We start from the raw sequence: 123,670 nt of genomic DNA, 5'->3' as shown, positions 1-123,670 counted from the left end.
GGAATCACACACAGGAAAGGCTGGGTGTTTGTTGACCTGACTCCGGGTAGAATGTGTGTGCTCTGTCTCTAATTACAGCACTCCAGGAAGCCTCACCCTGAAGGTACGACTGCTATGAACCCAGCATGTCCTCCTGCTAATCCTCATTAGCTGAGTGGATATTTTCTTTCTTCATCTCCTCTCACTGGCATCCTTCCTGTAGACATTTCATGCCTTGGCAACTCACTGGCCCAATACTCTGGGAGACAGGTCTAGGCTCACCTCCCACTCCACTGCCTCCCAGAGGTATTAATAGTTCTGTGTGAATAACCAGTTCTTAGTGAAGCCCCTGGTTCCCTTCGAGGACCCTATGAGAGAGCTGGAGAGCCACAGAAGAGGGTCTTTTCTTGCTGAGAATCATGTGTTTTTGAAGAGAAGGAAGCAAGTTCTCATTCTACCAGGACCCTTGATTTCTACCCATCTATTTGGCCCCAGTGGGGCCCAATCCCTGATCAGACTCTGGACTAATCCTAATCTTGGTTTTCTGTAGCTCCAACATTGGAATAGCTTTCCCTATTTTATGTTGAAAGATGATTTTTCCCTCTGAGTTTTCTCCTACATGTGTTGACCTTCCCCGTCCCTACCTCCTGTCCCCCATTCCTTGTGTCACTCCATGGGGCTCCTCAAGCTCTAGTGGACACTGAAATGATGAAGACAAGGTCTTGGTTCTCAGGGAGGAAGAGGAATTTCCTGCTTAGTTACTGAGTCATCCTTGCAAACAAATAATCCCAGTAACCTGTGAGTAGTGGCTTGAAGGACAGTCAAATGCAATGCCACCCTTGTAGAAGGAACATTAATAGTTTCCCTGGAGCAGAAGAAGGGTAGGTGTGGGAAATTCCAGGTAATGGGAATACACATTACCTCTAGAGGCACAAGGTCATGAAGCCACACAGGAAGGTCTTATGAGAGGATCACCTAAACAGAATTTTCATGGATCTTAGCCTAGAAAGTTAGTGTGGAAGGCCAGTGGGGCAGGAAGGACAGTGACATCCAAAAGCACTTTAGATCACCTTTTCATGCTTCATAGGATGGAAGGTAGATTCTGCTCAGAGTTGCTCCTTGGCTAGATCCAATGTCTATGGCCCTGGGTATAAAAGAGGGCTGTGTGAAACCACTGTCATGAAAGACAGGAAAGAAAAATTCCTTTCCCTAATGTATTGCTGAAGCAGCTTCTACAATGACATGGTCAAAGCCAGCCTTGCCTGGTTCCCAGCCTTTTCCTGTCTCAGCTGGGATTCTATGAACCTTTTCATCTTCTTATCTCCAGCTCTAGGATGAAGCCAGATAAGGAGTCTCCACGAAGATTCAGAAGGTAACTTCTTTCTGGCAGACAAAGGCTTGGTGAAGCTGAGGATGCTTTGTGAGTACCAAAAGGTGGAATCTGTGCAGGAAAAAGGAATCATCTTCTGCAGACAGATGGAGGTCAACAAGGGAACCAGAGCTCAGAAAACATTACTGAGCTGGGTTTTGGTCCCACTCCCTCACACAAACTCTGGCCAAAGAATTTCGAGGATCAGGCATGAAAAAATTGGCAGTGTTGCAAAATGTATGAGGTTTAATGAACAAATATATTGACATTTTTAATTTAAAAGTTTCTTACATAAAAAGATAATTGCCATTCATCTCCACCTAAATGCTTCCCCCTGCTTCCAACACACTCCATTGGTCTACCACTTTTTGAAACAGCTCTGAAGTGTTTTGTGAGTGTCTCTAGCTGTGCTGTCGTGGTTAGCTTGATGTTCTGAATTGATTCAGAATATTTACCTTCCATGGTGATTTTGATTTTGGGGAAGAGCCAGAAGTTGTACTCTGCCAGATCTGGGGAGTACAGTGGATGAAGACACAGTTTCTTGTTTGCCCAGCCAGTCTTTCTCTGGGTGGCATTTGGCAATAGCACTCACTTTATCATTTATCACGCCTCATAAAGATGTGAAATAAAACTTCCAGAACAGCCTCAGAAGGCGGCGTGAACAATGGCGTAAGTGTGTTGGAAGGGAGGGGAAGTTTTCTGAGGGAGGTTAAGGGCAATGTGTCTTTTACTGTTTTTTTTCTTTTCGAGACAGCATTTCATGACATAGTTCAGGTTGGCTGTGAACTCACTCTGTAGCCCAGGCTGGCCTTGAACTTGCAGCAATCCTCCTGCCTCAGCCTCCTGAATGCTGGGATTACAGGCATACGCCGTCACACTCAGCCCTGTAATAGTGTTTTAAAATGTAAACATTCTCCGTATATTTTGATCACAGCTTATGGAACTGAATTACTGCAATGGCTGTTCTCTGGCCTGATGGCCCAGCCCTGGTCAATTGGCTTTGGCTCTTTGTTCCAGGCCATTTGTCCTGATCATGGAGTCAGTGTGACCACTGTGATGTGACCATATGAGAGTCCGCCCCTGCCTTCCTCTCTGTCCCTAAGCCCTGTCCTGAGTGTGTGTCTACTCTGCTTGTCCTCAAAGCCCAGCTTCCTGCCTTGCTGTGACTTACTGGGCAGGAAAGAAGTTGGGCCCAGGTAGGGCTTTGGGCTGATGGGTAACAGGAAAAAGCTGTGGCTGACATTTAAAGTCTGAGGAGTGTCTAACTCAGACTTACAAAGAAAATTGATCTGAGATAGAAGATGAAATCTCAGAAATGAAGAAAGCAGTACAGACACGGCTGTAGCCTACCACACAGTGATTTCCTCTGATCTCCCTATTTTATTTAGATAGAAAAGTAATCTAAATCTATCATGATAACCTTTTTTTTCTTTTTTAGGCATATAATCCAGTTCTGGGGAAGTCAGGGGAGAACTTCCACGGAACTCACTATTTCCTTGCCGCCCCGCCCTGCTGCTGGAAGTTGTAGAAACACGTGGTACATACAGCTGCAGCAGCCTTCTTGAGACCATGAGGAAATGAAGTTAGAAAGACATTGGGGAAGCTACAACAAGGCCTTAACTTCACTGAATTGCCAAATTAACCAGTCTGTCTCAGATTATTTCTTGTTATACAAGAGGATAAATGTCACTTTCTATTACTTATTCTACTGGTGGTTAGTGAAAGTATTTTAATTCATGTGGAGACTATCGTCTCTTAGGTGTTATGCTAGATATTCATATTTATAACTCCATCTACATTGCATTTATATTGTCTGACCTTTTGTGAATGATGAACACTGAAGCTTAGAAATGTAGTGTTTTGCACAATATTGTTGCAAGAAACATACTTCACATATATTTTGGTAGGTGGGTTTAATCATTATCTTTGTCAGTTTTCTAGGAGAGAAATTTTTAGCTCAGATGTGCTGCCTGTTGCTATGGTGTGGATGCTTGTGCTGCCCAATGCATCGCTGACCTTATATCCATGAACGTGACTGTATTTGGAGGTAGAGCACTGGGGAGGTTCCTAAAGGAGGTCATAGGCGCAAGGCCCTATCTGATAGGCTTCACGTTCTTACCAGGAGAGAGAGCTGAGACAGAGTTCGCTTTCTCCCCAAGCACAGAAGGATGTCACATGAGGACATAAGAAGGTGGTTCTCTCCAAGCCAGGCAGAGAGCCTTCACCAGCAAATACAGAGAAGGCACTTTGATTCGGGCTTCCCTATCCAGAACTTCGAGAAACCATCTCTGTTGTCTGAGTAACCTTCTCCCTCAACCTGGTCTGTGTGTCACAACGGCCTGAGCCAACCCGAATATATATTTTAAAGCTTTTGATATTGACTGACAAATCACCCTTCAGAAATATAACAGCTGGTATCCCTACCAGGAGCACATAAAAATGCGTAATTCCCTGTCCTTGTACTAACTGAATATGAACTTCGAAGCATGGAATTTGAGCTGTGATCTACTTTTCAATACCAGGGATGAACCCCTCTCCCCTCTGAATCTCAGTGTCCCATTGTGTCTAGTTAGTGTCACGACAATGATTCTTTTTGATTTTTTTAATTTGTGCACATTTGCAGTGATTATCCATCACATTCTTCCTGGCAGTTGGTAGATGTACATAACACGTTCTATTTCTTTTTTCATCCCCTTACCCTCCCTTCTCTCACTGCCCCCTCCCTTCATCTCTTGATCCCCCTCCGATCTGCCAAAAGTCCATCTCTCTGTTTCCTGTCGTCTGTCTTTTATCCTTGCAGAGCTGGTGCCTCTCACAGGACTACCGAGACTCCCAGCAAGAGGAAGTGTGAGCACATGTTCCGCAAACCACTAAGTGTCGGCGTAATTCACCTTTTATCTCAGCAGAACAAACTACAGAATGTATCAGAGGTTAAATGAAACCGTCAGAGATAACTTCACAATGTTCAGCTGACTTAAGTGGCCTGAGAATTAGTCCAAATGAAAACCACATGGATGCTCGGTTAGCGCCCCAGAGTTTAATCGGAGTCTGCATTCAGTTTAGGTTGGACCCAGACAAATTTTCTGATTGTAAGGAAGTAGCTCCAGAGACCATGAACTTCCCTTTCTCATACCAGAATTAGAGCTCTATTTTGATACTTTGTATCTTCCTACTAGGCTGACCTTCTTAATCTCTCTGGATGCCATCAGAGAAACTTCCTTTGTTCATTTCATTTCCAAAATTAGGTGACTGGGTAAGGTGACTTGGTTCTTCTTTCTTCCTAAACTTTCCCCACCTAAGTACTTTCTTGTAAAGGATTTCTACATGTGGGCGTGGGGAGGGGCTAGGTGAGTACCAAGTGCTCTGAGTTCCAAAGATAAAGGAATCCCTTCGGTGAAACTAGATAGCACTGATGCAATGCTTATTTTATGACTGCTTAATTAATGCTTTATTATTAGTGTCTCTAGTAATTAATTTAATTTTGATTAGCAACAGAAAAATAAGTTAGATCTATTTTCCCCATAAACTCAGAGAAAATTTAAAAACACATTTGGTCTCAAAGTGTTAAGAATCTCATAAGAGGGCCAAGATTTAGCTCACTGGCTCAAGCACTTGCCTGGTAAGTGCAAGGTCATGAGTTCAATCCCTGGTACTGAAAGGGAGGGGAGGGAGAATCTTATAAGAGTGTGGCTTCTGGCAAAGCCCCATCTAAATATCGGGTTCTTCTCTTTGTCGATATTTGTTGACACAGTTATATGAATGGATTTGACTGGCAGTTCTATAATATATTTCACTCTACTGAAATTCATTTCTGGATTTATAAGTCACATATCTTAATCAAATAGTACACTTTTCCCCCAACATAGAATTGGTATAGGAATGATATATACCTCTAAGTAATAATGACTGTACATTTTTGGGTATATCGCTAATTACACAAACATTTATAACCTCAAGCTGGCCGTAGGCAAAATGATAAAAGCTCAGTAAGCTATCTCATACATACATCATCGTGCTGCAGCTTTCTGTTTTTGTAGTGCAATCTCCTGGGAATGTGATTTCTGGGTTAAAGGCATGTGGAATTTTTATTTTAAACTCTCCTGGAAGATATTAATTTTGTGGTGCACCAGTGTGTTTTGTCCTGCAGTCCAGTCAAAAAGAGATGCTATCTATTTTTAAAAGGTTATCAGCGCAGTGATGGATAAAGAGCTATTATACCGTATACTTAAACCCTGCATTCTTTCCCTTCAGTGAATCTGGACATTTTGGACTTTAAAAAACTTCTACAATTTGTACCCACCTGTGTTTTTACTGTCTTCCACTATGTTCTGGAATAACCACACATTTTATTTTTAACACAGAATCAATCAATCTATTTGATAAATAAAAGAGCTATATCTGCTATCTTAATATATATTTATATTTTTGCCACTCTATGCTTTATATCACCTTCCTTACAAATTTTAACTAAAGTCACTCATTTTGCGTGCATTTTCTACTTTTTTCTATTGTCTACACAACTGCAGTATTCAGTTGGGGAAGTAGCTTTCTAATTTTTTTTTTTTGTCTTTCCATTGCCTCATTTCTGTCTCTGAACCTTTTAATTCTATTTTCTGGTAGTTCCTAAATTGTATGTTCCACCTCTTCTATTAAGTTTTGTGTGTCTGAGTTCATGTTTTTAATTTCCATTTCTACTTTCAAGTTCTTGATTTTAAAGAGCTTCTTACTATTCTCTAAATAGTTCTCTTTTGGGATTCTTCTTGCTTCCTGGATGCAATATCTTCTATTAAATAAGAACATATGTATTTTAATGAGCATTGCTTTTACTCTCGGCGATCTGCTTGAGTTACTGTTTCGTCTTCCATGTTGGAAACGTTCCTTGAGAGTTTACTCTTGTCCATGAGCGGGGAGCTAGGATGCTGGACTTGTAGTCTATGGGGTATGCTCACTGCTCTCACTGCCCAGTTTTTTTTGGAAATTCTGCCTGCTTTATATTGCCATAATAGCATACCTGAGCCTTGGGAATTCATAAGGAAGAGAAATTTGTTGACTCATTATTCTGCATGCTAGGATATCCATGAGTAGGCTAGTGAGTAGGGCCTTCTTGCTGTGGGGAGAGGGAGACAGAGAGAAAAAGAGAAAGGAAGCCAGAGAGAGAGAGATAGAAAGAGAGAGAAAGAGAGAGAGAGAGAGAGAGAGAGAGAGAGAGAGAGAGAGAGGAAGAAGAAGAAGAAGAAGGAGGAGGAGGAGGAGGAGGAGGAAGAAGAGGAAGAGGAAGAGAGGAAAGATATAGGAGTGAAAATAGACTTAACTCATCGTCTGTAATGACACCAATCTTGGAAAGAAAGTCACTTCTGTGATAATGGTATTAATCGACTCACATCAGCAACATTCTCATGAGCTAATCAGCTCTTAAAGGTTCTATCTCTTACCACTGTTGCACTGAGGGTTAAGTTTCCAACACAGGAGCTTTGGGGACATATTCACACTATAGCACCTTTCCTCACAGTGACGTCCCATGTCACATGTTTCAGTCTACCTTCCTGTCTGAGTCTCCCATCCTCTATCTGTTGCTTTGGGATGAGGTCCTGACCAATAGCGTTGAGGAAGACAGCAAAGCTCTGCACTTTCACTCTCCTCTCCTATTGCCAGGTTGGTGTGTCCAAAAGAGTCTCTTTCCTCTTCTCCAGAGCATAAAGCACAACTTTCTCCTGGGGTGAAGAAAGAGCTGTGGCAAAGAAAGGTATGGAAGGACCTGAGTGTCTTGAACGGATTTCACGCCATCCTCATTTCAGATTCTCACTTCACCCCAACTCACCTTGAGGGTGAAATCGGTTTAGGAGCTGTGGCGGATCCTGCTTGCAAATGCAGTTTGTTCTCGACCTTCCCACCGATGCCTTAAATCCTCCAGCATGCTGTGCCATCTGTTGTTCTTACATTGCTTTCCAAGTTCAGTGTGTGTCGCTTTCTTTCCAGTTATCTATATCCTTACGGTGCCGTGTCCTTTAATTACAAATTCGTTCACTGTAGTTTTGGGGAGGCTTGAAATTAGACGCATACCTCCATTCTTAATGGAGGATGACTGTGTTTTATATGTCTTGCTTTTGCAATTAGGATTCAGTCGTCTCTAGTTATCTGTGATTTTGCTTTTAGCAGGTTCACCTACCCACAGTCAACTACAGTCTGAAAGTAGCAAACGGGGAATTCTGGGTATAAATGTACACAGTTTAAGTTGCATGCCATCCTGGGTACCAATTCATCTCACTTCATCTCAGCGTACAGGCATTGCATCTCCTCGTATCATTCCAAGAAGAAAATTGAGCATGGTTATAAGGTGACATTTTGAGAGAAAGAGACAGAGACTCTGCTCATGTAACTTTAATTATAGAATATTGGTGTAATATTTTCTTATTGCTGTTAATCCCTTATTGTGCCTAATCTGTAAGTTAAACTTCATTATAGGAACCTATGTTTAGTACTATGTCTGTTTCCTGGCATTCAGTGGGGATCTGGAAAGAGAGGTCTACTGTGTAACCCTGCTGGACAGGTTACTTTGTAGTTTAATGATTGATGTGTTAGACTTTATTCCTTACATCTGATTTGATGTTTGTCATGTCTTTTATATCGTTAGTTTCTCTTCCTGTCTTTAATAGGTTTGATCCAGTTGCAGTTGAGCGCCTTTCACTTGATAATTATCACGCTTTTCCATTCTATCTTTCCTTCCTGGTTCTCAGAATTACGTATATTTCTGTACCTTTAAAAAATCAAGGCAGCAGTTATTTCTGTTATCATGATGCCCTTTGTACATTGCCACGCTTCCTCTCCCTCTTAATTAGCTGACTTCCACAGAATGCATTTCCTCTGCCTTCTGCCTTTCCTCTTGGTGACTGATACCTCATAGAACTTTACTGTTCGCCCTTCCTAGGCCCCAGCTGCAACTCTCAGGTCCGATGCCTGGGTGAAATACTTTAGAACCATTGATTCTGTACTTCTCTCAGAATTTTCCCTAGCAGAATGTTTTTTCCCCCTTTCTTCTTTAAGAGTCCCTATTTGAGAATAATCTGAGGATTTGGTAAAGAATTTTTGGAGTTAGGTTATCTGGGATTGAATCCTGTACCTGCCACTTCCTGGTTTTGTAGTGTCAGTTACTTAATTACTCTTTTATCTTTTCTTTTTTCTTCTCTCTCTCTTCCTCCTTCTCTCATTTCGTTTTCTCTTTTCCTTCCTTCCTTCCTTCCTTCCTTCCTTCCTTCCTTCCTTTCTTTTTTTTGAGACAGGGTTTCCCTGATTCTTATGTGTTCCAGGCTGGCCTTGAACTCACTAAGTAGCTCAGACTGGGCTCAAACTCATGGTGATTCTTGTGCTTCAGCCTCTCAAAGTCTAGGCTTATAGGCACGTGCCACTGTGGCCAGCTTTGTGCCTTAGTTTCTTCTTTGTTAAAATGACTTTAATTCTCACACCAACTTTAGGAATTTTTTGAGGCAACTACATGCTGTTTTTATCATTTACTAACTGCTAAATTTCTAATTAATGTTTTATGCACATTCCTAAACCTCATGTTAATATGTATACATTCATTATCACCGTGTATATAGATATTTATTTGTGTGTGAACATAATTATGTATGCCTATCTATCTAGTCATCCATCTCTCAGTTTTTTTTTCTTTTTTTGTGTGTCTTGGAATGATTGTTATGATTTATATGACTGATGCTTTGTGGACTGTATTCAATCATTTCCTTTCAAAATTCTTTTCCTTTGTGCTTCTTATCTACATTTTTGCTTCATGCTGTAAGGTATTTATTCTACTAGATATTGTCTATTATTATTTTGGGGTGCAATATGCCCTTCTTTTCTTCCAGCTCATCTCATGCAATGTTAGTTGGAAAATTACAATTTTTAGCTTCAGATTGTTTTTGGACTTGAATTTGATTTTTCCTTCATTATTTTCCCTGGTATTCTTCGTCTCTGTTTCTCTTAGCATATGCTAAATCTGAACAATCTGATCTCCCTCTCCCTCTTTCTCTTCTCTATGTGTATCTCTGTCTTTGTCCATTCCTAGGGGGTATAGTTCTGCTTATTTTGGTCTCCCAGTGGTGGCACCCAAGTGTGAGGGACAGGCAGAAGGGATGTGGACAGGTAAAACTCAATGCGGGTACTCCTGAAGGCAAAACTGCCTTTTCTCTTGTGCTTTTGTAGCCACATGGTAAGAAGAGGGCTCAGGTCATCTCTTGAAGAACAAGGAGATCATTTTGCTGGAGGTCTGGAGATCTCTGGAGGCTCAGATGGGTTCTGCAATGCCTTGGTTCTCTCTCCACGCCCTGGGGAAAATGCTCGTCAACTCTCCTGGAATCCAGCCCTTCCTTATAGATGCTGCCTGTTGCTTAGCACTTTTATGGTTGTGATTTGCAATTAATCAAGAATTGCTGGGAGGGGAAGAATTAAGAAGAATAAAGATGTGCTATATACATGTACCAACTCCCGGTGACGAATTCAATCATTAAATAGTACAAGCACATATTAATAAATTTTTTAAAAAGTTACTGAACATAGTAAAGTGATGCTACCATAGACAGTAAATTGTACCATGTATGTGTTCAGGATTCCAAGAAAGCCAGGCTTCCTTTTGGCAGCTGCAGCTCCAATGTAAGCATATTCTACTTTGCTCTTCTAGGATTAATTTATATTCTGACTTCACACAGAGCAGCACCTCAGCTTACAAGGATTCTGGGCCTGATCTGAGGGACAGACAAACCCATAAAACCTAAGTGCAGAATAGATGTGGGGGCCGCAAAGCCTCTTTGGGAACTTTAATATGCAGGAAAAAGGTAGTGGATCCTTCTCCCTAAGGATACTCTTGATCATCTAATTGGCTTAATATTGACAGGCATAGAGGCCCTTATGGGTCAGTCAGAAAATGATAACAGTTTCAGAGCTATGAGGTGCTATTGGATTTAATTAATCTGATCAGAGAATATTGTCAGGGGAATCTAAGATTCTTTAAAAATACTCATTTTCAGGTAAAACTGTTGGAGACTGTTGAGGCTGAGTACACATGCAGGGATGTGGCATGGCTCGGGTTTGACTGAACTGAGAATGAGGAGACACTTCAGGGGGCACCTGAGGCCACCTGAGACTTTCTGGATAGTTTTCTTTAATTAGCATCATCTGTTGCTCTGAGGGGTCCTTGAACCCCTCTCAAGATCCTGCTCAGATTTCCTGCGTTTTCCACTCAACTGCTTGCTTGTTCTGATTAAATACGGGCTGCCCAGTGTCAGTCAGCTAGCTGGCTAGGAGAGTTAGGAGCTCTGCCAAGGATGTCACTCTTCCAGCAGCCCTAGAGATCATGCCACTTGTGTCATTCTTTGGGCCTTCTCTGTGCACTCAATTTGGGCAGTGGGGTCTAGGCACAGACCCCAACATAAAACTGACTTCTCTATCACTTACTGAGTATGTGCAGCATACCTCATTGTTCAGGCATAGCACTAGTCTGCAGGGGCAAGGGCATTTGGCAATAAAGAGGGTGCTTGGTTTGCAGCAGTAACTTTTTTTATTTTAAAAAAGAAAAAAGAATAAAAATGATGACACAAAATTTCCAAATAAGATAATAGGAGATTAACAATGGTTAGTATATTGCATATTATTATCTTCAAAGTAGTTGCTCAGATAAGATATATGCATGAAAAATTGATCAAACATAGCACAAACCAATTTTTTTTTTTTTTTTGGTATGGGGGATAGAACTCACAACCTTGCACTTGCCAGACAGGCACTTAGGCCACTGAGCTACATCTCTGGCCCTAACACAAACCATTTTTTACATGAACTAATAGACATTAGTAGTATAATTATCACACACATATATGATAGTGCTCTAACTAATAGAGATTAGTAGTACAATTATCTTACCTATCGTATGTATATGAGAGATACTGCTCTCTCTATATACAGAGCAGTAGCTTTCATGGTTCTCCTTAGAGGATCAAATTTAGTTGTATGTGTGTGTGTTCTTTCCCATTGGCCAATGCTGGAGTTTAATTTTACAATAGACAAGAGACTTATTCTGATCTTAAATCAAAAGCAGAGTGAAGACAGAAACCTAAATGACAGCAATAATAGTAAGTCTCCGCGGTGTAGATCAGACCCTGGATTAATTGGAACAGTCCGTACTTTATTCCCTTGAACTGAGAGACCTTAGTCCAAGGGGCAACACTGAAGGTCACCTTAGGTAGAAAGTGGGTGAGGAAAGGTTGGTTAGGACACTCTGAGAGTCACAGGAGGCCAGATGCTCCGCTCCACAGGCGCTTGACCTTTGACTCAGAGCCCTCTTTTCTTCAGTACTTGATCCGCAGCTGATGCAAACCTTTTATTTATGCTTGTTCATTGGACAACAGAGCAGTTGAGCTGTTTTCACATCTATAAAAGGCAGTGCCGAGCGCTTTCTTTGATGTGTCCCGCCTCGGTGTGGCTAGCTATTCCTGGCAACTCGGTCTTCCCCCTGTAAGGTTCTGGATCCTACTCCTAAAAGCTCTAATTTGGGGATCCGAGTCTGAAGTAACTCAAAAGGTATCTTGTTTAACTGCTCATTTAAATAGCTAAGCCCCTGCCGCAACCATTTAAAACCCTCTCACCTTTCGTTTAGCTAAGCAATTCTTTTTTCAATTTTGGCTTGTTTATGAATGCATCTCTTTTTCTTTATCCACTGCAATTCCACACCTATAAAAAGCATTGATGGAAAGAGGAAGGAGTGAAATTAATATTCTTTTTAGGAAAGGACCTCAGCTGGGAATGCAGAGCTGTCAGGGAATGGCTCCTCATGTCCCTCCTGGGTGTGGTCGTCACAGTCATGGCCTGGGTTTTCCACCTGACTCCAATAATGGGCAGTTTTGGGGCAAGCTATTTAACACAGTTTTGATTTACTTTTTCCATCTGTAAAATAGAGATGATAATAGTTTTTAGCTACTTAATTTGCAGATTTCAATGAGATGAAAATAAGGGGCCTTTGTTCAAATGTTAAGACGGTGGCGGTAGAGCATTAAGCATAGGACTTTTATGCATGTGACACTTGGCACCACTCCTCTAGAAACTACTTCTGCTTGTAGGATTATTATGAGAATTAAATGAATTACTGCATTTAGAGTGCTTCAAGGAGTGGCTGACACACATGCAATCTATGAAAATGTTATTTACATGTGAAAAAATAGCAGTTGAATGACCTGGGAGCCCGAAAGATTGTGACTTGCTCAGGGTAACACATTAAACTGGTAGTAAAGGGAGGCTTAGACTTGCTTGTCATGGCTCCCTGCATTTGCAAATGCTTTCTTCAGTGATGTAGATTCATTCAATCAACATTTTGGGGTGCTTTCTATATTCCATGCACCACAGTGGACAGGGGTAATGTGCAGCTCATGATTTTTATTTTACTCATGTATTTCTTTATACACAGAGCTCTGTTGCATGCTAGAATAAATCTCAAGATAAAGTAACTCTGTCATGAACAGGTCATGAGACTTGCCCCTTTTTAAAAAGGTCAAGTAGATTTCATCGGGATCTTGGCATCACAATATGAAGACAAATTGTAAGTGTAAATTTTTAAAAAGAGAAGTGTAAACATAAATGATGGGGGAGTTTCCCATGTGTTAAGCTAGGGGATGAATTAAGTGATCTAGAAAAAGCTGTCTAGATTCCGCCGCAGTAATATGAAGATGCGTAGCTGTTCCTCTCAAGTCCAAGGCTGGTACAAGTGGGAAGACTGAGTTAAAAAGAGGTTAAACATTTTCTTTTTTCTTTTTTTTTTTGCAGTGCTGGAGAATTTTTTGTTCTAAATATGGCCATAAGGACAATTATTAAAAACATCTCAGATCAGTGGCTGATAAAATGCATTTAAACTCTCCATTTAAAAACTCAAAGGGAGTACAAAATAATATTCCATCTGTATTCTGACTTCTCTTCATTTCCTTTTTCTTGTTGAAAAGAGAATGTCACTCTTGTTCATTGTGAATCGCAGGCTCTAAATTTGGGAAGAGAATGCTAAAAGCATGCTAATTAAGCTCCAAAAAGAGTATTTTAAAAATTTTGAGCGTATAAATAATTTTACCATTCTGGGTATGAATTAGCTGTAGTTAGTCCAAAAGACTTTTTAAAGCAATATACTTTATTGTGTTTCAGGAATGATTTCCTGATATACAAATAACTTATTTTTTCATGGAACACAGACCATAAAGGACAAGATAGATTTATTTAATTTAAATTGTTTGGGTTGATTTAAATTAAACCTGTGAAATCCCACTTTGATTCTTATTATGGTCATGCTCACATTGAGTAAGACTTCTTAATGTTTAATAATGTACATTACTATGTCACATAAAAAGCACCTGTGAAATCTGTCCTACTGATATGATTCTTTCACTTAATATATCCTAATTAATATAGATATAAACTATAAAAGTTTTGGCCCTAAAACCTCAAAAAGAGAGAATCTCCTGTCCTTTGTTGGGATCTCCATTCCAGGGAGATGTCATTTGCTATTTAAGGGCTCTTCTAGGAACCGTCTTCGTTCCCATTTAGCTGGAGCAGTGATGGGAATCTGTTCTTTCTCTGATGGACTTAACAATACTATTTCTGTACCTCATTTGAGAGGCTGGGAAGCCATTCATTTGTGGTTAATACTGTAATTCTTAAAATGTATTTTTAAGATGCAGATGGAAATATCTGAAAGCTCATTTTAGTTTGAATGCTATCACTGCTCAAGCACACATGGAACTGTCAGCAAAATGTTGTTTGTGTCATGCAACGCCTATGAATCGAAAGCAGCTAAGCTAAAAAAAGGGAAATTGACAGGTGTCTTATTAGGGCTTAGCTATTAGTCATTTTTGTATCTGCACAGTAATTGACACTTCGTTTCTAAATGAGGATTGTGCATTTGCGTGCCTTCAGGAAGAAGTCCTGATGGATGATTCTAATCCACTATTTTAGGATGTGATGGCTTAATTTGAAGTGTTTTGATGAACAAAACATGACCTCTTCCTTGTCACTTTTCTGAATGTCCTCAGGTTTCATAGTACAATCAGGGAGTGAATGAATTTCACTAGGGTACTGAATATCTGATGACTAAGTGAGTTTGGCAGTGAAATTGGAGGTTGTGTTGGTAACTGGCTTCAACAGGAAAAAAGAAGAGGGATTATTTTCATTCTGTTCTATAAAATGTATTTTTGGTTATTACATGATGCTTGACTCTTACTGAATTAAAATCATAGAAGATATTCTGTGAATAATTATATTTACATTTAGGGGGTAGCTCCACCTTCTGGAATTTAAAGAGTTTAAAGTCTAATGGAAGTTTGGAAAGTATCAAAATGATTCCGTTCCAGAAAAGGAAACTGAGGACCTGAAATGTCGACAGTGTCAACATAGCTAAGTTAGAGACAAAATTAAAATGACAGAATACCAGAAACTCTTGATTCCATTTATGAAGTTAGAATCTTCTTTCTTATATCTCTATGCTAATGATTTTTGTTTTGCTGCTCAGAGGCAAATTGCTAAGGTGTTGCTCATCACATACCTCAATGTCACTTTTAACCTTACCTCTAAAACCACTAGCTATATCTAAATGGATAATCAAATGGAAAGTCTGATTTGAAGAATTCTTTAAGAAACTCCCACCACCATCACCAGCTTGTCAGTGGCTTCTAGGATGATTGCTGCATTTCTCAATGTCACACGTCTTTATGATTCTATTGAGGAGTAGTGACATGCCCAGAGGAGCCTGCACACTTTAGGTGGTCTCTATCATCACCTCACAACCAACTTTGAGTTCAAATTCATTATTTCTTTACATCTCCTGAATGCACAGCCCCAGATGCACTGGGGAATAATAAGGATTTTAGAGAAGGTTTTGTAGAGACATAGAGAAGATTATTTTATCATGGCGCACACACAGGAAAGCTTAGATCGTCTCTTTGGATATCATTCTTCAGCATTTCATGTTTCTCATTTCCTTTCTCTCTGGTCCCCTCCCTTCATTACCCACCGCTACACATGGACAGTTCCCTTCCTCTTCCCTTTTGTGATCACTTGGCTCTGAACTGAAGAATTTGTGCCCCTTTATAAAACAATGATCTATGGTAAACATTATGCATTCCTTAAATATGTCTTTGGGAGTCAGAAACGTTTCAGGTCATTGGGTCAGACCTGTGATTCTTTACAAAGACAATCCTAAAATTAAAAGTTAGCTTGGGTCCAAAGACAAAACTATACATAACATTAAAATTGATGTATCTCTTAATTTTTCTCCTTACGTCTCTGGCTTCATTGGGTGCTTTCCCTACTAGGCATTTGTATTTCAGGTTCAATTTAGCACCATAAATTTAACTGGCCCTCTGCTACAGAGCAGTCCCTGGGTATCTGTCTCTGCTTTAGTAGTTTAATTGATGCTGACAGTGGGGTGGTAAACCTGCAGGGAGGCGGAAGCCATACAATGTGCCAAGTGTCGTAGCACGAGAATGAACAGGGGGCTTTCAGAGATGACTGCGCCGAGGGTCTTGATCCGTGAAGGTTAGAGAAAGCTGCCAGTGCGACAGTGTCTGAGGAGACTGAACAAAATATTAGATGGTCCAACTGTAGAAATGGACATGTCATGAAATTAACATGGAGGAGAAGAGGAAAAGACATGGACGGCTTTGAATGCTGAACCAACGCTGTTATCTTCTAGTGAGTCAACAAATGGATCCTTGATCACTTTAATTTTTATCTGAGTTTTATATGTACTTAGAGTAAGGAGTGGAATGATTTATCAAATTTGTTAGCAAAACGCCCCAGCAGGGCTCATTCCTCCTCTGCCTCATCTACATTCCAGAGGTAACAACCATCAGGGTGATCATATTGGTCTTCACCTCTCATTTCTGCAAGATATGTTTGTATGACTTTCTTGCCTTGGTCAGTTTAGCTCATCGTCTTTTGACTTCCTATCAGGAAGGATGGGGATTTGGCTCTCTTTTTTCCCTGAACTCCAAAGAAATCACACACTGTTCTTATGGTAACTTTTTTTTGATAGTGCAGTTTTAGTTGGATCAACATTCAGTATTTATATTATTAAGCTCTTGTGAATCCTATCCACAGTTGAGGCAAATAGCCAACTACACTTACTTTTATTGTGTTGCAGAATTTTGGCACAGTCCCTGGGGGTTACTTTTATTTGTTATCCTTTTTATTTACTTCGTTATTCCCGTGTACTCATCTCTAACTCCACCCTGAAATTCTTTGCCAATTGTTTAAATCTCCTCTTGAGACAGTACCAGTCAAGTTACCCTAGCCCTTTTCTGTCTCTTACAGAGCCATTACTATAGCCTTTACACCTGCATCTATGGAATAGGAGCAGTGATCTTCTAACTGGGGACAGGCTATGCATGCAGGGTCATGCTGTGATTTCCTCTCATTGCCATCTTGAAGGGTCATTTTACCCTCTCTGCTGTTGGATCCGTTAGTTTTTGATATGTGTGTGTGTGTGCGTGTGTGTGTTCCAAGCTTCTTCTCTCCTGGTTAACTCTTGTATCTTTTTGAAAAAGAACAAAGAATACAAAAAAATTTTTTTTTTGGCCTAGAATCTGCTTGGCAATTGGTCAGGTATGGAACTCTACACTTTTCCCTTAGACAACTGAAGATTAGTTTCATTTTCTTCTGGTGTTCAGTGTTGAAACTGAGAATTCTAAAAATATCTCTGACTACTGATTCTTTCATGAGATGTTATTTTTTTCCTCTTTGGAATTCTCATAGTAGTCATTTGTCCCTTTTTTTGCAGATTTTTTGATGCTGTGCCTTCAGCATTTTTTAAAATCTCAGTCTTTCCTTCCAGATTTTTTATCTGGTTGTCGAACTTACCTTCTGATTTTCCTATAGTTTTGTTTTCTATTTTAGAGTTCCTTATCTAACTGACCTACTTTCTGGGGAATTTTCTTCATTTCATATCCCACTTTTTCTTTGGAGATTTTTATTCTGGATTTTGTGTTTTTAATTTCCAAGAGCACTGTTTTCTTCTATGAATGCTCTGTGATTTATATGTACAATATCGTTACTATTGTTAATGCTAGTTTTGAAGACATTTTCTTCTCTTCATTTAGTCTAATTCTTCTAAGATTTTTGTTCATTTTCTCATGATGGATACTTTCCTCAGATGCCTGAGCAGCCTTGGATTTTCGGCTGATGTTTATGTTGGGTGCATCAGAGAGAGAGAGAGAGAGAGAGAGAGAGAGAGAGAGAGAGAGAGAGAGGAGAGGAGGATGAGGAGAAGAAGAAGAAGGAGAAAGAAGGACAAGAGGATGAGAATGAGGACAAGGAGGATGAGGAGAGAAAGAAGAGGAAGAGGAGGAAGGAAGGGGATGAAAAGGAGAGGAAGAAGAGGCTCAAAACCAAATAGGCACATGGAGGGGGTCTGGCATCAGTGAGCAGCATTCTGATGTTATCTGTATTTTTTTGCCTTTCCTTCCTGGCTAATCATGCTTCCCAGAGAGGACTCCTCCAATATCCTGTGTGGAACTTGAAGGCTGCTGCCAGCATTTTCAATGACAAATGAAAGAACAGGGCTGGAATGGAAAGAGGTTCTCAGCATGTAGTATGCGTATGTTAGCTTAGCATTCATCTTCAGTAAAATATCTCCCTCAATTGTGTCATTTGGATTTCAGTCCAAGACCCTCTCTTTTATATGCTACTAGATAGAACACACCCATTTTAATTCTAGATCGAGAGAGGATGTTCTGTTGAATGAACAGAGCAGATTTGTTCTTTCTCCATTTTCCTCCTGTTTTTATCTGCACTCTCAAACATACCTAAAAGTTGAAATACAGTTTTATAGCGACCACCAGAATACTGACTTCTTGGGTTCTAATATTATCATTTTATTACTCTCGTTTTAGCACATACTATCTATCTACCCATCTCTTTGTTCATTATCGGTTAATCTCATTTTTTTGGGTGCATTTTCAAGTGAAGAGTAAGCATCAGGGCATTTCTTCCTAAATAAACAGCTAGTCTATTAAATTGGCAGTCAGTGTTTGTTTAGGCCTTTTCTTTTGACATAAAATTTACATACAATGAAAGATAGAAATCTTATATGACCAGTGTTATGACTTGTGTCTAGGTGTCCCCCAAATCCTCATGCAATCATACCTGGGGCTTTTCAGAAGGGTGTGTGACATAGGGTGTGTGACACTAGGATGGATTCATGGCGCAAGTCTAGAATCAAGGGCACGTGGATTAAGGGTGTGAGTACCTACCCTAATGGCAGGCAGCCCTGGAAATGACAGAGGAGACAGAGAGAGCTGTGTCATCCCTTGCTTATTTTACTGTCTTCTACCCCTATGAGCTGTTTCTTCTCTGTGAGGCCTGTCTGCCATGCCACCCTGCTTTGAAGCCAGCTGACTCTGAGCCGAAACCTCTATGAATGGTGAGCTAAATAAACCTTTCTACCTTTAACTTTGGTTGTTGAGTATTTTGTCTCAGCCATGAGAAAAGTGACTAAGACTGTTAGTCTCTGAGTTCTTACAAATTTGTAGTTCTGTGTTCCTGAAACTGTAATCATTACACAGAATACTGCCATCACATGAGTATATACTCTAATGTTCCTTCCATGTCAATCCCCACCTCAGCCCTGTAGAGTAAATCAGCTGTGATTTTTTTCCCACCATCAATTATTTTTGACTATTTTAATTTATGTATTTATTTTGGCTTTTTGAGACACAATCTTACTATGTAGTTCAGATAGGCCTTGAACTCAACATGTAGCCCAGGCTGGCCTCTAACATGCAGCAATTCTCCTGCCTCAGCCTCCCTAGTGCTGGGATTATTTTGACTCTTTTAGGTGTTCATTTAATTGAAAAGTTTCACAACAGCTTGCTGCTTTTGAGATTCATCCATGAGGTGTAATAAAAATACGAAGATTTAAATTTTAAAAAATGATTACTATAGAGACACATTCTATCAGTTTCCAGAAATCACTCTGTATCACTTCAAATGTCATTATTCCATTGTTATGGACACTTTCTGAAGCTTCTGCAAGTCCTCTTCTTGAGTGTCTTTGTGTTTTCCTGGATGCACTGATACCTTAAAGTCATTCAAAATGGTCACCTTTAATGGTCATTATGATTTGGAGGGAGGGACAAAAGTCACACAGTGCCAAATACAGTGAATATGTGGATAAGGGCACATTGCAGTGTTTACCATCCTGCCTTTCTTTTGCATGGCTCTCAGCAGCAGCAGCAGGGGGAGTAGTTTTGATCACACCTCATAAAGATGCATAAAAGGACTTCCGGAACTGCTTCAGAAGGCAGGGAGAATGGTGGAGAAGTGTGCTCAAAGTGAAGAGTGTTTTGAGGAGGATTAGTATAGGTCTTCCTTTACCGTAATAATTTATTTTTTTGTTTTAAAGAAGAAAAAACCAAGGAAAACAAAACAATAAAATCAATCAAAACAAACCAAAATAAGTGAAACTTTATGAAATCAACAAACCTTATGAAATCAACAATAGTTACTATAATGCCTTTTGTTGTCTTCAAAATAGCTGCAGATAATGTAAGAAAACTCAAACAGAACAGAAAAGAATAGAAACAATAAAACCAAAACAATGAGTGCAATAAAAGACTTCAAAACAAGCCAGTAGTAAATACATAATGGCTTCCATAACATGTCTTGTTATCTTTTAAATAGCTGCTCATGCCATCAGAATTAACATAAACAAAACACAAGAAAATAAAAACTCAACCCCCCAAAAACCACAATGAAAATGATGTGGTTTCCGGACAGAGCTCTCCTCCAAGGGGACTGGTTCTTTCCGTCTGCATTCTGTGAATTGCCTTTACTGTAATAATTTTAAAAATTAAATATTCGCTGTGTTGTTTTACATGTAGCACTAGTTTGTTCTTTTTCATGAATAAACAACATTTTTCTGTATGAAAATACTGAGGTTTTCTTATGTATTCTCTTATTAATGAATAGCTGGACATTTACAATTTGAGGATACAAGGTGTAAATCTGCTAAGAACAATTTGTACATGCATTTTTTTATTTAATTAAGTTTATCGGTATAATTTAGGTATATACAATGGTCACATTCATCAAAGGGAATATTTACGTGTACATCATATTCCTTGATTTGTCTTTTTTCTCCTTTCCATTCCTCTCTCTTCCCTTCAACTCCACTTTCCCTTCTTATTTACAAAGCTTTGTTTCCATTTTATCTTTCTTTTCTCATTTTTTCTTTCTTTCCTTCCTTTTCCCCTCCCTTACTAGTTCCCCTTTCCTTTTGAATAATTTCTTTCCATTTTACCATAGCTCTTGTACAATTAGGTTCTTATTTACACTTTCAGTTCCTCACACCAGTTGTGTCAACGTGATATTTACACGTGTGTCTGATTTATTTCATTTAAGAGTATGGTCTCAAGGTCCATTCATTTAGCAATGAATGTCTCAAGTACTCTGTTATATAAAAAATTCCACATCATTTTTATCCATTCATCAGTTGATGGGCATTTGAATTGTTTCCAAGATTTAGCTGTTACAAACTGTGCTGCTATAGACATGGGTGCACATATATAACTGTAGTATCATGTTTTTAATAATTCTGGGGAAATACTAAGAAGAGTAATAGCTAGGTCAAATGGGACCTCTAGTCCTAGTATTTTGAGGAATATCCACAATGATTTCCGAAGTGCTGGCACCAGTCTACACTCCCACTAACAATAAAAAAGTGTTCCCTTTTCCTCACAACCCCACCAGCATTTGCTATGGGTTGCTTTTTTCATAATAGTATTCTTTCTGGTGTGAGATGGAATCTCAGTGTTATTTTAACTTGCATCTCTTGAATGATCACTGTTGTTGAACATTTTTTTTCATATTCTTATTTGCCATTTGCACTTCTTCATCTGAGAAGTGTATATTCATCTCAGATGCCCATTTTTAGATTAGGTACTTGAATTTAGGGAATCTGAATTTTTTTCAGTTCTTTATATGTGCTAGATACTAGTCTGTTGTCTGAAAGCAACTAGCCAAAATTTTTTTCCTACTCCATGGATTGCCTTTTTACTTTGTTGGAGACTTCTTTTGCTGTGCAAAAGTTTTCTTTAATAAGATGAGATCCTAGTTGTTGATTCTTTGTAGTATTTCCCATGAGATCTGGGTTTTATTCATGAAGTCTCTGCTTACCTATGTCCTCAAGAGTTCTAATTATTTTCTCTTCCAGGAGATTTAGTGTTTTCTGTTTGAATATTTAGATTTTGACCTTAATTTAGTGTATAGTGATAGACATGGGCTAGTTTGCGTCTTTGGCATGTGGAAAACCAATATTTTTCCACTACCATTTATTAAAGAGACTACCTTCCTTCCAGTGAATGTGTTTGGTCTGTTTATCAAAAATAAGGTGATTGAGTGTGTTTCTGCATCTTCTAATCTGTTCTATTGATCCTCTGAGGTGTTTTGTTTTTTTTTTTTGCCAATACCATGCTGGTTTTTAAAAAATCAAAACAACTCTGTAGTGTAACTTCAAGTCAGGGATTTTGGTACCCCCTGCCTTGCATTTGTTGCCCAGAATTACTTTTGATATTCTAGGACTCTTCTGGTTCCAAATGAATTTTAGGATTGCTTTCTCTAATTTTTTCAGGTATATTAATGATATTTTGGTTGGGATTGCATTCAATTTGTATAACAACTTTGGGAATATGACCATCTTCACTGTGTTGGTTTTTCCTACCCAAGAGCAAAGGATATCTTTTTGTTGTCTGATATCTGTTTATCTCCTTTTTCAGAGTGCTATAGTTTTCAGTATACTTCCTTTGTTAGACTGATTTTAAGTGTTTCATTTTTTTCTGTGCTATTGTGAAAGGTGTTGTTTCCATAATTTCTCTCTCAGCGAGTTTGTTATTTGTGTACACATCTTTTTTGAAGATCTCTTTTGTTTTCTTGAGTAAAAATGTCAGAGTGGCATTTCTAGATTATTACATGATTAATTTTATAAAAACTGCTTTTCTTGCAAAGTAGCTTTTTTTTTTTTTTTTTTTACTGGTGATAGAATTCATGATTTTGCTCTTGCCAGGCCAAAGTAGTTTTACTGTTTTAATGTCTCTTCTATAGCTGTTATGGATTGGATATAACATGTCCTCTGAAGTTCGTGTTTGACATCTTGGTTCCCAATGCAGCAGTGTTTAGAGATAATACTTTTGTCATTAGGACTGTAATTTCATAAACTGGTTACTCCACTGGTGGATTCATAATCTGATGCTGTTGTTGGGAGGTGATGGTAATTTAGTATGTGGGGCCTAGTTGGAGGGAGTGCGTCATAGGAACATGTCCTTGGGTATTGCATCTTATCCCCATCCTCCTCCACTCTGACTCTCTTTGTCTGCTTCCTGACAATCATGGGACAAGCAGCTTGCTTCATCATAGACTTACCCACTCTGTGATATTTGCTTCACCCCAGCCCTACAGTGTTGGGCCAAAGTGACCATGTACTGAAACCTCTGAGACCAGAAGCCAAATAAGTCTCTCCTTCTCTAAGTTGATTTTATTGGCTAGTGTAGTAATGCATCCAGATGTTCAACCTCCTTTTTTTTTTTTAAACTGGGGATTGAACTCATGACCTTCCACTTGCCATACAGGTGCTTGTGCTGCTGAGCTAAATCCCTGTCCCTTTGCTCAATATTCCTGATGAAGTATTGTTGATGTTAGTGTTGTTAATTATAGTCTTTCTGGTGTGTGCATCTTAGTGTCTCACTGTGGTCTTCATTTGAATTTGATTGTTTCTTAAACAAATTAGAGCCATTTCTTCTCATTTTATTTTCCCCTTTACCTTTGCTTTCAGAGGCACTTACAACTGCCAACTCCTTAGCTTGGGAGGATTTTTTAGTGCCATCTGTTTTAATTGAGTCTCAGCTTTCCCCTGCTTTAAATTTGATTTAACTCTTATATACTAAATCACTTTTTACTACTCTTCTATTTAATTTCCAGCTTGCAAAATATTTTTCTATTTTCTTTTCCCCATTCCTCATGAATTCATACCTAAAAGCAAATCAAAACCAACAAAAATGAAACAACAACAAAACTATTGTTTTGGTGGGGTTTTGGAAATACAAAATATTTAAGCTTCCATTTTTAAAAATCTGGAGGTCTTTTTGGTAAGTGAGGCGTAGATCATGGCTGGAAGTGTCTGATGTTAATAAAACACTATTTGAGGTCAGCGCTACAAAATTATGAATATGCTGTAAGACATTCACTCCATGAGATGACCGACAGTCTTGTAGCATTGAGGAGGCTCAGTAACCAGTGGGGATAATCCTGAGAGCCATTTTTACATCTGTAAGACCAGCAACATACTTTATACTGAGATGGAGAGCTACATAAACATATAGACAATAAATGTACCCCTAAAAACTTCCCTTTAGCCAAATTTCTTCAATTCCTACAGCTACTCAATTTCCACCAACACAGAGGAAATGAAATAGAACAGCCAAAAGTAGGGATTTGGATGATGAAAGAAGTAACTGCTTCAGTGTTGCCAACCACTTCTGAGGAAATATTCATGGATTTGGTTGCAAATTCTGCATGGAGAAATAAAAGAGAAGAGATAGTACTTTAAAAATATCAGTGGGGTTTAGGAACTTTTCCTATTGTCCCTTCGGAATTTAAATATTTCACATTCTTACTTTTTGGAGTCTTATTCTGCTTTCAAAGTAGTATTTGGCTGGAATATCCATCTTTTCATGTGAATTAACGCTAGCAGTGAGGGCGGTGCTGCTGGCAGGCTCTTTCAAAGTGTGAATGGCCAGCATGATTCATCTCTCATTTGCTCTCCAGGCCAAAGACATAACTTCCTGGGGCTTGGTTTCCTCAAGAAGAAGTTAGAACAAGTTATTCTAATCTTCCTCGTGTCTCTGCTACTTTTAGGCACTCCATATTGAGTGTTGCACAAGGAATAACTCGTAATTTTAGTGTTTGAGTGAGTTAACCAGATTTGGATCAATTGGAATTAGATTTTCAAATAAGCAGACTTCTTTGCACTTTTTCAGATTTTGTATTTCTCCTTCACAAAGAAATATCTTCTTGAGACTCCTGCTAAAGTGACAGAAAAAGGCATCTATTTGAAAGGCATTTTCACCCCTGAGCAGGATTTTTGCTGTGTGAATGAAGATATTTATTTATGGTAACAAATTGAATCTAACACTTTGTGAGTTCTGGAACTTTTGGCAAACCACAGACTTTCTAATTCTCAGATTGTTTCCTTATTTTATTTTGGTTTTGTTTTTGATACTAGAGATCAAACTCACAACCTCGTGCTTACCAGCAAGTACTTGAACCACTGCACTAAATCCTTGGCCCAGTTTGTCCCTTTATAAAGCAGGAGTGACAGTGGCTATCTTAAAAGGGTCTTTGGGGCTCTATCTTGTCTACACAAAGAACTTGACTGAGTATTTGCACCACAGTGCTTGTATGCTGTTATTATTCCTCACCTTTATTTTGAAACTATAATGTTTCATGGGATCTTGACCTATTCTACCCAGGAAGGTATTACCCCAGCCATTTTTGAATGTCTCCTATCAACCTCCATTTTCTCTTTTTTTCCCCAAATTAACTTGCCAATTGGAGAAAAAATTCTTTCCCTAGCCCATTTATGGTAGACCTATGGCACAGACGTTATCTGCTCAAGTATCTGCTCCTGTGGAGCAAAGGACATGGCCTCAAGCTTGGTCAATACCCCAGTCCCACCCCAGCACCAGGTATTGAGCCCTGGGCTTTCTCACTGAGATACATTCCAGCCATTTTTATGTTATTATTTTAGTTAACTAACTAATTTTGAGACAGGATCTCACTAAGTTGCCTAGCCTGCTCTCAAAGTTGCAATCCTCCTGGCTCAGGCTTCGGGATCCTGGGATTATAGGCATATGTTGCCATTTCCTGTAGGCTGAGGTCTATCTTACTCAGTATTGAAGAAAAAACTCTTTTTTCCTCCATTTAATTTTTAGAACTAGGAGGACTAGTAGGCATCTAGTGACCAGGTCATGGGGACTATCTGAGAATCTAAAGCTAACGGCGGGAAGCATCTGTAGGGACAGGTAGAGAAAGTTAGTTCCCTGATTATATCATTTGTGCCTCTGAATAAATCCATTTAGAAAACTAGAATGCCCACAAGTTTTCTAGTTTTATGAGGCAAAAACAAAACAAAACAAAACAAAACCTTGCTGTATTCAAGCTAAAATTAAATTGATTCTCAATACCTGCAACTGACAGAATGGCTCATTTAGACTTAAATTTATTTCTCCTCCCTCACTCATGTGGGAGGTTTGGCTTGGATTTGGTTCTTTCTTACAGTAGGAGGGCTGTCAAGTAAAGACATAAAATCAGCGGATTACACAGTGATCCCTGCTGTGCAGTGTTTGAGATTTTTAGAAGTACGGGTAATTCAAGTTTCTTTAGTAATTTCAGTAAACTTCTGAACTAAAAACTGAAATTTGTTGGAGTCAAATCTAAAAGGCACTCAGAACGCAGCTGTTTAAGCCTTTTAGTTTTAAGTGGTTTATATGTTCACGGGTACATGTCTTTGTGGTTAGGAAACAAAATGGAAACCCGGGTCCTAGGTGCTCAGCTCTTTCCTCACAATGTATTTTTTCCCAAATGTTTTATTTTTATTAATACAGCTTCCAGTACACTAAGGTTACAGTCCTCGTGTGGAGCTGGAACACACGCACAATACATCCGAATTCTTTTGGCTTCCCCTCCCCTCCCTTGGCCCTCCTTCCCTCTCTTGGTCCCTTTGCCATTTGCAGAAGATCTGTCTCCCTGCTTCCTGTTATCTACTTTTAATTTGGTTCTTTAAATGATTTATTCTTGGGGTTTTCAACGAAGGGAAACCAAATTTTAAGCTGTGCAGCTGATTTATTAGCCTCAACATTACGTCTCAAGGTGCATCGTGACAGAGACCACTGATGACACGGGCACCAATCACACATGAGGGACAGAGAAGGAAGGTCCCACGAGGGCACAGTTTTTGTGTATCTCGTGCTGTCGGGGAGAGGGACCCTGAATGCATCAGCACTGCAAACTGTGCCTTGTGTTCATGCTTAGTGTACACCCCACCCCATGTCAGTGTGGTTCTTTTTAATGTGTTGCCATGTTTTATTTCCGTTACAAGCTTGGCTCTATAAAGTTGATTTTGTAAGAGCCCCAGAAGACTACACAGTTTCTTAAATGTATTATTATACTTTTTCTCCAATCCGATTTTATGGGTACATTTTTAGATATACATAATGATCACATGCATCACAGAGAATTCGTACTTGTATATGACGTAACTTGATTCTTTTTTCCCTCATTCTTCTACCTTCCCTGTAATCTTTTCTCCCCTCCCCACTTAAAAAAGCTTTATTTCCATTTTTTCCTTCTTTTCTCACTTTTTAAAATTACTTTTCCCTTTTTTCCTTTCCAATTTTCCTTGTTCCTCTCCCTATTTGAACATGTTCTTCCTATTTCACAATACCTGACATATATTTTGGCCTTTATTTACACTTTTGGTTTGTCATACCAGAGAAGCAATGCAATGTTTATGTGTATGTGTGACTATAAACATGGGCATGTATACGTAAGTGTGTTGTGGTATTTTTAAATCTTCTGGGAAGATACCCAGAAAGGGAATAGCTAGGTCAATGGGGCCTCTAGTCATAGTGTTTTTTTGGATCTACACATTGATGTACACAATGGTTACACCAGTCTACACTCCCACCAACAGTGGAGAAGGGTTCCCTCCCCTCACAGCCCACCAGCATTTGTTAACAGTTGATTTCTTGATGATGATCATTCTTTCTGGAGTGAAATGGAATCTCAGCATTATTTTAGTTTGCATCTCTCAAAGGACCAGTAATGTTGAACATTTTTTTATATAATTATTTGCTGTTTGCACTTCTTCACCTGAGAAGTGTGTATTCATCCCAAATGCCCATTTTTGGATGGTTCTTTAAATCAGAGGGGGTGGTCCTGATTTTTTAGTTCTTTAACTTTTCTCAATAGTAATCTTTTGTCTGAGGAACAGCTAGCAAACATTTTTTCCTGGGTTGTCTCTTTACTCTGTTGGTTGTTGTGCAGAAGCTTTTTAATAAGGTGAGATTCTAGTTGTTGACTTTCTGTGATAGTTTATGTGTGATCAGGGTTTTGTTCATAAAATATTTGCCTACACCTGTATCAAGAAAACTACATATAGCTTAAACTCATTCTTGCTTAGGTAACATTATTATCAAAACTAATACTGCAGAATAATTTTCTTTTCAATGAATGTTATTCCCAGACCCAAAGGAGTCTCAAAACATGTCACCTGAATTTATTAATTAAATTTTAGGGTCCAGCTGATGATTTACAGGAAAAAGATGGAGAAAACATATAAAAGACATGGTAAAAGGCAACTCAGAAAACTACAGTTGGTTAGTAGCATTTTTTGGGTACCAGGCAGCAAACTCAGGACCTTACACTTGCCAGGCAGGTGTTGCGCTGCTGAGCTACAAACCTGGCCGGAAACTATTATTGTTTAAAGGAAAATTTTTTCTTTAAATGAAGTAGAGGGGTAAACTATAGATTTTTAGGAAATGTCAAAAACACAGCAACCTATTATATATTTGGACATCAGATTAAAAATAAAAAAGCTGAGGAAAGTATTTAAAATGTTTGTGAGAGAACTGGAGGTTTGAATGCTGTCTGGATGATTAATGATGTTGAGGAAGCACTGTTTTGGTGGTGGCTGCTTGGTGTGATATCACTGCCTGATTGTGCTAAAGAAGGGAGTGCTCCTTGCCTTTGGGGCTGCATGCTGAGACACTCACATGTGATAAGGAGCTCACACTTTCCTTGGGATAACATTGGGAAGATACAGTAAAGTCCACGCTATAATAACAACTTAAAAAATTTGCTGTTGTTAGTCTCTCTGGGTTACATTCTTGGAAGAAAACATGTACATGTTGAGATATAAGATAAACAAGATTTATAAGAAAATAGAAATAATAAAGAATGCTAAAAGAAATTTTATTCTCTTTCCAAGAGCCTGGTGTCTAAGTTATTATAAGAATATGAACACATATGTCAGATTTAATGAACTACAAATGATAAAATCAAAGAGTATAAAACCACTTAAATTTTCTGGATAAGTCAAGTTTAAAAAGGCAAAACAAAACTAAAACACATGATTCTATTTTGGAAAAATCCTGATTTAGCCTATCTATTCTTGATGTTAGCTATTTCTGTATTGATCAAATTTCTAAAAACTAAGGGCCTTAGGTAAAATCTGTCCTATAATCTGATTTGGTAAGGCCGTGGAGAAAAATGGTATTTATATTTTTAAATAATTGAAAAATATCTAAAGGAAAATAGTGCTTAGTAACATTTGGAAATTATATGAAATTCTAACTTCAGTGCCCATTATATAATTTAACTTGAGCACAGATATTAATATTTATTTACTGTTTTTGTGAGTAACATTATATTGTCTATGGCTGCTTCCAACTTAGAGCAGATGAGTAATTATACCAGAGATTGCATGGCTTGCAAAATCTAATTATTTTTCCTTTGGCCCTTTACAGAGAATGTTTTTCACCCTTGATAAACAAACTGAGCCCTAGAGGTATGAAGTGTCTGGACTAAATATACACAGGTTTTGATGGTGGAACCACAACTCACACTTAGGTTTTCTGACTCTAACTTCTCTTAATTTTGAGTGCGATTTTTTTCCCTATAGTTTTGCTCCCTTGAAATAATAATGTTTTCTACTTATAAACTGTTCATTATCTTCCTGGCATTCTTTAAAAGTTTGTTTTTCATCATAAGATGTTTTTACGTTTTTACTGTTTAAAAAAGTTTAAAAAAATTTTTTATTAGTGCATGTTGTGATGGATAATGAACATATTCATTGTGGGAGTTGGTACATACATGTTCACATTTTGTCTTTTCCTTTCTGGCATTCCTGTGCACATTTATATTTACTCTTTAAATCATCATAATGATCTATATGATAGATACTATAATAAGTCTTCATTTTATACTTATAGAAATTGAACATAGATTAAACAAAGTTCTAAAGATACAGACAGGTGGGGGATCTAGATGGCTTGACTCTGAAATGCTGCACACTGATTCTGACCTTATTAACAAAATGGGAAACAATTGCACTTGGATGTGTTCAATAAAACTTTATTTATAAAAATAGCAGCCTAGATTTGGCTCTTGGAAGCCAATTCACCCTTCCTATGGGCTGGCACAAGTCCTGTGGAGTAGCCCAGGAGGAGAAACAAGCCAATTTGCCCTTCCTGTGAGTTGACAGAAGCCATGTGGGCCTGGGAGGAGGAACAAGAAGCCAATTCGCCCTTCCTGTGAGCCAACTGGTGCTCAGGCTTGGAGACAAGAACAACATCCCCTCACCTGTAAACACCAGCTGATTTGGAGAATAGGCTGAGTCAATAGCAACTGAAGTACCAAAACATCTTAACACTTGTATTGTCTGACTGACTTTGTGGGCCTGAAGCTGGTAGTCTGAGCATCTATTAAGAAGATAGCCCTATGCAGTATAACAACTCTGTCTTGTTTTTGAAATCCAACACTGTTCTGACAGTTTTGTTTTGTTCTGTTGTATTGTTTTGTTTTATTTAATGTTCTGTTTCGATTTGTTCTATTCATTTGATTTTCTTATGTCTGATGCTATGTGCAGCAATTTTGAAGATTATAAGAGGTATTAAGGTAGTCACTGTTGATTTCCCATTATCCTGTTCTTAAGTCCTGTATTACTTTTACTATTTAGGTTTAATTGGCTCTGTACTGATTAGTTTTATTTTGTTTTATTCTTGAAATAGAATAAAAAAAAATTAAAAAATTATAGTATATTCTCAGATCATAGTTTTCCACTCTGTATTACTTTACCACAGTCTCAGCATCTGGTGAGCGTTATGTTTTTTTAGAAAGGGAAACACCAGTCTCATGAAGGAGAAATCATTGGATGGTTTAATGATTCTAACACCTCACTTCTCTTTTGAGCTTTAGGACAAAAGAGACGTGGATCGTTTTGCTACCTAAGTGAATTTGAATTAGTGAAAGCAGTTCCTAATCTCCTTTAAAATGAAAGGCTCTCGCAGTGTATGATCAGAAATCCTTACACTGTAATTATGTGCAATTTCTGTTCATCAGTTAAAAGAGGAAATAGTCTTTGAGGAATAGTGTGTTGTTTTAATTTTGAGTCTCAATCCTTGCTTTGCGGACTTTCTTGTCCTACCTCACAAGCTGGTGTGCGTAGGAACAACAGCATCATTGCAAACAAGGATCGTGGAGGTTTCTCTGAGAATCTGGAAATTCTGGCAGGAAGTTTGGCTGCCATCAAGAGCAGAGAAGAAGCCACTCCAAAGAACAGTGGTCCATGATCAGCTTGTTGTTCAGTCCATAGTAGATATGGAGTGAAGCTCCAAAAACCAATTGGAAAAAGTATTTATTAACTTGTGTTGGTTTCAAATGGATACTGTATGTCTGTGCTTTCTAGACAAAGAGGGTGATACATGACTGTGGCTTCTGCTTCACTGGGAAAAATCTGATACATTAAATTCCATTTGTGAGGATGGAATTGTGAGGGATGAAAGACAGGGAGGGAACTGAATGCAGCAGGTAAAAAGCTGTTTTCCTAGAAGAGGATTCTGCCTATGCCGTGTAGCACTATGGGTGGAGTGGTGATGTAACTGTCTACCGGACACTCAGGTTGAGTGAAGGTGAGACAGATGTTGACAGAATTGTGGTCTGAAGGTCAAATCCTGCTGCTGTCTGGTTTTGAAATACTGCCACATGCCCTTATTTTGTCAGTAAAGTTGGAGGCCACTTGTTCACATACATGTCACCTTTGGTGGCTTTTGTGCCTCAATGGTAGAAAGAAGAGCTTGCAACAGATCATAGTGGCCAAGCAAGGGCAAAGTATTTATTATTTGGTTTTTACAGGAAGTTTTCAGATCCTTAGTTATATGAAAAGATTGACTGTATCACTTTTATAAAGTATTTCTTTGTGGGAGACTATATAGGCTGAACGTATCATGTAGCAATAGAGAGGTGACTTTAACGTGCTGGTGAAAATGTCTTTTAAACCATTCTCTAAATTCCTTGCATTGCCATTAGTTTTTGTTTTTTTTTAAATTGACAGAAACCTGGATACACTCAGTCCTACTGAGTCCATGTGGCAGCATTTTGGAATTGGCATTTTAAAAGTCTTACGCCCAGTAATCAGGCAACTTTGAGAAACATTAACTTGGGAAATATCAAGTTTTCACAAAATTCTTATTGAATTATATTGTAAAATTTACATCATATGACTGTGACAATAATCTTTACCATGCATATAGAATAGGTCATAATTCAGAAGCCAGAGCATCATGTGAAAAGCCCTTGGAAACTGTTAAGAATAATTTCCTGAATAACAATGGTGTGATTCAGATCCGGAACACCCCTTGAAGGCCTGTCTGTTTTTTATTTAAATTTAATTTAATTTAATTTTATTTAAAAGGAAAAAGAGAAAAAAACAGAACAAAACAAAACAGTGTAAGGGTACAAGTAATACAGAACTACAAAAAAAACCCCAAAAAACAAAAAACATATCACCAGTTAATAGGATTACACACTGTCATCTTAGAGACAGTGGTTCACAGGATCAAAGCTTACAAAGTGAACATTCAAACAGTGAGACTGCAAACAGTTGTGTTCAATGATCCAACCAAAAACATTAATATGGTCATCTATTTAACACACCTAAACACACTTGCTGTTGTATCCTTTAGGGCACTTTCTTTCCCCCTCTCTTTATTACAACAAATATTACACATTTTGGGTTTTATTGCTCCCATAGATCTTATTACTTTTTTTTTTTTTGGAAGAGAATAAAATCAAACATGATAAAACAAAGCTGTGAGTCAAAACCAAGGATAGATAGCACATGATGCAAAAATAGAGTACAAGGTTGTCAACAATGGTTACCATAATGCCTCTTGCTTCCTTAAGAATTGTCTATCTCATTAGGTATTATAAAGTTGAACAAAACAGTAGAGAACAAGACCAATAAAACCTAAACATTGTAAACATTACAGGACTTCAAAAGAGGATGACAGTCAAACCAGAATGGGCATCAATCATAGTGAATCTTATTGCCTTCAAACTAGTTGCCTATACTCTGATACTTGATATTATCATGCAGAACGGAACAGAGTCAAATCAGTCAAAACAAGATAGTGGGAGTATTACAGGACTTCAAATCAAGTTAATAGGAAATCAAAAAAGTTACTATAATATATCCTGCTAGTTTTTTTGTATTTTTCCCTTAGTTTAAAAAAGTAATAAAAAAAATTAAATTTTTTTTAATGAATAAGGGAGAGATTGAGATAAAAGAGGGCACAACAACATAACAATACAGGTTAAAGCATGACAGTTTCAGCAACCTAGTGCTTCACCACCAAATAACCTGACTTAATAGTAGTTACCATAGTGTCTTTTTCCTTGAAATATTTGAATATAACTTCGTATACTATAGCATCAAACATATCAAGGCAGTGTAAAACCATTCAACTGGATGAAAGCATTGTAGAGTATTTAGAACCAGCTAACATAAAAACTAACAATGGTTTCTATATTATCTCTTTGCCTATGTCAATTTTTGTTTATACTATCACATATAATAAAATCCAGCAAGACACAACATGATAAAACCAATGGAGACAGAAGGGCCATAGTTTGGTGGGGCTTCAAAACAAGATGGTATTAAATCAGCACTGGCTATTATGATGTCTTCTTTTCTTCAAAATAGCTGTTCATTGCATCACAGGCAATAATATCAAACAGCCCTGAATAAAGCCATTCCAATTAATGATCGAAAACTTTATAAGGCTTCAAGGCCACTTAATGGGGGATCATGGTTACCACATACTTTTATATATTGGAATCATTTCCTACACTAGGGAAACTATTCGGTATTCACAGATGCAAGTTTGATTTATTTCACTTATGAGTATGGTTTCAAGCTGCGCCCATTTATTGATAAATATCTCAATGTGATCCTTCTTTATAGCTGAGTAGTACTCCATTGTATAGAAATGCCATAACTTTTTTATCCATTCCTCAGCTGGATGGACACTTGGGTTGTTTCCAAGATCTGGCTATTACAAATTGTGCTGCTATAAACATAGGTGCACATATATCACTGTGGTATGATGCTTTCAGTTCTTCTTCTGGGAATATGCCTAGAATATGCCTAGAAGCTGGAAGAAATGGGACTTCCAATCCCAGTTTTTTGAGAAATCTCCAGACTGACCACAAATGTTGTACCAGTCTACACTCCCACCAACAGTGTAGGAGAGTTCCTTTTTCCCCACAGCCTCTCCAGCATTTGTTGTTGGTGGTTTTCTTGATCCTGGCCATTCTTTCAGGAGTGAGATGGAATTTCAGTGTGGTTTTAATTTGCATTTCTCTAATGACTAATGATGATGAACATATTTTCATGTATTTATTTGCCATTTGTATTTCTTCATCTGAGAAGTGTGTATTCATCTCAGATGAAGGCCTATCTGTTGAAGGTCTGTGCCACTACTGGGGGTGATGGAACCTTTCAAAGGTGCACCCAGTGGAAGGAAGATCGGTCTCCTGGCAAGGGAGAGGGGAGTACGGCCTTGAAGGGAATTTGGGACGCTGGCCCCTTCCTCTGTCTCTTTTCATCCCAGTTGCCACGAGGTCACGGCTTCTTCACCAAGTGCTCCTGCCATGATATACAGTGCTGCTGCCACAGGCCCAACCCAATAGGGACCACATGACTGTGGACTGAAATCTTTCAAATCGTGAGCCAAAATAAACTTTCCTTTCTTTAAATGGATTTGTCTCAGATATTTGTCACAGGTACAGAAAGCTGAATGCCCTGAAAACATTAATTGCTGAAAAGAATAAAATAAAAATTAATACATTTTGGCGGTACTGAGAAACATACGGCTAATCTATCCATGTTTTGATGCACACACTTGCCCTTTCTGGGCTGAGTTAGTGTGATTCAATTGCATTTTTAAAATGCCATGCAGTTATTTTGGATTTCAGTTGTGGGAAGGGATTTTGCTAGCGTTTTGGATTTGTTGCTCTTTTGAAAATATTTGGATAAGGAGTCAAGAAATACATCATTGCTCCCCAGGGAACAAAAGGGTTGTTAAATAATAATTATGATCACAAAAATGTTGGATTTATATAATCAGACTCTGAAGAGCACATTAAGGCTGTTAAATACACTTTTGGGTCTTTTCTTATTGTTTGTCAAGTGATCTGTCACTTTTGATTATTGTTTGTCAAGTGATCTGTCACACCTCTCTTGATGTCATTTTTAATGCTGCGAGGATGCAGCCATCAGCATCGTACCCCACGCTTGGAGACTAACATTAATGACACTGGACAGTTCTCTGTGACAAAGAGATGCTGCCTCTGCCACACGTTGTTGACAACATCACAGAAAGTGATGTTTTCATTATGTTCAATGTGCAGCTGTCCCTTTCTATCTCTAGATGTTTCTGCAGTGGCTTCTCTGATCAATGCAGAAGAGAAAGGGGCTCGCTCATTCTAGGTCTTTCTGCTCTGAACTGTCAATTCATTGGCACTCAGATGCTTCTACTTACTGATTGCCTTGGCAATTTCAATGTCATCACCAGCTTTTCTGAAGTCAGATCCAGGCAGCTGGCTTGGGAGCCCACACAGATATGGTACCCACTTCCCTGTTGGCACATAAGATATTATTAACAATTTTGACTTCATGGGATTGAATAGGCATCAAGAAAAAGATGACTGATGTCAAATCAACCAGGATGCTGCATCACTGTAGAAAGTTACAGCTTTGTTTTCTCCAGCCAAAAGCTGAGAGTCACACTTATTCTTAGGAAAAAAAAATCAATTAAATTGTTAATACAGAATGTATCCTCCTATCGCAGAAATAGCATGAATCAAAGATTAGAAAACTGAATCCCATTTTAAGTCCTTTATTCTATAATTATCTTTTATCCTTCAGCCTGTTATTTAAATTTTCTGAGCCCTAGTTTGTTTATCCATCAAACATAGATGGCACCATTGACCATGACTGTAGGATTGTGTGGAAGATGAAATTAATATAATAGATATGAAATTCATTACATAAATTACAGTGGGTTATGCAAATTGATATTATTAACCAATAGATAACATTAAAATAGTCATGAATATTCCTGGATACAGTAGGTTTATAGTTGGGTATGGTGGCATATACTTCTAATACCAGTACTCTGGAAGGCTGAGACAGGAGAATTAGAAGTTCAAGCCCAGCCTGAGCAGCTTAGCAACATAGTGAGAGCCTGTCTCAAAATAAAACAAAAAAAACAGGAAAGAGCTGGGGTCATCGTTAAATGTAAAAGTCCTTGGTTTAAATTTCAGTGCCACAACAAAGAAGCAAACAAACAAAACCTGGAGTTAATGCAACTGTTTTAATCGTGGGAATTCATGCACCTTTATGGCTGCATATATAATAACAAATTAGCCTTCCATTCATTTGATCAAGGAAACCTGCTAAACCCTTTCGTTTAATATTTTTAAAGCAGTTTTGTCTACAGAAAAAAAATGAGTAAAACCCACCGTGCTGGCATATGTTTCCTCATCCTTGCCACACACAATTTCTCCTTTATTAATATCCTGAATGGATATGGTGGATTGTTACAATTAATGAGTCAATGTTACCACATTATTAACTAACTACTGCGGACGATGTCAGGGTTCACTTTCTGACTGTCAATTCCATGGCTTTTTATGTATCTGTAATGACATGCATATCCCGTTACTGTGTCCTACAGAATATTTTCACTGCCCTAAAGACACTCTGAACTTCACTTATTTATTCCTTCCTCCCATGATCCTGAACCCTTGGTAGCCATTGATCTTTTATTTTTTCCATGATTTCACTTTTCCAAGATTGTCACATAGCTGGAATCGGTGACTAGTCTTTACAATTTAGCTTCTTTTACTGGGTAATACCCACTGAGGTCTTCCACATCTCCCCCCACCCTAAGCCTTGATAATACCTTTCTCTTCAACCCTGAATAATATCCCATTACTGCATGTACTACCATTTGTATATGTATCCACCTCCTGGAGGTCATCTGGGTTGCTTCCAACTTTCGGCAATTACAAATAAAGCTGTCAGAAGCACCTGTGTGCAGGTTTTCACGTGGAAATGAGGTTTTCAGTTCATTTGTGAAAATACCAAGGAGTATGATTGCTGCTTCATCTGGTAAGAGTATGCTCAGTTTTGTAAAACTGTCCAATTTTCTTCTAAAAGGGCTGTACCATTTTACATCCCCTCTAGGTGATTCCTGCTTTTCTGTTAACCCTCACAAATATTTGATGTTGTCATATTTTGAATCTGACCATTCTAGTGGGTGTGTATGGCATGTCATTTTGCTTTAATTTATAATCCCCTAATTACTTATGTAGCTGGTCACATTTTCATAGTGGTCATCTGTCTTCTTTAATGAGGTGACTGTTTGAATCTTTTGCTCATTTTTGATTGAGTCATTTGTTTTCCTGTTGTTGAATTTTAGGAGTTACATGTATGCTTTAGATCTCAGTCCTTTATCTGATGTACATTTGCAAAGATTCCCTTCCAGCCTATGGTTTACCTTTGCACTTGCATATCTGTTTATTTTTACTTGTTCCACCTTAGCAGCATGGTCAAACTCTTTCTACATACTCTTGGCATCCAAGCTTGCAATTGTTTAAAAGGCTGAAAATCCTGCTGCTCGGATCCTATTTATCATTCACCCCTTCTGTGCTTGGCTGCGTTTGTAGACTGGATCAAGTCATCAAGCCCAACACGGGCTCAGCCTCAAACCTCACGTTCTCACCGGGCTCATCGCTGCTGTCATCTGGGAGTTGGCCTGTGGCCTGTCCAAGTTGGCTGGGTCTGGCTGAGCTGATTGGAGCGGCCCACATTTTTGCTGACTCGTGTCATGCTGTCTTTGCCAGTTTGCTGGAATAGACACAGACACCGATTGGGTCACGCTGAAGACATTCCTGTCCTGTGAAGCAAGTCTGCTTGTATTTTAGGTTTGCCAGGACTAATGAATTAAAATGTTTGGACTCTCCACAACTCGCTGTTTATCAATGCCTCTGACAGGAGGAGGGTTTTCTTTTGCGCTTGCTTTTTCTAGAAACATGACAGCATCCTGGCTGCGAGTGGGGTGAGGTGAGGAAAGGGGAGAAGGGTCGCGAGGGAAGCGGAACGGGGCTCCCGGGGGAGGCTGGGGTCTGGTGCAGAGCAGGTAGCGGCCTGTGCGGACAGCTGTCCCTGCTGCTCAGAGTGTCAGTCAGGGGCTGTTATGCAGCAGGTGCAGCCCGCCTGCTCACTGAGTCTTTGCTGCACAAAGACAACGACTGGCCAAGGCAGCGGCTGGCCCTGGATTACACAAGCGCAGACACTCAACTAAGTGAGGTAAGGCGGCAGGTGTGAAAACCCAACTAATGCTTGCAGCCCGGCAGCCTAACCACAGCCTCGTTACAGCCTCCAGCAGAGAGAAGCAGCGGTGGCCGGCGTTCCCAGCGGGGTGATGAAAAGGCAAGTGGGTTCCAGGGCCTCGTGGTCGAATCTCTGTGGACGCAGAGTCCACCCAATCTCAACACCATTTTTTGGAGGCAGACAGATATTTCCGTTGTGTGAGGGGTGGGATGTCATTAGCTGGCCTCCCCAAATCCATTTTCTGTAGCTGGAAACCTCACCAGAAATCCAGAGGCAAATTTCCACCCCTCATGCTTTATTTCTTGGTGCAGCAAAATGCTGGGAGGTTTGCCCAAAAGGGCAGGGAGGTTTACATCTTTAGACGTGATGCTAAGGTGGTCTGGAGCATGTATAATGTCTAACAGGAAGACTTTTCTTTCTAGCTGTAGCTTTAGGGGGTTGTGAGTCTTTGTTTTGTTGAATTTGAGACAGTTTGTTGGCTTTCTCTCCAGAAACAGGTGACTAACAAAACGCTTCATTCTAAGCAGAAGGGACGACGGAAACGTGTGACAGTAATGGTAAAATAAACCCTGAGTCAGTGACTCTATCCTCAAATGTTTCAAGTTATCATTTCTTTGTAACTTAGAATGACAGAGAGAGAGAGTGGAGGGCTGACTGATTCACTGGTACTTGTGGTCTTGCATGAATGAATGGGCTCACTATGATCCTAAATGGGTGATTAAACTATCGCTGGGTTTTCTCCCAAACTGTCCTAGGTGTTTCATAGGAGCGTGTTTTCTTTCTATGTACTGGCTATGATAATTGCAAATGTACGTATGTCTAAATGTATCTCATATGTACATGCATTGACTTTGGCTCTGTAAATATTGTAAAACAAAATCCAGTGTCCTGGACACTATTTTTGGATACATGAAAGTTATGGGAAAAAGTCAAAAGCCTCGCTATGTATGAGAAAAAGTCCTGTTACCAGCAGTTCCCAGAATTTTGCTAAAGATGGCTAAAGGGCTTATTTATATTTTGCCATTTTTAGAGACATTTCTCTTAAAATATCATTCAGGTCTTTTGGTTTGTTGTCTACATGAGGAAAATAGATGATGTAGGGAAAGCAAGACCCAAAATAGAAAAGTTAAATATATGTGCTTAAAGAACAAAGCTATCATGTATTTATAATCTTTTCTTGGTCTGGGTGAACAGTAAATTACCAAATATCTCGGTTAAAGAGTACAATATTTGGGCTGAATTCTTTTATGACACAGGAATATTCACGCATGTTTTTACTTTCCCATTGTTTGTATAGGACGTTTTCACATTAATTGTAAGTTTATTAATTAAATGATAATTTGATACACAGGGTTCAACACCTATAGGATGTTTTAAAGTTGTATCTTTTGCTTTTATTATATAATGTTAAGAAGCAAAATCATAGATAGAAATATTTGCTATATTTATAAATAGTCAGATATTTAAAGCGAATAATATTTATAACACTGTTGTAGGATAATTTAAAATGGTCTTTGGTACTCTTTAAATGGTCCCATGATATTAATTTTTTGTCACTTTCACATTGATAATTTAGATTTAGACTTTTGAGGGTGAAATGATTGACAAATCTGAAGCTTCCTGATACCCTATTAAAACTATGTCTCTTCTTTGTTCCATTTGATTAAAAATGAAACACTATTGTATGTCACCTTAAAGCTATGATTGACTGCTTAGTGTGATGAGAAACTGAAAAAGTGAGGTATATAGAAATTTTTGCTACATTTCATTCATTCTAGGTGTGTATCACCAAATTAATTTTTGTCTAAGCCAGAAAAAAATTTTTAAAACGGGGGCCAATGAAAATTTTGATGCAGGAAGTTTACCATCTTTCCCTTTGAATTTCCAAAGGCTTCTAAATATTCAGAGGCATGATGTTGTGTAAGGTGACAATGGCTTTCTCTTGTCCTTACAGCTGGAAGACCCAGGAGAAGGCCGGGCCTCAGGTGCCCACATGATCAGCACAGCAAGTGTACCTGCGGATAAGCCAGTACGCATCGCCTTTAGCCTCAATGACGCCTCAGGTACACTGTGCTTTGGGGGAATGGGCTGTACCCCTCAAATTCCACCCTTCTACCTTCTTCTAATTCCACAGAGGATGTTTAAAATTACATATTGTGTGACTCAGTAATCGTGTATATGATATTTCATCATGCACTTAAAATCTATTTTTTTATTTTTTGAGTTTTTGAGACAGAGTCTCACTGGGCATTTCAGGTTGGCCTTGAACTCACCAGGCTTGCCCCAAACTCATGCAGATCCTCTGCCTCAGCCTCCTGAGTACTGGGATCATCAGTCCTCCCTCATCGTGAGTTGGTTGTTTTAGTTCATTTTTCTTTTTAGTTCTTTTCCCAGTTTAGCTTTCTTTTAGAAGGAGAGTCACAGAGCTGTGACAGTCTCTAAGGATAGCAATGCGTGTCATTGTTAAAGCTGTATGGGGAAATGTTTGCTACCAAGTGGCAGGTGACTAGGTAATGCCAAAATAGCTCCCCCCCCAGTTTCAGCAGCATTGGTTGAAGTCTCAGTCTAAGCTGCTCAGTCCTCACTGAGGCTCCCACACTTCCGGCTAAATAAACCCTTTTCAGCAGCAGTGATGAATGAGACAGGTGAGGCGGGGCCTCTGGAAATAGCAGGGTCTGAGGTGAGGCTGCCGTTCTTAGAGCTCTCTGTCATGGCTCCCCTCGGTGACCTCTTAACACACATATCGGGTTGCAGCACCTTTGAACAACGGACCTCATGTGCTGCCAGGTCACAGCAGTGAGGAAAACAAGGCTCGGCTCTCCTCCATTGGTGTCTGCCACTGCTCTTGGTTTAATGTTATTTGTTAAAATCACATGCTCAAAAAATACTATCATTTAAACCACCTCGGTTCTTTAAGGACTGATTTTCATTTGCTTTCTTGCTTTTTTCCCCTCTTTTGGTTCCTCCCTCCCTACAGTGCCCACGTTGGGTTAATGCTTTAAAAATCAGTGATTGAAAATGCACAAGAAGGATTTAGCTCAGCAGCATAAGCACCTGCCTTGCAAGCAAGCAGTTGTGAGTTCAATCCCCGGTACCGATAAAAAGGAAAAAGAAAAAAAAAATGCACAAAATCTTTCCAAAAGAATGTGAAGTAAGGAGCTGACCTCTGTAATTTCTATTTTTTTTGGAACCAGGAATCAAACTGAGGACTTTGTGCTTGTCATGCAGATGCTGGGCCACTGAGCTATATTTCTGGCCCCTCTGTGTAACTTCTGATGTGACACAGTTAGCATAGGCTTGGAGTTATTTTATGAGGAGATTATAGGTAACGTTTCTACCCTGGAGGTTTCTAAGTGGTATAGCCCCCAAAAAGGGGTGTGGTCAAGAGGATGAAGAGATAAACTCCTGACCCTCCATGGTCTATTTATCTACCACTTTCCATGACCTGGTGCTGTACTATGTCATTAGGGGTCATTTGGGGGCCATTGTGTAAGACAGTAATGAGAAGAAATGGTCCACCATATATATCGATTCACCCAACATAGAAATGACAGCTGCCATTAATTGCTCTTCTCTCTCCTAGTAGGAATTTACCTACATTATTTGTGATCCTTAGAACAACTGTGCAGCATAGGCATGAGAATTCCCTATTTATGGAGGCAAAGATTGAGGGTTAGAGACCACACTGTTAATAAGTAATGAGTTGGGATCTAAACTTAGACTTGGAGATTTAAAGTCCCTCATTTATCCCAAGTCACTTCCCTAAATGGAAAATAAAAGCTCTTCAGGTTTCAGTGGGTTTTTATAAATCTCTGATTTATTGTCAGTGCTCAAGAAGCTACCTCTCCCCTCTCTCTGTCTCTTTCTCTGTCTCTGTCTCTCTCTGTCTCTCTCTCTCTGTCTCTGTCTCTCTCTCTCTCTCTCTCTGTCTCTCTCTCTCTCTCTCACACACACACACACACACACAACTACAATCTGGGGAGAAAGGAGATGGGTACTTCCTTTCTGTAGCTCATGTGCTATATAAGCAGAACAAGTCCTGTTATCATGAACAGCTTACAAAGAATTTTTCAGTACATAAAATTTGTTTATCCCAAGCAATATTTTTGGGCTGTAATTTTGGCCAGGAAAATAAAGCATAATTTTGGGCTAGGCAAATAAATGCACTATATCAGAAAAGAGCCATCAAGAGGTGAATCTGGATTTTGGGTTGCATGAATGAACTCTTCCTCGAAGTACAAGATGTACAATTTGTAATTCATTTGCCACCATCCACGAACTCTCTTGATTCCTGAGTGAGAGCTTTGGTGTGTTTCTCATCAATGAACTTGAACTAATTTGTTGCAGTTTTTTCCTTTCAAATGCCTCAAGAATGCCCACTTTTGAAATTCATGTTTCCTAATAGGTAACTTTGAAACGAGGTTATAATTTATTTTAAATAATTCCTACCACCTAGCTGTGCAGAAAGATGCTTGTGAAGATGTAGGAAGAACCCACCAAATTGAAATTTTTTATCTTATGATCCATCTTTATATCTCTAGAAAGAGCACCTACCTAAAGAATCAAAGGAGCTGGGGTGCAGTGTCTCTGGCCTGATTAAAATAGTCTTCTGAAAGCACATATCAAAAATACCCCATTTGTGTATATTCTGATCTGCACATCAAAGGTGATCATTGCTTCTTGGAAAGAAGAGAAAACTCTGACCTGTGTATAAGCATGCATAGATGTATGATTTCAAGGCCTCACCAGGGCACAGAACCCGGACTTCGCCACGTGCGTGAAGTTCTGAGAATGCAGAAAGATGCTTTGCAGATATTTAGGGACACTCCCGCTGAATTCTTGAGTAAAGAGCATGTGGAGTGTCACAGAGAGCAACATTTGCAGTCGTACAAGCTGTGCATGCCTTTTGAATTCCTGTGCATGTGGCCAGCGGATCACACATGTAGGGGCAAAACGTTCCAGATTCTCATCATAAGTGAAGGAACTAAGACTTTCAGGGAATTCCATAGTATTGAATTTATTGTCAATAAGCAACAGTCCAAGAGAAAAGGAGAGAGTTTTGCTTGTGAATGTTGTGAATTCATTTCGTGAGTCTAAATCAGCGCATGCCCTTCATTCATAGTTGTTTTTGTGTATAATCTTGAAGTGACTTAGCATAGAAGTTAAGGATAGGCCTTTGGAATTAGAAAGGCATGATTTCCACATTCAACTTCATCATCAGTTATTTTCTATGATCTTGGCTCAGGTCATGCAGTCTTGCTGAGATTTAGTTTCCCGTAAAATGTATGTAATAGTAGCTCTTGGGGTTGTTGTAAGTATGAAACACATTATGGATGAAACATTTAGCAAATTACTCAATACAAGTTAAGTACTTATCTTGGCCTTGTGGTTATGATAGCAGTGTGGTGTGAAGGCAAATGCGTTCCACCTACATCTCACACTTCCACTTGATGCCAATTTAGATTTTGGAGTATAACTGACCTACACTTATTTAAATTAGTAGACTGTGAATGTCTTGCTTCTCCTCTAATCATCAGCTGGCCTTTATTTTGTTCTACATTTGCACTATTCTGCCAAGGTGGTGAGATGTGCAAAAGAGGGGTACAGAATAATCCCTCCTATAGGCTTCATAAGGCAAAGATTTGGAGAAAGAGATTTGGAGAAAAGTCTGTGTCACCCAGAGCAGCTGTTTACAGCTTCTTGTAAAAGGTGATAATCCAGCTGTGATTAAAGGCAGTTTAGTTATAGGAAGGCATCATGTATAGGCACCAGTTTAGAAAAACAGTGGCAGTTATTTATTTTTATATTGGTACCAGAAATTGAACTCAGGACCTTGTGTTTGCCAGGCAGGCGATGTGCTGCTGAGCTATGTTCATTGCCCAGTATCTATTTTTTTTTTTAAAAATCCACTTTCCTTCCTAAATAGAAACCACAGGCAAAATGCCTGAGTCAGGAAGACCATGCTATATTCAGAAAATACTAACACTATAGCTGATTGGAATAGAAAAAGTCTAACCTGTGGAATAACCTCATGCCTTAAGCCATGCGTTGTGCTGGAGACTTACACTGACCATTGTACAAATAGCAGGAGACTAGAGTTACTGAGCTCACCACAGAAGTTCAAGAAAAGTGTTTATACTTGCTCAGAAGCAAGACAGTTTCCCAAATCTGTAAGTAAGACAGTAATATGATGAAAATGGTATGAATTTTGTGTAATAGTCCTGAATGCTCACAGATAAGAGAATGGAAGAGGCTTTTTACATAGTACAGAGGCAAACCAATGAGACCCTGGATTTGAGAATTAAAAGAGATGGCTGAGTTTAGAGCACATTTTGAAAGAAAGGTAGAAGAAACTTGGTGACAGATTGGACTCAGTGGACAGTCACTGTTCATTGATAGCAGAATAAGCCATAAAACTCCAAATAAATTAAGGACTTTCAAGGGTTTAAATAAAGGAAGCAAAATTTTGCTGAAAAAAAATATGGTCATTTAAGATATGATTATCATTTTTTAGCTCATTATGCCAGCCCTTCATTAAGTGATACTTAGCTATTTGTAATTCCCGGAGGCAGAGTGCTTGTCTTAATCAGCTAATATCCACGTTAGTTCCATACTAGGCATTCCAAAGAGTTAACTTACTGAGCTAGAAATTCCAAGGAGTTAACTTCCCACTCATATAATATGTGGAGAAGAGTGATAGCAAGCCCACTTCTTGGATTATTAGAGAATCACCAGCATTTAATTCACAAATTAAAAATAATTCAGAGTTAGGTGGACATTTCATGTCAATTATTTTACCTATCTTCAGCTGTGCTAAAATCTGGCACATTCTCATGTAAATTTAGACTCCCTTTCCTCCTGTCCTTCCTTCCTTCCTTCCTTCCTTCCTTCCTTCCTTCCTTCCTTCCTTCCTTCCTTCCTTCCTTCCTTCCTGTAGAGGGTACTGGTATCAGCACAAGTCGGTAACTGTTAACATTTAACATTCTTTTAAACTGTTCACATTTTTCACATCTGGCACAAAATAATCACAGGGCATTTGGTCTGAAAAACTCAGGACCCACTCCATTGTCACTTTTAAATAATACAGTTTTCTCTGTAAATATCAAGCTGTTTTGTATGACAGTGGGAATTTTATGGAGTAGCTGAAATAATCTGCTTTTAAGCTAATTTAAAAAGCTGGGTATGGTGCAAATGTCTTTTTTGTGTATATGTGCAAAACTGGCTCTCTGCAAAATCGTGATACAGGTTAAGCTTCTCTTGTCATTGCCCCCTTTTTTCAGCTTTTTAATAAACCTTTGTATTATTTGTTCCTCTCTCCTCAGAGCCCAGATGTTTTTGGTAAGATTCCTAATCCTTGTTCTTTCCAAAGACTCTGGAAAACCTCACCTACAACTAAACTTTAAACAAACACCGAGGCTTAGCTTTGTACCTCTCTGTGTGTTTTGTTTGTTTTGTGTATCCACTCCATGGGAAATAGACAGAGTTCTACTAGAAGATTAGACACCAAGCAACTCGGTAAGGATGGTGTCAAAGGGAGCCACACAGGGGCTGAGGTAGACATCATCTGACCTTACAGTCACAGACAGCTCGACATATAGCGAAGGCCGGGGTGAGAGGGGGGTGTCTGCTCTATCCATATCCCTGAGGGGGCGCAGAACTGAGAACCCCAATGGAAAGTTATTATTATCACATACTTACAAAATCATGAATATGATATGTAACTCTAACCACTGGGAGTTCATTACTGTCACTGAAGATTCTTTGAGGTGCTACGAGGTTTACTAATTCAGATCTGTCAGCCAAGGTTGTAAAGACAGGCCAGAAAGGAAATGAAAGTTTCCTGAGTGTCTAGGTGCTTTTTTTTGGTTATCAGATCTTCAATTGAATACTGGCAACAACCCTGCAGGAAGTTGGCCATGGGGTCATTTTAACAAATGTAGAAATTTAGCTGCAGGAGGTTAGGTACCCAGCTAATAAACAGCAGGAAGATTTTAAAACCAAGGGTTGGGGATTTTGCTCAGCAGCATAAGCACCTGCCTTGCAAGCAGACAGTCATGAGTTCGATCCCCGGTACCGATAAAAAGGAAAAAGACAAAAAAAAAAAAAAAAAAAAAAAAAAAAGGATTTTAAAACCAGGTCTCTGGGATGTTTATACTTCATTATACACTCAAAGGTAGGACTAGAAGAGAAAAGCGTGTGTCACTGGCACCATAGAGATGCCCAGTGGTTATGGGACATGATGGAGAAAGATTATTTCTAACACGTTGTACAGGCAAGAAGAACAGGAGAGATGAATATTTACTTGGAGGTGTGCAGGGAGAAACTGGTAGACTTTTCTAGGAATCTGAAATCACTGGTTTCAGAAGCAGAGGATGCTAAAGCCTGTATATAAACTGGCACAGTATTTGCATATAACTATGCATATCCACCCACAAGCTTTAAATCATTGCTGGATAACGCATAACACCTAACACAATGCAAATGCCATGTAAATACTTGTTACATTGCATTGTTTAGAGAATCATGACAGGAAAATAATCTGTACATGTTCAGTATGGACGTAAGTTTTCTCCAATAGTTTCAATCCGTGATTGCTTGAATCTACGAATGCAGGACATATGAATATAGAGGGCCAAAGATCTGTCCAGTGGGGCTTTCAGTAAAGCAGGTGTTTTTGTTTTTTGAAGATTGAGAATAATTTTAAGCTAAGCAGGCAAAATGTTCTGACAAAAGATACACAAAATAGTAGCTACCATAATAGTGAATAGATGACTGTCTCTGAAAAATACACAAATGTCAAAGCAAATCATATCTTTATAGAGAAATATTACCTATCCTATTGATGCATGATTTTGTTTGCCTGAGAATTTTAGCTGTTGGTTAGGATAGCATGGTGCTTATTAACCCTAAAGATTTGATAATCTGCTAAGTTTCATATCAAATCTCTACCTTTAACTATATCTGAATCCATTTTTATAGCAATACATTTAAATTTTTGGCCCTGAAAATGTAATGCATATTAAATAATTTACATCTCTGATATTTAATAATCAGAAAGCAAAGTTTCAAAAAGCTTTTGATGTAGTTTAAAATTACATGATGGGGATTAGGAATATAGCTCAGCAGCATAAGCACCTGCCTGGCAAGCTTAAGGTGCTGAGTTTGATTCTTGGTACAAAAAATAAACACATAAAATTATGTGATGCTCTGCCAGGCATTTCTCTAATTACAGCACTCAGGAGGCTGAGACAGGAGGATCACCGTGACTTCAAGGACACCCTGGGCTACATGGGATATGGGAGTTTAGGGCCAGCCTGAACTACACGGTGACCCCATCTCAAGCAAAAAAAACCAAAAAAACAAAAGCTACGATGCTTTAACAAGAACCTAAGTGTCTAGAAATTGAATTTTTTTGATATTTTAGAAATGCGTATTGGCAACCTTCTATCACTTTTTATTTCTAAGAATAAAATATGAATCTTAGATTTGAAGTGAAACTACTCAGGACCACTTTTAGATTAAGTTAACTTTTTAATACTATTTCATATTGAAAATGGTGCATTGAGAGGAAAATAAAGGGGGAACATTTCTTAACTTTAGATTCGAATGAGGAAGAAGTAGTCCATAAAATCAGAGGTTATGGTGGGGCTAGAGGAATCTGCTTTAACTGTCAGGGAGAGAGGTAGGAAGGGTCAGTGGCTCTGACCTGTGGGATGTTTTTTGTATTATTTAGGTTGTGAAGGGAACTCGCCTAAACATCTAATACTACACACACACACACACACACACACACACACACACGCACACGCACGCACACGCACACGCACACGCCACTTCCTTTACATCCCCACATCACCTTTGTATACAGTGGAAAGAGAAAAGAGAGTCCACGGTATTAAGCACATTGTTATTACTGGTTCTCTCCTAGGAGCCAGGCTTTAGACTAAGTGATTAACATGTCTTCCATACGGACATGGGAAGGTCTTCTCATGGCTCCTTCTTATTTTAAAGAAACTTTCTTTTCATGGTCACTCACCATCATCCTGTCCCTTATAGATGAGTTTCTGTCTTCACATTGGCTCATCCTGTTGCATAAACTTTCAAAGGGATTTTTAATCTCCTGGATGTCTCGTTCATGGAATCCATTTCTTTGCTATGTTGGGCATCCATACTTTCCAACATTTTCCTAAACTCTAGTTTTTAAAATCTGTATCTGCTTTAGAGTCATTACATATCTTTCCTAACCCTAACCCTAACCCTAATCCTAACCCTAACCCTGAGTCCCTTCCTGTATGTGGAAACCTAAACTCTTTCTAATAAGGATTTAGGATTTACCAGCCACCCTCCCCAGTTAATTCTATGAGATAACTGATCCCAAAGTCTAATCAACATATGACTGAATCAAGATATTGTTGAGAACATTGTTGGTTCTAAGCAGCCACACCTAGTCTGGCTTTGATGAAATTTTTATCTCTCTTGCACAAAAAGAAGCAAGGTTATAATAACAATGAGGTCATTGTGGAGTGTGTTTGCTTTTGTCTATAAAGCTACAGTTATCCAATATAATGGATACTATTTTACCCTAAGATTCTTATGTTGTTAACATCCTGTCATAAAGAGGTAGCAATACTACTTGGGAATTGATTTTTGCGTCACCTTCACTTGTTAAATAAAATTTGGGGACTGGAGTCTAAAGTCTGACTCCAACATTTTGGAAAAATTTATGAGGGTTCATGAAATACAAGTCTGGGAATCCGCCACCAGAAGTTAAAGAAGAGGAGAGGGGCATGGTAGAGAGTTCAGCAATGTGAAACACCGCTTAGTCTCACATGATTCCTGGTTCCAAAGCTTCAGTGTCTCTTTTTGCCTGTTGGGGTTCCTGTTCCTAGCTTACTTTGAGGGGACTTGGCCAGACGATTGCTTAGCTCCTTTAACGTTCAGCTTTCTCCAGTAACTGATTGCATAGCTGACTGCTAGAAAATAGTGAGATTTGGATAACAGAGTCAGTGTGTTCCCTTTATTCATGGAGAAACATAGAGAAGGCAGCTTAAGGGAATCTGAAAACAGAACAACCACGAAAACAAGCCGACAGTTGTTTGGTAGATGGTGGGACCATCCCTTCATAAAATGTACTATGGTATGTCTTAATGGCCGGGACGCCAACAGGAAAGTTCTATCTTAAGGACCATTGACTTAGTCACACTGCATTCACCAAAAAGACAGCGAACATTTGCTTATTGAAAAGAAATCCTCCATCATACTTTCCTTTATATTTTATCTTTTACGAAATTTCTTAGAAAGTATTTTTCTTGGTCCATTAAGCTCATAGTATCATTTCGGAAAAGCAGTTTTCAAATTCCTTCCTTAGTCCATTAACAGTATAATACAATAATTGCCCATTTAGTATAGTCTCCAGTTTGCACTGGGAACTCAGTGAATATTTGGTAGATAAATTTTAATAAAACATACAGTTGCACTGTGATCTTGTTCTATTATAAACACATCTAGCAACTGCTCTCTTTCTTTTTTTTAAGAGAAGCTACATGTACCGTGGAGGGTGCTCTTGGTATGGCTACCGCACAGTCTACTCTGTGTTTCTGGAACTGTCAAAACGAACTTGGCTGCTCTCAGGAACTCTGGTCCAATATCACTGTCAAAATGTTTCACAACAGTTTGGCCAAATGTTTGCGGGACAGCTGTGCTACTAACCTGCCTGAGTCATTTTCCTTTTTTCCTTTTGGCCCAATCCTGTGATTCATCACTCTGCTTTTAGAATATTTACCTATTTTTAAAACCAGTCAAAGGCAGCAGCCACTGTTTGAAAGTAAACACCCCACACATCAACTTGGTGCAGCTTGGTAAGCAGCTTCACAAGCTCTGAAATTTCTGGCAGGCAGTGATGCCAGATAAAGCAGATGGCACTGAGCAGTGAAACACAGGGCTGGCTCCAGACTTGGTAGTCTCCTTACATCTGTTTTCGCTTTTTCTCGTTTACACTGCCATTTCCTGCTTGGGTTAATCCAGTTGGATCTGTTCTTTAAAAAAAATCTTACTCTCAGCTTGCTTATCTTTAAGACATCTACTATGCGTTCATTTTCACATCACTTAGATTTTGATTTCAGTTCAAGAGATCCAGTCTTAAATTTTCTTTTACCTAGAATGTGATCACCATGGTCACATATAATGTTCCTTAGCATAGTGTGACTATAAATAATGAATAGATTTCTGCCCTGAGCCTCATTAATTCTGGGTCATACCAAACATTTATTATTTGTACTTCTATATTAAATCAAATGGATAAATAAATCCCTGCCCCCTTTTTCTAATGAAGGAGAAAGGAGTGTGACTTTACAGAGGACAAGGTAGATTAAGTCTCAGGAAGCTCTGAGCTTCATTCCTGGTTATCTTCTAGAGTTCTGGAATCCCCTGTCCGCACTCTTACTCAGCAGAGGAGTCTCTCCTTCCAGGAAGTGCCAGCCTGCCCATGATTATTAGGGCTGGGATGCCAGCATAGAATATGTTCCCATTTACCTGTGCCAAATCTTTCTGGCCTTGGACCCAAGGAGCTACAATAGTCATAGGTTCTTGAAATTGTACTGAAGTAAATCAAATGTACCCGAGACCAAAATGCATGAATTTTATAATGAAGTCTATCTTTATAATGGGTCAGCCACATGTGAGTATTTCTACTTTTGTCCAGTTCTTTGCAAAGAATGGAGTGAATTTAAAAGGGCACCATGATGGATGGGAATTTCTTACTTCTGATACGAGGGGGGAAAGTACATTCAAATGGCCTGGGGACTGAGCCTTTTTGAAATGAATGTTGAGTGAAATCAAGAATCAGTGGGCTTCCATCGACTGGAATGATCATAAGTATAAAATGGATTCAAATTTGGTGGCACCTTGCCCTTGTTTTAAGCCACTTTTAAACTGGAGTACTATTAAGCTACTCTGACTAAAATATACCAAATGCTATTAAATGACAAGACACTTCAGGTGTTTGGCAGAGTTCAACTCTGTCCTTGCTTACATGATCTTTCTGTTCACATCTTCCTGTTTTTAAGGAGATAAAAGCCTTGAGGACGCAGCAGTGCATGTGTACTCCACTTTATTTTATCCTATTAGTGACTCGGAGAGGATGTGGTGGTCTCTCTATATTTGTAAGATCTGCCTCTGCAAATTCAATCAAGGATTGAAACCACTTGAAAAAACCTTGTGTCTGAACTGAAAATGTACACAATGTTTTTCTTGTCATTAGGCATTAAACAATACAATCCGGCAACTATTTATCTTCCAGTTACATTACATTTGGTATTAGGAGTAACCCCTCACCCACCCCAACAGTTTTTTACTCTTTGCATGTGTTCTTTGTTGTATTCTCAGAGTCAGGTACCACGGTAGCGATTGCAAAGGCATGACCCTTGAAAGCCTGAGTTGGGCTATGGAGATGGAGACTGGGGTCACTAGTGCTGTGCTAAGCACCAGAGCTGCGGTGCCAATCTATTCCTTGGAGATTTGGATTTCTACCTGTCCCCCACTGTAACCCAGAAAGGGCTCCTGGTGAATTGTGCTAGTGGCAGTTTGTGGTGAGAGCAGTGGATGAAACCATCAAAGCTTGTGACGCTTGTAGTCACTGAGAGCAGGACGAATGCTTTTACTTTTCTCTGACGTGATCTTTTGGGCTGTAGAGGGTGTTCTGGCCACCTCGTTAGCACCTTGTTAAAGCACCTCGTTAGCACCTTCCTGCAGATCTTATTTTTTGGTTTTGGCTCAGGTGGGCCATATAGAAAGACAAATAGCCCTTCTTAATTAGAGAGCTACCAGACTGGGCATTTGAGGATTTCTTTTCTTTCTTTCTTTCTTTCTTTCTTTCTTTCTTTCTTTCTTTTTTTTTTTTAATCTGATCAGGCTACTTAAACTCTTCAGGCTTCTGTGTATACAGCTAAGGAACAAGATTGTCTTTTACATGCCATTTATCCCCAGCTGAAGCAATGAAAGTAACAGAAATCTCTATGGTCAAGTAGTTTCACTAGGTAGGAGCAAGCCTGGTCCAGCAGGGTGACTTTCATGAGACAAAGGCCTCTCCAGTGAACAATCATTTTATTTTCACATTTTAGATGACACGCCTCCTGAAGACTCTATTCCTTTGGTCTTTCCAGAATTAGACCAGCAACTACAGGTAAGGATTTTCTTTAAATCTTTCTGCTTTCCTCTTTAGTGTCTCATAATATAATAGGCAGGGAAGTAATCTACTTGGATACAAGAGCTTCCAGATCATCAATATTTGGCATTTCTGGGGCTCCAGAGTCAGCCGGAAGCCATCATGAATTGTTCCTGGTTATTTAACTATGATACCCATTCATCAAACACTGATCATATCAGCCAGCTAGAACCAGGTGTTCAGGAACCTAGGAAAGGGTGGTTCTTACTCTCATTCGCAGTGAGTGTCTATGGACCATTGGAATTCTGGCTGTGTTTTGGGATAATGGCTTAATGGTAAAAATTCTACAGAGAAAATTTGTGACATTTGTCAAAATTGGAATAACTTTCCTTTCTTGCTGCTGCATTTCTCTTGTTCTTTGACCACTTTTAATGGAATTATTAGGAGCTGTTGTGTCTTCCCTCACACAGTAATGGAATTATTACTGATTTTGTTATTTGTACATACTTGCAGTACATAGTGGTTACCTTTGTCTTGGGGAGTTGGTACACGTATATAACATATCTTAATTATTTTATTTCCTTTTCCCCTCCCCTTTCATTCCCACTCCCCATCTCTTGGTCTTTTCCTATTTACAGAAGATCCATCTCCTTGATTTTGATTATTGAATTTTTGCTTTACTCTTTAAGTTATTAATACCATGAGTTTCTCACCTAAGAGAAATCATGTAATGTTTAAACTTACATGTCTCACTTATGTTTCCTAATATTATGTTTTCTAGATTCATCCATTTTCCTACTAAAGACTCACATTTATCTTTCTTTTTTTATTTTAAAGATAGTAAAATCCAATCAAACAAACCAGAATGAAATCAATCAAAACAAGGCAGCAAAATTGGTACAGAACTTCAAAGCAGGATACGAGGAAAACAACGGTAGCTACCATACTGTATCTTGTTATCTTCACAATAGCTGTCCATTCTATCAGGTATAGCAGAATCAAACCAAAACCAAAGTAGAATAAAACTAATCAAAACAGAATATTGAATAAAGCAAAAACAATTAATCAGAACAAAGCAAAATAGCGAGAGCAATATTGGATTTCAAATATAAGATAAATGTAAATCCTCGTATTTGCTATATTGCATACTGTCATCCTCCCAATAGATGCTCAGACCGCTGGCCCCAGGCTAGAGAGGCTGGCTAGTTGATTTCCTGTTGGGTCCTTCCAGTCCCAGCATGGCCAACTCTTGGGAGGTACTGGCTTTTTTTTCCCCTGGAAGCTGCATGACTAAACATCGATACACATGTTTTGCTTGCTTGCCATTTTCTCCTTCTAAATACTGACTTCATAAGTCCTTAGGAAGAACCTGCAATTTTTAGTTTCCAACAGGTCTTGATATACTGTATACAGTTTATGTATCCCTTACCCAAAATGCTTAGGCTAAGAAGTGTTTGGGAGTTTTATGGATTTTGAACATTTGCATATTGATGAGATATCTTGGTGATGATTTTTAAGCATAAAATTCATTCATGTTTCATATGTACCTTATGCACATAGCATAAAGATATTTATTTATTACATTGTTTTGGAGTATTGGGGATTGAACCCAGTGCCTTTTTACTGAGCTATATTCCCAGATTTTTAAATATTTTTTATTTTAAGACATGGTCTCCCTAAATTGCTAAGTTGCTTAGGCTAAGTATGAACTTGTAAACCCCTGCCTCAGTCTCCCATAGTGGTGGGCTTCCAGGTATATGCTATCATGCCTGGTTTTTAAGAGAATTTCATACAATATTTTTTAGTGTGCCTGTATTTTGACTGCAAGCCATTACAGAGGTCAGAAGTAGAATTTTCTATTTGTAGTATCATATCCACACCCACAGAGGTTTGATTCTGGAACATTTTGGAGGTTCATAGTGTGAAGGCTCAAGTTTTATCCTATACCCAGTAGCTTTTCTTAATTTGGCTCTGCTTGGTGTCCCACTCACTGAGTACGGGTCCCCTGTTCCTGGATGACTCGAGGAAGAACCAAGAATGAGCTCTCAGCAAGCAAGGGGCCCTCCTTTTAGCTCATCTCAGTTCTTATCACAGGCCAGGTGTACTGAGTTCAAAGCCTGGGCAACTAGGTCAGGTTGGAAGGGCTGATGCTCCATTTCTGAGTGGCCTGTAGAAACCAACACAGAGCTACTCGGGTGTGACCTGGATTCTTGGAGGAGCCATTACTTTTACCTCTGCAGCATTTGTGGACATTGTCACAACTCTTCATCAGCAAGGCTGCTCAACAGAGCACAATCAGTTTTGTAGGTGTCACTGAAGGTGGCAGAGGATGTGGGGAGGTTACCATGATTACCACACAGCTGTCCACAGACGACTGTTAGTCCTGTTGTTAGTCTTCTAAGATTTCCTTTGCAGCTATCAGTCCTCTGATCTTCTTTTACCTCCCACTGAGCATCTGTGACACAGTCTCCCAGTTCTTGACCTCTAACCTGCTCTTTCTCTGCTCCACCAGCTGGTCTCCTTTCCAGCATCGGGAGCTGTGTGGCCCAGTCCCTGCTGTTCCTCCCGGAAGGCTCTCTCTGTGCAAGTTGTTCCCTGCTTAGGTTCTATCCTTATAGAGGGGTTGTCTGTCTGTGCTGGTGGTGTGAAGTATTAACTACTTTCCTTCCCATTCACTGCCTTTCCCCCTTTATTGTGTTGTTACCTCAAAGGTATTTTATTTTATTTTATGTGGTACCTGGGATCGAATTCTTTTCAGGCAGGCACTTATACTGCTGAGCCAAATCCTTGGCCCTCAAAGGTATTTTATCATCATGAATATCAGGTGTAAAATCATGTTTTCAAAATAATGCAGAAAGTATATTTCTGTTCTTGTTCTCCCATCAAAGCATGGATCATGAATTTCCTTTTTTTCATATTGGGAAAAAAACCCCAACAACACCTTTTTTCCCCATTGGGAACTTGAATGATTTTCCGTGGCTTGTGGATCATCTAACAGGATTCACAGCACCCTGGATAGTTATCCAGATAATTTTTCTGTTGAAGTATCCCTAGGTCCATTTGAATTTTATAGCTTTAATTTTATTTGACATATATTGGAAACAAAAACTATTTAATTATTTTATTCCAGTGAGACTATTTCCTTTTCATTGATCTTTAATGAGGTAGGGAATCGAGAGTGGTTTCTTGCTCAGGAGTTTTGATTATTTCCCCGCCTCCTTCAAATATGGTATTGCTTTACTTCTGTCTGAACAGAGAGACCATTACCTGCCCTGAAACTAAATATATTTAAATAAATTTTGTTTATAAAGTGAAGGATGTGGTTGAGTGTGTTACGAGCATTCATCAGCAGTCAAGACGTTGGAGTAGGGCTTGCTCTGGCCAGAGCTCTTGCCTGTAACCTTTATTCTACACTCTCGGGCACGAACGACTAGAAACGATAAGATAATGAGGACTGGAAGTAGAAGGCTAACTTAGAAAATGATGTCAAAAAAAGCAAATTCTGCTTTCCGTGCTTAGCACAGGGCACGTATACTGAAGTCATTCAGCAGCTAAGAGTCTGTATTAAAAGCAATGAAAATGCTTTATATGCAAAGGAAATAATCCATTACGTGGAGCAGACCGTCTTTATAGTCAATCACATGTGCTTCTATCTCACAGTAATGGCTCCTGAAATCTTTCCCTGACTCTCATAAACCACCATGGAAGAATAAAGTTGAGTTACAAAGGCCTACGAAATGCCTGATGGGTGGTGACGTTTGTTTGAGGATGAACTGACTTGATTATCTCTACTGAAGCCTTTTAATTTGCTGAGGGAAAGAAAATGATACCAGATTTTTATTGCCAGGTCTGCTCTCTGTAACTCTTTAGACTAAACAAGGGGTGTTTTTCTACATCGGATCTTATTTGATGCTTGCAATAATCCTATAAACTCACTATCATGTTTCCCCTTACAGATAAGAACTTTGAGCTTAAATTTGGGTCTAAATAAATTTGGTATTTCTCTCTTTTACTTCCCACTGTTTTGTGGATAGAATGGCTGCTTAAATTATTTTGAAAGGTAAAGATATTTTTGTTTTTGGCTTCCAAGTTGCCATGATATAGTTCTAGAACAACCTTGTAAAATTCGTTCTGACTTTCTGATATCCATGGCACATTCTTTAGTCACTTATAAAGTGCAGCTATAAAATATCTGTTTGGTAGATACTCTATCACCAATTTGATTCCCCAAGATTTTTCTGTTGCTTTTCCAAGAATGTGGACATGTTTGAACATGTAATTCATGTTGCTTCTATTTTCACAAAAGCCAAAAAAAGCCTTGTGTAAGAATAGCAGTGACAAACGTTTCTCTTGATGTCTCTATTAAGGCAAATTGTTGGGCAAGAGACCTGAGGGTATGATAGGTGTTCAAATGAACATCTCTTTGTAATGTTCATGAAGGCCATGGACATCCTCCCAAAGGCAGGTGGAAGGTTAATTTTATTTTATGCAAGTTTCTTTCTTGAGACTAGCTTTCTAAATCCCCCATACCCATCAGAGGCATGTTTGCGTATAGCTTGTTTAGATCTTACAGTTAGAAAAAAAGGAGGCCTGATTCCAAGTCCACTTCAAGAATAAATAAAAAATTATTACTTTCCTTTATCTTAGCTTTTTTCTCTTAGGAAAAGAAGTAATTAAAGATGGACATCTGAAGGATGTTGGAATCCTTTAATAATTTCAGAGTTTGGGTCAAGACCGAAACTGTCTTATGGCTTTAGCTTATTGTATTTTCTTTTGGGAATTGTGGGTCTATATGAGGTCAAAGCTATGTTATAATGTTGTCTTAAACACATTCAAATGATAAACATGATAAGAACATGATATCAAGTAAATTATAATAAACAACCTAATGGGAATTATAGTGACTGAAGCATGTGAACTGCCATAGACTGAGCTAGATTTGGATTTTAGCTCCATAGTATTTTTGTCACTTGTAGTATATTATTCACTCTCTTTAAATCTCACATTTCTCAACTACAAAGTAGAAATAAAAAGATCTATCTTACATTGTTTTGGGAACTAAATATGGTATTGAGTGGATCTAGCACAGTTTTTGGCAAAATAACTGATCAATTAATGTAAATTTCCTTCTCTGGTGCAATTGTTGATTGGATAAAATACTTAAGAACAAGTAACATCTCTATAAAGAGAAATAAAAGAATGATTCCTTTGAATTTTTGAGTTAGGGATAGAAGATCTTCTCCTCTCTCCTTTTAATGGAACCAGAATACTTGGAAAACAATATGGCTTAAAAACAAACAAACAACCTAAAACTAAGAGCAATAGCTTCAGGCCCTCCTGAAATCCTCCTGTCTGATGGAGATGACAGTAACAGGTGTCTTCGTGGTACACACTGAACTTGCCTTTTCTCAGAGAGAGTCTGATAAGTCCAGAAACTGATGTCAGCTCCACAAATAAACAATTTCTAGCTTTACTTGAGTACAATAATATCTTTTTATCCAAGAAGTTTCTCCAGAAACTTCTTTTAAATCTTAGACCAACATATAGCTTGGTGTCTGGGAAATGGAAATAGTGGAAATGAAGTTTCTACATTCCATAATTCTGCTACCATGATCTTTATCATCCATCTGAAAATATCACTGGAAAAGCCTCATAGAAAGCACTGAAAGTGGCTAACGTTTTTTTTTTCTCATACATGCCTCATAAAGTATCTTATAGTTGTCCTTTGCTTGTTGTGAACACACAAAAAGCATGTAGTGACTTTGGAGCTTTACAGTAGTACCTTTAATTATTATTGTTGTGAGAATCAGTCCGTGGTCATTAGGATATGTCTTGTTGGAAAAGTTTGAGATATGCTTGAGTTATCTCCTGTCCTTTTTTATTTACACCAACAGAAATGGTTAAGTAGATCTTACTTCAATGTAATATGGTATATAATTTATGTAGTACAAATAAATACTAGTGCTACTTGGAATATAGAATAGATACTATAGAAATGTCAGTTAAAGTATTTTGAAATATATAGTATTCTAAGATAATAACATTTTAATGATCACAATGAGTCTGGACTACTTTTCTCCTGAGTTTTAACAAACTATTACTGTTAATTTTGAGACATTAAAATGCAACATAACTTACATCAGGGGCTTCTATTGCCCCCCAAAATAGGTGACTCTGAGAATCAAGGAATAAGTACAAGGTCCGCTCAGCCACTGTAGAATGTTTAGCTCCTGAATATATCTCCTGTGTGGGCAGCTGGGAAGGGAAAATTAAACTCTTACGTGTTTCATGTGGGTGGGGCCAGGAGTATTTGAAGAAGCCAAGCAGAAAATGGAGTTTAAACCGGCTTTGCCCCTTGTGGAGGGGTGCTTGGCTGGGTCCTTTCCCTGGGGCCCTTCCAGAGGACAGAATCCTCTTTGGGAGGCGTTCACCGGGCTGATGGCTCAGATGTTGTGGTGAGACGCAAACCCGCATTCTTGGAATAGGACCCAGTGGTTTCTCTCTTACCTCATCTTGTTAAATCGGTCTGAGGACTGGGCTGGGTACCAGAGATAGTAGCAGCTTCCTCCTGGCCTGCCATGTAATCTGAAGCCCTTGCAGCTCCATCCTAGGGCAGCCCGGGAGGAGGCGGAGATGCAGGAAAGGGGGCGAAGAGGAAGTGCCCCTCTTAGGTTCTGACCTCATCAGCCCCAATCTGTGACTTGGAGAAATGTGTTTCAAAGTTGGCTTTAGCCTCTGTTAAGAGAGTATCTTAATTTAACCTCCGTAGGACCTGTGTGCTCTGCAGTAGATCAGATATGGGGTGTTTGAAAGATGGTTGCTGTGCTCACATAAAATTTATGCTCTACAGCCCTGAGAGTGTCATTACTACCCACTGTTTAAATCAACTATTTTTGGATGCAATATTTCATTCTTTAAGTAAGGGTGTGTAGTATACAAATCCAGTGTGGGAAATGTGGAATAATTATAGAAAGAATAAATAACAAAGACATTTTTTCCTCCTCGTGTGAAATTATCAAGCCAATGAATTCATTTATATAATGCTCACCCGTTTTCCGCCTGCGGTTTTAACTATGAAAACCACTCTAACAGAAATGGTCAAAACCAAGCAGTGAAGAGTGAAATAGCATTTCAACGTGGTTGCTGTAGACACTCTTAAATTACTGTGTAGTTTTTAATTTAAGTAGGTGTTACATAGTGTCTCAAATCTATGTTCTGCTGATGAATTCACAAATGCCCCTAGTTCAAACAACACATTCCTTAAGCCTACTGATAGCTCCGTTTTAAATCAGAAACCTGATTCCTGTGCTCAAATTTTAGAAATCTTTTTTCTTCAGACAGAAACCTTTAACACACATTTAACACTATTTCAATAAACATGGTTGGTCGTACATTGTTTCTGATTTTGAGAGACTGTAAGAAGAGAGAATCATCATCCCTAAGGATCTTATACCTCAGCACAAGTGTGTCATGAGACCATGAGAAAGTTGTCAGAGCAATACATCTCATTGTTCTAAATTTTTTACATTGAGTAAGAAACCTAAATATCTTAATGCTTTTATTTACCAGAGTTCCTTTGTGTTCAAACAAAGTATTTGAAGAATTTCCTGGACTGGGGATAAGTGTCTAATGAAGTCATCTGTTTTCTAGGGACAACAGATCCTGCTGACCACAGGACACTTTGATTTGCCCAGGACACTTGTGGTTAGCAGGGAATAGCTCAGATTATAAAGGGGTGGGAAATATGGAGTTCCCTGGAGAGGAATTTGAGAAAGAAAGGCTGGGTATAAATGGACTGAGTCTCTTAATCACGCTTTAGAGATGGGCCGGGGAGAGCAAAAGGTCAAATGAGATGAATTTTGCATTAATTTTTAAATTTGTTTTAAAAAAAAGGATAATGGATTACCCTCCTTAGTCATTGTGTCATGGGTGTATAGTTCAGCAGTGTTTAGTATATTCATGATGTGGTCCAACCATTCTCCAGAACTTTATCATATGACATTGAAACTATACCCATTAAACAACAATTTTCCATTCCCCCTTCCTCCAGTCTCTGCCAACTAATGAGATAATTTTACACTGTTATGGTGACTTGTGTGATACAAGGTATTTTCTTGCTTAAGAAAGAAAGCAGTATTACTTTTTTATATTTTTATGAAAATTGGAAGTCTCTGGGTGATACCAAATTTTACACACACAGACACACACACACACACACACACAAATATATCAGATAAGACAGAGGCTAGTACCTAGAGGCAAATATGATATCTGACATCATCTTTTTATTTACAGAAACATTGAACATAAAGTATTGTTTTGGTGGCACTGGGGTTGGAATCTGGGGAGGTATGATATAGATCCCCAGCCTTCTAAATTATATTTTTTTGTTTTTTAATTTTGAGGCAGTGTCTTGCTATATTTCCTAGACTGACTTCAAACTTGTGATCCTCCTGCTTCAGCCTCCTGAGTAGCTGGAAATACAGGTGTGCCCCAGCTTGCCTGGCTGCTTATACTTGTTAAATTACCACTTCTTCATGACGGGAAAGCTTAAAGATATGATCCCATGTAGGTCACATGCTCATCGTGCTAAGAGCTTGTGAGGATATGAAAAATATTCTAAAATACTACCTTTCTTAATTTCCCACATTAAGAAAGGCACCAAAATGAAAAAAAAATTCCCGCTTAATTAAAGCAGAACTTTGCAAAATTCCACGTAAGGGATAGAGTAGGAAAAGATATCCTTGTCTGCCTAAATAACTACTTATGTGATTTTAAGATTTCTCTTTTTTAATTTCAGTTGCTTTTGTGTAGATTCCCTTAAGGATGCAAATCCTTCGTACAGAATCCTAGAATCCTCTGGCTATCGCTTGGCTGCCTGTGCTCATTTGTCATTCACACAGTCACAGTGGCAAGTTACATATGAGACTCTCATTTGAATGGAGTGTGGCGTGCGTGGTATTTGTAAGGACAGGATAGGATGTGGTTGGTGTCTGCAGCTGCCAGTAGTTAAATACTTTCACAGGGCACAGATGATTTCACAGCTTGGCTAGGAAGCCCATCGTACATTGCTTTCATTCCGCTGACTGTTACACCTGGTCATTTGCCAGTGGAACAGGTGAAACTTGGTGAGTGGGTGGTGATTTCTGGGGCAGGGACTGGAGGAGCCAGGAGTTCTTGAATTCCTTTGGCACCAGCTTCCTCTCAAGGAATGAACTAGATTGTAGTGCTCCTGTTCACTACCCTTCAACTTATTTCTGTGTAAAAAAGGGGAATGTTTTCAGTGGGCCAAGTTTATGCTGCAGGAATGCCCACGGAGGAGCAGAGAGAGAGGCTGCATCATGTGATTATTATTAGATCTGACATGAATTAGACGATGACAGTGTTTCAAACCAAGGTACAGTTGACTCGATCTACTTAGAATTTTAAAAATCTTTTAAAATGTTTTATTTTTTCTGATATGTGTATTTACTGTGCATATTATTGGGGTTTACCGTGACATTCCAATACAAGTGTAGAGCTATTTACAATTTTATTTCTTTTCTTCTCTTTTCTTAAGTTTATTGGTACATTTGAGATATGCATAATGCTCACAGTCAGAGTAGGGAATTTGTGTCTATACGTAATATAGCTTAGCTTTTCTTTCATTCCCCCAATTCTCCACCCTTTTCTTCAACCTTTTTATTTCTTTGAGAACATCTCTACTCAGAGGTTCCAGGATAAATAAATGGAGTCTTCATATTTATCAACCAAACAACAGACTTGGATTTTTTTCTTTGTCTTTTTGAGACAGGGTCTTGCTACGCAGTTCAGGCAGGCCTTGAGCTCACTTTGTACCCCAGGTTGGTCTCTAGCTTTCAATGATCCTCCTGCCTCAGCCTCCCCGAGTGCCGGGATTACAGGGAGGTGCCACCACACCCAGCTAGACTTTGAATTTTTATAACAATGTGGATTTTTCCCACATTGTTAATTAGTGCACGCTGGTTATACAGTTTGATGAGTTTCATTTTGGCAGAGTGGTATGTGCACATAACACACTTTAATGCCCCTCTCCATGGCACGCCCCTGCTCCATACCCACTCCAAGCTCACATCCTTGGGGGAAAGTCTCTACATGTTTAATGTATTTTGCTCCTGCTCCTGTTCCTACTCCCTGTCCCCACCCCACTTTTTTCCCCCTCCCCTCTCTTCCCTGCCTCTTGTCTAATAATCATCTCCCTTCTACTTGCCTGTCCAGGAAGGATCCCTAAATGCAACACCCAGAGAAATTTGTGTCTTTGAAGACTATGAGGGGAGAAAGTGAACACTTCCTAGCCCTGAAATGTTAATGTAAAACTGGTGAGCCAGGAGCTGGTGAGATACAGTTTATACCTATAGACCGCCGTGAAGAAAGGTTTGGACTGAGGCATATTTTTACATAGAAACAATTTAAAAGAGTGATTACAAAAGCCCTTTAAATGACAACTAACTAGTATCCCTATAAAAATAGTGCTTTTAATCACATATTGCTAATGTAGAAGCCAGGAAAACTAGTTCTTTAAAAATCATTTCTAAGCCAGGAGTGCTGGTAGACGTCTGTAATCCCTGCACTTGGGAGGCTGAGGCAGGAGGATCACTGTAAACTCAAGGTCAGGCTGAACTACATAGTGAGACCCTGTCTATAAAAAATTTCTAGAAGTAGAATTTTTGTCAGTTTGGCCAAACTGGACTTTTTATACTTTTACAGATGGGAGAAAAGGAGAAACACAAATCTTCACTCTCATGTTCTCATATTTAGAGCATGTTATTCAGAGTTTGGTTATTCACACAAGTGTGTTCATTCTGGTGCTGTCCATGCAGCAGGGGGAGATCGTGGCTGCCAGCTACTGGAACAGCCAGGACGGGGCAATTTCAACAGCTAACTGAAATATTTCCCCCACAACTACCCATTTCTAAAGCAAATGAAGATTTCTGGGGGGAATTGTAAAATACTTAAGAGACATTTTCCCTCCAACACAAGGCAGGTAAGTGACATGCAGTGGATCCCAGGGCTCTGTGTGGGGAGGATCAGTCCATGTCTCCTCCTTCAGTCCAATAGAATCAGCCAAACCCCATTCAGTGTTCACTGACGGTGCTGCTTTCATGCAAAGACTCTCCCTCTGAAGAACAGAGGCTGAGCGAAATGGCTGGCCATGCATTCTGGTGCAAAGACATGAATTGACGGCTGCTTCTCCTTGTTTGTGAAGCCTCTGCCTCCGTGTCATGACTCTGCGGAATCCATGCAGGTGTACAAACAACACTGCCAAATAGCAGAAGAATACCATGAAGTCAAGAAAGAGATCGCCCTGCTCGAGGAAAGGAAGTGAGTACCTCTCTCCTGAGCACTCTCACTGTAGAGTGACTTCCTCCTGGGCAGAGACTGGAGTGGGTGGGAGTGGGGAGGATGCAGGAATGATCTAAGTAGCCCTGCGGTGGATTAAGGGCTTTGTGGCTCCTACTCAGTAAGACATCTTACTTCAGGAAATGAAAATTACCAAAATCCCACCTCTAGTCACACAATTCCCTCTATAAATGCACCTAGAGGTCCCCAAGTACTTTGGCTTGGGGTGGATATTAATAAATGCTTAAATGGTGGTTTCCCCACTTTAAATGAAGAAGCCACTGGGGTAGCATTTTGGAATAACATAAACGTGTTAGTTGACTAACTGCATTTTATAGTTCAAGTAAGTTTTATCTTGATAGCTTTTATTGCCACTGCAGTTCTGCTAGTTCTGCTGCAGGGAACTATACAGCTCTATTAATTAGCACGCTCCAGTTTTGCTCACTCATAACTTTTGGTTTCAGAATCCTCCTTTTTAATTGCACTTATCCTGCCAACATCTATCCCAGTGGCTTCAAATTTTTTTTTTTTATTCTTTCAAAGCATCAGACTATACACCTTGCTTTAATAACACTGGCCAGTTAGTGAGATCTGTCGATTAATATATTTGTACCTCTGACATACTAAGTGATAAGTGGATAGTCAGACGTTGTCCACCATCGAATTGCTAATCTCATACGTTGTATGACGTCTAAAGGCTAAAGAAGTTCCTGTCTAAGGTATGGAGTATACAAATACTCAAACCCTTTCCTACTTCCTTGCTTTACTGTACTTAAAACATCACATCCAACCAGGACTTTTGGATATAAGAGATTAAGTGATTTTATTAAAAATTCAGAAACAAAACTTTTGCTTTATAAATCTTAGGCTTTCATTTGGTCTAAAAATTTCAATAAGGTGATGAGGATATTAATTTATACAGTCTGATTTCTACAAAAAGTTTCATAAAGTAATTGAAAATTATTAATCTCTTGAAAAACACTGTGCAAAAGGCTACTTATGCGATCAGTAACCTAGGGATGTATTTGCCTCTCTCTCTCTCTCTCTCTCTCTCTCTCGCTCTCGCTCTCTCAGTGTGTGTGCGTGTGTGTGTGTAATTTGAGACAGAATTTCACAGTGCAGTTTAATTCAGGCTGGCCTTGAACTCACTTTGTAGTCCAGGCTGGCCTCAAACTCAAAGCAGTCCTACTGATTCAGCCTTCCAAGTGCTGGAATTATAGGCATGAGCTACCACACTGGGTTTGGCTTTCTGCTTTCTGACAACTCAGAGTCACCACTAAATTATATGTTCTTCAAGTTTGTATTTGTGTATGTTTCATCTAAAAAATAGGATAGGATAATGACAGGGAATGACTCATATCTGGTCTTTGAAATATATCCTTGCTGCTTATGTTGAAAAAGATGATAATTTGTGGGTTAACCACCGCGACATTAAAATAAGAGAAAACAAAGTCAGCTTCTAGAAAGAAGGTGGCTAGCAGACTAGCAGAGTACTTTATACCACCTTCTAGGACCACAAAGAAGTTGGCTAGCCCCCACTTTGCTGCTTCGAAGACTGTGTGTTTTTATGAAGGACTCATTTCTTCACCAAACAGCTTTCCCTAAATAGTTGGCTAGCTGTGAGGCAAAGGCCAAATTTTTTTATTTGTATTTCTTTATTTTAGGCAAGTATTTCCAGGTTCTTTTCTTTCCATTTCCAGTTCTGTCACTTGGTCACTCAGTGTTTATTGCTTTGAATCTTGGTTGATGCAATATCATCTGTTCTTCCTGCCTCGGGTTTCTGTTGCTAGAAAGTGACAACCAGTTCTTGGGCTAGATTTTCAAGTCTCACCGTCATGGGCCTGGTATCTCTAGAACTTTCTCTCTTGTTCCTCTGTCTCTTGCATTGGGTTATTCACCTATCTGAAGGCTGGAGGTGGATCCTACGGAAGCCAAGCATTTCTCTTATACATGCTTGGCTGAAAGTGCCCTTAATATTCTTTTATGCCCATGCAAATGCAACCCTGCCTTGAGGAGTGCTCAGCCCATGTCTCTACTGTCCACATCACACAGAGAACAGCTTTTCAGGAGCAAAGAAAGATTCACTGGAATGATGCTTTCGCTATTTTTTGTAGGCTAGTGTTATCAGTAGTTATCCACTTGTCTCCAGTCTTTCAGAGAATCTGTAGTTCCTGCAGCATTTGTTTGTATTCTAATTACCCATCATGGAATGGTACATAAGTCAAATATGAGTGAGCTTGATTATAGGTCATAGTAAGATCCTCCATTGATATATATATTTTATTTGTAATTTGAAATGGCCTACTTTTAAAATACAGAGTCAATATCAGCACGAGGGTGCTGCTAAAATATATTGTCAGATCACACAAGATGGTTTTATTTATAAATAAAGAAGCTTAATCTTCCAGGAGTTATTAGCAGTCATTGTTTTCCCTAACATTTCATGGAAGCAGAACTTCATCTGGGGATGAAGCTTTTCTTGAACACTGTTTGTTTCCAAGTGAGATAAGTGGGGCCAGATGGATTTTACCTGAGTAATTAGCTGTCTAGTTTTTGATGATTCCGATGAGAATTTCTTCCCCACTGTTTTACAAAGTGTGATGGTTGATTTTTGTTGCCTCTGGTGTCTGGTTAGCGTAAGCTAGACACAAAGATGCTAACTCAAGTATTTTACAAGAGACCTTTTCTTCACTGGAGTCATTCAAGCAAAGCTTGTATTTTGAACTCCAGTCTCTTCTCCCGTATGTCCAGAGGAGGTCTCCCTGGATCAACTGGAGAGCATTTGCAGAGGATTCACAAGAAGAGTTGATGTAACTGATGTCTATGAGACAAACAGAGAAAGTCAAAAATTTTCTGGGGTTATAAACTTGCTATGGAATGAATCCAATTTAAAGACTTATATCTGGCTTATGACCAATGATGTAGGAGAGGTATCTTCCTATTTTTACTGAAACATTTTTTCAATAAAAAAAATGAAACCTTCATTGAAAACTTTAAAATATTATTTAGGATTCTTTAAAGAACTACTGATATCATTTGCCTACCTCATTCTAGAACTTTTTGTACGTAAATTGTTATATCTTTATAATTGTGTGTATTACAGCCTGCTTTTTCAATAAATACTATAAGCAGCTTCACGTAACAAACCATTTTTTATATATGTAATAGAAAGCTATTGGAAATACGATAAAGACATTTAAGTCTTTTGAAATTTATCACTGATTGTTTGAAAGTTTCATTTTATTTTAACACTGAGGAGTGAACCCAGGGTATTTATTCTGAGCTATATCTCCCACTCATTTTTTACCTTATTATTTTGAGACAGGGTCTTGCTAAATTGCTAAGTTGTCCAGGCTAGGCTCAAATTTGCAATCTCCTTGCCTTTACTTCCCAGAATACAAGTATGTGATACCACACCCACTGACAGAAAAATGTAACATTTCCAGCTAAATTTCCATCAGGTGGAAAGGTAGCATTGTTCCAGATAGAGTACTTTATCTTGTCCAGTGAGGAAATCACTTTTCTTTTTTTTTTTTTTTTTTTTAAGAGGAAAAAGAGAAAAACACAAAACAAAACAAAGCAGTGTAAGGTTACATATAATACAGAACTACAAAAAAAAGCATAACAGTAAGAAATCACCTGTTAATAGATTACATATTATCATCTTGGAAATAGTTGCTCAAATCACAGTATCAAAGAATACAAAGTAGACATTCAAACAGAGAGACTACAAACAGCTGTGTTCAATGATCCAAAAACATTAATATAGTCAGCTATTCAACATCCCTATACACACTTGCTGTTATATCCGTTAGAGCTCTTTTTTCCCCTTCCTCTCTTTTTACAACAAAATTTACACATTTTAGATTTTATTACTCCTTAGTTCTTATTACTTTTTTGGGGGGGGGAGAATAAAGTCAAATATGGCAGAACAAAGCTGTCAGTGAAAACCAAGGATAGACTTAGCACATGATGTAGAACAGAGTATACGGTTATTAACAATAGTTATCAACGTCTCTTGTTTCCTTAAAAAGATTTGTCTATCTCATTAGATATTATAAAGTTGGACAAAACAGTAGAGAACAAGACCAATAAAACTTAGACATTGTAAACATTACAGGACTTCCAAAGGAGACAATAGTCAAACCAGAATGGGCATCTTAGTGAATCTTACTGCCTTCAAAGTAGTTGCCTATACCCTCGGACCTGATACTATCCCACAGAATGGAACAGAGTCTAATCAGTCAAAACAAGATCGTGGGAGCATTACAGGACTTCAAAACAAGTTAATAGGAAATCGAAAAGAGTTACTATTATATATCCTAATTTTTTAAATTTTTCCCTTAATTAAAATAAACATAAGAAATAACTAAATAATTTTTTAAAAGAATAATAGTTACCATAGTGTCTGTCTTTTTCCTTGAGATATTTGGATAAAACTTCATATACTATAGCTTCAAATATTTCCATATCAAGAAGCCCAGAATAAAGCCTTTCTAATTAATAAGTGAAAATTTTATAAGGCTTCAAGGCCACATAATGGGGAATCATGATTGCCACATATTTTCATATATTTGAATCATTACTTACATTAGGGAAACTATTCGGTATTCATACATGCGAGATTGATTTATTTCACTTATGAGTATGGTCTCAAGCTGCGCCCATTTACTGATAAATATCTCAATGTGATCCTTCTTTATAGCTGAATAATATTCCATTGTATAGAAATACCACAACTTTTTTATCCATTCCTCAGTTGATGGACACTTGGGTTGTTTCCAAGATCTGGCGATTACAAATTGTGCTGCTATAAACATAGGTGCACATAAATCACTGTGGTATGATGCTTTCAGTTCTTCTGGGAATATGCCTAGAAGTGGAATAGCTGGAATAAATGGGATTTCCAATCCCAACTTTTTGAGAAACCTCCAAACAGACCTCCACAAAGGCTGTACCAGTCTACACTCCCACCAACAGTGCAGGAGAGTTCCTTTTTCCCCACATCCTCTCCAGCATTTGTTGTTGTTGGTTTTCTTGATCCTGGCCATTCTTTCAGGAGTGAGATGGAATCTCAGTGTGGTTTTAATTTGCATTTCTCTGATGACCAATGATGATGAGCATGTTTTCATATATTTATTTGCCATTTGCATTTCTTCATCTGAGAATTGCGTATTCATCTCAGATGCCCATTTTTGGATTGGATCTTTGAATTTTGGAGGTCTGAGTTTTTTTAATTCTTTATATGTTTTAGACAAGAGTCCCTTGTCTGAGAGAGAGTTCACTAAAATCTTTTCCCAGTTTGTGGGTTTTCTTTTCACTATGCTGGAGATTTCTTTTGACATGCAGAAACTTTTTAATAAGATGTGGTCCCAGTTATTGATTCTGGGAAGTGTTTCCCGTGCGGTTTGAGTCCTGTTCATGAATTCTCTACCTACTCCTATGTCTCCAAGGTTTCTACCCACTTTGTCTTCCAATAGATTTAGTGTTTCTGTTTTAATATTCAGATCTTTGACCCATTTAGATTTTAATTTAGTACATGGTGATAGACATGGGTCTAGCTTTAGTTTTCGGCAAATGGAGAGCCAGTTTTTCCAGCACCATTTATTAAAGAGACTGTCGTTCTTCCAGTGAACCTGCTTGGCTCCTTTATCAAAGATAAGGTGGTTGAGTGTGTTTGTAGTTGTGGTTGTATTTTCTAATCTATTCCATTGATCTTCGCCTCTGTTTTGATTCCAATACCATGTTGATTTTACTACTGTTGCTTTGTAGTATAATTTCAAGTCAGGGATTGTGATGCCTCCTGCTTTGCCTTTGCTGCTTAGAATTGCCTTTGCGATTCTAGGTCTCTTCTGGTTCCAGATGAAATTTAGGAGTGATTTCTCTAGATCTATAAGGTATGTTGATGGTATTTCTATTGGGATTGCATTGAATCTGTATAAGAGTTTTGGGAGAATGGCCATCTTCACAATGTTTGTTCTTCCTATCCATGAGCAAGGGATGTCTTTCCATTTTCTGAGATCATCTTCAATTTCCTTTTTCAGTGTATTATAATTTTCACTGTATAAGTCTTTCACTTCTTTCGTAAGAGTAATTCCTAAATATTTCATTTTTTTGCTTGCTAATGTGAATAGTCCAGTTTCTCTTATTTCCCTCTCTGTAATTTTGTTGTTCGTGTATAGGAATGCTATTGATTTCTGAGTATTGATTTTGTATCCAGCCACATTACTGAATTTATTTATTGTATCTAAGAGTATTTCAATGGAGTTTAGGGGGTCTTCTATGTAGAGTATCATGTCATCTGCAAACAATGATAACTTAACTTCTTCTTTTCCTATCTTTACCCCTTTTATTTCTCTTTCTTGCCTAATTGCTCTGGCTAGTACTTCCAGTACTATATTAAATAGGAGTGGTGATAAAGGACATCCTTGTCTTGTGCCTGATTTTAAAGTAAAGGCTTTCAATTTTTGGCCATTTAGAATGATGCTGGCTGTTGGTTTGTCATAAATGGCCTTTATTATATTGAGGTAAAGACCATCTATTCCAATTTTCTGTAGAGTTTTTATCATGAATAAATGTTGGACCTTATCGAAGGCTTTTTCTGCATCTATAGAAATGATCATGTGAGAGGAAATCACTTTTCTGATCTATTTATGAAGCATTCACTTGCTTAGAATGTCAGAAAGAGATAGATTCTTAATCAGGTCAAAAAATGCCATATACTTTTTGTCGTTGTTTAACAAGTCAGTGGTTTTCAGTGTTTTCTGAATTGTGCAACTATCATCATAATTTTGAAACATTCTTATCACAGCAGCAAGAAACCTTGAACCATCGAGCAGTCCTTTATCATTCCTGACTCCTGGCTATTGGTACGCACTGATCTCTGTCCCTGTGGATTTTCTTCTGGGCATCCTTATATACATGGAATCTCATAATACGTAGTTTTTAATTAGTTTCTTTTACTTAGCATAATGTTTTCAAGATTCATTGCATCATGAATCATGCATCAGAATTCCATTCCTTTTTATTTTTGAATAATATTTCATTGTAGGTATATAGAATTTTTTTATCTGTTCTTCAGTTAATAGACATTGGTGCTGAATGCACTTTTTGGTTTTTAGAATGATCTCCATGTAAATATTTGTATATGAAGTCTTGAGTGGACATACATGTTCAGTTCTTTTGAGTATACACCTAGAAGTAGAAATGTTGGACCCTATAACTCAATGTAACCTTTTGAGAAACATCTACATCATTCCCAAAGAACTGCATCTTATGTTCATCAGTAGCATATGAAACGACTACTGTCCATCTTTGCTGATGCTTGTTGTGCTGATTGTAGTCACTCTCGTGGATATAAATGGTGAGAGTCTGTGTGTTCTCTTTTACATTCCCCTGATAGCTAATGGTGTTGTACAGTTTTTCATGTACTTATTGGCCATTTCTAGGTTCCCTCGCAGAAATGCCTGTTCAGGTCTTTTGCTATTTTTAAGTGGATACCCTTTTTATTATTCAGTTAAAACATTATATAATCTTAGTGGATTCAGAAAACCCATTCGAAGTATGTTTTCTTGTGGGGCCACTACAATGATTCTGATGTCCTTACAAAATATATAAGATGGTGTAATTGAAGCAACAACTTCTCATCCAAGCGAACTATATCAGGATGGAGAAAAGGACAGTTAAAGTATAAGGCAAAAATAACCTTACTTTTATTGAAATCATTGTATTTAATTTATTCTGAAATTGCCGACAGAATAATTTTATATTTACATAGAAACATTTGGGGCTGGGGATTTAGCTCAGTGGCACAGTGCTTGCCTGCTAAGTGTGAGGTCCTGGCTTTGATACCTGGTACAGAGATCTGGCTATTGTGTTCTGGGGAAGCTTTTCAAGACCACGGATTGGAAGCGTGAGCCTGACCCCGTACTGGGGTCCACCAGAGAATGTCAAAATCATCAGTGTTATTTAGCTTTAAGGGGTGATTTGTTTGAAAAAGAATTGTATGGCGTGAAAGCACAGAAAACCAGGCCTCACTTTTATAGTTCAAGAATATTTCTCTTAATATTTCCTCAGGCTCCAGAAATTAGGTTTTCATTGACATAAAGCTATTTCTCCACAGGTATTTGCACGTGTTTAGGACTGTGGGGTGCAAGTTCTACCCTCTCTTTCCTGGCTTGCTGACGTGGGTGCTTTGCCTTCTGGATGAAGTATGGGTTTGGGTTTGCTTCTCGTCTTAGAGATGTGTGTCCCTAGGCTAACCTGCTCACTAGAATATACATTGTCCTGGATTATAATGGGATATCATCAGGAAACACTCGTTGAGTGAATGGTTAGAGGAACCAAAGTACTATTCTGGCTTTTCACTGTGCTTACGGAGGTAGAAAAGCCAAAAAGATTCTTCCATTTTAGGAATTAGTTCTTTGTTAAAGTTTAGTACCCTGGCGTCTCATTTCCAGATCTGCTCCACTCCACTGTCTGTCTGAAATCACATGGAAAAGGAGAGAATAGTGTCATCACAGTGAGAGAGTATTAAGTAGGTTCCCTTGCTAAGGAAGAAGGTTCCAGTACAGTCTCAGGGAGCAGAGCCAGGAGACACTTCACCTTTACTTTACCTCTCCTCCAGGGCTGACTTTTCTTAGGTGACTAGTTGTAGAAACTTTTTTGCCTTTGAGTGGTTCTCAGCGAGGCAGTTCTTCTCTTCCTCCCCACTTCCATAACATCAGCAGTATCTAGAGATATTTTTGGTTGTTACTGTTGATATTCAGTGAGTAGAAGCTGAGGATGCTGCTGAATTTCCTGTGATGTTACTGTATAGGACAACTTCTCCAAAACAAAGAAATGTGTGGCCCAAAATGTTGATTTTGTCAGTGCCAACACTGACAAAAATCTGCTTTAGAACCAGTCTCACTTCCTCCTGCCAGGGTGCAATGCTGTCCTTAGCCTCTGAAAGAATTTTAGTACATTTGCTCACACACTGTTCTTTTGCAGGACTTTGACACTATGGTTTAGACTGAGCTTTGGGACCTTCAGTTCAACACCGTAATAAATCTTTCTTCTGCATGAAATGAAGGCAGATTTTCAATCCTTTTTGTCATCTTGCAGCATTTCTTCTTTCTTTGATGTATAAATATACTTCTGTATTCTTCTGTCCAGAGTCACCAACAATGCATGCAATCTAAAGTTCTAATTTAAAATAAAAATTTAAACTAGAGGTTTAGAATAGATTTATATTTACATTTCAGATGTTAAATTAGAGGTTTAGAATAGATTTGTATTTACATTAGATGTTAAACTAGAGGTTTAAAATAGATTTATATTTACACAGAAACATTTGGGGCTAGGGATTTAGCTTTGGGAATGATGTAGTTGTTCCTCAAAAGGTTATACGTTGAGTTACAGGGTCCAACATTTCTACTTCTAGGTGCATACTCAAGGGAGCTGATTTAGAGTTTAGACCCCAAACTCTTCAATGCTTTTAGCCCAAACCATCTAGAATTTTGCCTTTTCCTAATAAAAGTTCTCTAGTTAACTTTAAAAATGCCAAGTGGACTTTCCAGAGCAGAGACTATTTGTCTCAGTGGTGAATCTGTGTTTCAAGATCCTGCAGCACAATCTCCTTAACTTTGAAATAAGTTTCCATAAGGTTCTAAACTTTTTTAACTGGCATTTTTGGAATTTCCCATCCTTCATTTATCCTAGCAACTAAAAATTTTCTCAACAATTGATTTAAGATGGGGTTAATATATAATTTATGCTATAGCCCAAGGCTATGGCCCTTACAGCATGAACTAAATCACGTGCAAAGCTTTGTTACAGGCTCTTGACTTCAGAAATAAGATTCCTGTACCTATAATCCTTCTCCCCTATGTTACATTAAATTGAAAGGAATGTTAGTAACAATAACTAACATTTCACAGGTAGTTCCACATTTCTGGCTGATTATAAATGTTGATTTGCTTCTAAGGCTATCTATAAGCTAATTTCTGTAGCTTGGTATTCCAGGGTTTAATGATGAGTTGATAATGGATGAGTGTAAATACGTCTGGGAGACAACAGACATTTTGACAGTTTTCATTGGATATCTGTGTAATTGCTTATGAAGCATATGAAACTAATTTAAAGACCTAGCTATTGAGCCTTCTTGATTCCAGTAAAGATGAAATTACCACTGACTCTCTTTAATGTAGGAAGATAAGTCTAGACAATGTTAACCATTTCTTATAGTTACAGATTGATGATTTGGGGACTTATTATTTCCTTTAATCAAAACTAGGAACAAACAGCTTCTGGAGTTTTAAATGAACCAGGAAAAGAACTGTTACTACTTAGCACCACCAATTCCCAGTTCAAATTTGAATACAAAACTGTATTTATTCCTGATTTATTTACATCTAAGCAAGTAAGACCCAGGTAATTTGAAAGGGGAAAAACAACAGGAATACATGATCTGATAGACAGCAGGTCTTTATTAGTTTTTTAAAATTTTTTTTTAGGCTTTATCTGTTAATTTCTTCTTAAAGGGCGATGTTTACCAATCAGTGTTTAATTACTGACATTTACTTCTCAACTGTGCTGAGGCAAAGAGCTCTAGCCACGGCATCAGAAGGACAGGCTTCATTTCCAGCCTTTCCTTATTAGCCACATGACTTCTTAATTGAAATGGAAGACTCAGAGCTGAGTTTCCTTCTCTGTAAATATAAATTACTTTGCTCTGTGGTACTTTTTCTTCAGTTATCACTCAGCAAGCATTTATTGAGTGTCAGTGCTCCTCTTAATATTATGGAGGATCCAGAGATCAGCAAGAGTCCATCCGAGGGCTTTTGTGTGCCTGCAGAGGGATGCTCCAAACTGTCCTCTGTGTGTCCCGACCACTTTCTTTCCAGAGCGTAACTTTGCTCTGTGGCCACCATGTTGGGTGTGCGGGCTGTCTACAGAGTGTAGAAAGTTTTAGAGCAGCTGTTCTGATTTACCCTTTGTCCTTTTTCTGAAGTGACTTTATTTTGGTAGTTTTGCACTTACAGGAAAGTTTCAAAAGCAGAATAAAGAAATCCCTTATATCTTTTACTGGATTTATCAGTTATCAACTATTTCTCTGTTTGCTTTCTCTCTCAGTGATACTGGGATTTTCTTTCTCAGTCCTAAGTATATATAGTTACATTTATTCATGTTTATAAATATACATAAATGTATGAGTGCATATAAATATATCTGTATTTACACATGTAAACATTTACATGTACATGACGTATACTATCACATTGCATTGCCCTAAATACTTTAGTGAGTATTTTCTAAGAACAAAGATGCGCTCCCACTTAGCTTTTGTATAGTAATTAAAATCAAGAAAGCAAAGATGCAGCAATGTTTATCTAGTCCACAGTCCGTATTCAGATTGTATCAATTGCCCAGGAACATGGCAGGAAGTTCTTTTTTTCAGTCTAGAAATGCACATTGCACTTAATTTGCATTTTTCTTTGGTTGCTTCAAATATGAAACATTTCATGACATTTTTCAACGTATAGGCTGTCATTTTGTAGAATTTCCTTCAAGTGGATAATGTTTGCTATTCATTATGATTAGGTTCTGGTTATACATTTTGGACAGAAATGATGCTGTGAATTCTGCATGCATATGCTGTCTACTTATCTCTATAGTAGTAATGTCAGGTTTAGTCATTAGACTAAGATATTGACCTTGTAGGTTTCTGCATATATTTACCCTTGGTAATTAATGAGTGATTTGTGAATATACACTTTGAAAATGTTATTATCTTTTTCCCCAACAGACTTTCACCTGTTAGTTTTACCAGACAATCTTATGTCACATATCTATATGTGGGTATGCTTTATAATATACATAATATATTAGCCACAGATATAGTTTATAACTCATGAATAAATATACATACTTTGAAATCATGTAGGTTGGTGTTCAGAGGTTTTTTTTTTTCCTAACTAATAGTCTTATTCACTCAAAAATTTTTGCAGATCTTACTTGATGGGACAGTAAGGTTGTTTTCTAATTCTGAATTATTGGAACATTTCAGGCTTGGGCTTGTAATTAGGAAACCACTGCTCCCAGTGGTCCTGGGCTTATTTCTAACATAAACTTGAATATTGTTGCTTGTCAGAAATTTATCTTTTCCTTTCTTTCTCTCATCATGTTATATAATATCAAGTCAGTATCCGATTAGTCTAGGAAGAAAGACAAGCTTTTTAAATGTGATCAATGATAGTGATAAATGAATGCATGAAAACAGTATCTGTATGTGTCACACACTAAGGCCGGGGTGTCCTACTTTATTTATTTATGTTGTGTTTCAGGTTGTTATTACTTAGCCAGTTAACATTACATGAGAACATACTCAGAACCTCTAGTCTTTTTTTCAGGGGACAGGTAAGATCCCCAAAAAAGAACAATGTTTGAGGCTTAGGCTGGCATGATTGTGCCACAAGTATTTGCCTTCGGAATAAAAATTCTATGCAATGTCACATCTGCCTTATTATTTATTCAATATTTTTCTTTAGATCAGTTTTACAGTTTCTCCAAAAGTTATTATTCTTTTAGGGCGTGAGATTCTTGAAGTCACAGATTTGATAGATTGATTTATATTTAAAAATGCATATTAATTTAAACAAATTCAAATCTTTTTATTTTAAAGAGAATAAAACCAAACAAAATAAAACAGAATAAAGCCAATCAAAACAAAACAATGAAAGTGATACAGGACTTCAAAACAACATAATAGGAAACAACAACATCTACCATGATATATCTTGTTATCTTCAAAATTGTAGCCCAATGCCATCAGATATAATAAAGCCAAACAAAACAAAACAAAACAGAATAAATCCAAACTAAACCAAGCAACAACAGTGATACAGGACTTCAAAGCAAGACAATAGGAGGTTAATGATGGCTACCATAATGCTTCTTGTTATCTTCAAAATAGCTGTCCAGACCGTCAGACATAGATATGTAAAATTAACCAAATATAAGAACTAAGTTGTTTCTTTACTTCAGTTGTTATCTTTTCAGAAATCTCAGGTGTGTGACTTCTGATTTCTACTATGTCTGTGTCTCCTGAACTTGTTCTGTGTAGGCTGGAGCTCTGAGATTGCATTTGGCTCCTTCATCTTGATATTTTCTTGTGTTCCTCCAAATCAGCCCATTGCTGCATCCTGGGTGCTTCCTGCATTGGCTACCAGTCCCTTGGTGTTTAGGTTTGGACCTGGTACCTGGTACCTGGTACCTGGGTTCCTGACATCTGGGGTTCCTGAGTGATAGAGAGGCACAGGGCAGTGGTTCACCAATCCTCTTCCCTATCATGGTGGAGCTTCGGGGTGTGGCTCCTTTCTGGGCCATGCTGAGTTTGCTGGCTCTCTCTGAGTGGCTGGCACTGAATTTAAATCTTAAAGGAGGCTTCACCTAGGTGCTACCTATGAGTGTGTGATATTAACAGCAGCAGTGCAAAGCCTTTTCTTTTAGAAACGCAGTACTGAAAACTGTGTATCAGAACATTCACCAGTTGTTCTTTGCTTTACAGAGGTGGAAGAAATGTGAGGCCAAAGTCAGTTAGGTTCAGTTTATATTAGAATTAGCTGACATGCATATGGGAGAATCTTTCTGGATTCTCAGTTTCATTCAATTTAAACATGAATTGCAATACAACAATGGATTCTTAAAAACATTTACGGACAACTGAATTTTTCTCAGGTATTGTCATCACAGTCTCCTCCTCAGCCTGCTTCTTCAGTTCTAGGGTCTGGCCAGCATGAAAAGCAGATATTGTTTTGCTAATGAGGATGAAGTGCCATGGGCCTCCCTATCTACATTGCCACATCCGTGAACTCAGCCAACCTCCATCATTGGCTATGTAGTCAGGGTGTGGTGTTTTTGTCATTATTCTCTACATGATACAGTATAGCAACTATTTACCTGGCACATATGCTGTGTTACACACTATAAGTAATCTCGAGATGATTTAATATATATGGGAGGATGTGTGTGTTATATGCAAATACTATGTAAGAGACTTGAACATCAGCAAGGAATGGTATCTATGGTGATGGTGAGAGGTCCTAGATCCATTTGCCATGGATACACATACCTGAGGACTAGAGAGAGAGGACATGAAAAATATACATGCAAGAAAGGAGGTAGGATTTTCTTTTTTGGTCGTAGAAGCCCAATAAAGATTCAACTCAGGCAAAGGAAATGAAAGCAGATAACCATTCAATCTAGAGGACAAAGATTTGGTAAGAGACATGTAATTCACCCCCCAAGACAATGGCAATACCTTCACACAAAATTGTAAATTGATTTTTCCTAAATTATGATTTCAATTATTTATTGCACACTTGGCAAGATTCCTTTAAAGACTTCTGGGGATTTTTAAATGTATATTTAATATTTTGCTTGTGTCTAGTAGAGGTGCTAGAATAAAATAAAGAAATATAAAACTTGTGACTCTGGGAAACTAGAGGGTAAGTAGTGATGGGTGAAATTTAAGAAGAACAGGATGAAACAAATGATTCTTCTGAAGCAAACCACCCAATTTGCTTGCACTGAACTCTGGCCTTCTTCCTGTCCTGTCCCCTGACTCTCCAGGAAGGAGCTCATTGCCAAGCTGGACCAGGCAGAAAAGGAGAAAGTGGATGCTGCCCAGCTGGTTCGAGAATTTGAGGCTCTGACAGAGGAGAATCGGACCCTGAAGTTGGCCCAGTCACAATGCGTGGAGCAACTGGAGAAGCTTAGAATACAGTATCAGAAGAGGCAGGGCTCATCCTAACTTGAAATCTTTAAATGTGAGGGTAAGAGGTTGGTGACTGCTGTGCACTGGCAAAAAAAAAAAAAAAAAAAAAAAAAGTCTTTTATTTTAAAGGAATAGCAAATAAAATCTATTGCTTTTCTTTATTACCCACATGGCAAGTGTCTAGAAAGAGTTTAATGCTTGCTGGCTTCTAGCTTGAAAAAGGAATATTTTATTTTAAGTGAGATCATTAGTGCAAAGCTATTACCAGTATATATTTTCAGAGATCAGGATTCTCTTTCAAAGATATATATATATTTTCTTATTTAGGAAGATCAGATCATACCACACATCAGGATAGGAGACAATAAAAGTAGGATATTGACCGACCCTGCTAAAAATCATGAGCCATGAAACAAACCAGTAAAATACGCATTGCCCTTCCACATCCGTGCATTTTTAAATTTCATGCTCTTAACATTTCGAATCTGTTCAAATATAAACCACTGGAAACTTCTCTGCATATATTTATGTTCACCCATCAGACGCAATCCTTCACTGATAGGTTTCCTAAGAATAAATGGTCTCATGAATGTCCATAAAAGTTTTCTCATAAAACTATTAGCAGAAACCATATGTGTGCCCAAAGCTCATTTGCCAGTGCTGACTTCCTGCTGGAATAAAGAAACAGGAAAGGCTTCCTTTGCTTCATCTGTGTTCACTCAGGCAGCATCTCTGCCTTGCTTGCGTGTGTTCTGGAGGGTTTGGGGGAAATGGAAAATTTTGTTTGGACCTTGCTTTGGTCAGTTCCCGTGAAAACACCAGTGAAATTATTACTATTATTTTTGTTTGAATTTAAAGAGATATCTTAGGTCAGTAATAACTGATAGGAATATGTGCATAAATTCAGAATTGAAATGTTTTTTCCTTCATTCTAGCCATCACTATATTTTCTCAAATTGATCTTTGTTTTACGTCCATTTCTACTTGTGTAACTTTGTTTTTCAGTAAACATGGATTAAAAGCTACTGGGTTGTGTTTTCTCCTTTCTGAACATCATTTCTGAAACATCATTTATGAAAGCTGTGTTGCCCAACCTAGTGAGAACTGATTCTTTGCTGTCTATGCTAAAACACCACCACCACCACCAACAACAACTCTAGCAGTAAGAGTCATTTTTCTTGGAGAGACTGGTTTCTCATATATGTAACTCAGAGCTCTAACACTGAGTAGGATGCATTTATGCCTTGAGATATCTGTCCACAAAACATGAAGTATAATTCATGACAATGATAAGATGGCATTGGATAGGTGAGCGATTCTCAACTGGAAGTGATTTTATGCTAGAGGTATTTGACAATGTCCAGAGACATTTTCCTTTGTTGTTGCTGAGATGGGGGTGCGGAGTACTACTGGCATCTGGGGGTGGAGACCCCAGGAGCTGCTAAACCCCTGCAGTGCACAGGACAGAGCCCCCAGCGGAGCACCCTCTGGACCAGCATGTGATTAATTAGGCTGAGATGCTGGACCTGGGTGGAATACTCAGTGGGCAGCTGGGCACTGCATTGGGGAGCATGTTGCAGGGCCAGGGGTTCTCGCCATGTGGTACAGAATCCGAGAGGCTTTTTAGTGTCTAAATTCTCAGCTGCCTCATTTGTAAAATGCAGCTTTTCTGCAGATCCCCAAAATGTAATGTTATGTTAGGAAAAATCACCCGTATGCTTCATTCATATTTGGACAAAGGTGAACGTATCTGTGGTCCTGGAGAAGACTTCCTGTTTAGGAACTCTGAGGCACACGATAAAGGAGATGTGATATGAATTTATGCAAATCCAGGTCAATGGATGAGGGAAAGAAAAATAACTTATGTGCTAACAAAGTTAAATTACACACAAGGGTGCATTTTTGGTCAGGGCTCATCCTCCAAGGATTGTGTCCATTTAAAGAACTCAAGCAACGACAGCTCTTTGCAGAAAGAGGGCTAGGGAAATACAGTACCAAGATCAGTTTGCACTGCCAGAATGAAAATCATGTAATGGGATGAAAATATTCAGATACCACTGGTCTTACACTGGGGAGTCGCTGAGTAAACAATTTTCATATCTTGGCTAGTCTCAGCATGAAATTTACTATGTGTGTCCAAAAGCTACACATAGCATTTCCCTGAGCAGAGATGTTTTCTGCAAACTTTTATTCATCAATGACATGACAGCGTCATCTAATTTATCAGAAGCCAGAGAAGCCTCAAGGCAGAATTTCTTATCAGTCTTAATTTTCATCCATGTGGCCAGTTTCCACTAATCTTATTTATCACTGTGTGTTATCTATGTAATGCAGATCATTTACAACGTTTCTGTCTTTAGAGTCGAGTGTATAGTTCAGTGTTAGAGCTCTAGGCTAGCAGCACAAGACCCTGGGTTTGATCTCTGAAACACACACACACACACACACACACACACACACACACACACACGCACACACACACACACAGAAAAAAGGAAAAGAAAAAAATAAATTTCTATCTCCAGACACATTTATATTATTGTTGTTAGCAATAAGAACGATGCTACATATTTATAATTGTCTTGTTATTAGCAGTAAGGATAATGTTATAGCACGTGAAGAACACGGCTAGGGATTTAGCTCTGCAGTATAAGTGCCTGCCTAACAAGCGTGAGGTTGTGAGTTCAATCCCCAGTACAAAAAAAAAAAAAAAATAGATGTTAAGAATAAACACGGAAGTCCTGATAGTGTTAGGACAATGGTGATTTATAGGAAAACACAAAAAGCATGTGGTCATGTGTGACAGCGGTCAAATTCCAACTACTCCAGTGTAAATGAGGCTCACAGATGGATTTCTAACAAGTAGAGACAGAGGAGACAGCATGTGATTTGTGAGACTGGGTCACAGAAGGCAGTCAGTCTCCCCTTGGCCTGCTCCCCGGGTCACTTGCTCCAGACTGAGCCTGTAGCTACGAAGAGACTCAAGCAGAGCAGCGGAGGCCCACAGGAAGGAAGTAAGCCACCAGCCACAGCCACAAGCGAACTCAGAAGCTCATCCCCCACCCCCAGGCAGAGCTCCCAATGACTCCTGGTAAGCTGAAAATTTAAGCAAAACCTTGGGAAAGTGTCTGAGACAGAATCCTTGCTGAAGGGCTCGCCAGTCTCCAATTCTCAGGAACATTGAGTGAATAAGTGTTGTTTTAAAATCCCTAAGTTTTGGGGGGTGATTTGTTATGCAGCAACAGATAATACATAACAAACACAGAAAAATACTATGTCATTTATGAATGCATATGAAAAAGGGAGAATAACTGACATGACACGTCAGGCACAGCTTCTTGAAGCAGTGACTAATGAGATAAGATCTGTGCATGAGTAAGAGCTATGGAAGCAAGGGAGACAGGCAGAAGAAGAAGATCTAAGCAGTGACAAAATGTGCAAAGGCCCTGTGGCACATTCAAAGACTTGGGCCAGTGCAGCTGAGCATGAAGACACAGGAAGTATATGGTACATGATGAAACTGTGAAATAAGGCAGGAATTTGAAGACTATGTTAAGAATCTTGACCTTAATCCTAAAAACAAAGAGAGGCTACTAAAGAATTTTAAGCATATGATTAGGAACATAGTCTCTGCTAGAATATCATGTAACAGTTTTATTTTATTTTATAAGATACTTCGTTTTCAGTTGCTTAGAGTACTATATACAGTATTCACAACTAAATAAAGGGATAGATTGATAGAGATTTCAAAGTCATTTTAATGAATCTTTTTTTCCCCTTGGGATATAAGTAATGTATTCCATACAGTATCAAATGTCCAACCAGAATGAAAAGCAGAGGCATTTAATTTGGTAATATCAGTGACACAGCTCTTCAAGAGAACATCCCCAGTTCACTCGATTTCTAATGCTTGCCTCATGCTTCAAAGTTGCAAATCTTTAAAACATTTTTTCCTCTTTTACTGTTACTGTTATTTCTGAATAATGATAGTAATCAGATCTGGGAATGTGGGAAATTACACACGAAGAGAAATTACAAAAGAACAGATGAAAGACCTCTCAGAGTAGTCAGGCCCTCGAGCATCTGAATATCCGCTCATTCTTAGCCCTTCTGGTTTCATTAACTGGGAATCTCTCTCTCTCTTTCTCTCTCTCTCTCTCTCTCTCTCTCTCTCTCTCTCTCTCTCTCTCTCTTTCTCTCTCCTCTCTCTGTCTATCTCCTAGTTAGTTTTCATTAGTTACAGACAAATTCTCCCTGGAAGAAAAACTTGTTACCCATCTGGGCAGTGTGAGTTTTGGGGTGGAGTGTTACAATCCTGCCCACCGTCCTGCCGTCTGACACTTGGAGAGTGCTCTTGTGGGCTCCCACGTGTGTACACATCTAGGGCAGCTCTCTCTGGGACCGGCGGCTTCTCAGAGGCTCCCTTCATGGAGCTGTGGTCATGGCCATGAGTCGCACATGCTGGAAACCAGTGTTTCCCCTGAGGAGCTGGGCTTTGGAGAACCTTTCTTATTGACTACTTATGGACCAGGGCACTTGGAGCAGCCTTCTTAGCACGGAAGGCTGAGTCAGTGTGGAAAAAGGAGGAACCAAGAGTTTTGCTCAGCCAAGAGAGGAGGAATGTGTGATTGTAAATGAAGACAGGCGGTTTTATCTGCCACCAGACATGTCTGGGCGGAGGCCGCTCTCTCAGGTCAGAGTCCTGAGGCGGGAGAGATAAAGAGATTGCAGGAGCAGGTAAAATTACATGAGACAGTCCCTGGACTCCGGCGTCTTAATTGCCGGCTCACTTCTCATAAACGGAGTAAATGCTGAACAAGCTGACTTCCCCCCTTATTCCTGTAAACAAGGATGTGACTCACAATCCCTGCAATCTCTAAAATGCCATAGATACTATGGTGATTTGATTATTTAAAAATAGCTGGGAAAAATAGCGAGAAATTGGTCATGGGTAAGCTGGGCTGGTTTCTTCTGTTTTTGCTTTGTGCTGCGTTTAGACTGTTTTGTGTCTGGCCCTCAGCATTGTGAGAACATGCAGTTTGTTCAAGCAAACCTTGGGGACTTAGCATTTCTGGAAACCAACAACGTGAACTTGCTGGTCTGATCTTGGATCCCAGGCAAGAAACGAAATCAAGATCCAGTGCGGAGTCATCGGTCTGCAGGCCAATTTCTTTCTTCTTCTCTGTACAGAGATGAGTGTTGATAGCACTTAAATACACAGGGCCTCTGCCTCCAGACTGTTACACAATGACCTCAGCATACATGCAGATTTAGGGTGCTGTAGGAAGCCTTGTAAATGGGGTTTGTTGACCTTGAGCTAGCTGGTCGGGAAACGGCGAACAAAGCACCTCTTTATGGTCAGCCAGGTGTGGAAACTCCCAATGTAGAATTTCTGACAAAACTGGATATGAATTGGAGACTCAGCATTTAGTTTGCACAAGAGAGCTCCCTAGTTTCTGCCCACCTGAGTCTTTCCCTGTGTAAGTTACAGGGTGGAGAAGAGAATGCTCAAAGGGAGGTGAAGAAAGAAAGCTTGAAGACAGCAAAGTGTACAGTGTTGGGGATGGATTAAGGGAAATGGAAGAGCTGTGAAGATCTTGGGACCGGCCATCTAGGGATCACCTCTTGGAGGCTTTTGAGGGCAAGCGGAAAAAACAGCTGTAGGGTCCAGAATGAGCAGTGTCCTTCTGACCCTGACCTTCTTCAAGCACTTATCCTTTGGTGAGGGATGAGTGTACACAGGGCTTCGCAGGGACAAGAAGATAAACCACCCAGTCTCTTCTGCCCTGCTGTCTTCTCCTGGGGGCTTGCATTAAGCAGAAGCTGGAGGTCAAGAGAACCTGTTACTGTGGTCCATGCAGACGGGCCTCCAGACACTGAGATGAGTGGCCAAGAGTGCAGAGGGCCTCAGGGGACACACAGAGTCCCCAGCACTGACCAGCAAGCTGAAGAGACCTGTACCCTTCAGTGTCAGGAGAAGAAAGCAGCCCAGCCAGGCTCATTGTTTTAATTCTGTAACCTACCTGGGGGTAAAGCACCATTCAGTCTCCAGAAGTCTGAGCCCAGGTAGACTGGCAACTGCTGTTCCCTAAGGTCAGGCAGAGGAGGGTAGCTAGGGGAAATATGTCCAATGGAAAAGGAATTTAAGAAATCAGATAAATGGGGAATTAATTTTCGTAGTGCAGATATATTCCAAAAATTTCATGGCACTTACTAATAATGAAAATATGCGTTGTTCATTTGGAATCTGGCTATAAGTGAGTATCCTATATGTTTATAAATACTGGCAACCCTGATCAGTAGGATAGTGTGGTAGGGGTCCTGTGAATGTTTGTTGGCTTCTAAACTGGTTTTCTGTTTGGTAAGAAGAAAATGACCTGGAAATAGAATAAGGTATGGCATTTTTGAACCATTTTCTCTCAGCACTAGTGTTTAAAATGTTGGTAAGTGTTGGTTTTCTTGTTTTGTTTGGTTGTTTGAGACAGGGCTCTCACTATGTAGTTTAGGCTGTCCTTGAACTCACTATGTAGCCTAGGCTTGCATCAAACTCATGACAACCCTCCTGCCTCAGTTTCTCAAGTACTGGGGTTACACTTTAGCCACACCTGGCTAAAATGATAGTGTTGTTAAAAAAAAGAGGAAGGAAGAAAGAAAGGAAGGAAGGAAGGAAGGAAGAAAAAGAGAAGACTGTTTCATAGTCAAACAAATACATGGGATGTAAAGTTTAGAGTTCTAACTGGCATTCAGTGCTGGTATGGATATCAAAATCTTTCTTGGATTTATTTAAAATGCACCACAGCTGGCCTTGGTGGCACATACCTGCAATCTCAGCATTTGAGATTACTAAAAACCAAACAAACTGCCCCCTCCCAAAGCATCACAACTACCAAAAAACAGGCCCTTTGTTCCACTGTGACTCTAGGTCTCTTTTGAAATGCAGTTTAACAAAGTCATTTTAATGTCCATTAGGCTAAAGCAGGATTTTCTCCTTGTCTCATAATCTTGCCTTTAGGCTAAATGTACACTCCTGAAGATGTCTTAAAGCTCCCACAATTGTTTGCAAAGTGATAACATTCTATTGAATAAGATGTTAGATTTTCCAATTGATACTGAGTAATTTTGCTTAGCTTAATATGAAGAATCTATTAAAAGCCAATTATTACCCAAGCAGGGGCAATCCTACATTATTCAGAGAGAAAGATGAGAACACAAAATCTTTGTAAAAGAGAGTGAAAAATGAGAATACAAGCACCAGCATTCTCTGTTTCTCAAATCTATCTTTGGAAAGATATGAAATAATGTTGTGACTGGCTATGCCACCATTACTATGCTGAAAGAGTCTGAATATCTCTTTTACCCTAGAATTGGTGGGTTAAGCATGCCTTCTTTTTTCTGTCTAGTCATAGGTATTTTTCAGATTTGTGATCCATTCTGTAGTTCTATCTTGTGAGCAGTGGAAATAAAAGGAGAGTACATTAGAATTAGCTGTGAAGGGTAAAAATCTCCCAAATAACAGTGGCTTAAACAAGGTGGAAGTTTCTTTGTTCTCTCATGAAAAAAACGAGGGTTGCACTGTATGATGTTCTCAAGGCTTCAACTTTCTCTGCCATTAATTAGTATAGAGTAATTCTCAGCCTTATAATCCAAGATGGCGGCATCCATGTTTCAGGCAGTCAGAGGGTGAAAGAATGAACAAGAGGAGGAGTCAGAGGAGTGGGCTGGGTGGGAGCTACTTGATATGCTTCTCGTCACATCTTTTTGATGATTTTGTTCGTTAACTTGCCTGGGCCACAAGGTCCCCTTATTTGATCAAGACAGGTATTTGTTCAAACTGTATCCTGCATGCATCCTTGTAAATGGACCACTGAAGCAGATTCTGCATGTGTCTGACTAGGTAGACTGAGGAAAGTGGTGTGCTCAATCTAATAGGGGTGGGTCTCATCAAACCATTTGAATATTTGAATGGAGCAAAAGAACATTTTTGTTTTTGTTTATATAGAACTTTGTCCTTGGAGTAGAAAGGAACCCCTCCTTCCTGCCTGCTTTGTGCGGAGACCTGAGAAAGCTCACTTTGTACTCAGATGGGAGCAGTGGTTCTTTCTGGGTCTTGAGGCCACTGTGCTTCAGATGGGAGCTTCACTGTCAGAGCTCCTGGGTCTCTAGCTAGGGACTTGTCAGCTTCCATAATCACAGGAACCAATTTTTAAAAATAATAAACCAGTTTCTATTTATTGACCTATCTACTATTGGTTCAATTTCTCTAGAGAACTTAATACAATCACATTGCCTGAAACTTAACATGAAAGAAGGAAAATGAACACCTGGGATAAAATGTGGGAGGCATAGCTGGGAGCAGAGCTCAGGTCCTGTAGGAGTCATGATATGGACATAGTCTTCATTTAAGGGGACAATCAAGATTACAGCCATTTCAGCAGTTTGGAAGGTTTATCACATTGGCTAGTAGCATATTCCTCTGTCCTACTGTCGTGCACTTGCCAAAAGAGCATTGTCATCCTGCTATGCTTGCCAGTGCCCTAGTTATCTGACCTAGTTACCCTATAACTCCCTTCACGAACAGCTGTCTTCCGTAGCTGACCACCCCGGAGCACTGACCACACTGTTATAAATTAATTACAGTGCTGCCTGTTCTGTATGCGTCATCATCCCAGGTAACCTGTTTGCTATGTTAACCTTTGTTTCCCTCTGCAAGGGACAGATGTTATCTGAAATTAAATGGCCACAAGCTGCCCACACCGTCTGAACCCTTGCCCGATAACGAAAAACATATTTCTGAAATTAACTGCTGTAAATTCCTGTAAAGAAAGAAATGGCTGACCACTAATTGTGAAACTTCTCCGCCCTCAAGCAGAGGAGAACAAAGGTCTTCCTCATTCATGTTCCCCCAGTTTTGTGGTTTTCCCCTATAAAAGTCTGTAAAAATTTTAACCCAGTTACACAGCTTTGCAAACTCCAACTGCTCTGTGTTGCTGGTGCCAGCTTAAATAAAGGACTCCTTTTTCTTTTAAAAGAAAAGTCTTGCCCTGTTTTTTGGATAACATCTTGGGGTCTTATTTTTGGGGTACAATACCTACCAGGTCAACGTTCATGAAGATATCATTCATATGTGGATTTCTTCATTTGTACCACCTAACCCAGAGTATTTTAAATGCAAAATCTGCCCAAAGATAAAACCTCGTCACCTGGCCCATTGACACATATTTATGTGATGGGATATGTGTGTATATAAAACATGGAAATAAGTTATTTGATTTGCTTTATTGTCTAAAATGGAAATAAGGACAATTATACTTGTATCCTAAGTGATAACTCCCAAATTGTCAAGATTTCTTTTTTTCTTCCACTAGATAAAAATTTGCCAAAGATAAGAGATGTCTAGGAAAAGTTTTGTCACAGTAACCATTTAGATCTAAAATGTTCCCAAAAAGCTTCTTTCTCAAAGCAGCAGTGTTCTGAGGTGAGGTTTGGGGACATGATTGCATCACAATGGCTCTGATCTTATGGGTGAGTTATTTCATCAATGGGTTCATCACTTGATGGGGGGAAGTGATGGAATTCAGGAAATGGGATATTTGAAGGAAGGCCCTGAAGGCAGTGCCTTTGGGATTGTGTCTTGCCCCAGACTCCTCCTTCTCTTGCTCATGGCCTCTCTCTGCCTTCTGCCCATCATGAAGCCAGCAGTTTCATTCCATCCTAGGCTCCCTGCTGTGATGTCTGACCTCAAGGCAGCCCAGCAGTAGCAGAGCTAAAAGACCATGGACTAAAATCTCTGAGTCTGTGAGCCCAAATACATCTTTTCTCCTGTAACTTGCTTTTCTCAAGTATTTGGTTACAGTGATGGAAAGCTGACTAAAAAGAAACTAGTACCAGAATATCTTAGGTCCTAGACTGGGGATATTGAAGCCATTTCATTAGCTAATGGAAGCTGTGTCCACGTTATAGTAGGTGTAGTCTCTGATTTTGGAAGCAACTATCTAGGTTCTTATAGGAACTGCTATAGGAACTCCAAAAAGGACTGGTGAACATAACTTTGAAGGTTCTTTCTTGTCACTTCTCATTTTCTCTTCTTTCTGTTGGAGAGAGAGGAGGAACTTGAGGGCTCAGTTTGGTTTTGCTCTTATCAGGTCATCAGGCTCATTATTAAGAGGAAAGTTGAACGCATATTTACTTTTGACTTATAGTTGGTTACTGAATTTAAGAAAGCTTTATTTATCATTGGGACCCAATGCATAATTTTCAGGGTTATGTTAACATGCACACACCAGGTCCCTTGTTGAAAGCATTATTAAGAATCTCAACAGAACTGACAGAACTTTAAAGCTGGTTCAGGGTCTCAGTTTAGGACCATGTAGAGCTGCCCAGGTAGCAAACCTGTGAAGGAGACTGCTTAGCATCATGTATTTAGCAACTTGATTTCATTAAAATCCCTACAAAAATCTCACCCCATCTACTACCAATTCCCAGCTCTTCCATTTCTTCCTTGATATTTACTTCTGCACAATACTTTGGGAGACATGAAGGGTCTGATGGAAATGTCTTAATTGGCTCAAACTTAGATTTTTTTATATATCTGAATATTGAGACAGGGTCTTACTATGCAATTCAGGCTTGTCTTGAGCTCACTTTGTGGCCCAGGCTGGTCTCAAACTTGCAACAGTCCTCTCAGCCTCCCGAGTGCTGGGATAACAGGCATGCACCACCATACCTGGCTTTTTTTTTGGTGTCTGCTACAAGAGTTCTTTCCCTCTCTTATGACTTCCTCTAATCTCACTCAGCATCTTAGTTAGCTTCAAAGTCCTGAGCATACATGTGATGAACCTGTGTTTATTTGTAGGAGACTGATTACTATTAAATATATTTGATATAGAATATAGAGAAATGACCCATAAAAATGAAGTCACCTGCACACAGCAAAGGGAGATGGCATATACAATGGAACCCTTATAAGGTGTATTATAGACATTTATTCTAATCAAAATAGATTCCAGTTGCCTCCTAATTTCCTATAATACCACATGAGGGCTCTAGAAATACTAAGCTTATATACATAAACATGTAAAAGGAGTTGGTTCCCATGACGGAAAGTGGGCAGGCACTAAGATCTGCAGGATAAGTCAAGCTAGCAGAGCTGACAGCGTATTTCCAGTCCAAACGCTAGGAAGCTAGGAAGCATCGAGGCAGAAAGCTATCTCTACTTGCAGGACAGCGAGCCTTTTTATTCTCTTCTGGCCTTGACTGAGTGGATGAGGCTCATCCATACTAGGGAGGGCAATCTGCTTTATTAGTCTTCCTATCTAAATATGACCCTGGTCATCTGAAGCTATGCCTGGAGAAGTACCTGCAGTAATATTTGATCAAATCTCTGGAGTCTCTTTGCCCAGTCAAGCTGATACATTTACAGAAAAACTGCAGTGTGACCTGGAGAACAACTGGCTACAGATTAGTCAACCAATCGGTTGGTTATGGCTTCACAAGTTAATTGTTTATACTTTATTAGTTATCTGACTATAACATCTGCAACCAAAGTTCAGCTACTTCAGTTAAGCTCTTCATTTATTTGGCCTGTTGAGCTCCGTGTAGGTGTCCAGTGTAAACACATGGCTTTCTAAAAAATTTTTATTTAGCACACAGTTAGTATTGAGAGCTAGCTACTGTTCATCCCTAGTGTTTACTTCTACCATCTGGCCATAACCAAAGATTCATTAGAACAAAATTTACTTGGAGCTGAGGATTTATTTACATACAATTCTTGCATCAATTTACTGCGTGCTTGCTTTGTGCTGGGCACCAGTTAAGATCACAAAGGTGACATTACAAAGCTGGTTATAATTAGGACAGTGGTTATTAAGGATAACTTAGTTTTTGGGTTTTATCTGAGAATTTCCTCTGTCTCATTTGATGCCTCTCACTGGAGATGTGCTTTCTCTTCTCTGGTAATTGCACTTGTAGGATTGGAGGCCCACAGGTGTTATCATCAGCAGAAGGTAGCTGTCACCACGGGCATCAGCCTCACTGGTGCAACAGGAACTCGGGGAGTCACGAGGGAGAAATGAAAAAGAGTCTTGGGTGGAGCGGAGATGGTGAGACCAGTGGAAGGGAGGTGAGTGGGAGGAGACAGCTGGTCACATTCAGCCGAATCTGACTGTGTCAAGAGAAAAACGGAACGATTTAGAGCTTAGTGAAAGCAGATACGGAAAGAACAAAAAAGAACCATCATCCTCGAAGTTGTTGAGAAAAAACTAGAGAGAGACTTGCTTGAGATCTCAAAGACAGTAACCTGCCTGGGTCTGAACAAACTTCACTAGAAGAAAGACTTGGATGGTTAATTAATTAATTAAACCAACATCAATGCTATGTTCTCTTTATTTTGTGACTTTCTTCATGCTGTTCTCTCTGCCTGGACTATCTCCTGTCTCTGCCATGACCTGGGCAGTGACATTTAATGTTTTAATGTTTAAACATTAGCCATTATTTCCTGCCAGGAGACTCCAGTGTTGCCAAAGTCTGAGTCTCATGGCTTTTCTCCTAAGTCCCCCTCTCCTCCTGTGTAAGAGTGTGTCGCCGTCATTGCAATTGCTTTCTGACTCATCTGCATTCCTGAAGAGCAGGAAGCTCTTGGTGATGCTGGTGGCTGCCTCTTGTTAGAAGTTCTATCTTTAGTGGACGGCACCAGCTAGAAATTTAGTAGCTATTTGCCAACAGAAAGAAGGAATGAAAGAATGAGCGAGGAGGTCATTCCTGATTTTCTGACAACATTTAAGACACTGTCCTGGGTATTTTATAGAAGACTTAGGAGGGATGAGAAAGAAGAGGTAACGAAACAAAAGAATTAGACCTCAAAAACCTTCTAGGCTGGCAACACCTATGAAGAGTGATGTCATACAAAACCAGTGACCTGAAAAATACTGTAGCACAAGACAATAGGATCCCCAGATTTAGCAAGCAAAGATACAGGGTGCCAAGTTAAATTTGAATTTCAGCTGAACAATAAATAGTACATATACCTCTCAAAATCTTTTGGACATATAGATACCCAGCATTCATTGCTTATTAAAATTTAAACACGACTGGATCTGCACTTCATCAGGCCTAAAGACAGCTCAGGCTATGAAAAATTGCTTCTGTGTTTTTTTTTCTGGAGATGGGATGATGATATCTAGGAGAAGCATGGGATTCGGCAAAGATTTTCAGAACAAAATAGGAAGACAATAGGGATGGCAAGGAAAAGTGTGAAGAAATGGTGGCGAGAACCTCAAGTGACAATGTAGGAGAGTGGGATTTCCAGAGACTGAAATTTGGTTTGGGCAGTGTGCTTAAAAAAAAAAAAAAAAGCAGTGACAAACTCAGCTGGACTGTTGGGCAGGGTCTGGAGATGCTGGCTGGACCAAAGCCTCGGTCTCCTGAGCTCCCGCCTCTGCTCCCTGTTTTGTGGACGGGCAGAACTAGGTCTTTCTGCCCAGGCAAATGTCTCATCCTCCCATGGTTAATCAGGCTTCGCTATCAGTTTCCCTTTGTAAACAGTGACGAAGAAAGACCAGGAACATTTTGCAAAGGTCAGAAATTGCTCAATGTTTGCGCTGTTTTTTCAAGACAGTATCTCTAGCAAAATTGAGGAAAAAGTGAATACTAATGATGACTTATCAAAACAAGATGTGAGAGTGTGAGAAATACTTGTGAGGCGTTTGTAACTTAGCTAGTTCCTGTTTTCTGTTACAAATCAGTTTAGCACTATATAGCATGTATACATAGCATGAAACAGACACAAAGCATCTCACTGATGATCTAGGAAAGAGCTGGAAGTGTTTCTATATAGCCCTTATTGAGCATGTCATACGTTCCAGGTGGCAGCATATGCTACTTCACTTGATTGTCACAGGATGATAATACTGTGTTGCATGTAAATTAATACAATAACATTGTGACAGTTTTACTGTGTGTCTTGCTGTCTCACAATGTTTATTTGCTCATCTACGGTTGCTCAACTAGCACTTGGTTACTTTGAAATTCAAATCTGGTTTGATTCTAACATCTACATTGTTTTCATTATTTATGTGTGTGTGTATATATATATATATATATATATAAATTATCACATATACCAATTATTGAGCATTTAAAATGAATATATACTAGGAGCAAAGGGAAAAATAGTTTGGTAGTGATTGGCAGAATAATTTCACCATCTAATCAGATTAATAATAGGCTGTGAATGAAAATACAAGCAAAAAAAATATTAATAGTTTTTAGAACAGACATGGTATTTTATCAGAAATGGTTCTGATTGGTTCCTATAATTCACTACACATTTCACATTGAGGATACCAAACCTTGTACTTGTTTCCTTTTGCTATTAAACACTTACCAACATCATTAGTAATATTCATTAGTGTCCGGCGCCGCGTCTGTCCCGCAGAATGAGGCACATGAACACTTTGTCTCTGCAGGCTCCTTTATTGACTGGGCTACAACCTCAATACACGTCCATCCTTGATGGCTTCCTACGTGTTGTGCCTCGGGCACTTCCTATACTTGGGCTTATATAGCTAATGTTATCCAATCATGGGATTACACGTGGGGACAGGTGATTGGGCGGCAACAAGGAAGCAATCAATCATTACCATATATGGCGGGGACAGTAAGCCGAGCAAGAACCAGGAAGCAGGATGTGTGCGCCATCTTGGACACACGATGGGCGGGGGAGCAGCGAGGCGGTAGGCGGACGCCATCTTGTGGCTATATTCTCATGGGTAATACGGCAGGCTCCCAACATCTCCCCCTTTCTTATTTACAAGGAAGGACAGCGAGACCTTCCAAGTGACTACAGAGGTCTGTACCCTGCTGTGCATGGCTCTGAGGTCATCCCCCGGCACAGGTTGGCCACCCCCGTGTCGGAAGGGACCTCCAAGCCTCATCCTTTTGCGCAGGGCTAGGGTAATTCGGATGAAACCTAGATGCATACAGACATATAGCCTGACATCTCTCTTCAAAAACCCCAAGAGTAGAATGTCATGCTGTACCATCTGGTCTCGCACCTTGGTACCTCTCGCTGTCTTAATGGAACGGGGCCTGTCTTAGGTTGAGCAAGGTGGAGTACCTTGATCTTACCCGTCTTCGGCTCGCCCATTCAGCATCCTTATAACTGATGCTCTGCAACATGAAGGAGATATGCAGCCGCCCGACCACAAGATGGGCCAGCCTCCGCCAGCTGCATAGCCGCCATGGCTGTAAATCTGACTTGTTGTTGAGTCTGCATCAAACGATCAAGCAAGCATTTAACAACCACTAATCCAACCAGGATAGCAACAGCAATAAAAATCCAGGTAGTCAAATTGGGCCAAGAGAACCAAGAGGTGACATGATTCCATAAACCTTTTAGAACATCACTCAGGGTAGACAAATCAAATCTAACCGGGTTCAACTGAATTTTTTCTATTTCGTCTAATTCCTGACTAACAATCATTGACAGGTTGTGAAATTTTGGCAAATAAGTGTCCTGCAGCCATTTAGTCATAGTCTTTGTAGTTTCAGTCAGGTTGGTGCGAACAGGGGTGACGCGGACCCGGAAAGGCAGCCACCTCTGATCACAGAGTTGAGTGGCAACCTGCCACAACGCATCAATCTCCTGCCCGATGAGCTGGATCTCTTCTTGTAGCCGAAGTATAGCCTGGCTGTTAAGCTCAATCTGTTGCCTTTGAGCCTTGATGGTCTTTCGTGTGGCGTTGCTCAGCCGATTGACTGCATCCATGGTCAGCGCGAGCTGCTCGGAGGTCCATGCCTGCAAAACAGCCTGTCCCACTGCAGGGACAAACAGAGAAGAGACCACCCCCGCTGCCTGCCACAACCAATCTTTTATCCCTCCTTTTGTTCTGGTTGGCAACGAGGAGAGTGTCCTGGGCTTGGACGGGAACCCAAAGATAGTTTGGATGATATGCTAGAATGGTGAAGGCCGGGCTTGCAATTTGATGCCCAAGCCTTTGCCAGGGGTATAGCCCATCCGTTTCATCATGTTTTGAGCCACCTCGGAACATCCCATATTCAGGGTGATGTCCATCTGAACTAATATATCTCTGCCCCATAGGGTCACCGGAAGGTTGAGGACATAAGGCTGAAATGTACCAGCATGTCCTTCCTCATCCTGCCAGGGAAGGGATTGCGCACTCACACTGGGTGAATGCACGAATCCCAATCCCTGGAGAGTCTGTTCTGCCACATTAAGCGGCCAAGAGGCCGGCCAGTCTTTATGAGAGATGATGGAACGGTCAGCACCGGTATCTAATAACCCTTTAATTTTCTTACCATTGATTGAGAGAAGCAACATGGGTCGTTCCTGCAAGGTCATATGGAGGCCAATAAAATTTTCGCCCGTGGACCCGAAACCCTGATCACCCCGAGAATGCTGCTTGGCAGGAAATTGATCATGCAGGCTAGGTAGGATGAGTAACCGAGCTATCTTATCTACTTTATTGATGATCAGTGTCCCCTGTAAAGACTGCACCATGATTTTAACTGTACCCAGAAAATCAGAGTCAATAACACCGGGCACGACCGTAAGACCGCGGAGGGCAACCGAGGAGCGTCCCAGCAGGAGGCCGACAGTCTTTGGTGGTAAGGGCCCCTTAAATGAAGTTTCTATCAATTGGACTCCCATTTCAGGTGTTAGTATGAGTCCGGAGGCGGCACAGAGGTCCACTCCTGCTGACCCTGGGGTAGCCCTGACTGGCTGTTCACTCCCGGAAAGGGGCTGCTGGGGGAAAGGGGGCCCGCCTTGTAGGAGGGCCCCCTCTGGCCATTTTTTGGCTGTGAGTCTTTACGGCCAGTCAGAGAATTGCCCTCCTTATCAAAAACGGCATATGAGGCAAGGCCCCTACGCAGGACGTCCCACAAGCGACCATGAAACGAGCGGCGTCTGGAGGATGGAAGTGTGGCAGGGAAGGGAGGGGGCGGCCCCCAGCCTCCAGGTGTGCTCATTTCCTGGGGTGGCTCCCAGGGAGGGGCAGACGGGGTTGGTCTCGTCCAGCCTGGGGTATGTACTTCCTGTATATCATTCTCCACTCTCTCGAGCTCTTCCTCTAAGCTCTCCATCAACCCTTTACATAAGGTTCTAGAGGGCTTATTAGTCTCCTGTCCTGTATCATGGCGCGAGCATGTCTTGCCGCCGTCTTCCCCTTTTGGGCCTGTTAGGGGGCCCTCCCCTTCCGAATCTGAGGAGCGATCCGGTGAACCAGCCTCAGAGGTCCCTCTGGAACTCTCTGAGCGCGCCTGCTCGAAAGCGTGGCGTGCCTCTTTGAGTCCCTGGGCTGCGCCTACCATACTTTCGGTTTTGAGACATGCCTGAACCATCTCCCATATGGGGCGGACCATAGGGTCGACACCCATCCCTTGTTCCTCAGCAAACTGAATATCACATCCTAACTTCTCCCAGGAGGGTAAAGTGAGGGATCCGGTGGGCAGAAACCATGGGGCCAAACCATCGATGCATTCGAAAAACTGCAGCACCGTTTGCTTATCTATCCTAATCCCTCGCGCCTTAAGCAACAACCACAGCGATAAGGCGAGGGGGCCGCAGTTAACATTGCCCATCTTAACAAAATTAAAGAGCCCCGAGGTGCAATAGCCAACAGAGGCCTGCCCTTCTTTTTCGGGCAATGTCGATCCCCACAAGGGGTCGACCAGTAGATCCCTTAAAGTGCGTCCACCAAGGGCCGGGTTAAGCCGCCGCTCACCTGCAGGTACGTACCGTTTTTCAACACAGTCACAGGAGCCGCAGAAGGCACGGGAATGGTTTCGAGTCCCCGTACGGGCCACCAGCTGTCCGACGCCGCGTCTGTCCCGCAGAATGAGGCACACGAACACTTTGTCTCTGCAGGCTCCTTTATTGACTGGGCTACAACCTCAATACACGTCCATCCTTGACGGCTTCCTACGTGTTGTGCGTCGGGCACTTCCTATACTTGGGCTTATATAGCTAATGTTATCCAATCATGGGATTACACGTGGGGACAGGTGATTGGGCGGCAACAAGGAAGCAATCAATCATTACCATATATGGCGGGGACAGTAAGCCGAGCAAGAACCAGGAAGCAGGATGTGTGCGCCATCTTGGGCACACGATGGGCGGGGGAGCAGCGAGGCGGTAGGTGGACGCCATCTTGTGGCTATATTCTCATGGGTAATACGGCAGGCTCCCAACACATTAGTCATTACAAGCTTCGGCTATACATATGATTGTACTGCTGTGTCATTTTTGTGAGAAATACTACACATTCATGTAGAAATCGAGTTTTGTCCCAGACAGGACACTGTAGCTGGTAAAGCCTCAGGTGGAACCAAGGAGCTCCATCTCCCCCACCCCTAGGAATTTATCTATGGCACCAAAAGAATACCAGTGGGTTACCTGTGCATCACTAATGCCCCTCAGGCTCCACTCTAAACCTAGGCTACTTATATGCCTCTACTTCACGTGTTCCATGGACAGATCACAGACCCCGGGGGGAGATGCCACACCCCGGGGGATCAGGGGTGTCTTTTCCCACATTCTCAAAATAAAGGTCATTTATATTTCATACTTTTATCTTTTCAGCCGCCGCTAGTTCCCCACAGTTCTATCATTTGGTTCCCTGACCAGGAACAGCAGACGAGAGACTCCTGGGCCCTCCCAGTTTGAGTCCCCTGCCGTTCAGGACCAGGACCGGACTGCATCCTGCATTAATTCCTCACTTCTACACTCGGGAGCTGTAAACTTGTCACTGCTGGTTCGCAAAAAACACCGACCCGATTTACCACAGGTGAGCAACTCCTGGAGATTGCTGCTGGGCCAGGCCCCAGGCAGGTTTTCTCCCCCTTTCTGTGGGTTCACGTGACACTCTCACGTCCTTAGATAGCCCAAGGCAGAGCTTTCTGGGCCAACCTGGGTCCACACTGAGAGACTCTCACGTCCTTCAGAGCCTTTTAAGTTCGCATGGGCAGAGTTGTTACTAAACCCACATGAAATTCACTCATATATTGGTGATGGCTAATTATTATGAGTTTTGGAACCATATAATCTGACCGGTCTAGAGTAAAAGGTGATGACTTTAAACTTAGCGGACCATGGTCCGTTGTCTCATCTGGCTATAACTCTGTGGGCCAGACCCCACACCAGATTTTATCTTGGGGACCACTTCCTGTCTCCCCCCTCAAGCATACCTATTTATAGCTTATCACACTGACAACAAGTTTACAAAACTCTCTATCTTTAAGCCTTTGTGTTGGGAATGTGTGTCCTTTCCTGCCAGCGTCCCTTTGTCTCCTCGCCGCTTCCCCTCCCCCTGCCGCGCCTGTTGTGCACTGACCCATTCCCCACCAAGATGTAAAAAAAATGAGCCCAAACAGTGTTGAAATGTGTGTGGGCTACTTTAAGCTCTCATGCTGTGCTCCAGGTCCACGTGGGGTTCGGCTCTAATGCCGCACCCTATTCCGTGCATCCTGTGAGCGGTTCCTCCACATGAGGGCTCAGCTCCGTGTCTGTCGGCTACTGGCCGCGCCTCCGGGAGCAGCCCCAGCTTCACAATGCATCCCAACTCTGCCTCCCAGCTCCGCTCCCCAAGCACCGCCACCACGGCCACCCTGTGCTGTTTCTGGGGGCAGTCCCAGCCCGTCCGCCTTCACTCTGTGTGCCCTGCCCCCATGCTGGGTGTGCTCTGCCGGCACACCGGAACACAAACACATAAACAGCAGCTCGGCGGCTTGGCTCAGACACGCCATTTTTTACATTCTCAAACCATTTAATCAAGGTTAAATAAGCTGGCAATAGACAAGACTTTGGCAGATAAACGGGAAGTGGCCACCTGGTAATTTTACCAGTCTTGTTTATCAATTAAAGCCTTCAGTAATCTCCTGTTTGGCAGCTAGGGTTGGGAGGTGTTCCTGAATTCCTTTTGCTGTGAGCCACCAGTGGCGTTCTGTGTTGGGCTTACTGCCTATGTTATATTGTGTTGTCGCCGATCTCCTGTTTAACAACTAAGGTTAGGGATGATTATGGATTCCTTTTGCTGGGAACCACTAGCTCTTTTCCAAGACAAGGGTTGTATGATACATACAAAACAGCAAAACCAACACTGTGGCAGAAGCCAAACTTAAGCCTTTTCCCAGCCTAATGGCCTGCCCTGGCTCAGCCCTCCACCGAGCCATAATTAACTATATTCAACTGATATTAAATAACACCATAGCTGATTTCTCTCCTAAATAAAAAGGAAAAAATTAATTAAACAGGCCATCCACCAAAAATCAGATGGCATTAGACATTTTAATAACATAAAGAGATACTTATATATATGACATAAATAACATGTCAGTTCCTAAAGTTCTCTGGACCTTGTCCTCCTTATGGGAAGTCATTACTAAAATTATAAATATCCTGTTGATTATATTTAACTCCTGCATACTTACTTAATTCTACAGATACCTTCTACTGTAGTCCAGATCCCAAACAAAAAGGCAAAACTTGACCTTCAAACCTCATAGAGACCTTAATATGGCTTTTCATGTTTTAACAACAGAGATAACAATAACACTTGTGACATTTGGAGTTCTGAGACAGGTAAACCAACACAAGGTGGAGCTTCCTGGGGTCCCCCCGCCATGGACCATGCCTCAAATGCAGCAAAAGACATTGGGCAAGAGAGTACACCATCCTGGCGTTCTTTGAGACCTTACTCCAGGGCTATTGGACTGTCCTAGCCACCAGAGAGTGGGTAAGTCATCCTAACTTCCAGCCCTCACAGGAAATGCCAACACTGCCAGATTCATCACCGACAGATCTGCTTAAACTTGCTGCTAAAGACTGATGGGGCTCAGGGCCAACAGCAGCCCCCTTTATGGGTGTCCATCTCAGAGTCCAAGTCCCACTAAAAGTCTCAGGTAAGACATTCTCTATACTTGTGGACATAGAGGCCATATGTACAGAGTTCTTCCTGAGTTTTCAGGCTGCTATATTAAGTCCTCAGCCTCTGGGGGTATTAAAGGTCAACCTATGCCATTTACAAACAGGGCCTATTTCATGCAGGTCCCAGACTGCTTCTTCCCAATCCACCCAGTGGTGCCGAAATCTTTCCTCCACCACTCACTCTTCAGTCCTAAATCTTAACATGCTTTTCATTCCCTTGTGTTTTTACAGACTGACTTAGACACACTGAGGCCTCAACAGCTTACACCTGTTATCACTAGTAAACCTCTCCTCAGTGATATAAGACCACCTCCTTCCTTTCTTATTCACCAATATCTCAGACAACCCTGGTCAAGGTTGACAGATAAATTTTGCCTTCTCACCTTTGTTTATACTTTTTCAGGATACATAAAAGCCTTTCCCACAACCAGGGAGACTGCTGATATACTTTCTAAAGTTCTGTTACAGCAAATCATTCCAAGGACTACAACCAGGTTACAGTGATCCATACCTGATATTCTTGGCAACCTCAACAGTGATCAAAATTGCTAGACTGCCATCCTGGTTTCACATCACTCAGGCTAAGCAGTGCCCTCCCAGCCCTAAATCTGATCATTCTGAGTGGTCATCTCATCTTCTGTCACCCACCCGTCTCTGTTTCATGAAGGCCTCACAGCCGCAGTTCACAGGCTAAGTCATGTTTTGTTATCCACTTTGGTTCCTAATTTCTTACGTTCTATTAATGATCATTTTTACAGCAGGACTTTTGACAGTCTTTCCTAAAGACTCCCACATCATGTGTAAGATCATCTTCATAATTTTCTATGTGACAACTGTATTAGTTCTTTCTGCCCTCAGCTGTTTGGTTAAACGTGACATCCCTAAAAGCCTAGGCCCTTACCTTCCCTATACTGGTACAGCCACCGCCTTCCCTGCACCCCCTATTTTTTCCAGTTCAACTCCTGGACCAGAGACAAGTTTTACACACCTACCCTCTTAACTTTTACCCTTTCAGATGGGGGAGTAATCATCTCTCATAACTTCACTCCTCCTAACCTCCACTTATTTTTCAGAATTCTACTTCACCATGACAATGATCCTACCTCAACGTGGTCCTGATAAAATGACATGTCTAAATCAAAGGCACCTTTCCTTCTACCTCACCTGGGTCCTTAAATATGACAATGCCATGCCTCCTCATAACATCTTGTCTCTTTGTTTTTCCAGTCTAACATACATGTATTCACCAGTGAAGTTGTCCTGGCTAAAACACCTGGCACCAGCTTCTACATGGGCATCAACTGTCATCTCGTCGACTCCCCTAGACCCCAGTAAAGCTCCGTCTTCCAGTTAAAGAGAGAAATCTTCACCCCTTTTCATAATAATAATCATAAGACGGGATATGAAAGAGTTTTGGCCCAGACAGGACACTGTAGTTGGTAAAGCCTCAGGTGGAACCAAGGAGCTCCATCTCCCCCACCCCTAGGAATTTACCTATGGCACCAAAAGAATACCAATGGGCTATGTGCATCACTGATGCCCTTAGGTTCCACCCCAAATCTAGGCTACTTATATGCCTCCACTCCCTGTGTTCCACGGAGAGATCACCGACCCTGGGGTGGAGATGCCACGCTCCATGGGGTTGGGGGTATCTCTCCCCACATTCTCAAAATAAAGGTCATTTATATTTCATACTTCTTATTTTTCAGCCACCACCAGTCCCCCCCAGTTCTATCAGAAATGTGTTTAAATTTCTTCCTAATTTTATAATCTACATGAATGGTAGTTAGGTGGACTAAATTCTTTGCATGTAATTATTTCAATGATATAAAATGCCCTTACATAAGTAGAGTGGTGTTATTGGTAAAAATATTCATTCTATGATTATGTAAGTAAGATTGAAATCCCTAAAAAACAAAGGTCTGAAATTTTAGCAACTTGTTCACTAGAGGTAAGCTGCTGAACTGTTGTTTCTTTAATTTTTAAAAACCAAACTACAGTTATACAATAGGAAAACAAAATGTGTTTCAATATTTCTCTCCATAAAAACATTAACTAAATTTTAATTAAAAGATGAAGACATATGCTTTGGGTAGACTCTTGTGTCGTAGGTTGCTGTTACAAAAACACAGCTGAGTCAGTCCATGTCTGGCTTACAAATCTTTTCTACAAGAAGCTCTCCTGCCTTCCTTTGCTTAATCATTAATTGTTTTTCCTCAAATGGCTTATTAGTGGGCTCCCTTGGAAGCTTTGAAGCTTTTTCTTGTATTAAAAAACACACCAGTCTTTACAGCAACACAATTCATGACAGCTAAATTTGCAAGTGGCCTAGATGTCTGTCAACAGGTAGATAAAGGCAATGTGAGATTTAAGGAAAGATAAACTTCAGTCATTGGGAGGCAAACGGATGCACCCTGAGACCATATGTTAAATAAACGAAGCCTAAGTATAGCATGGCTTCTCTTACATGAGAATGAAGGTGAGTTATGTACAAGTGGCAACTCCTCTAAGGAATGTAATCACTGAATACTGCAAATACACACTAATAAAATAAATGAAAAAATTTGAAAGCTATTTCAAAATGCTAGGGCACCACTCTTTCCTCAGTAAGCTTAGACAGTTAGTTGTCTTTGGCTGACCAAATCTCTGACAGTGACTATATAGAAACTGTAGCAAGAAAGGTATAAATCTCTCCTTGAAGAGTGAGAGAGCTTGCCAGGAAAGTAACATGTGCCTCAGTGAAACATAGTAGTTTAAGTTTGATGTTTTGTTGTACTAAAATGGTGAAAAATTAAAATAGTTAATTAAAAGATAGTTATTAGCAACAATGGTTAGTTAAAAGGATAGTTATTAGCAGTATTGTCATTCTGTCCTGAGCTCAGTTACTCTAGTAACCATGCACTAACCACATAGCTATAGATTAACTGACTGCTTCCTCATGTTGTTCTGTATGTGTCCATCCCTCCCACCCCAGTAACCTGTTTGCTGTGTCAACCTTTGTTCTCTTTGTAAGAGACAAATGATGCTATGTCAACCATTGTTCCCTTTATGAGGGACAAATGTTCCTAGAATTGGCAGACCAAGGGCTATGAGTTGGCTACCTACCCACGGTGAAATGCCTCTGACCTCAAGCAAAGGGGAACAAAGGCCCACCTTGTTTCTGTTTCTCATCGCTATATACTTAATGATCAATGAGCTAATCATAAATGAACTATAAAAATCAGCCAAAATTCTAACTTAGTCGCACAGCTTTGCAAATTTCATCTGTACTGTGTCACTGGGCCAGCTAAAATAAAAGTGCTTCTTTTAAAAAATGATGTTGTCTTGCCCTCTTTTTGGGGGATAGTTGTTTCTCATTAAAACATAAATTTTCTTTTTATTTCTCTCACTTTTTTTTCTGTCTTTTTGAGGTAGGGTTTTACTTTTAGAGGCAGTACAGGTTGGCTTTGAACTAATTTGGTAGCCCAGGCTGGCCTTGGACTCACAGTGATCCTTTTGTCTCAGCCTCATGAGTGCTGGGATCACTGGTATGTGCTGCCACACCTGGCAAAAGATAAATTTTCAATGAGAGTAGAATTGTAATTTTCATACAATATAAAATGAACATGTATCACAGAATCAGGATCAATGAGGAGAACAATACATGTCACAACCAGTTCAAAAGAGAACCAACATTTATAGTAAAAAAAAATATGTGAAGTGAATTTACCAAAAAACTCAAAACTGGCAAAATTGTTCAGTATCCACATGACCTCAATTTACATTTTTATGCACAGGGATTATTGTGACTGCACTGAATTTTCACTGAGTTTACTTCCATGTTTAGAGGATTATGAAACTGCCTCATCAGAGTAAACACAAACTGGATAACCCACATAGATAAAGCTTGACCGGATACATAAATTTGAAAACCTTTCACATTTTTTCTTACTACATATCTCTTTCTAGAGTGTTTTTGAATGACCTGGTGCCATTATCAGGGTAAATAAATTAAGAGTCAGAAGTTATCTGGTGTATAAAATTAGTTACTGAAGCCTGTGGGGATTGGAACTAATTTTCTCTTTACTATCCATAGTTGTTAGCTGGAACAGACCCTGTTACAAAAGAGAAAATAAGAATAAAAAGCAAATGTAATAGCACCTATGCCTTGTATATACCTGAAGAGGCTCAGAAACTCAAAAATAGGGGCTGTGACATGGCAAGATCAAAGAGGTGGCTTTGAATTTAGGGTTAACTGCCATCTTCCTTTGAAACAGGAAGAAGGGTGCAGGGTAAGTTATTTGGGGTGCAGATCTGTGCCTTTTCCAATGATAAGCATTTCTGGTGATTTAGTTATTCTCTACCTTGTATAGAGAAGAAGACAGTTTTAAAACTGAAAATTTCCTTTGTAGATGAAAATTTCCATTACAAAGTATAACTTTTACCATTTTCAGAACTTTTCTTGTATTCACAGTTTCTCCAAATCATCATTATGCCAAAGTGGCACATTCTGGTCTACTACAGATCAAAGATAGTTATATTTAGGAATTCCTACACATAAAAAATACTGCATTCAGGGCATTAGGGCTGTAGTTCATTTTGGATAAATAGATATAAATCAATATTTCTTTTGAGATTATTGCACTACTTAATTATTTGACACAAAAGCTAAAATGTTGCTCTATTTTCTATAAATTATGGATAAAATACAATATATACTTGCTGAATAGTTTGGATGAGTTATCTAACTGCCAGAAGTTTCCTTGCAACTTACAGATCCATCTCTGTAACAGTGATAATAAGTGTTATGATTTACATCTAAATGCCCCCTAAAGACTCATGGAATCATCAGCCAGACTTTGGGAAAAGACTGGATGGCTGACTTGGTGTTAGGTGGGGTGTTAGGCGGCACAATGGAGGAAGGTTCTTCCTAGCTCCTCCTCTGACTCTGTGTCTTGGTTATTTTTTTCTTGTTACTGGGACAAAATGCCTGCTGCCTAAAATGAAGGAAGGAAAGGTTTATTTAGCTGATGGCTTTTGGAGTTGTCAGCCCATACTCAGCTGGCTCCAAGGCAGGGTAACATGGCTGAGGGATAGCTGTTTACTGTGGCCAAAAGCAACAAGAAGAAAAAGGACAAAAGGAGGAAAGCACGCCTCCTTCCCAGCTTTATATTGTGTGCCAGCTCCAACCCTGGATGGGAGCAGTACTCACATGACCAATCCCAGTGCTAGACAATAAACCAATCACAACTGCTAGACTTGGCTGCCTCCATGACTGCATGAGGCTTGGGGGGTTACCCAGACACAAACCATAGCACTCTGATTCCTAGATACCATGAGGCACTGGGTATTGTGTCTAATTGATGAGGAGGTAATTAAGATAAAAAGCAAAATAATAAAAATGGAAATACCAGAGTTGATCCTTTAGCACATGTCAGACAGAATACAAAGTGTTTTAACTAAAATTTAATCGCATAGCACTACACATAAAGGGTATGACTGTGTTATGAAGTGGAAACTCACGCCTTCCTCACTCTCATTTCCTCTTTTCAATAAAGAAGAAACTTTAAGCAAGTACATTTTTGAATGATTTTAAAGATAGTACTTCAAAAGTATTGTGGTTCAGTGCATTAAGCAGCAAACCTTTCTGTTTTCATTTGCTTTGTTTCTGCTTTCTTCAATACCTTAACTTCTTTTCCCTCAATTTTCAGTTACAAATGGCTTTATACCATTTCTATTTAATTCCATATTCTGTTTTCTGCATTTATCTTTCTCCTTTCTTCTTCATTGTGTTGCTTTTACTGTTTTGTATGCTTCAAGAGTCAATATCTGACTCCACAAAAAGAAGGACTTTTTCCAAGTTTGACTTTGTGTCTGTGGTATACTAAGGAACTAATTCTAGCAAATGTCGCCTTTGTTTTATAGGTGACCCTTTCTTGTCCTTATAGAGGACTGACACTCCTGTAATAAGAGACAGATCAATAGGGAAAAGTGTAACAAATTAATGTACTCCGAGTGTTAAGGGACATAGAAGCCTTTAGAATACAGACCCAAAGACTCAAAGAAAACTCTTATTTTTAATGCTTAGATTTGCTGAAACATGGACAGCTGTGTTGAAATGTAACTGGACAAAAATCTGTGATCTAATAGACTGAGCAGGGTTTGTTGGGATTCTTCTTGGACGATCTGTGTGGCTTTCCTTCTACCTGCATGGGCAGCCATCCTTCTGGAATGAAGGTCTAATGGGCCATGAGAAGGTGGATCAGATCATTTCTTTATGGCCAGGACCTATGCAGAGAGGTGGTGGAGTAATATTTTATAGTTATATGATTTGCCTCAGGGAAAAGGAGTCTGGCTTCTATGACTCACATTAGGGAAGAGGAATTCTAGTTCCTTGACTTGCTTCAGGTAAGAGTTAAGAGCAAGAGGAGGAGGGGAGAAAGTGGTCAGCAAATTCTTGCTTGGTCTGCGGCAGTGTCTGAGGTCTTTCAATATCTTTTAGTTCAGATACTTAGCATTCAAAAGCACCATACTTTGGGGTATAGTTTTCTGACCCCGGACATATTGTATTTATAGTTGTAAACTCTTACTATTTTGCTCTGCATTTTTATTTCCTTGCTTTGCATTGTTGCAAAAGGAAAACAAAAAGCAATCACGAAACTCAGGGCACCGTCTAAACACAGTCCACTTCCCCAAGCCGGGCTGTGAGCTTTCTCCACCCTGATAGTGGAAAGGGTTTAGAAGAAGGAAGCAGCATGAGTCACTGGTGTCACCACACCCTCAGAAAACCCCGGCTGCGTCTTCCCCTTGGGCTGTGGTGGCTCTTTCTAGCCACGTTCCCAGGTCACGGAAGCTGACTTTTCAGAGCCATATACTCAGGTTCTCTGTAAAAATGAGTAATTTGAGTGAGTATAGCAGCAACATGAGAAATAAGGCCAGGTACAAAGTCTTTGAGTAACAGGAGAATGGTCCCATTTACAGGCTGTGGCTTAGAAGTAGGGATAGAGTTTGTATTTCATTTTTTTTATTGGATAAAATCATGTTCAGGTTTTGTGCATAAGCTGTATGAAACATAAATGACTTTTGTGTTTAGACTTTAGTCCGCTGGCAACCATGAATCTTCTCTCAGAAGATACACAAAATATCTATTATCTATATGCAAATATTACTAAATCAGAACTATCTGAAGCCCACAGCAGTTCAGGTATCAAGCATGTCAGATAAGGAGTACTCAATTTGTGTACATTAAAAAAAACCCAAAACAACAACTATGTGGTTACTTTCTTTTCCCGCATTTTATTGGCAGCTACTATTTTCATTACTGTATGTTTGCAACACATAATAATTACATTCATCTTAGGGAACTGGTGAATATACATATAGAATCTTGATCATTTTTAATCTTTCCTCTGGTCTTCCCTCTCCTTTCCCTAGATCCTTTTCCCATCTCCCCTAGGGTCTGTCCCTTTAAATGATATATTTTGAATGTCTCATATTAGAGAAAACATATTTAATCGGTGTCTAATTAACTTCATGATATTTAATCGGTGTCTAATTAACTTCACTTAGTATTATGGTCTCTAGATCCATTCATCTTCTACAAATGACTCAAATGTATCCTTTTGTGGCTGTTACACTCCATTGTGTACATATACCATGTTTTCTTTATGTTTTTAAAAGAGTTAAAGGCTGTATGCACATATGGTAGCACAATTCACCATAGCTAACTTAGGAAAGCAGCTTACACAGCTTGCATTTCTTTCCTATCGTACGAATTCTTTATGGTTGTTTGGAGGACTGCTACATGAGTCTACCTAAGCACAACCTGCACCACAGGGCCTGCAGTATGTGTGGTGCATTGTTGCTGTAGGGAAGTGGCATTCAGTTTTCCAGTCTGGAAACATGTTTTGTCACCTGCCATGGAGATTCTATAAGTTGGTGGCAATGTCCCTCTAGCCAACTAACGCGATGAGCCAGGGGGACAGTTCTGAGAGGGGCAAGAAGAAGAGGTTCCTGGGACTCCTGTGATTGAGGAAGAAGGCGATTTGAGGCACTTCACTGGGTCACCTCTGTCACTAGTGACAAGGAAGTAGGCGAAAGGTAAGGACAAATGTGGGCCAGTGGGAATGGGTTGTCCTGGTCAGGAGCAGAGTGAACGGTGTTACGAAAGTCCTGTCTCCTAGGAGAGGGGGAACTGGCTGGATGGTGGGTGTGCAGAGGTGGTTCCCTGAGGCGCTTTTGGGTTGAACTTTCAGAAACAAGACAGCATAACGAAAGTACACGACACTTCCGTAGAAAGTGTCAGGTACCACACAGAGAGGAACCCAGCATGGGTTGACATTACTTTTACTCAAATATCTTGATGCTATGGAGGAAACTTAGATTGACTTTAGTCTCTCTCTCTCTCTCTCTCTCTCTCTCTCAGCCTCTCTCTCTCTCTCTCTCTCTCTCCCTCTCTCTCTCTCTCTCTCTCTCTCTCTCTATATATATATATATATATATATATATATGTAAATAACAACTCATTTTACCTGGAAACTTTTAGCTTTCATTGAAAATGTAGAGGTGCAGTGTGCTTTGAATAATGACTTTAAAGGTTCTTTCAAAAATCAAATGATATTGAAGACTGACTCAGTTTTTCCAGTGATCAGACAGGCTATCAAGATTTGGAATCAAATATACCTGCTACCTTTTGTTAAATGTGTGTGTACTTTCTGTTGCCATTCAAAGGCTACTCACAGAGAGAAGTTCAACTTAAAATGTTCACTGAGCTATGAGGTCATTTCAGGCATCATTTTGGATTTTAAATAGTATTTCCATTGATATATAATGCCACGTACCATAATATTTCCATTTTTTAAAGTGTACAATTCAGAGATTTTTTTCCATTATACTCAGAGTTGTGCAGTTGTCACCAAAATTTAATTTCAGATTATTTACATTACCTTCAACAAATATTTGTACTTGTTAGCATTTTCTATTCCTCTTTGCTCCATTTGCTGGCAACCACAAATTTTCTTTCAGTTTCTGTAGATTTGTCTATTCAGGGCGTTTCACATAAGTAGAACCATATAATATGTAGACTTTTGGGTCTCATTTCTTTCACTTAGAAAAAAGTTCAACTGTGTCATAGCCTAGGTCAATGTTTCATTTATTTGTATTAATAACAATTCTTTGTATAGTCAGACCACATTTTATTTATCAGTGCAAGAGTGGAAGGACATTTGAGCTTTTTCTGCATGTTAGCTCTTATAAAGAATGCTGTTAGAAACATTCATCTATAATTTTTGGGTGGACATATACTTTTATTTCTCTTGGGTGAGGGTAGAAATGGGTATGTCTAAGAATTGTTGTGTTATCTGGTAACTTTATAGGTAACTTTTTGAGGAACTTAAAGTGGCTATATAATTTCACGTTCCTATCATAAATGTGTCAGGGCTATAATTTATCATCCCAAATATTTTCTGTGTTTAAATTATAGTCATTAAAAAATTGCGTATAAGGTAGTATTACATTGTAATTTTTAATTAGCATTTTTCTAATGACTAACTGCAAGTGTTTTTGTATTGCTTATTTGCCATTTAGATATCTTTCAAAAAAACCAAATTCTTTGCTTCTCTCTCTCTCTCTCTTTCTTTTTTGGTACAGGGAATTGAACTCAGGACCTCACGCTTGCCAAGCAGGCACTGTGCCCCTGGGCCATGTCCCTGGCTCGTGCTCTTTCCTTAATTTTGTTGTGTTTTAATTGTTGAGCTGTGGGAATTCTTTACAAAATTTACATTCAAGTCCTTTATCAGATATATTATCTAATTTTTAGATCTGCTTGCAATGTGTCATTTTAAGAACTTTAAGTCTTCTGTTCCATGAACATTGGATATCTTCCTGTGTATTTAGATCTTTCTGTTTTGTCTACTCACCTCCTTGATTGAGCTTTTATCTATTTGTATTTTTTATTAGTACACATTTGCAGTACATAATGTAAATTACTTGTGTTGACTTGGTACATGTACACAACACATCTTAATTCTTTTTCATCCCTTCTTTTATTCTTCCTCTCTCTTCCTCCATCTCTTGACCCCTTTCCCACCTGAGAACAGTCTCTCTCTACTTCTTATTGCCTATCTTTTAGTTTGCTCTTTATCTATAATTTGGATTTCCCATATAGGAGAAACCATGTGATATTTAAGCTTGCATGTCTGATTTATTTCATTTAACATAATCTCAAGGTACGTCTGCTTTCCTACAAATGACATGTTTATTCTTCCTTACAGGACAATAGTACACCACCGTACCATTCTCCAAAATATGGTATGTGTAAATACCACATTTTCTTTAACCTATCACCTGGTTTAAAAACATGTTTTTAACTTTTATGAAATCTACTGTATCTACTTTCTATTTCATCATCTGTGCTTTTGGTGTCTGTGCTATTTGGCAAGAAATAGTCACTTAATACAATGTCATGAAAATTTACTACTACATTTTCTTTTAAGAGTCGGATCATTTCGTCTCTTACATTTAGTTTTATGATCAAGGTGAATTAATTTTTACATATGATGTAAGGCATAGATTCAAATTTATGCTTTTATATATCAATCTATATATGCACCATTTGCTGAAAAGAGTATTATTTCTTTACTAAGTAATTTTGTTAGCCTTGGTGACAATCACTTGATCAGAAAGTAAAGATTTATTTCTGAACTCAGTTCTGTTACCATTAATCTATATGCTTATTTTTATGCAGTATTACACTGTATTAATCACTATAATTTTGTGATAAGTTTTGAAATTGGGAGGTTTAAATCCTACAAATTTGTTCATCTTTTTCCAGACTGCTTTCATTATTTTGTTTTCTTTGAGTTTCTGTAAAATTGTAAAATGACTTGTCAATTTCTGGAAAAAATGCAGCCAAGTCTTTGGTAGGGGTTAAACTGAATATGTAAATCAATTGTAGAATAATAACATTTTGACATTTTAACAACAGTAATTTTTCTGGTTCGTGAATATGGGTTGTCTTCCTATTTACATAGGTGCTACTTTCAGTGATGTTTTCTAGATTTTCAGTATGAAGATTTTACTCTGGAGTATTTATTTTTACTTTTTGATGCTCTTCAAATGGAATTATTCTCTTGAATATATTTTTGGATTATTTACTAATATTGAATACAATGAAATTTTGTATATTGATATTATATCCTGCAAGTTTGCTAAGTTTATTACATTCTCATATTTTTTTTGATTTTTAGGATTTTCTGCATACAATATTATATCATCCATACACAGAAATGTTTCTTTCTCATCACATGCCTTTTTTTGGGGGAGTTCTGGGAACCGAACTCAGGACCTTGCCCTTGCCCAGCAGGCACTTGTGCTACTGAGCTGAATCCCCAGCTCTCATCACATGCCTCTTATTTATTTATTTATTTATTTATTTTTGCTTACTTGCTCTGACTAGAACTTCCAAAACAATACTGAATAATCGTGATCAAAACAGACATTCTTGCTGGGGATTTAGCTTAGTGGTCTGACACCTACCTGGCAAGCACAGGGTCCTGAGTTTGATTTCCAGTATCAAAACCAAACCAAAATAAAACAAAACAAAAATAGAATTTCTTGTCTTAATCCAGATTTTAGCAAAAAATAACTCATCATTCACTGGTAAGTGCATGTTAGCTACGGTTTTTTATAAATGGCCTTATTCAGGGAAATTTTCTTTCTTGCCTAAAATGTTTGCTTGTATATGTATTTGTATTTACATGAAGGACTGTAGAATTTTGCCAAATGCATTTTCTTCACCTATTGAGGTATACTGTATATTTTACCTTTGTTCTACTTAATATTATTAATGCACTGATAGATTTCTTAATTCAAAACTCTTTTTTTGAAACAAGTTTCCATTTCTGGACAGAATTCTACTTGGTCATGGTATGTATCAATTTTAGATATTGTTGGATTTGGCTTGATATAGTTTCATTGAGGGATTTAAAATCTATACTCATTAGAGTTATTAGTCAGTGGTTTTCTTCTCCTTTAATGTCTTTGTCAGCTGGGTGGGATGGTACAGACCTGTCCTTCCAGGACTCTGGGAAGTACAGACAGAAGGATCACAAGTTTGAGCCTAGCCTGGGAAATTTAACAACTTTAGCCAGGGTTATGGCTTGTATCTAGACGACCCCCCACAGTCTCCTGCATCCATAGGTGGGGAATTTTGAAGGTGGCTGGATTAGGGTGGCTGAATGTGGATTAAGAGTTTCAGAGTGGGATTAAGGGCAGGTCTACAGTGGCTATGAGTGGCACCAATCAATAGCCTTCTAGCCTGGATGGAGTATAAAAGGCCAGCAAGAAGGCCGGTACTGTTGCTGCTTGCTGTTTGCTGCTGCCTTTTGCTTCTGTTTGCCCTCTATGATGCATCTCTGCTGTGCCGTCCTGCTTCAGAGCCAGACAACTGTGGACTGAAACCTCTACAGAGTTGAAATAAACCTTTCCTTCTTTAACACATGGACGTCAGTTAGTTTGTCTGTGCAAAGAGAAAAGTAACTAAGACAATGAGACCCCATTTCAAAATAAAAAAATATAAAAGACTTGCCCTGTAGATTAGTGCAATCCTAGTAATGGAAAAAGTCTATTTTTGGCTTCATGGCAATATAACTTCTTAATGATCACATCAGATGAGTTGGAAATTGTCTTCTTCTCTTTCACTTTTTGGAAAAGCTGATGAATAAAGTATCCATTATTTTTTAAACATGTAGTGTAATTCTCATGTAAAACCACATAGGCATGGGGTTTCTGATGACTAATTTAGTCTCTTTTAGCTTTATTCAAAATTGATCTCTCTGTGGGTCAGTTTTGCTAATTTGTGTGTTCCTAAATATTTGATTGCTTGATCTATGTTAGCTAATTTGTTAACATACAATGGCTTGGGCTGAGGATGTAGCTCAGTGGCATAAGTACCTGCCTGGCAAGCATAAGGTTGTGAGTTTGATTCCTGGTAAAAAATAAAAGAGGTTAGATCTTCACCTCATATAACATACGATGGCTTATAGTTTTTTTCTTATAATTCTTTTATTTCTATGAAAACCTAAGTGGTGTACCTTCTAACTCCTGATTGTTCTTGTTGTTTGTTCCTGTGGTTGCTGTCACTATTTATTTCTTTAGTGACTTTTCTGCACCAATTATATGAAATTAGTATTTGTTTTCATTCTCACCTGCTGAAGTCTCTGCCCAGCTAGATTAGAAGTCAGTAAATTATTAGACAGAGATTTCCTTAGTGTTTGCTAATGGGATAGATGTGTGTATCGGTGAATATCTTGAATGGCTTTTCAGGTATTTTACAACTTTGCTTTAACCTTTCTTCCTACTTGTGCAAGACACTCAAGGAAAACAGTAGATAAGAGATTAGGTCTTTCTCAGGTCTTTCCTGTACGTGCACACAACCTTGCACATATAAGTGACCTTCTAGCTTCTATGAATATTTGCTTTTCAACATTTCTTAGTTTTTGTGATTTGGCTAGCTTCCTATTAACTCTTACCAGTAACCCTGTCTCAGGCATCTGTAATGTTAAACCACTGATGCTGACTTAAAAAAATAATAAATGCTGTTAAGTATGGGGCTGTGCACCTAGAGAAAACTCTGAGTTATATCAAATATGCAAGCTCAGAGAATGGAGATTTTTCAGCGAACTGCCATATAGGTAAAAACTTAAAGATTATGGGGTTTGTTGGAAGTTCTAAACCTATTGTCTACTCTATAGTGAGTGCTACATTTGCAGTTTTTCAAAGCAACCACAGTTCTGAGACTGATAGTTTTGAACGTTACTATGGACCCGGAGAGTTAGGGAGAAAGGAAGGGATTAGGTCAAGTTAAAATGCAATAAAGAAGTTTGTTTTTCTTATTAAGATTTAGACATATTTCTTGACTAAGTACTCCTTAGAATTTTACAATCCATTTATTAACTTTCAGATATCTGAGAAAGTTGAATTTGACCATCTTTGCCATTGACCTCATTGCTTTTATGGAGGAGCAGATTTTTGGATGCTCTTCTGATATTTAAGAACTATTTTTCCCTTTAAGATGTTAAAAATCATTTTTTAAAAAGATAAAATTATGATATAAAATTTTAAAAGCTATTAAATGAATGTATACCAAGAATTTCATTTAACTCATGGTGGATCTCACTGAAAGAGCATTATAAAAATTGTAAATTATAAGTTAAAAAATTTAAAATTTATAATCTTCTAAATGATAAAACATTATTATTTATAAACTCAAGTGGAAAAATAAAAGAACCACACTCGGAGGTATTTGAGAGTGCCAAAATAGTTTACTAGTAGAAGCACATTTGCTAGTATATACAACCTGAAAATCAATTGTATTTGAAGGGACTGAGTTCATTTCCATTTGTTTCAGAAAAGAATCATTTGTTTTAGTATTAGTTTTAACAACTGACAGAGTTATAACACAGTTGAAAGACAATAAAAGGCAAAGTAGGTCAGAAGGCTGGATGGACAGCATGCTCACTAATCTCTTCTGGCCTTGTCAAAGTCTCAGAATCTGTCCTGATAAGGGAGGGGAGTGGAGTGGAGGAAGTTGCTGCATAGAACGTTTGGAGGTGCTGGGCATGTGACTGCAGCAGTGCAGGAGGGTGGGGCAGAGTGCAGGGGTCACACTTAGGACTTGTGACCGAGGGACTATCCCTAGCTTCAGTGTGGGTGATAAATTCTCTGTGCCTCTGACTCCTCATTTTTAAAGATGAGGACCAGGTGATCATCATGGCTCTTTACATTCCAGCTGTGTTCTTTAAATTGTGGCCTTCATGTGACAAACATCAGCATCATCTGAGGACTTATAAGAAAGGCCTGGATCCCCAGGCCCTGGTCTTATTCTACCAAATCTGAAACTCCAGGGTGGGGCCCAGTGCTCTGTGTTATAATCAGTTCTTTAGGTGATGCCAGCACAGTTACTCTGAGAACCTTTGCGCAGCATTTTCTTATGAGATGGAACTTTGATAGCAGGGAGACTCATTCAGCATCATAATAGCATTTGTGTGACTCTCTTCTGAAGTTTGAACACTTAGAGTTGTATCTGCATATACAAGGAGAAAGTCACTTTGGTTAAATTCTCTTTGCTTTTGGTATTAAACATGGAAATTATCATCCTACTATTTATTTCAGCACAGTCCAGAGAAAGGTGAGAGAAGTGGTTTTGGCGTTGCTAACGCTTTGGATTTCACACATTTTATGTTGCTGGGAGCTTCTCTTCTAGTCATCAAAGTGAGCAAGTCTGCTCAAGTCTCATGTTGGGAAGATTTGTTTTTTCTTCTCACTTACAAAGGCAGAGATCACAAGGCACCATGCACTGTGGTTGGAATACTTTCACATAAAGCTCAGGCCCTGGGTTGGGCATGTCTTACTTGTGATAGGCATTCCATTTCTGTTGGTATACAGAAGACTGATCCTGTTTGTTTGTCACTATATTTGCTAACTTACAGGCTATAGATATACTATGACATTTACAATTGCGGTCTTATTTTAACATACTCATTTTATACCATGTCTCCTGTACAGTCTCATTTTATGGTCCTTCCAATATTTTCTATGAATACTGTTCTCTGCTCAACCCTATCTAACTGAGTGGTAGAAAGGTGATCATCATATCTGTCCTGGTTATTATACCTGTCCTGATGGACATTATATCTGTCTATCTTTGAAAACTCTCTTAGTGACTTATCCTTAAGTGTATAGGTTACTGATTACATTGATGCAAATGGTATCATGAAGTCAAGAAGAGTGAACTAATAGAGGTCTATTTGTTGTGGAGTTAAGCTTTTTCAACAGGTATGAATACACAGCAAACATGTCAATGGTTCTCTCTTAAATACTTCTACTGTACAATCACATTTAACATTCTGAGAGTATTATTAGCTAATCAACAATTTTGACTCAGTATTTTCAAACTTCTTTGAGCATGCAGCCCTTTTAGCACTGACATATCTAATTACATCCAGCCTGAGACAGGCAAGTGTGGATTGGAGATGATCTTCAGGATTTTGTAAGCTAGACTCTCTTAAATAGCCAGGAGTGTGGTACGGCACTGAGTTCCTGAATTGTCCTTTATTATGTTTCCATAGCATCACTACAATAGGGCCAGGAAAAATAAAACAGGATGCTGTTTTATTCAAGGGGGGATCAAGGGAAGTAAAGTATGTGAGGGGCAGGCTCCAAAAGTTTCAATAAATACGAGTGGAGATATAGCTCAGTGGTAGAGTGCTTGCCTTGCATGCCCAGGGCCCTGAGTACAATCCCCAGTATCACCACTACCAAAAATAAAGAAAAATAGTGACACAGTGATTATGGTAATTGAGTTTATCACAGCCTTGTCACTCAGCATGTGACCCATGGAAGCACGGCAGCAGTATTCCAGAGGATCCTGTCAGGAGTGTACAATTTCAGGCCCTAATGCACAGTTATTTTATTGAAAGCTGCATTGTGGCAAACTGTGCTATCGAGTCTGAAAAGCGCTCACACAGCATGTGGTGTTTGAACCCTTCGTGACCAACCTCAGGTGCATGGCTTTTGCCCCATTTCCCCATCCTGCACACCTCCTCTGGAATCCCTGGTAATTCAAGGGTCTTCACCATTCATTTCAATGCAAAGCTTTGTTCCTCTTTCCCCGCTCTGAGTTCTAACATCATTGGTTTATTTTATTTAATGTTATGGCTGAGCCGAGGAAATTCTAGGAGAATCACAGGAAGTTTTTAGGAATGCCCTGCACTGTTGTTCCCTATCAGTTTTCCAAAGCCAGCCCCTGTAAGCCTTTCTCAGCGGCAGGGAAGGCCTGGTGCGCTGGAGATGGACTAATGATCCCTTTCCATTTGATAAAACACTTCTAAGTACTAATGATCCCTTTCCATTTGATAAAAGACTTCTAAGAGTTAAAAATGTAAGTTCTGCAAATATGAAAAATAATGTTCCTATGAAAATAACTTCACAAATCCTAGCTGGTGGAGCTTATTTATTATAGTGGTAGCTACAATAAACTCAAAAATCACACATACAGACTTCTCTAGCAAGGTTGCTTCCTTATTGGTTTCTGAGCTCTAGGATGAGGACAAAGTGTGCAGCGCCTACAGTGCTTGTAAAGGGACTTTGTCCTTGCACTCTCCTCATGATCTTTGGAAAATAAGGGAAAAATCATAATGAGATTCTATAAGTTAAATACAGATTTTTTTCCACCATAGGAAGATTAAATAATACATTCTAACTGGATATTACGTCAAATTGTTAATATTTATAGAAATCTTTACTAGACAATAAAAGTGGTTTTCGATGATCTAATCCTTTATATCTTTATGCAGGAAGAAGTTAGAGAAAAATTTAAATTCTGGCGAAGATTTATTCTGCTTGTTCCTTGGTGAAGGCAATGGGTTGTGTAGTGTAATCTCAAATACTCAAAATTCATTCTTTTCCAGGTAAGTAACAAGTCACTAGTTTTATCAGCCTCAAAGAGGACAGAATTCTAAAAAGATTTCTGAATTTTCTCTCTTCTTCAATATTCACACAAATGTCTATGCCAGTAAATAATGTAGCCTTATTATATTAAAATATGAATCATATAAAAGGGAAGAGAAAATGACCAATATAGGAAAAGAATGTGGCACACAGAAGTCCATTATGAATTTAGAAGAGAACCATGAAATTTTTTGAGACAAAAAGCTAAATGCATGAGATCACTAACTCAACATTTTAAATCCCACAGTGCTGAATATTTATGGTTTGCCAGAATTAGGAAGGGCCTCCAGGCTCCTAGGAAGAAATTTTGCAACTCTGGATTTCTGCCTCTTTTTTGGCACTAAAAGACTGTTTACAATAAAAGTGTCAAGGGAACTCAGCCTGTTCCTAAAATAAGAAATAATTTCTGATTTCTCAAGCCTCTTCTGTCACACACCTTCTTAATCAAATTTATGAGGATTAAGATATTAAGAGCTTAGACATGCCAAAATTTTTTTTTTAGAAAGCAGGAGTTGCTTCTTGGTTTCACAAATGGATCATTCTGAAGCCCTAGAATTTTATTATCCATTAGAACTTCTTTTAGTGATGAAGAAAATGTTCTGTGTTCTCAGTCGAATGTGGTGGCAGCTTTCAAATAAAGGTTTAATTAAAAATTTTAAATAATTAATATTAAAATATTACATATTGCCTGTGGCTTCAGCGTTGGATAGTGAAACCCTAGGAATTTTTTCTTTCCTTCTTTCTTTCTCTCTTTCTTTCTTTCTTTCTTTCTTTCTTTCTTTCTTTCTTTCTTTCGTTTTCTTTCTTTCTTTTAATATTTTCTTTTCAATGTTAATGTAAAATTAGAGCAACATTTTTATTTCCTAATATTGTTTCCTACTGTATGAGTACAAAAACCCCTTTGTATCCCAGATGTGAACACATCTTTAAATGTTTTTACTGCAATTCCTTAGATACTGTTTTTGATTAAAAAGTTGATCTTACGTAAGTCATGGAAAGCATTTCACAAAAAGCCCAAAGTCCTCTCAACCATGTGGTCTGTGAAGAGTCTTGAACAGTAGACAGAAAAGAGGTTGACGAAAAAGGGAATGAAAGAGTTAAGATCATCGCTGGTTCCTTAGATCTGTCTCTTTGCTTCTACTGTCATCTATTTTTCTTATAATGACTTTACTAAGTTCTTTCATTTATTTTGCGATAAGGAGAAAACTGCATGTTTTATTTTCTTCTGATTATCATTTAAAACTTGAGATAAGACTAAGTAAGGAGAAATTTGATTTAAAATTTTTAAATGTTTAAGCTACTATCTGCCACCACACTAAACATGCTTTCAGTTAACGAACTCTTACGGTGGCAGTACCCAAAGAAGGCCCTGTCAAGCTCTTTCCTTGTTCTTATTCTAATAATGATGCTTCTTAGTGCATTGTTTCTTTGCTTCAGGTAATTTTTTCAGGGATTGGTTTATATGTCACAGAAGGAAACTGGTTTCATTACTTATGCTTTGGGTTATAATAACAATTTTCTGACTGGGCTGAACTTATTAGGATGTGAAGTTAAAAACCACCATGTTCTTTCAAACTCCTTGTCAGATCCCTCCCCCACTTTTTTTTGGTGCCAGAAATCTAACTTAGGACCGTACACTTGCCTGGAAGATGCTGTGATGCTGAGCTAGATCCTTGGCCCGAGGTCTTCCTTCTTGATTCTTATTTATGTGTTTGATACTAAATAGTGGTTAATTAGCTTTCCAGTGCTGTGACAAAACAACAGAGAACCAGAATGAGGGCAATGTTATTTTGATGATAGATTCATAGTCCATTATCAATTGGCCCTGTCCTTTTGGCCTTTTAGTCTCATAGTACTTCATGAGTAGAGCATGAAGTAGAGGAACTCTTCATTTTTTGACTGTCAAAGAGGGAGAGAGAGAGACTGAAAGAGACAAAAGTACCAGGATCCCACAGCTCCCAAAGGCTGAAATTTCTCCTCTTAGGCCCTATCCCTTAAAAGTTCTACACTTCCCAATAACACTGCAGAGTGAGTGAGCCAGCATTTAGCATTAGCATATTGGCCTTTGGGGACACTTAAGATCTAAACCATAGCTTCGAGTAATACCAAACTTTCAATAATCCATCTGAGTTAAAACTACTCCCATCTTTCAAGGCTCAGGTCTGTCAGCCAGGGGAGCCCCAGAGGAGAGGAGATACTACAATCAGCTTCTTGGCTCTTGTCCCTCCCTCCTATTCACCAGCTGCCTATTCACCAGCTGTTTCTCATGCCTTTGGGGTAGGATGCAGGAGGATGGGGAGGATTACAAAGGGGGGAAATCTTAGTTGATTACCACCCATTGCAGCTGCACATTCCCAGCCTTTTAGGAGACAGATGCCGAGTGCACATTCAACACTAATTCTCTTGGAGTAGTTTGTGAGAATGCCCAAAGGGCCTTCACCCTCACTCATTTTTCTGGCTTTGAGTATCAAAACTTTTCTGGTTATAAAATAAAATGTGAGACTCACATGGCTGCATATGGTCCCTGATTAGAAACCTCATGTGGTAAAAAGCGCTTCTTGCTGCTTCTTGCGTGGGGTTCTGTAAGGCAGATTCCTTCAACAGGGTCTTTTCAAGACTTAAGGTGGCTTTCAAGTCAGTTGTAGTAGTGCAAGCCTATCATCCCAACAGGGGCACATAAGAAGCTGGGCAGGAGAATTGGGTTATAATAACAATTTGGGAAGCTGAGGCAGGAGAATTGCAGGTTTGAACCCAGCCTGGATTACTTAGTGAGACCCTATCTAAAACTAAAAGAAAAAGACAAAAGTATAAAAAAGAAGGCTCCTTCCCCTATCATTCATTTCTTGTGTACACACTCACCACTTCGATTCCGAGAATCTAAAATGTAGCCCTCTTATATCTGCTCAGAAAGGAACTCTAACCAGCTTCACAACAGTCTTTGACAAGCGTTAGGTTGTTTCTTTACTTCAGTTGCTATCATCTCAGTGTGTGTTCCACCGAAATAGCCATTGCTTACTGGGGTAGGAGGTGCGGGGGTAGGGGATAAAGAGGGGTGAGGTAGGGAGAGTGGCTGTCTCGGTGGGAGCAGGCCTCGCCTCCTTCTTGGCCGCAGAGCTGCTGCAGGCACAAGGGGGAGCCGTGTAGCTTCCTTCCTGCCTCTCCCTAACCAGCATGGCCGCCTCTGGTGCCAAGCTGATTAAATTTTAAAAATGCATTACAGTAAAAGACCTATTGCCATTAATTTCCTCAAGATATTCCCTTTCATTTCCTACACACTCCTCATCATTGATTTTTTAAAAAATTTTGTTTCTGTTTTTGTGTTTTGAGACATGGTCTTGCCTATGTATACAGTCCAAGCTGGCCTTGAACTCACTGTGTATCCCAGGCTGGTCTTGAGTACACAACAATCTTTCTGCCTCACCGTCACACCCAACTGCCTCCCCCATCATTCTTGGCAATGTGTCTTTTACTATAATAAACTTCAAAATAAAATTAAACATTCAGTACATATTTTGATCACACCTTGTATGTGGCAATATTTTCACAGAGATTAGGATAATTTACACTTTATAAAAATAAGGTTAATTGAAAAAATGAATAAGCAGAAATTGGAGTGTAGGAAAATTGATCTTTACATACTTTATCTATTGACACCTTCCCCTCTCTGCAAATCTTCGTGCTCTCTGCGCCTGCCATGAAGACAGACACACAGCACAGTCGCACAGATTTACAGGCACCTGGATGAAGGAAAACAATCCCTTGTGTTTGTATGTTTCTTATATGCCCCTGTGCAGTGTATCTGTGCCACATGATCCATTGGTCCCCCAGTGCAATGTCTTACACTGGATCTTTTCTGCCCTTCTTATACAGGTCAGAATTTGTGTATGTTCCTTGTCTCAAGACCTTGGATTTTACTTTGCCCTCAACATTCAGATTTAGTAATTCTCACTGGCATTCTTAATGAAAGGAAATATGTTCACAGGTGGTAGCTCTTAAGAACTGAACACACTCTTGTGACAGGAATATGGTCTTTGGAAACTTGCTGACCTAACCCAATGAGAATACCTCTAGTCTCTGGGATCTAGGGCTCTATCCAACTTCAGGAGTTAGGACTTGGTCCTCTGCAATTCACACCACGCAGACAAGTTTACAAAGAATTCTTCCCAAGGACTTGATACCTATGAGATCGATTCTGGAGGCTCAGCCAAAAATGAGATGATAGAAAAAGTTTTATTTCATACTCTGTTTCATAGTTGATATCGTCCAAAGTTTTACACATTAATTAAAAAGAACATGATGTTTCTATTCTTTGCAAGTAGAATTTTTCTAAATGGCATTTTAAAATATTTGGAATGGCCAGATGTAGTGGCACATGCCTATAATTCCAGCACTTAGGAGGCTGAAGCAGGAGAATCTCTGTGGTCTGAGGCCAGGTTGGGTTACAAAGTGAGTTCAAGGCATAGCAAAACCTTGTCTCAAAGAGGCCACCCCCCAAAAAAGACTAGAGTTTTACAGAGACTAAAGTTTAAAATTTTCTATTTCTTTTTTCCTTTGCATCAGCCTTTAAGAATCGAGTTCTCATTATGAAGTAAACAACGCAAACAATGTAAGGTAAACTGAGCTGCTCCCACCTACTTCCTGCCCCGGGCCTCCATGATCTCATTCAAAATCGTTACACCAGAAATGCTGAGAGGAGTCAATTTTTGGCTGCTGGCTGCCAAAACAAGTCCTTAATCCTTCCGCTCTCCTTTTGGCACCCTTTCTGACTGAGCTCTACTTATTTTTAAAGCTCTTTATTGAGATATGACTAACACACAAAAGGCATAATTAATGCATACAGTTTGAGTTTGGAGATGAGGATATGCCTATGAACCATCACCACTATTCATAATATCACTTCCCAAATTTTTTCTCATCTCCCTTCCCTTTCTTCCTTCCTTCATTTCTTTGATTTCTTCATTATTATGCTTCTTTGGTCATAAGAATCCTCCTCAGCAGAACTAAGTGCAATGGGACACACTCACAATCCCAGCTACCTAGGAGAGGCTGATGCAGGAGGATCATAATTTCAAGGCCAATTTGAGTTACATAGTGGGTACTGTCCAAAAAAAAAAATCCTTACAGTAAAATCTACCCTTTTAGCAACTTTTAAGGTATACAACATTGTTGGATTACACAAAATGGAAAATAGTAGTTATCTTTTATCACTTGGCTTTCATCTTATTTCTCCAGAGTATCTTTATTCAGTCGTTTTGCCTTCATGTTGCCAATGTCTACCGTCTCAGTACTTAGCAGACACCTTGAAATTATCATACTACTTCTTAGCCCTTACTATAGTCTTGCCAGGAGTCATCTCCTTTCATCTTCATGATGCTCCTCAAAGTGCCTATGGAACTATACTACAAATCACATTTCTTAAGTAAGAGAACTAAGATTAATCAGGAACAGTCACACTGTTTTTCAGCAAAGAGTCAGAGAGCAAATATTTTGTGCTTCCTTGAGCATCTGGTTTCTTTAGCAACTACTCAGCTCTGCTGCTGTAGCAGGTTAGCAGACAGAGACAGTACATAAATCCCAATAAAATTTTGTTCATGAACAGATATTGATCTGATTTCTGTGTATGCTCTTTTCCTTCTGTGTTCTGCTTCACTTGTGCACGGAAATGCCCCAGATTCTAGTCCGCGTCTACCCATGTGCATTCAGATGCTCGCTGGTGAAGACCACACGTCCAAGGCTGTGACCAGGAGGTGAGACCAGCAGACGGGTGACATGGAGGGATGAAATTTTCAGAGGGGAGCCAGAAGCAACTTGCCTCATTACATCCCTGCCTATGGACAACTTGCCACCCTGAAGTGCTGGGCCCTATTTGTCCCCTAAATGGAAGGGGAGGAAGCATGGAGAGAAAGCATGGTATGGTGGTCAAAGTGGAACTGGCCAGAATGTTTGGGAATTTCCCTTGTGAAGAGCTGGTCGTGGGCCCACCACCATCATGCACACTGCTTGTTCATTAATGTTTGGTGTCCCTCACAAGTCAGTCTTGATTTTAGTTCCTTTTTACTAATAAAGCCCATCATCCTAAAATAGGTAGAATGAGGCAAACCATGTAGAGATAGTGTTTGAGTGACATGAAAGAATATACATAATGCTTATAAAATTATTTTGGTACACCATACCATCAAAAGAATAAGTTACTATTAATGAAAAGCCCTCTGAGGATCAAGTTTCATTTCTGCCTTGAATCACATGATGATCTATGTAATAACACCCATTAGTACGTGAAGCTTATGGGAAGACTCTCCAGAAATTGCATCATGTAGATGTCACATGTATGAGTTTTTGTATTTACCAAACATCTCCTACTTTGAATACTGTTAACTTTCCTTCAGATTCAGGTCAAATATCCTACTCTCTGTTATGGTGTTACAATTTTCTGTCCACAGCTTCATTTGTATTTTTTTCTTACAGTCTCTTGTACATATATTATTGTAGAATGATTAATTTGCCTTTAATTTATTTTAAAGATAATAAAACCAAAGAAAATAAAACAGAACAAAGCCAATTAAAAAGAATAATGAAAATGAAACAAAATTTCAAAACATGATAATAGGAAATCAACAGTGGTTACCATTATGCCTCTTGTTAGCTTCAAAATAGCTGCTCATCAGACATAATAGAGTCAAACAAAACAAAATAAAACAGAATAACACCAACCAAAACAAAATAATGAAGCCTTATAGGACTTCAAAACAAGAAAATAGGAAATCAATAATGGCTATCATAATATATCTTGTTATCTTCAAAATTGCTCTTTATACTATCAGGCATGATAGAATCAAACAAAACGAGACAGAATAAAACCAAACCAAACCAAACAATGAAAATACTACAGTCATTCAAAGCAAGATAATAGGAAATTGACAATGGCCACCACCTTCCCTTTTTAGATATCACCTCCCTTTTCACTTTCACGATATCTATTGTGCATTTATTTTAGATCCACTAATTCCTTCAGGTTTTTATACTGGGGAGACAACACAATGTTCACCCATGTGAGTCTGAACCATTTCACTAATGAGCATGACCTCAAGTTT

The 123,670-nt window shown here is 39.3% G+C and overlaps 1 protein-coding gene and 1 long non-coding RNA gene across 9 annotated transcripts; both read left to right on the top strand.

Moving 5' to 3' along the window:
- The first annotated feature begins 6,921 nt into the window (after window positions 1–6,921).
- On the top strand, window positions 6,922–79,193 carry Map3k7cl (MAP3K7 C-terminal like). 8 transcript variants are annotated; one of them, XM_013149763.3, is made up of 6 exons: window positions 37,413–37,604; window positions 37,744–37,850; window positions 39,829–39,937; window positions 51,992–52,053; window positions 63,260–63,375; window positions 78,007–79,193. In XM_013149763.3, exons 3-6 carry the CDS (start codon window positions 39,868–39,870, stop codon window positions 78,185–78,187), a joined length of 429 nt encoding a protein of 142 aa, XP_013005217.1. In that variant the 5' UTR covers window positions 37,413–37,604; window positions 37,744–37,850; window positions 39,829–39,867; the 3' UTR covers window positions 78,188–79,193. The 8 variants fall into 8 exon arrangements, with proteins under 8 accessions (XP_063108600.1, XP_063108599.1, XP_013005219.1 ...); XM_063252530.1 differs by lacking the exons at window positions 37,413–37,604; window positions 37,744–37,850 and adding an exon at window positions 6,922–7,000; XM_063252529.1 differs by lacking the exons at window positions 37,413–37,604; window positions 37,744–37,850 and adding an exon at window positions 7,010–7,091.
- Window positions 79,194–80,793: 1,600 nt separating this feature from the next.
- LOC134476830 (uncharacterized) lies at window positions 80,794–100,784 on the top strand. Its single transcript, XR_010048590.1, has 4 exons — window positions 80,794–81,242; window positions 96,750–96,954; window positions 98,737–98,901; window positions 100,320–100,784. It is a non-coding gene; the product is annotated as an uncharacterized LOC134476830 (long non-coding RNA).
- The last annotated feature ends 22,886 nt before the right edge of the window (window positions 100,785–123,670 follow it).

This window comes from Cavia porcellus, unplaced genomic scaffold (genome assembly GCF_034190915.1).
Source record: "Cavia porcellus strain 051 isolate PalLab524CR breed Dunkin Hartley unplaced genomic scaffold, mCavPor4.1 scaffold_7, whole genome shotgun sequence".
Lineage (NCBI taxonomy): Eukaryota > Metazoa > Chordata > Mammalia > Rodentia > Caviidae > Cavia > Cavia porcellus.
The sequence above is the reverse complement of the archived record's forward strand: the minus strand, read 5'-3'. Positions and strand labels throughout refer to the sequence as shown.

Coding starts and splice junctions, on each gene's coding strand:
- Map3k7cl (XM_063252530.1), top strand. CDS start 39,868: ATGATCAGCACAGCAAGTGTACCTGCGGATAAGCCAGTACGCATCGCC. Junction 52,054..63,259: donor AATTAGACCAGCAACTACAG/GTAAGGATTTTC, acceptor TTGTTTGTGAAG/CCTCTGCCTCCGTGTCATGA. Junction 63,376..78,006: donor GCCCTGCTCGAGGAAAGGAA/GTGAGTACCTCT, acceptor CTGACTCTCCAG/GAAGGAGCTCATTGCCAAGC.